We start from the raw sequence: 139,993 nt of genomic DNA on the forward strand, positions 1-139,993 counted from the left end.
TTAGGATAGGAGCTGGGATTAAATCAACGACTTTAGTATCAATGATGGTTCCAGCTTGCCCTTTACCTGTATATTCTCACGCTCACCCCTAATCCTTTATGTGGTATTTCCCCTCCCTGAGGACTCCTTCTTCCACTTGGTCTTTGTCATCAATCTTTTGGATTCATTTGTACATATATACTTTATGTAGCTTTGACTGTTTTGAGTTTTCTATCATCATTTGCAGAAAAGCTTTACCTTAGCAGAAAGCTTACCTTGAGGGCCTTCAGTTCTGTCATAGATGCTATACAAAGAAAAGTACAGAGAACTTCTTTCCAGAAACTCCTGATTCAAGATCATGATGATGTGAGCAAGTAACTCTTGTGTCAGGCTATGTACAGTTTGGTGGAAAAGCAGGAATAATCCATAGTGGGATGGTATAGCCCTATTCAGACAATATGGATAGGGAAACCTCTGGATCTTCTCTTATTATCCAGGGTAGTTTCCAGGGAGGAGGGTTTCCCAAACAATATGACCAGAGACAGATAGGAAGATACCTCCATGTGTTCTAAAAACCTGTGAAACCAGGACTGTTCTTACCCAGCGAGCAGGATGAAGCTGGCATCTCAGTTAACAAATAACCTGTGCCTTCAGGTCAGAGCCCCTCTCTGGCTCTCTGCCTGATGATTAACAAACAGGGAAGCATAACTTAGGGTTAAGATCCGGGGCAGGGCTCTAGAATGCAACACACCACTTACTATGAAGACCTCGGGTAAGGAACTTGACTGAGCCTTTATTTCTCCATCTGTCATTTAGTCAGCAAATACTGTGCCCACACGCTGTACCAAGCTCTGCTCCAGGTGCTGGGGAACACGTTAGTAAGTAAACGATAGAAAATCCCCACCTCGTGGAGTTTACATTCTAGTGTGGGAAATAGACGGTCAGAATACACAAAACAGATATCAAATGGTGATACATGTCTTAGAGAAAAAGGAGGGCCTGAGGTGTTTGTGGGGTTGGGGGAGGAGGGGAGTTGATAAAAGGTGTTACTGAAGGTAATGTTTGAACAAAGACCTGGAGAAAGTGAGTGGGTGATCTCTGCAGGTGTTTGGGGAAAGAGCATTCCAGGAAGAGCGAACAGCAAGTGTAAAGGTCTTGATGTGGGAGCAGGCCTGCTGTTTGAGAAACACCAGAAGGCCAGAGAGGCTGGGGTGGGGTGTTCTAGGAAGAAATGGTGGGAGATAAAGTCTGAGGGGTAGGGATGCAGCAGATTTACAGGGTCTTGTAGGCCATTGGAGGGACTCAGGCTTTTATTAGACTACAGTGGAAGTCATTGGAGGGTTTTGGGCCAGGGAGTGACATGGTCTAAGTTTTAACAGGATCACTGGCTGCTATGTTGAGGAGCAAGGGTACAAGCAGGGGACTAGTTGGGAGGCTCTTGCAATACTTCCACAAGGGACTTCCCTGGTGGCACACTGGATAAGACTCTGCGCTCCCAAGGGCAGGAGGCCCAAGTTCGATCCCTGGTCAGGGAACTAGATCCCACGTGCATCCCACAACTAAGAGTTCACATGCCACAACTAAGGAGCCCACGTGCTGCAACTAAGGAGCCCGTCTGCTGCAACTAAGACCCCATGCAACCAAATAAATAAATAAATAAATATTTAAAAAAAAATACTTCCAGCAAGAAGTAAAAATGGAACCTGGGGTGGTAGTCAGGGAAGTGATGGGAAGTGGTTGGATTCTGGAAATATTTTGAAGGCTGAGCCAACAGGATTTGCTGATGGATCAGAGGTGAGGTGCAAGAAAGAAAGTGGAGTAGAGAATGCCTCCAGCATATTTAGCTTAAGTAACAGAAGGGATGGTGTTGCCAGTAACTGAGATGGGGAAAGGGGGACAAGGGAGGAATTTTGGAGGGGCAGAGCATTTTAACATTTCCCTCATGTTAAAATTGAGATGTCTACTAGATATCTAGCTAGAAGCCAGATTATACAACCTTTTATTCCCATAAAAGGGAGCAAAAAGTATGGGATGGTAGCCATAGGGAGAAGTGGGGTTGAGAGAGATTTCATTTTTTAACATGACAAATGGGGATAATACCTGCTTTGCAGGGCTGTCTAAAGGGTAGAATGAGATCATGTTTGCAGGGTGTTTAGCACAATAGCTGATAATAATAAGATCTCAGTAACTGGTTAATAATGATAATTGTTAATAATGATATGAATAATTCACCATAATTGCTATGATGTAAATAAGCACAAAACCAGAAATGCCTAATCCAGCTGGCAGTTGGGGTGAGGAGAGGATTACTGGAAGACATGATCAAGTTTTGAAAGAGGAGTAGGAATCGGCTAGACAAGGAAGGGCAGGGGGGTGGTATTCCAGGGACAGAGGTACAAAACCATGAGAACATGGGGCATTTGGGGGATTATGAGAAGTCAGAGGGAGAAATGTGGCTAGAGAGGAAGACGGGCCAGGTGTAAAGGCCTGTGTGCCATAATAAAGCAAATGGATATTATCCTGAATAATCATGCATTTAGCTAATATGTATTAAGTCCCTGCTAAATACCATACATTGTTGTAGGCTCTGAGGGTACAGCAGGGAACAGGACAAAATCCCCTGCTTCACAGAGCTTACATTCTACTTGAGACAACAACGCTCACAGAATGAATGAATACTTGCTAAACAAATGAGGGAAAAGGTGGTTGACAGGGTTGGAGATGAATTAGCAAGAAGGGGTGAAGGCAGAAGGAGTTAAAGATGATGCAGGTTTCAGGCCTGGGTACCGGCTAGATGGTAGAACTAGTTACTGAGATAGGGGACCCTGAAGGAACAGGTTAGGGGCAGGGAGTGACCAGTTTGGGATGAGCTGAGTTTGAGGTGCTTATCAGAGAGGGTGTGCAAAGGGGCAAAGGACACATTTCTTCTCATCCACTTGACTTCAGTTGGTTGTAACCTCATGAACAGCATGACAGAGGTCTGTTAACCAGGACAACTGGCTATGGGTCCTGTCACCAATGGAAGCCTTCCTTTACAGGTAAGATACAAGCCCACCATTTATCCTGGGGAAATGTCTGCCCCCACCAGGATCTTTTGGATTAGCCTGTCTGCTGCTGCTTCACTGCTCTTGCCAGTGCTTACCTGGCAGAGGGTTTGTCAGCTTCTAAGCCCACCTGGTGCTATCATATGATACCCATTCCTGGCGGTGGAGGGAATAACCTGGATGCTCTGGGTCATCTTGGAAAATGCCTCAGCCACACACAAGCTGAGACCAAATCCCTTCCTTCCTGGTTTGACGATTGGTGGGGTCTTCTTTGAGCACCCTGAACATATTATTCATTCACTTAACAACTATTTTATTGAGCACCTGCTATGTGCCAGGCACCGTTTTGAGGTTTTGTTTTTGAAACTTTCTTTTGTTTACTTTTCTCTTTTCAAATGATTTTTTTCATATGTACAGAGGTATGTATGTGTATATCTCTGGTGAAACATTTAAGTTCTACCCTCTTAGCAAATTTCAGTTATATAGTCTTATCAACCAGAGTCACTTATGTTTTACCAGGCACTGTTTTACGTGCTGGGGAACGGAGTGGCAAACAAGACCAAAGTTTCTGCCGTTATGGAGCTTATATGTTGTATGTTATATGTTGTATGTTGAATAGTGATAAGTGCTAAGGAGAAATAGTAAAACCCAAGGTGGATATCAATATTGGGGTAGGGATGAGAAGGTCACTTTTGAGTAAAGACCTGATGTGAGGTTGCTGACCGTGACACTTTGAAAAAGAACATTCCAGGTAGAGAGAGAGCATAAATAGCATGTGTGTTGGCACAGCATGTTTGAGGAGCAGCACAGGGGCTGGAGTGGCTGGAATGAAATGTACCAGGGTCCAAGCATGGACATGAGGTCAGAGAGGCTTCTGGGAGAATTGTAAGATCAAAGTAAGGACGTGTGTTTTTCCTGACTGAATCAACCTCCAGGAAGTATCAGAAAGGCTACCAGCCACTAGTTCCTAGGAATCAGCCCCCTTTTGGCTCCTTCAAATGCCTGAGTCGTAAGGAATGAGGTGTAACTCTGCATAAGATCTGTGAATCGTGTAATTCAAATCCTCCAGTGGAACTACTCTCAGGGAAAGTCACAGAGAGGGAGAAGGAAAGAGGCCAGGGCCAGCGCATGAGGAAACCTCAAGGAATAGACTGGCTCTCTAAGCCCAAAGTTTCAGGCACCGGGACAAGTAAAGTGACATGGCCTTGGGAAGGAGAACCCTTCCCCAGCAGGTATGAAATGCCTGAGCGCCTGCTGCTCAGGGCCGGGATGCAGCTGCCTCCTGCAGCCCTCATCCTCTAGCCCTCCACTGAGCTCTAGATTCTGCATTCCAGCGGCTCCCCTGGCAGCCACAGCAGCAGCGGGGCCTTCTGGCCCCGTTGGGGCCTGGGATGCTGTGATTCCGGATTTGCCAAAGCTCTGAGAGTGAAGCCACCTCTGTGGCCCTTAGGGCTACCCTACCCTCTCCTTCCTGTCTGTCCCTGGATTGAGGTAAGGGGGCTGAGAGGTCACCCATGGGTGGGTGGGTGGGTGTGTGTGTGTGTGTGTGTGTGTGTGTGTGTGTGTGTGTGTGTGTGTGTGTGTGTGTGTGTGTTGGGGCAGGGGAGGCTACTGAGGGGAGTTCTCGGCATCTGCTGGCCAGAGGAAGAGGAGGCTGCTCCAGTATAAGTGGAGACTTACAGCCAGGTTTAGGGTGAGGTGTAAGAGAGCCCAAGCTTCACAAATGCTGGGACCTCAGGCCGGAGTCCTGTGTCTCCAGGAGGAAGATTGGCAGAATGCTTCATTTGGGGGAATAAATGCCCAAATCAATAATGGCGCAAAGGGATGGGTCACTCCCTGAATTCCCAAAGCTCCCATCATTGCATGGGTCAGAGGTACCTGCCACGCCCTTTCCTGCTCCTGCTGCTTGCAGTGGCCTTGCTGGCCTACACAGCTATGAGGCTGGGAGCCCCCAGACCCACACATCAGATCTGAGTCAGTCTCCCCTAGACGTTCCCTCAGTGAAAGTGGCATGAGTGAATGTCACTTCTGCCCTCATCATCCAGGTCCAGGTCTGTTTTTCTCACGGGCCTAGAAGCCCCTGGAAGGTAAGAGCCAGGACTTCCAGTCTTGGCTGCCAGCTCCTGCCCCAGGGCCAGCACACGGTGGGTGCCAAAACTCACAGAGGACCTCCTGTGTGTCAGGCCCTGGCAAGACACTGGGTGCACTCTACCGAATAGAGGCAAGGCCAGGTCCTTGCCCAGCTGTACAAAGGCTGGGAAGGATCTACCCAAAGTTAGACAGAGGGTCACCATCCTAACTCTACCTGCAGGTTCATCCCACAGGTGTTCCTCAAATATGCTGTGCCCTCCTCATAATTCAGGATGTACCCAGAGGAAGGTACCCCGCCCTCCACCCTCCCCTTCTGGAGCCCTTGACCATCCTGCTCAGGTCGTGGAGGCCCACCCCTAATCCACAAGAAATTAAGCCCAACACTCACGTCCTGGTTTGTACCCAAGTCAGGGGCTTTTATTTACAGAAAGGCCTGGGTGGATCTAGCGGTTTGGTGGGAGAGGGTGATGCCAGAAAGGGAAGAGAGATGGGTGTTTAAATACTCAGATGGGAGGAAGGCAGGGAGGAAGTAGTGGACTGGCTTAAGGATGGCCACCTCCAGGCAGTCAGCCAGTAAGCCCAGGGGGTGAAAATGGAATCAGGAACCAGCAAAGGCATCAGTCCACTTGCCCCAAGGACAAGATGGCCAGTGGAGGATGGTGCAAATTAAGGAGACATTTGTTTTGGTGACATTTGAGCGGTGCTCCGGGAAGGAAAGTCACCCCATCCTCTGGACCTTGCACTCTCCAGTGCCACTTGCCCTGTCTGTTAGCCTCACCTTTTCACTCCGATGTCCTCCCTTCCCTTCCCCCATGTTTTAGAATTTCCTTTTCCTCAGGACTCCTGGGTCCCAGACAAAGGTCCTGGGAAAGCTAGTTTCCTGGGCAGAGGAATGGGATGCATGTCCACCCAGAGGGCACTTAGTCCTTTCCCCCTAGGATGCCCACTGGGCTCCGTCTTGGCCTGATGCTCATGGCCCCTTGATGGATCCAGGCTCTGTGAGGCGTGCAGACGTGTAGGCTGAGGCGCCAAGGCAGGCCGCAGGCTCACAGAAGCCTGGCAGCCCCATGGGGCCTGGCAGGCCAGGTCGGCCTGCCTCTCCTGGGGCCCCTGGGACCCCTCGATCTCCATCTTTGCCGTTGATTGCCTGGCCAGGCCGGCCAGGCAGTCCTATGAGAGGGAGAAGGTCAAGACATCAAGGTGGGGAAAATGAAGCCAAGGACACACAGAAAGGAGGGACTCTGCCCCAGACACACAGGTTCTGAGAGAGTCGTGTCTGATTGTCCTTTCCTCCCAACTCCCAATCAGTGACTCTGGGGAGCACATGCCCCTTCCTTTCCCTCCATGAAGCAGATTTTTGTGCAACCCAGGAAGTCCTCAGAATCCCAGCTGTCCAGTTCTCAGCCAGACCGCACCCAGAGGCTCCTGGGTGCTCCGAAAGTATCAAAAATCGGATGTGTGGGACTGAGTTGGCTGAGCATAAGGCTTCCATGGAAGAGACCCAGTTGTCTTTGGGTCATTAATCCCAGAGCTGAGGGACACAACTGCCACTGGGCAGCGCCAAGATCTTACCTGGGATCCCTGGGGGCCCAGGCATCCCGGGATGCCCTCGTCCAACTTCTCCCCTATCACCCTTCTCTCCACATTTTCCTGCAGAGAAAGAATCAAGCCTTAGTTTTTCAGAATAGGAAAATGCTTTTTTTCTACTCGGCTTGCTACTTAATTTCTATTTCACACACAATTATTTGTTTTGTGCTAGTTTATAATAGGGGAAAGTTGGAAATGACTGCAGAACTGATTAAATAAAGGCAAGTCCAAAGGATGGAAGACTATACAGCTGATAAAGTTCTTTACAGGAAAGTGTCTAAGAATAACAATAGTTGGCATTTGCTATGTGCCAACTCTATGTAAGTTACCTATAAATGTAATCTTCATGACAACTATGAGGTTGTTGCTATTAATATCCCCATTTTACAGATGATAAGTCTAAGGCCCAGGAAGATAAACAGGTAAATTGTTCAGGAGCCACAATGAGAAAGTGGCAGAGTCTGGACTCACACCTGTCTTGTGACTCGAGCTTGCCTTCATTAGTATTTTCTTAATCTGCCTCCCCACTTTTAGAGACTTGGAAGGAGGTTTATGGAGTACCACTAAGTAAATTTAAAACAAACAAAACCCCCCAAAAAGCCCAATCTGTAAAACAGTACATTCATTTCTATCAATTAGCTACTGAAAAAGCAAGCCCAGGAGTCACATGTGGGAGAAATGGGTGAAAGTGTCTATACCTCATCCTGGGAAGGAGAATGATGAAAGATAAAACAGGAGGCGGAGCAATCAACTCAGTAACTGAGACCCCCCAGGGGCTGGTCTTGGCCAAACCCCCATCCCCTGGCCACCACAGAATAGCACTCACCCTTGGGCCCGGTGTTGCCAATCTGACCCACGGCTCCCACGATGCCAGGAATGCCCCGAGGGCCAGGGTGCCCAATGGGTCCCTGTTTGCCTGGGTACCCAGGAGGCCCAGGGGGTCCTGGGAGACCCATCATCCCGGTCGCACCCAGAGCCTCCCGCTTGGCACTCACAGCCATCTCTGCCAGTTGCTCTGGAGGGAGGGAGGGAGACAGGGAAGTCTGTAAGATGGGTGTCAGCTCAGTAAAACTGGGGAAGGCAGAGCATCCCGGCCCCTGGCCCCTGGCCCCTGGCCCCTACGTGTGAACACAGAACAGCCTGGGGGTTAACCTCTACCTTCCTCAGGCTGTTTTATGGAGGTCAAAGGTCCTGAGAGGGCAGGGATGTAGGTAAGGTCCCCAGACCCTTGGAGGCAGAGCTGGAAGGGCCGCCCCTGACTGCAGACTCTCCAGCAAGGCCACTTGAAGAGGCTCCTGACTGTGGGGAGGAGTTGTTGCCCCCCCACCCCTCACCTTGCAGCATCTTCAGCACCACATCCTCGATGTGCTGGTCACTAGCATCTCGGCCCTGAAAGCAGAGGAGGTCTTTCAGGAAGAAGCCCCTGGCTGCCAGGGCTGACTGCTCCAGCGCTATGACCCCCTCCTGTTCCCATTTTCTCACCAGAAGTATTTTCAGCATCTGACTGAAATCCCTCCTGCACCCACACCCATCCTCTCTGACCCTGAGGTTTGGAATCAGCCTCAGGGAAGCCAGCTTCCTCTGGGAATTCCCGGCCTTTGGGGCGATAAGCAGCAACCCAAAGAGATGTCCTCGCAAAGAGACTCCTCCACCCCTGGAGGCCAACTTACCGCCACGCCCTGCCTCCCGGGCTGTCCGGGCAAGCCTCGGTTTCCAGCCAGTCCTCGAGGGCCCGGGGGCCCGGGGTAGCCCTGCACCCCCGGGGCGCCTGCATCCCCGCTGGGGCCCGGATAGCCGGCTTCTCCGCGGACTCCTTGCTGCCGAGCGGGGTGGGTGCAGAGCCGGGGTCAGAGGACGCACGCGCTGGGGGCAGCGGGGGGCGGGGGCGGGGAAGGATGGGATGGGGGGAGGGAAGCCTGGGGAGCCGCGGTCCTGGTCCCCAGCGGCGCCGAGGGAAGGGGGATGGCGGGAGAGGGGGAAGGTGATGTCGCGGCTGCAGGACTCACCTGTCCCTTGGGCCCCGGCTCGCCGGACTCGCCCTGCAGGCACAAGGAAGCACGGTCACGAGGGGTCCCAAGGGCCCGCCCGCCGCTCCCCCAACCCCGCCGCCCCCCGCAGCTGGCTCACCTTCTCGCCTTTCTCTCCTGGGAGGCCAGCCACCCCCGGGTCGCCCTGCAGATTGAGACCGAGTCAGACCGCGGTGGCCCCGCGTGGCGTGGGAGCAGGGGTGGGGCGGCTGTGCTGGCCTGTGACACCCGCGTCCCCCGCCCCGACGCGGGATGCCCAGACGGCAGGGGAAAGGGACATGCTGGCACTCACCACTCCGCCGCGGGGCCCGGTCTTCCCTGGGGAGCCCTGGAGAAAACGGGGCGGGGGGGGGGTCCGGGGCTTGGTGAGCTCGGGTCCAGGGGAGGCTAGGTCCACAGGGTCCCCCCAACCCCGGCTCCTGGCCACACGCCCCTCTGCAGCTCCGCCGCGCCCCCGCCCCCACCCCCACCCCGGGGTCCCTTGGGACCCGCAGGGAGTACTTTTTCCACGAAGATTTGCGGTGCTCAAGGATCTCACTGCCCTCCACCAACTCCTCCCCCAGAGTCTTAAGGCTTCTTTCCCTGGTATTTTCCAGCCCCATTTGGTACCTTGTCTCCCTTGATTCCTGGCAAGCCTTGGGGCCCTGGAATTCCGGGGGGACCCTGTTCCCCCTTGGGGCCCTGAGGAGAAAAGAAACCAGAGGAGTAAGTCAGATGAGGTGCCCAGACATGCTCCCCATGCCCATCTCAGCCGCCTTGCACTTACCTGTAGGCCCTGAGGGCCTGGCTGCCCCACTGGCCCCCTCTCACCGTGGTCACCCTGAAATGGAAAGTGAAGGTCACATCCGGCTATCAGCGGGGGCAGCCTCTCCCTGCCAGATCCCAGACCCTGTGTGGTCAGGGTGCCCTCCATTCCTGCTGTCACCACCGTGGAGGTCCTTGGCTCCACTTCAGACCAGCAAACTGAGGCCCTGACTGGGAGGCCTCATGCAGGCTGGGCAGGACTGGGCAGGTACTGGAGCCTTGAGAGGACCCAGATCCTGGGTCCAGCAGTGCCAGCTGCTGCAGAGGCCCCCAGGGAGGGGCCACTGTGCCAGGCACTTACCTTCTGCCCCATGATGCCCTGGGGACCGATTTCTCCTCGAGGCCCTGGCTCTCCCTGGGGGACAGAGAAATCAGAGGTGAGCAATAGCCTGGAGGATCCCTCCCTTCCACACCTGGCCAGCCCCTACCCACCCTTGGGGCTCAGCTAATTTGCTTCATCAGGAAGACTTCCTTCACCTCCTCTTCTTCCAGTCCCTGTACTTTTCCTTCATAGGACCCAATTCAGTTGTAGTCATCATGCGATCATTTATTTAATTTAATGTCTGTCTCTCCCACGAAACTGTAAGCTCCATGTGAGTAGGAGACTGTCTATCTCAGCGTCTAGCGGGTTGCAGATATTTGGTGAATGTTTGTGGAATGAGTGAATGAATGACTTCCTGCTGGATTCTCAGCCCCAGTCAGTTAGGCCACCTGGAGAGGTCCTACCCCAGGACAGAAGCAGCTCCCACCCTCTCTGCATTGTACACAGGGAAACCGGGGCCCAGAGAGAGAAGAGAGCTTCCCTGGGTCAGTGGCAGAACCTTGACTGGCACCGAGGGCACCCCTAGGCTAGGGGTCCACCTCACAGTCTCACTCAGGCCCCATACAATGAGTGCAGGGTCCTCAGGCCTGGGGGAGCGGGGGAAGGGAGCAAAGCAAGAGCCCTTGTGTCAGAAGAGGGGACACTCACCTCCTTCCCAGGGGAACCAGAGACTCCTGGGAAGCCTTGCCGGCCTGGCTCACCCTGCAGGAAAACAGAGTTCTGAGGTCAGTCTGTGTAGCCAGTCAGGCCCTTGGCCTTGGAGAAGCCCAGGGAACCTTAAAAAGACTCTGGAACCAAATGAGTTGGGGAGAGGAGAGGGTTATTGGTGAGGTCCTCTGGACTTCATTGATTTTCCTGTTTCTCCTCTAGGTAGGCAGCCATGCCATCCTGTCTCCTCTAGCCAGGATGAGGGTGGGAGGGAGGTGACAGGAGGGAGGTGGTTAGGCCCAAGGGACTTGTGTCCAGGCCAAGTCTCTGAGCTTGGACTGAGGACTGGGCCTTGCAGTCTTTAAGCCGTGTCCCTGGTCCCTGCCCCCAGGCTCCCTTGCTCAGATGAAGCCAACTCTGCCCTCTCACCTTGTCTCCAGGGCCTCCTTTTGTCCCAGGCTGGCCGGGCACACCCTGTAGAAGGAAGCTGATGTCAGTTTCTCCCCTGGCAGGGGGAGCCCTGTGCACCTATTGCTTTACCTCCCGGATTCCTCCCCTGCCTTATGGGAGCTGAACAGCAGAAGGCCCAGCCATGAACTTGACTGTGCCTAGCCGCGAATCCCTGGTGAGAGAGTAGGTGGGTACAGAAGGACCTGCCTACAAGTGCCTGTGGTCCATGGGGAGAAGGGGACCACATGTGAGTGCACACAGGAACACAGTCTGCATGTGTTAGCGGACCTCGGCCTCAGTACCCCTGGCAGGGAGGGATGGGGGTTCCCAGAAAGTGTGGGATGGAGGTGGGCCTGACGGTGAGAAGGCACAGAGAGATGGGAAGGGCATTCCAAGCAGAGGGACCAGTAAAGGCTTGAATGTGTGGAGGCAGAAAAGCCAAGGCCATGTTGAGAAGGGAGAAGATGAAGAGAGGCAGTGGCTGATGAGGCGGAGGGATAGGCTGGGGTCCAATTATGGTGGTCCTTAGATGCTAAGGTGAGCTGCGAGGACGAGGGGTGTAGCTGTCCTGTTCACAACTTTCCCTGCCACTTACTGGACCTCAGTAACTCTACTGAATGACTGGACAGAACGACTTTTTCCTGGAGGCAGCAGGGGAGGGGGAGCACGGAAGGTGTTTAGCAGGGAAATGGTCAGACTCCACTTAGCCAACATGGATGGTTGGAATGGTCAAAGAGAAGGCCGGAGCAACTGTCCAAATGACGAAGCCCAAGCCAGGCCAGACTTGGTGAGGAGGCCTGAGCTGGGTGGGGACAGGGACTAGAGCACGAGCCCTGGGTGTGTGACTTCCATCTCATCAGCCACTCACGCCACCGTGGGGAGGTGGGCCACAGGGTGCCTGGCCTCCTGGAGGAGGATAAGCAACTTGCTGTGTGGAAGCCCCCACGGCTCCGCCCCATACTCACCACTAGGCCCTGGTGGCCCGGGTTTCCTGGCCGCCCCACCTGTCCTGCGCTGCCCTGCGAGAGACAGAGCCAGAGACACAGATGAGTCTCCCACCCGAGTGGAGGCAGGGAAACTGAGGCCCCGAGGCAACCAGGAATGTGTCCGTGACACACGTGAGGATCCCAGGCTCCTGGGCCTCCAGGCTCAGTGTGATGGGACTCAGAGCCTCAGCTGGAAAGGGCCCTGACCCTTGCCCCAATCCCACCAGCCGTCCCCACTCCTACCTTCATGCCAGGTGTGCCTGGGGTCCCGTCCTTGCCGTCAATGCCTGGTGGGCCCTGCTCAGGAGGAAAGTCGAAGGGACACTCACAATGGGGAGATGCCTAGGGTCAGGCCACCCACCCATGTCCCTGTGCGTAGGAAGTGAGTCAGGTCATCTTGGGAAGCCCCACCAGCCAACTGGGGGTGGGAGAGTGGAAGTGGGAAGGGATTTCGTGGGATGGACCACAGTCCTTCCCTTGAGTGGGTGATGAGTGTCCCAGGACCTCTCCTACATCACCACCCTATTTACAGGTGAAAAAACTAAGGTGCAGAAAGAGGGCATTTCCCGAGGTGACAGCCCACTGGCAACAGAGTTCAGTCTAGAATCCCAGGCTCCTCCTCCTCTGGAGGCTTGGAGAGCTGCCTGGACCCCGCCCTCTGTCCACTTACGGTTGCTCCCTTCGGGCCTGTTATTCCCTGGGGTCCTCGGATACCTTGGCTGCCCTGCAAAGTAGACAGAGATCAGATCACCTTCAGGAGGCTGAACTCCTGTCTGGCTGTTCAGAGAAGGGAACAGCTGAGAACAGTGACCTCCGGGTCCCAGGGTCCCTGTGGCACAGGCCATGCTGTGCAGGGGCTGGAGGAGAGGGGCCTAGTTGTGTGAGTTTGCCCTGGACCCAGCGGGAGGGAGCAGAGGTCAGCACCAAGCAGGCTGGGCTGGAGCAAGACAGGGGAGGAGCCAGCGCTCCTGAGACCCACCAAGGCCCCGAGTGACACTGATGTGAAGAAATACAACCACTAAAGACAATGTGTGCACTTGGTTTGGGTCTTGATTTGAACAAGAACCCTGAAAAGACATTTTTGAGATCACTGTGAAAAACTGACTACAAGCTGATGATTAGATGATGTTCAGGAATAATTGATAATTTTGTTGGTGTGATAATGATATCGTGGTTATGTGAGGAAAGAGCCTTATTTGTAAGAGATACATTCAGAAGTGGGTAACATGACGTAATGTTAAGAATTTGCTTGAAAATATCAGAGCAAAGCAATGAAGTGAAGGAAAGAAAGGGAGAAGAGGATGGATGAAGTGAGAGCGGTAAAAGGTTAATTTGGGGAGGTAGGTACATAAGAGATCACTATATTATTCTCCCTACTTTTGTGTTTGTTTAAAAACTTGCACAATAAAAAAACTAACAAAAAGAAAAACAACCCTTACTTTACTTTCTGCTCAATTTTTCTGTAAACTCAGAACTGCTCAAAAGAGATAGTCTTTTACTTTAAAAAAAAGAGAGAGTTAAGAGAACTGGGATCTGGACCAAATCCCATTAACCCCATGACTGATTCCCTGGAATTTCATTGTCTGGCCCCAGTGACCGTGGGACTGCATTACACGGTTCTCCCAAAGTCTGAATTTGATCAGCAACAGGCTGGGCTTGGAGCAGGGGGCTGCTGGGGCTGGCTGGGCTCTGGGCACAGACGTTCCTCCCTCACATCAGTCACCCACACGCACAGACACGCAGAATAACATATGCACACACACATACGTTTGTGCACGCACGTGAGCCTTGGGTGGAGCTGAGTTCACCCAGTTCTCCCCAGGGGCCGTGACTGGACAGGGGTGCCTGAGGACTCACCACGTCACCCTTCTCCCCAGCTCGGCCTGGTGGCCCCGGAGGACCTTCCTCACCCTGGCAAGAAGGACAAACAGAAATGCAAGTTATGTGGGCTCAGGCGGAGCCGCACCCCTCTGCAGCCCTAGGAGCTGTGTCTGGAGGAGGTGAGTGTGGGCAGAAGCAGGAGTGGACTCACTGGTGACCCGGCGGCGCCGATGGAGCCCACCATGCCTTTGTACCCGTGAGGACCCTGGGGAGAGGAGAGGTCGTGGGTCAGTGCTGGCTGGACCCCAGAGGCCAGAGGGCTGGTTCCAGCAGCTCTTGCAGGACACCCCAGACCCACTCACCGTCTCTCCTTTGGGTCCCGCCATGCCCGGGTAGCCCCTGACGCCCTGGGGACCCTGTCAAGACAGAAGAATGACAGCGATGGCAACTAGAAAGCCCACTTCGTGACACCTTCCCTGACCCCCACCCAATTTTCTCAGTGCCTCCCTGAGGCAGGCACGGAGTCCCTATCACAGACGGTCACTGATGCTCGGAGATGGGAGAGACTCGCCAGGGTCACTCAGAAGGGACAGTGGCAGAACCTGGGCCTCAGGTGAGTCTTCTGGCTGACAGCCTTGGTTCCTGTCCCCCAGTCTCTCACAGTCAGCCTCAGCCTCCCTCCCCGCCCCCACCCAGAGACACACCAGCTGGACACAGGTGTCTCTTTCACAAGTTAGAGCCCAGAGCAGGAGAATGACTCCACTAAGGTCTCCCAGGAGAGGTGAGGAGGGCCCTTGGAAAGTGTTCCTTACCGGCGGTCCAGGGATGCCTTGCTCTCCAGAGGCACCCACATCTCCCTTGGGACCCTATGGGGCAGGAAAGAGCAGTCAGATAGGCAGGCAGATCGAGAGACAAACATACAGACAACCAAAGATACCATCCTCTTCCCAGCAAAAGCAGACAGGAAGGCCTCCTAGAAACTATACGGTCCCATGTGATGGACGGATGGGGAAATGGAAGCACAGCAAGGAGAACGGACTTGCCCAGGGACACATTGACCTAGAATCTAGGCCTCTTGCCTCCCAGCTCAAGGCTTTATCCCCAGAGCCCCACAGGGGAAGGGGAAGGGAGAAGGATGGGGGGGAGGCTCCTGTAGGGCCCTCTCCACGCACACCCTCCCAGGGCCCTCAGCCCTCACACTCACCGGCTTCCCCTGGCGGCCGGAATCTCCCAGAAGCCCGCGCTTGCCAGGATGCCCCTGCAGGGAAGGAGAGAGCTCAGAGTAGGTCCCCTCCCCACCCCCCATCCCCCAAGACTTGGGCCAGGAGCTCACCTTCACTCCCTGCAGCCCCGGGGGCCCTTTCACGCCCGCTGGACAGTCGGTTGGACACTGGAAAGGAAATCCCGCAGGGCTCTGAGGTCACTGGCCTGCCCCAGGCCAACTGGGCAGTGCTTCCCCATCTTGCCAGCTCCGAGCCCTCCTCCCACCGCACCTGGCTGCACCTCTCAGCTGCAGCCCCTCCCCTCTCCCTCTGACCCTACCTCCTGAAGGAACCTATCTCCTTGCCCGCCCCTCTCAACATGACCCGCCCCTTCCCCGGATTAGCCCCGCCCACCCTCACCCCCGCACCGCCTCTCACCAGGAAGTCCGCGCTGCCTTCCAGACCCTGAATGGTTCCTGGGCGGCCCTGAGAAAAGATGTATGGAGACGAAGCCTGAAGCAAACTGTCCCCACCCCGGGCTTGCGCCAAGGACTCTTGTCCTTCCCCAGCCACACACTGCCGTGTGGGAGGTCTGAGGACACTTACCGGTTTCCCAGGGGGCCCCGGGGGCCCTGCTGGTCCCTCTGGTCCAGGATCCCCCTGGAAGCAAGAAGGGCCCAAATCATACCCTTGTCCAGTCCTGCCTAGGTCACCCCTGCCCCCTCCTCCAGTTCCTGCTACTGCCCTGTCTACCCTGCCCTCCAGGTCACCTGCTGAGATCTGGGCTCTTGGGGAGATCAAGGCCTGATCTTCGGGGGGATGGCCCCAGCCCTTGGCCTCCATGGAAGACCTACCACAGGGTGGGCTCAGCAGGAAGGGTTTCTGCCCCAGACCTGCAGGAGCTCCCTGGTGGCCAGAGGCAGACTCAGGAAATCCTGGAGAGATACTCAGCTTGCCAGCTTGAAGGCAGAGGGCAGGAGGCAGAGTGAGCAGAGGGGTAGCTGGGGCTCACCTTGGGGCCCGTGATTCCCATCTCACCAGGGAGGCCAACAGGTCCAGGTGGTCCCTAGGGACAGAGACATCAGTGGCTGGGATGCCTCAGAGGGTCAGCCCAGCCCTGGCACAGAGGGACCCAGAGCCCTCTTCCCCACTTTCACTTTGCAACCAACACCAGAGAAGCTGACAGATTAGGGCTTTAAGGGCCAGAGAATCTCAGAGCCAGTGGATACGCCCAGAGTTCTCTGACAAGTCTGCCCACTTCCAACACCATCACAGCATGCTGGCCCCTCCCCATGCTGGTCAGTCCCCTGGAAGCCCTTTGTACCCTCCTTCCCGGAGAGTCCCAGGGACTCTGCCCCATCCCTGAAGACTTACAGGAGGTCCGGCGAAGCCAGGGCCCTGGAACAGAAGAAAAGATTAGGTTCATGGCTCCTTTTACAAGTCCCCCTACCCACAAAGGGTCCTTTAAAGCCCTTGCCAGTTATACTCACCGGCAGGCCGGGGGGACCTGGGAGCCCAGGCTGGCCCTGCAAGAGCAATGGAGAGGCTCAGAGGCTGGGGTCTCCTGGGTCCCTGATCCTGTCTGCAGAAGCCCCTCCCAAACTCTGGCGCTAGATTGCCCATGCTGAGGCCCCCAGCAGGCTACTTACCTTGACTCCAGGGATCCCCATAGAACCAGGCTCCCCCTTGGCTCCAGTTAGACCCTGGCGAAGAAAGAGAAGGTATATCCGTGAGAGACGAACCTGCTCCCTGACCCACGGGGCAGGGCGGGTCCAGAGGTCTCTCCTGGGTGGGCCCAGGCTGCCTTTCACCACACTCCATGAAGGCCTAAGGGTGTCAACACCTCACTTTCCCTTCCGCCGGTTCCCACCATAGCCGTTGACAATTATTGTCTTTTGAAAGATGTGAAACCAAGGCCCAAAGATTTGTCAGCCCAAACCTCATGCCTCAAGTCTAGGAGTCTAGAAAACCTAGATAGACATAGGTCTGGATTAGCCATTTTCTTGATGTCTGCCCTTGGCAACTTTTTCTGAGCCTTAGTTTTCTCATCTGCAAAATGGATTAATAATTATGCTTGCTTCTCTGGGTGGCTGTGAAAACCGATGTGGAAGGCAATATGCTTTGTAATCTTTGCAGGGTGTGGACGAGTTGGAACGGCCCTGGTGGCTGGTCACAGCCCTAATGGGCATCTCTTGCACCAGCAGGGCAAAGGCAACTCATGGGGTCCTCTTCTTCCTCCCATCTTTCAGTGACTGACTCAAATGTATGCCCCAAGAAGAAGACTTCCCAATGCCCATGGCTGTGTCCAGGAGCCTGTGACCCTGGGGTCCCCGGGAACTCTGTGGTATCAGCCAAATAATGTTCCTCTCCTGAGTGGTGCCTGGGGCTGTGATGGGTGGAGTGGGGAAGGAAAAAGGAGAGGAAGGGAGAGGGAGCATAAGGGCAGCTCTGCCCAGAGTATTCAGTTTGATACTTGGGGGCCAGAAATGTGAGACTAAATTCTGGCTGCTGCTGATGAGCAGAACCCGTCTCTGGACCCCCATTTGCTTGTGATTCAATGCTCCTGGGGTGGGTGTGAGGTCACAATCTCATATGAAGGTGAGCGGGGCTCACAGCTGTAGAGTCTCCATCCTGCTCTGAATAGCAGATCAGGGAAGATGCCAGAATTGGGTTCTGGAAGTCAGTGGGTGGAGCCCTAACCTGCTCTACCTGACGCTCAGGTAGGTACTCACGTCAATCCCGGGCTTGCCGTCTGGCCCATCTGGCCCCGCTTTGCCAGGCTCTCCCTTAGGTCCCTTGAAAACAGAGGTGGAGCAAACATTAGACACAGGAGGGCAAGACCTGGAAGGGTCAGAGGTCAAGGAGGAAAAAGCACTCACCGGAGGGCCAGCTTTCCCAGGGGGCCCCTTGTCACCCTGCAAGATACAAGTTGTTGAGACAGCACACTATGGCTCGTGCTCCCCCAGATGGGCACACACAAGCCCTGGCTGGCCCGGCCCACACGCTCCTCTCCTCACTCTCCTCTCTTCTGTCCTGGGCCCTCTCAAGCCTTGTGCTTTTTAGGAAAATAGCTCCCTTTCCCGCAAGAAAACCATAGGTGGATTGAGACCAATCCCAGGCAGGCTGCAGAGGGTGATAACAGCATGCGAGTGGGTTCTCGTCATGCCAGTGTTGGTAAGGGGCCAGTTAGGAGACCTGTGAACAGGGTTGTTGGCTCCAAGTTACCTCGGAGAGCAGGTGCCTCTTGGATTTGAGCAAGTGTGGGGAGAAACATGGGGTTTTTAGGAAAACATGAAGGGGAGGTAAGCGAAGGGGGCAGTGGCAGCCTTCTGGGTTGGGGTCAGGAAAACGAGATGGGGCAGGGGCAAGGACCAAGGGGACAGATTCAATCTGTCATCAAGGCAAGAAGGACCTCCTTCCCCTGTGACAAAGGACCCTTGATGGAGGACAGACATGGGCTGTGGAATCACATTCAGCCCCAGAGAGACTTCCAGGCATTTCAGAGCCTGTGGCGGCCAGAGAGCCTGGCAGGTTCCCTGTGCCCTGTGTTTGGAGGGTGGGGCACCAGGTTGAATAGAAGGCTGTCGAGATAAGTAAACATGGGGTTGACCTCCTGGGGGAGCATCCAGAATGAGGTATTTAACCCTCACTGTGGTAGGGAGAGCAGGGAACGAGACCAGCTGGTTCTAAATCGGGGAGAAAAATGCAAAGGGAAGAGACGGGAGTCTGGCCCTAGCTGGTCAGCGGTCTGGCCAAGGCTCCCAAGCTACCCTGAAGAAGCATCCAGACGTGCCAGAGGGCAGGGCGAGGAGGCAGGGCGCCTCCCACCCCAAAAAGAAGGGAGGAGGGGGCGAGGGATAAGGAATCGCTGTGAGCTGTGGCGGGCAGACCGAACAGCAGCTCCTTGTCCGCCGGCAGCTATAACGGGCTCTGCATCTCGGGGCTGGTTTGAGGTTTTTGTAGAACAAACGGTCTCCTTGTGGTGCAGGCCGGCGTCGCCTACTGGCAACAGGGGGCACTGCATCTCCAGGCGTCAACCTCACCGCCCCGCCCCCCGCCCCCTACTCCCAGGGCTCACAAAGTTCCCCTTTGTCCGCCGCCTCTCTCCCCCTCCCGTCCCAGGTTAGAGACTCACGTCGATTCCGTCGGATCCAGGCACTCCCGGTGGCCCTGGGGGGCCCGGGGGGCCCCGCTCTCCTGGTGGACCTCTCTGAAAACACATACAGGGGTGCAGCCCTCAGATAGTGCAGGGAACTGGGCATCCAGGAGTGCACGTCTCCCTGAGGAAATGGAGCTCCTCAGGGAGCAGCGAACTCCCCGTTTATTGAGAACCCACTGTGTACCAGATATTGTGTACCATTACATATATTATCTTCTTGAATGCTTAGAACTGTGAGGCCGAAACTAAAAACCCCGTTTGCAGTTGAGGAAACAGGCTCTGAAAGATGAAGGGGTCCGTGATCACCGGAAGTAAGCGGTGGAGCCAGAATTCCGTCCTAGGTCTGCCCAACTCCTTCCACTGTACCATGTTGCCCTTGCGCTGTCGTGGGTGGGAACAGATGGAGATGCTGATGGTTCAAATAAATAACCGATGGTAAGGAAGATGGTGCCTAGAGACGCTTGGTCCTCAATGGACGGTTGCTCGGATTATTTTTAGGTGAACAACAGATACTGAAGGTGAGTAAGTACCCCTTCCTCTCCCCCCGGTGCGGATAAAGTCCGACGGGACAGCTGGGGAGGCGCAGAGAGACGGGGCGTGGGGGGACCCAGGGAAGGGAAGCCTGTTCTCTCCTCCGGTTCAGAGCACCCCTCTCGCAGCACCGCTCCTCCGTCCTCCCTTAGGTGGCTCTCTTACGGGGCCACCCCCGCCTCGGGTGGCGGTCCCCCGCCTGCCAGGTGCCCGCGCCCTCCCCAGGCCGAGAAGTGCCAGGCTGGCGCCCGGCAGGCGAGCTGCGAACCGCACCAGGCCCCAGATGGCGCCCGGGCCCTGCCCCTCCGCGCCCGCGTCCCGTTAGGCCCCCTCCCCCAAGCCGGCCCTCGAAAGTGAGACGCGAGCGCGCGAGCCGGGCAGAGGCAGCAGCCAGCGAGAGCGGCGTCTGGCTGGAGCCGGCGGCCCCTGGGAGGCGGCGGGGGCGGAGAATCCGGAGCCCCGTGAATGGGCACCATTGTGTCCCCCGCCACCTGGGCTCTCCGGGCTGCCAGGACCCGGCGCCAGCTCTCGCCGCACGCTGCCCGTCCCAGGCAGGGCCGAGCATCTCGGGACAGGGTCCCTCTGGCTCCCCGGCTCATCCACCCCCTTTCACTGTGCCGAGACGCTCCCCGTTTGTGCCCCTCCTAAGGGGACGTGCGCCGCGGGACTGTCCGAAGCTGCCCCTCGCGCTAGGGAGTGTCAACAGAGGGTGGGGGTCAGGCAGAGAGAGCACTTGGCTAGACCGCGGGATGCTGAACCCCGGACCCAGAACCCGCAGTCCGGACCCCGGCGCGGGACTTACGATCTGTGCCAGGGCGAGCCCGAGCACCTGCAGGAGAACCAGGAGGCTGCGGCGGGCGGCCGCAGGGGCCATGGCGGGCGGCGGACTCGAGGAGGATGGGTGCCGGCTCCGCGCACGCACCGACCGCTGAGGCTCCCGGCGCGGCCGCGCTAGCTGCTCTCGGACGGGGCGGGTCCGGCCTCCTGAATATGCGGCGGGGCGGGGCGGGGGGCCCGCGGGGGTCTGTCACCTGAGAGGACCCGGGGAGGGAGGCCGGCGCCCTCGGCCCAGCTCCGCCCCGCTCCGTCCAGCCGCCAGCGCCCACCCTCCATCCTCGCCTCGGGCTTCCCCGAGGCATCGGCCGGGTAATCCGAAGAGCCGCCAGGGTGCGGGACGGGGACCACGCCTCCGTTTCTCTCTGAGGAGGCAGAGGGCCTTCCCAGGTCCCTGTCCAGCCTGATCTCCAGGACCCAGCCCCTTCCCCCGACCCACAGTCCGCGTCCCATCCCCTGAGCCACGTCTTCGGCCACTTCTGCCTGCGAGCCCCGGCCTGGGTGCTCTACGCCAGGGCCCAGGCCCAGGGCGCCTCAGGTTCTGCAGACCTTGGAGCAGGCTCTGCCCCTCCCCACCCACCTCGTTCCTCTCCACATACAGTCAATCAGGCCTCTTCCATATTAAAACATACCAAGACCCTTCCTGCATCAGCCATCCTGTGAATACCCACTCCGCCTCCTCCCTCTGGCTTCACTGCTAACACTAGCACTTCTAAACTTCCTCATCTTCCTCTCATCTCCCTGCTTCTGCCGCTGCTGGAGGTCACCACTGAGGCTTAACCCCTCTTCAGTCCTCCAGTCGTGAAGCTGTTGGCACCTGGGTCTGCCTTGGCCGTTCCATCCTTGAAGTCTTCCCTGTCCAGGTGTCCACCATCCAGCCCTTCTTCTATTGCTTTTTCTTCTCTGCAGCTCCCTTAAGCACCAGAGTCTGTGGGATTGGCCAGCTCTCTCCCTCCAAGTGATCTCCTCCATGATCATGGAAACAACCATCACCTTATTTACCAGTTTCCAAAATAGCCTCTCTCCAGAGTTTCTTACCTTCCCTTTCATTCACTTAAGCAATATTGGTAGAGTGCTTTGGAATCTGACTCTGTCACTGAGCATGACCACAGGACCTAAAACCATATGAAGTCTCAGTTTGCTCATCTGTAAAAAGGAATAATAATAGTCCCTATCTTACAGGGTTTTGTGAAGACTGAACGGGATGATGCATATGATGTCCTTAATCTAGCAAGCAGCACATAGTAGGTGCTTGATACATTTCTGCTTTCATTATGATTTATTGAGGACTTTCTGTGTACCAGTCCTGCACCCAATGTGGGGAAGACAACCGCAAGCAGGTCAGCTAAAATAGTGAAGGAGAATACTCTCTGGAACCTGGGAAATTTCAACGCCATTGGGCATGTTGGCAAAAGGCCTTGGGCTTTGAAAGGGGTTCCTGGAGCTGAGTTTGGGAGAAAGGGCTTGAGAGAACTTAATTGCACTGCCTAACAGAGTGAAGAAGAATTTGAAGTTTGTAGGAAGTAAGATGAGAGGAGGAGGACGCGACAGAGGGCTGATGGGTACTGCCTGGGTGCGGCGAATGATTTGTAAAGGACGTCTAAGAAATGGGATGTACAAAGTAGTTGGTTTTATGTTGTTTATTTCTTCCTCTCTTTGTAGACTAAAGCACACAAAAGCCTCTGAGGAGTAAGTGTTGTTTGTGTGTGTGTGTGTGGAAACTGTGGAAAGGGGATGAGCTTCACATTTGGACAGCACACGAGTGTATTCATTGTTTATCACAGCGTAACAAACCATCTAAAAACTGAGTGGCTTAAAACAACCATTTCTTGGATTGGGAATTCAAGAATGGCTCTGCTGATTGGTTCTGACTTGAGGTCTATTATAAGGTTGCAGTTAGATGGTGACTGGAGTTGGAGTCAGCAGGAGCCTTCTTCACTCATGTGTCTGGTGTCTGTACTGGGAAGCCTCCAATAGGCTGGAACAAATGGAATTTCTTGGGCAGCTCTCTCCTTGATCCTTTTGTGAGCTTGCCACAAGTATCTCCCACATGGCAGCTTCAAGGTAGCTGAACTTCTTACACAGCAGTTCAGTGAGAGCAAGACAATACCAGACTAAAGTAGAATTGCCTCCCAGGACCCAGGCTCGGAAGTCACACAGTGTCAATTTCAGCACATTCTTTTGGTGCAGGCAATTACAAAGGTTTGCCCAGTTTCAAGGAGAAGGAACAGAGACCCCAACTCTTGATGGATGAGTGTCAATGTCACAATTCAAGAAGAGCATGGGGGCCCAGACAAGATGTCAGCCTTCGAGTGAGTACTCCCAGGTATGTTCACCACCAGCTTTTATGTCCCAAGAGAGGGCCCCCCACCTCCCCAGGAGACCCTCCAAGACCAGTAGGAAGAAGCAGAGACATGAGGAATGCACATGCATAAAAGAAAGACCGTGTGAAATCACAGCAACAAGGCAGCCACTTGTAAGACAAGGAGACAGGTCTCAGGAGAAACCAACCCTGCCAGCACCTTGATCTTGAACTACCAGCCTCCAGAATTGTGAGAAAATAAACTTCTGTTGTTTAAGCCAACAACAACAAACAACAACCAAAAAAACAAAACAACCCCCCCCCCCCAAAAAAGAAGAAGAGCATGGAGGGCGGGACATATATTGGTGCAGCCATCTTTGGAAAGTACAACCTAGCACACTCGGGCTTATAAACTGAACCAATTCAGTGGAAGCTTAAGCTCAAAGCAGGAGCTGATCAAGAGAAATCTTAGACACAAGACATGGATCAGAGGTTCCAGCCAATCTCATATAGCTGTTAAGGAACAGGGAATAAATGGAGAGTCATATATCCACATTCCTGGATAGGAAGTCTCAATGTTGCAAAGATGTCAACTTAGTCTATAAATTCCACGCAATCCCAATCAAAATCGGAGTGCAGTTTTTATGAAATTTGACAAATTGATTCTAAAGAGAGATTCTAGGAGAGAAATGGCACGAAAATAGCCAATAAAAATTTTAAAAGCAAATGAGAAACATCTTTCCCCACCAGAGATCAAAACATACTATATAGCAAGTATTGTTTTATCAACCCAAGGATAGAAGAGAGAAAGACAGAAGACACATACACACACTTATCACATATATTTAATCTATGATAAAGGTCTATATATTTAGTTTATGATAATGGTTAACTTTAAGATCATTGAGGAAAATGTAGATCAGTCAATAAATTTTGAAGCAATTGGATATATATTCAATTGAAAAATGAATTGAAAAAAATGTCAATTTTGTAGTAAGGAAAACTTTCCTGAGCAATAGACAAAACCATGAAAAGATGTTTAAATGTGACTTCACAACACTTTTAAAATGTCTTTTATTTTATTTTATTTAAAAAAATTTTTGGCCGCATTGGGTCTTCGTTGCTGCACTTGGGCTTTCTCTAGTTGCGGTGAGTGGGGGCTACTCTTTGTTGCGGTGCAGACTTCTCATTGCAGTGGCTTCTCTTGTTGTGGAGCATGGGCTCTAGGCGCGTGGGCTTCAGTAGTTATGGCACACGGGCTCATTAGTTATGACTCATGGGCTCTAGAGCACAGGCTCAGTAATTGTGGCGCACGGGCTTAGTTGCTCCACAGCATGTGGGATCTTCCTGGACCAGGGCTCGAACCATGTCCCCTGCATTGGCAGGCAGATTCTTAACCACTGCGCCACCAGGGAACCCCCTAAAATGTCTTTATAATAAAAATGTTTAGATAAAATTAAAAGATGGAGAGAAAATATTCACCATCTACATTAGCAGACAAAGAATTAATATGGATAACATACAAAGAACTCTTACAAATCAATAAAGCAAGCTCTATCAAACACTTCAAAGGAATATCTAATTTGAATCTTCTACAAGCTTTTTAGAGAATGGAAAAATAAATAACACTCTCAAACTCATTTTATGGGGCTGATATAACCTTGATATCCAAACCAGTGATGGGCTGTAAGAGAAAGGAATATGGGAGACCAATCTGTCTTATGAACACAGATGGAAAAATCCTATTTAAAATATTAGCAGAGTGAATGTAGCAATCTATTAAAAGATACATCATGACCAAGTTAGTTTTATACCGAGTTTAAAATTAGAAAATCTATTAAGGTAATTCACCACATTATTAAAGAAGAAAGGTTTAAGATCACTTCAAAATGACAAAAAAAGAAACTCAAATGTCTGCTCTTGTCTTTCCACCTACCATAGTAATTACCTCTGCAAGAATAAACCTGAAAATGGTGGCCCAAGAAGCCAGGTACTAGACCAGAAGGAAACATTGACATCACACCCTACCAGCCTCATCTCTCCCAAAGGATGCACAGAGCCTGGATGCAGCATCATTAGTCGTTAGGGAAACGCAAATCAAAACCACAGTGAGGTAGTACTTCACACCCACTGGGGCGGCTATAATAAAAAATCAGGTAATGAAAATATTAGCAAGGATGAGGAGAAATTGGAACCCTCATACACTGCTAATAGGAATGTAAAATGGTACTGTTGATTTGGAAACAGCCTGGCAGTTCCTTGTACACAAATGTCCATTGTAGCATTATTCACAATAGCCAAAAAGTGGAAACAACCCCAATGTCCATCAACTGATGAATGGATAAATAAAATGTGGTATATACATACAATGTAATACTATTTGGCAATAAAAAGAAATACATGTAGCATTGTACATGCTACAACATGAATGAACCCTAAAAACATCCTAAGTAAAGGAAGCCAATCACAAAGGACCACATATTCTATTATTTTATTTATACAAAACGTTCCTAATAGGTAAATCTATAAAGGTGGAAAGTGGATCGATGATTGCCTAGAGCTGAGGGAAGGAAGTAGTTGAGGAGAAATGGGGAGTGACTGTTAATAGTTACAGAGTTTCTTTTTTTTGAAATGATGAAAATGTTCTAAAATTAACCGTGGTGGTGATTGTACGTACAACTTTGAGAAAATACTAGATATCATTAAATTATATGCTTTAAGTAGATGAATTGTATGATATGTGAATTATATGTCAATAAAGCTGTTATTTAAAAAACTGATAGAACTGAAAAATAGAAATAGACAAATGCACAGTTTAAGTTGGAGACTTCAACATCCCTCTCTCAACAACTGATAGAACAACTCGACAGAAAATTAGCAAGAATATAGAACTCAGTCTGTTCCAGAAAATAGGAGAGAACACTTTTCAATTCACTTTATGAAGCTAGAATTACTCTGATAGCAAAACTATATAGATATTATGTTACAGATACATAACATCCCATTTTATCAGTTTGAGGGAAGTGTATAAAACTTATCTCCCTTCATGTCCTTTTACTCTTCCACATTTATAATATAATTATCTTAAACATTTATTTTATGTACACTTAGAACCACATCAAAAAGTGTTATAATTTTTGCTTCAACCTCCAAACACAACTTAGAAAGCTCAAAGAAGTATTTGCCCATATTTTTGCTTACCATGTTTTTCTTTCCTTCCTGATGTTCCTAGATTCATTTTTAAAAATTCTTTCTTCTTTGTTTAGACAACTTTCTTTAGCTATTATTTTACAGTAAGTCTGCTGGCAACAAATCCTTTTAGTTTTCCTTTACCTGACAATGTCCAGATTTATCCTTCATTATTGAAGTTTATTTTCACTGATTTTGGGTTGATAGTCTTTTCTTTCAGCACTTGAAAAGTGTGCCACTTCCTTCTGGACTTCAGGGTTTCTGGTGAGAAATCAGCATTCACATTGTTTTTTCCTCCCTTGAGGTAATGTAGTGTTTTTTCAACCGCTGCTTTCAAGATTTTATAAATGTCAGTTAGGCGAAGTTGACCGGTAGTGTTGTTCAAATTTTCTATATCCTTACTGATTTTTGTTGGTCTATAAATTCTATCAATTATTTTAAAAGGGGTGTTAAAATCTCCTGCTACAATTGCAGATTTGTCTAATTTTCAATTTCATTTTGTCAATTTTTGTTTTGTGTATTTTGTAGTTCTGCTATTAAGTGTGTTGATATTTAGGATTGTTATGTATTCTTGATTAATTAATCTGTTTATCATAAAATTACCCACTTTATCTTTGGTAATACTCCTCATCTTGAAGGCTATTTTGTGTGATATTAATATACTCACTCCAGCTTTCATGTGTTTAGAGTTTGCATGACATCTTTTTTTTTTTTTTTGGCTGTGTTGGGTCTTCGTTGCTGCGCGTGGGCTTTCTCTAGTTGCAGCAAGTGGGAGCTACTCTACATTGTGGTGCACCGGCTTCTCACTGCGGTGGCTTCTCTTGTTGTGGAGCACAGGCTGTATGCAGGCGGGCTTCAGTAGTTGTGGCACGTGGGCTCAGTAGTTGTGGCTCGCGGGCTCTAGAGCACAGGCTCAGTAGTTGTGGCATGTGGGCTTAGTTGCCCCGCGGTATGTGGGATCTTCCCGGACCAGGGATCGAACCCATGTCCCCTGCATCGGCAGGCAGATTCTTAACCACTGCACCACCAGGGAAGCCCCTGCATGACATCTTACTTCATCATTTTACTTTAAACCTTTTGTGTCTTTATATTTAAATTTCATCTTTTGTAAACAGTATATAGTTGGGTCTTGATTTGTTTTCCAGCCTGATAATCTTTGCCTTTTAATTAGAGGGGCCCACCTACATTTAAAGTAATTATAGACTTGGGTTTAATTTTATCAACTTGTTATTTTAATTTTATTTTTTTAATTAATTTATTTATTTTTGGCTGTGTTGGGTCTTCGTTTCTGTGCAAGGGCTTTCTCTAGTTGCGGCAAGCGGGGGCCACTCTTCATCAAGGTGCGCGGGCCTCTCACTATCGCGGCCTCTCTTGTTGCAGAGCACAGGCTCCAGACGCGCAGGCTCAGTAGTTGTGGCTCACGGGGCTAGTTGCTCTGCGGCATGTGGGAATCTTCCCAGACCAGGGCTCGAACCCGTGTCCCCTGCATTGGCAGGCAGATTCCCAACCACTGCGCCACCAGGGAAGCTCTCAACTTGTTATTTTCTTTTATCTTCTCTCTTGTTTCTTGGTCCCTTCTTTCATGTCTTCTTTTGGTATAATTGAGTATATTTTAGCATTTTATTTTATCTCCTCTACTGGCATTTTATTTATTTTTAAAATTTTATTTATTTATTTTTTTATTTTTGGTTGTGTTGGGTCTTTGTTGCTGCCCGCGGGCTTGCCGCGAGCGGCGGCTACTCTTCGTTGCAGTGTGCGGGCTTCTCATTGAGGTGGCTTCTCGTTGTGGAGCACGGGCTCTAGGCGCACCGGCTCAGTAGCTGTGGCTCGCAGGCTCTAGAGCGCAGGCTCAGTAGTTGTGGTGCACAGGCTTAGTTGCTCCGCGGCATGTGGGATCTTCTCAGACCAGGGCTCGAACCCATGTCCCCTGCATTGGCAGGCAGATTCTCAACCACTGCGCCACCAGGGAAGCCCCTTGTCTTCATTTTTGAAATATATTTTCATTGGACCTTGAATTCTAGATTTGCAGGGGGTTTTTTTGTTTGTTTTGCTTTAGCACTTTAAAGATATTGTTCCAGTGTCATCTGGGCTCCACTGTGTCATCTGGGCTCCACTGTTTCTAGTGACTACTCAGTTGTCATTTTTATAGGTGTTTCCCTGTATGTAATATGTTTTTTGAAAATCTCTGGCCACTTTTATTTCTTTATTTTTAAGTTTTCAATAGTTTGACTATTATGTATTCTGATGTAGTTTGATTTGTACTTATCATACTTTGTGTTTCTGAGCTTCCTGGATATATAGATTGCTGTGTTTTGTTTTATTTTTAATTAAATTTAGAAATTTGTTAGCAATAGTTCCTGAAAAATTTGTTATTCCTCATAATCTCTCTCTTATCTTTCTGGAACTCTAATTATACATATATTGGACCCTTCAATAGTGTCCCATAGGTCATGAAGTTTGTGATTATTTTTTCCCAATCTTTTATTTTTCTCTATGATTCAGGCTGCTTGATTCCTATTATCTTGTCTTACATGTATGGATTATTTCTTTAGTTGTGTCAAATCTATTAATACATCCAATACATTTTAAAATTTCAGATATTGTATTTTTCATTTCTAGGCTTTCCATTTGGTTCTTTTCTACTGTTTCCAAGCCTCTCCTGAACGTCCTCATTTTTTTACCTAATATAAAATCCATCTTTTCTTGTGGACTATTAAACATATATTTTCATGGTTATTATAAAGTCCTTGGGTCCTAATTCCAATATCTGGATTGTCTATAGCTCTGTTTCTTTTTTTTTTTTAATTTTTAAATTTTATTTATTTTTTATAGAGCAGGTTCTTCTTAGTTATCTATTTTATACATATTAGTGTATATATGTCAATCCCAATCTCCCAGCTCATCCCACCACCCACCCCCACCACTTTCCGCCCTTGGTGTCCGTATGTTTGTTCTATACATCTTTGTCTCTATTTCTGTATGGCTCTGTTTCTGTTGACTTATTTTTCTACTTGACTATGAATCACATTTTCTTGGTTTCATCATATATATATATATATATATATATATATATATATATATATACTGGACATGAATGATGTGCTATAGAGACTCTGAATTTTGTAATATTCCTCTGAAGAGTGTCAAAATATTTTTCAGCCAACAGTTAACTTACTGGTGGATCATCCTGAACTTACGGATGTTCGCTTTTACTCTTTGTTGGGGTAAGTCTACTTTTGGTTTTGCTCCTAGATCTAGGATATATCTCTTAGTTATAGGATATAGAGTTTTTTCCTAAGCTGTGGTCTTTCTGGGATTTTAATAGAATGTCCTGGGTATTTACCAAGCATTTCTAACCTGGCATAATTTAAACTCCAAGCTGTCTTTCTTGCAGTGGACAGCAGCTACAATCTTTGCTCAGTTCTCTCATCCTTCATTATGGATTTCTCCGTGGGGTACTTGGAGTCTTGTTTGTGCATGTGCAATTCAGAAGTTAGCCAAGGATTAGAAGGCAGTTTATGTACAAATTTTTGGCCATCCCTCCTTTTGGCTTTTTTGTTTCTGGTGTTTTCCCCTAAATTTTTAGGCACTGTGGCAACTCTGAACTCTGTCCTCTGATTCATCAAACCAATAGGATTCTGGATTTCTGTTTGAATTTTAGTTTCCCTGTGCTGTGAAGATTGAGAAATACCTTTGGCAGAAAATCCACATCTAGTGTGGCTCACTTATTTTAAATGCTGAATCCTCCTTCAGTTTATGCCGGCTTTTGGTCACTTTCCTGTTCCATAATTCAGTTTTTTTGTTGAATATTTTGGCAACTTCCTCCATTGTTACCAGAGCTGGAACTCAGCCCAGTTTAGGAATTTAACAACTATTTAGTGAACACCTGCTTTATACTGGATAGGTATAACTTTGAACAAGGTAGACGCTTCACAGAGCTCACACTTGGGGGTGGGGGGCTCAGATAAAAAAGAACCGTGCTGTAGGCTGTGTTATGGGAACTTTGGAGGACTATGGGGGCCAAAGGTATATTGATGTCAATGCTCTAATAAGGATTTTGCTAGGGATCCTATTTGTAGTTCCTTCTCAGATATGCTTAGCTCAGCCAAAAGATTTCCTTGAGCTTTTCTTTCTTTTTGCTCTTCCTCCCTCATTTCCTTCCTTCCATTCATCCTCTTTCCCTTCCTTCTTTCTAAAATATTCACTGCACCTTTTTTCTATACCCAGGCACTGTTCTGTATACTGCAGAGGGTGTGGTTATCCTTAGCTGGTCCTTAAAGACTCCACCTCCAGAAAGTCTTCCCAGCCTCTACAACCTAGATTAGCCCAGAGCACATGACTGAAATTCATTAAAAAAATTTTTTTTCCACTATTATTTCCCATGGACCTACTTACTATGTGTCAGGCCTATAGCGTGAGGAATTAATTAAGTGACAAAATCATAAAAAGGATAGCTAAAACACATATATACGGAATCTAAGGGAAAAAAAAAAAAAAAAAGGCCATGAAGAACCTAGTGGCAAGACGGGAATAAAGACACAGACCTACTAGAGAATGGACTTGAGGATATGGGGAGGGGGTGGGGTGAGATGTGACAGGGTAAGAGAGTGTCATGGACATATATACACTACCAAATGTAAAATAGATAACTAGTGGGAAGCAGCCGCACAGCACAGGGAGATCAGCTCGGTGCTTTGTGACCACCTAGAGGGGTGGGATGGGGAGGGTGGGAGGGAGGGAGATGCAAGAGGGGAGAGAAATGGGAACATATTGTATATGTATAACTGATTCACTTTGTTATAAAGCAGAAGCTAACACACTATTGTAAGGCAATTAAACTTCAATAAAGATGTTTAAAAAAAAAAAAGGATAGCTAAAAACTACTATTTATTAGGAACATTTATCATTTATATATTTGTATTATTATAATATAATTATATATTTATAACAGTACATATTGAGCACTTGCTATATGACAAATATTGTACTAGTGTGTTATGTGCATTTTGTTGTTAAGTCCTCAGAACCCCTCGATGAGGTGGGTCCCTTGATTATTCCCATTTTATGAAAAGAAGACTGAGGCTTAGAGGAATGAAGTGATTTCCCCAAGGATGCTCAGCTGGGTTTCCCCTGTTTCTGGTTATGGTAGGTACCAGTAATATGCATTTCCTCCCTTTTCCACTAAGATCACCGTTTACGGCTGTGCAATTTGAGCTCTGCACAAAAGTGTATGACAGAGCAGGGAGTGGAATGAAATCCAGCCCCACCGCAAGCCTGCCATCACTTTTATTTTGCTGCTCCTAGCCCTTCTTTTTTTTTTTAAATAAATTTATTTATTTATTTATTTGTGTATTTATTTTTGGCTGCGTTGGGTCTTCGTTGCTGCGCAAGGGCTTTCCCTAGTTGCAGAGAGCGGGGGCTACTCTTCCGTTGCGGTGCACGGGCTTCTCATTGCGGTGGCTTCTCTCTTTGGGAGCACCGGCTCTAGGCGCGCGGGCTCCAGTATTTGTGGCACTCGGGCTTCAGTAGTTGTGGCTCACGGGCTCTAGAGAGCAGGCTCAGCTGCTGTGGCGCGCGGGCTTAGTTTCTCCGCGGCATGTAGGATCTTCCTGGACCAGGCCTCGAACCCGTGTCCCCTGCATCGGCAAGCAGATTCTTAACCACTGAGCCACCAGGGAAATTCCTCTTAGTGAATTCTTAGACTTGAGGCCTGTGCCACTCCAGTTTACAATACTCGGACCTCTAATCTCTAATCTTCCAATCCCTGATCCTTTCTCTGCAATTCTGATGGGAAGGAGACGTGGACTTGGATCAAGAAGAAAAGGTCACACCCCCTTCCCCACCCATTCCTCCCTCTCTGGGAGAGTCCAACTCCTGGCCTGGAGAAAATCAGGCTTCTGGTCCTCTGGTGCCACCTAGTGGTTCTCTTCCGCATAACACCATGCTGAAAACTTCACAAGGTGAATAAAAGCCTTTTTCTCAGGTAGAAAAATTCCTAGGGAGATGAAATGCAGAGAGAAGATAAAACACGGTGGGAAGTCAGTGAGGGAGAGATCACAGCTTCTGGGGAATTACAGCTTAGAAATTGTATTCAGCTAAACTTGGGTCCTGATTCTACCACAAACTAATTGTGTGACCTTGAGCAAGTCACTTCACCTCTTTGAACCTCAGTTTCCTCGTTTGTAAAACAGAGGCAACACTAATGCCTCTTGATGTCCATGAAGTGCTTAGCACAGTGCCCTGCAAGCTTTGGATATTTATTTTAGGTAGAAGGAACTTTGTAAGCAAAGACAGGGAATAGGACGAATGTTCAGAACACAGGGTAGATAACATGATCCCTCCTCCCTGCTGGAATGGGGTGGGGGTAGCGGAGCACGGGTCTCTTAGCCACAGCACAGTGAGAGGAGCTAGAAGCCCTTCTTGGAACCAGCTGCCCATTCTAAGTGGAGCCCCAGCCGTAAGTAGGTTTGCTCTCCTGGACTCTGGCTGCTGTCATATGCCTAGCAGAAAATGCCAACCACCATACTTCCTTCTCAAGCTGGAGCAGAGCTCCTCCAGACTCCTGTGAACTGCCCAATCCTGGTCTTGGTTCCATATTCCCCCCTATTTCTTGCATCTGATTCTTTCCCAGTTCTGGTACAACATTGGTAAACCCCAGTGCTGGCTTCCATGAGCTATATTCTCCTTGTTTTCCTCCTGCTTTTCTATAGGTGTCCCTTCTCAAGCTCCTTTGTGGGTTTCTTTTCTCTGCACACCCTTATTTACCACTCCAAAGGGTCCTGTCTTGTCCTTTTCTTCTTAATGCGTATGTTCTTCTTGGGCCACCTAACCCACTCCACTGACTTTAGCTATCACTTATGTTTTCCCCAGAGCCTCAGAGCACTTATCCAACTGCTTCTTGGATGTTCCCCAGGTACCACCAACTTGATATGTCCAAAATGAAATGATCTGCTTGCCCCCAAGCTTGCTCTTCTTCCTGTGTGGCCCACACAACCAGTGGTTCCTTTGCCCTGTTGCTTAAGCTAAAAATCTGGGTGTCAGCCTGGACTCTTCCCTCTCTTCTCCCCCAGAAGTATTATCACCATGTTCCAGTCACAATACCTCATATATGTTTATCAATCCATCCCCACTGCAACTCTGGACCCCAGCCTCTTTTGCTTGGATTACAACCACCTCTGAATTTGACTCTTTGCCTCAGTTTTGCCCCTTGTTTGTTTGTTGTGTTCCCTTCTGGAGACTCTAGGGGAGAGTCCATCTCCTAGCCTTTTCCACATTCTAGAGGCTTCCCACATTCCTTGGTTCATGATCCCCATCCTTCATCTTCAAAGCCAGAAAAATTACACCTCTCTGACCATTCGTTCATAGTCAAATTTCTCTACGCTTCTCTCTTCTGTTTTCCTCTACTTAAAAAAAAGAAAATCACATTTCCTTGTGATTGCATTTGGACCCACGTATAATCTAGGGTAATCTCTCCATCTCAAGATCCTTAACTTCATTATATCTACAAAGATCCTCCTGCCATGTAGTGTAACAAATTCACAGATTCTGAGCATTAGGATGTGGACATGAGAGCTCTTATTTTACCTACCATAGTCGTCTCTCTGTCCTCTAAATATGTCTGTCTTACATGAAAAATACATTCACTTCATTCCAAAAAGTTCCCCCAAAGTCTCAGCCCATTAAAGTATCAACTCAAAGTCCAAAATCTCATCAGCTCAAAAGTCCCAAGTCTCGCCACTGAAATTGTCTGTGTTTGTTAGGTATTGGATGACACTCAGTATAATCTAGTGAAGTTTCTCTCCATCTGTGGACCTGTGAAACTAGAAAACAAGTTCTCTGCTCCCCAAATAGAATGGTGCTACTGGCATAAGGTAACAGTTACAGACATTCGTGTGCAAAAAAAAAAAGAAAAAGAAGAGATAAAGGAATCACCAGTCCCAAGTAATTTCAAAATTAAGTTGGACAAACTCCAGTAAGTTTCAAGGCCTAGGAATAATACTCTGTAGCTCAAGGCTCAGCTCTCCGGGCCCACAGATCTGCCTCCTGAGTCATTTTTCTTTTTTCTTGAAAGATAGCAGCTGTTTCAAGGCTAGTTTTATCAGTCTGTTTCTTGCCTGTAGAATTTTGGGAGTCATGTAGTCTTGTTTCATTTCATCCTCTCTGTCCCTTTCAGTCCAAGTTCCACTGTTTCTCCTGGTATAAAATTCTCAAGAACCTTGTAGGTCTCTCATGTAAGCCCACGAATTCACTCCATTAGACAAGAGGGTCCTCCACAGATCTTCCCTAGATCATTTCATTTCTATTTTTGGCTTCTGATGAGATAGCTGAGGGGAATCTGTGGGTCACATACTTAATCTCTCCAAAAAGCCTTTATGTGGCTGAATACACAAATCTTTGGATCTTTCAGAGAAATTAACAAAAGATTGTCCAGCACATCCTCAGCTTTTCCCCTCAAGCAGCTTTCCTGGCAGTGAATCTCTTCATTTTAATATCATGTGCAATTTAGATAGGCTGAGAATTCCCCAAATCATCAAGTCCTGGCTCTTTTTTGTTGGTCAGTTCTTCTTTGAATTTATCTGTTTCCCCTCTCATTTTACCATAAGTGGCAAGAAACCAGGCCATACCCTTCAACTCTTTGCTTGGAAATCTCCTCAGCTAAATATTCAAGTTCATTGTTGATAAGTTCTGCTTCCCACAGAACTGCAGGGCACACAATCCTAAGGTTTTGGGGGTTTTTTGGGGGTTTTTTTTTTTGCCACTGGGTATCACCCTTTCCTCCGGTTTCCAACGACATGTTCCTCATCTCCTTCTGAGCCTGAGGCCTCACAGGCAGCACTCCAGCATTCATATTGCTACCAAGTTTGTTCATGCTGATTTAGGTATCCTCCAAGTCGATTTATGTTTTCTCTGCCATGCTTCTTTCTGAGTCCTCACTGGCAGAGTCATTAGTCTCCATATTTGTACTAAGGTCTGTCCAAGGTGATCTCGGTTTTTTTCTTTCATACCCCTCAGAGTTTTTCCCGCCTCTTCCCACAGTCCAATTCCAAAGTCACTTCCACTTGTTCAGGTATCTGTTACAGCGGCACCAAATCTGTATCATTAGTTCTTACTGCTGTTGTAAAAAATTACCTCAAACGTAGTGGCTTAAAACCACACAAGTCTGTGATCTCAAAGTTCTGTGGGTCAGAAGTCCAACAGTGGGCTAAAATCAAGATGTGAGCATGGCCATCTTCCTTTCCAGAGACTCTAGAGGAGAGTCTATTTCCTTTACTTTTCTACATTCTAAAGGCTTCCTAGGACTTCCCTGGTGGCGCAGTGGTTAAGAATCCACCTGCCAATGGATGGGACACGGGTTCGATCCCTGGTACGGGAATATCCCACGTGCTGCGGAGCAACTAAGCCCGTGCGCCACAACTACTGAGCCTGCACTCTAGAGCCCGTGAGCCACAACTACTGAGCCTGCGTGCCACAACTACTGAAGCCCGCGTGCCTATAGCCTGTGCTCCGCAGCAAGAGAAGCCACCACAATAAGTCAGCCGCACCCCACTAAAGAGTAGCTAAATAAATAAATAAATAAATAGGACCCAGTTCATTATTTTAAAAATAAATAAATAAATAAATAAAGGCTTCCTCCATTCCTTGGCTCATGGCCCTCCTTTTCCATTTTTCACGGCCAGCCATGATACATTTTTCTTATCATTCTTCCATAGCAAATCTCCTCTGCCTCTCCCTCCTGCCCTCCCTGCCTTCCACTTTTAAGAATGCTTGTGATTACATAGAGCCCATCGGCTAGTCTAGGCTAATCTCCTCATCTCAAGAGCATTAATTTAATCATGCCTGCAAAATCCCTTTGGCCACATAATGTAACATATTCACAGGTTCCAGAGGTTAGGATGTGGAAATCTTTGGGAAGCCATTATTCTGCCTACCACGCCCCTGCAAATTTTAGCCAGTGTGGTCTCTCCAAACAAATTCAGTCATGTTAGTTCCCTGCTTAAAATTCTTTTTTTTAATTAAAAAAAATTTTTTTTTAATTTTTAAAAAAATTTAATTTATTTTTTGGCTGCATTGGGTCTTCGTTGTGGTGTGCGGGCTTCTCATTGCAGTGGCTTCTCCTGTTGCGGAGCACGGGCTCTAGGCACACAGGCTTCAGTAGTTGCAGCATGCAGGCTCAGTAGTGGTGGCGCACGGGCTTAGTTGCTCCGCGGCATGTGGGATTTTCCCGGACCAGGGATCGAACCCGTGTCCCCTCCATTGGCAGGTGGATTCTTAACCACTGCGCCACCTGGGAAGTCCGTTGCTTAAAATTCTTAAATGAGTTTTGTCTTGGGGGCAAACATATCATGTTGTACACCTGAAATTAATATAATGTTATATGTCAATTATACCTCAATTAAAAAACTGAAAAAACAAACCAAAAATGAATCTTGAAAGTCTCCCCATGGACTTCAGGATACAGACCAAATTCCTACTGTAGCTGTTATAAAGCAACTTTTGTGATCTGGCCGTCCTTACCCACTGGACACTCTCTCACCTTCCCCTGCAGTCCTGCCTCAAGCACCCTGCAATACAGCCACATGCAGCCGCTTAGTTCCCATGCTGCCACCAAGGTCATTGTTCATTGAGTTCAGCATCGAGTCTAGTTGAGCATCATCTTCTTCTGGAAGCCTTCCCTGTGTTAGGTGTCCCCCTCCAACACCTTCCAGCACGTTTCCCAAGGCAGGTTGTGTCCTATGGCATTGGAATGACCCGTGGACTTTTCAGTCTCCCCCACTAGATTGTAAACTCCATGAGGGCAGGGACTGTGTCTGCCCCGTTGCTGTGTCCTCTATGTGTGCCCCGCAAGGGTCCACTATGAGATAGGCTCTTCATGAGTTTGCTTTGAGAAGTAATGGACACGATTCCTTCCAGCTCACACATTCTGTTCTGTGAACTCTCACTGCAGGATGCGCTGGAGGATTTTGGCAGAGGTGTCCAAGGCAATCATCATGCTCGTGGGAGTGATGCTGAGCTGTGAATGACAGAGGCAGAAGTGAGAGCCTTGAGCGGCCAGACCGTTGCCTCGCTAATGGTTTCCACTGATTCCCAGCTCAGAAGGCAACACTTCTAGCCCCAACTGTCACACCCCAGGGTAGTCAAGGAGTTTCCCTTCTGTTGATGGAAAGGAGACTCCTCAGCTCTAAAGGTTGACGTTTGCTTTTATTTTTTATTGTTTTTTTGTGAAAAACAAAACAGTAAGTAGCATCCAGACTCCCACCTCTTAAAAATGCTTTCTCTCTCAAGCTCTCTCTCTCCCCGCCACCATACAACCAATCTGCTTTTCTTCAACATATCAACATATCATGGATTTCTTTGATTAGTACATAAAGACTCCTCTTTTTTAAAATAAGTTTATTTATTTATTTATTCATTCATTCATTCATTTATTTTGGCTGCGTTGGGTCTTTGCTGCTGCGCGTGGGCTTTCTCTAGTTGCAGTGAACGGGGGCTACTCTTGGTTGTGGTGTGCGGGCTTCTCATTACAGTGGCTTCTCTTGTTGCAGAGCACAGGCTCTAGGCGTGCGGGCTTCACTAGTTGTGGCTCGCGGGCTCTAGAGCGCAGGCTCAGTAGTTGTGGCGCACTGGCTTAGTTGCTCCGTGGCATGTGGGATCTTGCCAGACCAGGGCTCGAACCCGTGTCCCCTGAGTTGGCAGGCGGATTCTTAACCACTGCGCCACCAGGGAAGCCCTTTTACATTATAGTTTATTACAAGATACTGGATATAGTTCCTTGTGCTATGCAGTAAATCCTTGTTGTTATCTGTTTTATATACAGTAGCGTGCATCTGTTAATCTCATACTCCTAATTTATCCCTCCCACTCCCCTTCCCCTTTGGTAACCATATGTTTGTTTTCTATGTCTGTGAGTTTGTTTCTGTTTTGTGTATAGATTCATTTGTATCATTTTTTAGATTCCACATATAAGTGATATCATATGATATTTATCTTCTTTGTCTGGCTTACTTCACTTAGTATGATGATCTCTAGGTCCATCCATGATTGCTGAACATCTTTTAATGTGACTCCATGTAAAGACTGGACTGCTTGGATGTGTTAGGATTACATAAACAGTGGATGCCACTGAATACGCATCTTAAGGTGCTTTTGCTATTATTTCTGCAGGATCCATCCCCAGAAGAGGAGTCTTTTGTTCAGTAGTATGTGCATTTAAATACCACTCCAAAAATGTATCAAACCACTTTCTGAGAAGTTTGTAACCTCTTTTATGCTCCCACCATGATTTGTGAGCCTGCCATTTTTCTACACCCTCACTAATACCAGACCTTATCTATCTTTCATGTGTTTGCTATCGTGATAGGAAAAACATGCACTAGCCAAGTAATTCCTTTTCTTTTTATTAGTAGGGAGGTTGTGCCAGACATTTTGATGACACCATTTTGATCTGGTTGATATTTTCACTCTATGTTTATGAATATAAATGTTTTAATCAGAATTGTACCCGGTGTTTTACAGACCTAATACTTTCAACACCTCTACTGTTCCAATGAGTTACCCAAAGGTATACCACAAGTGGCAGAACTAGGTTTAGAAATCAGCTCTCTTAAACTCTAATTCGAAAAGATACATGCACCCCAATGTTCATAGCAGCACTATTTACAACAGCCAAGACATGGAAGCAACCTAAATGTCCACGACAGATGAATGGATAAAGAAGATGTGGTACATATATACAATGGAATACTACTCAGCCATAAAAAAGAATGAAATAATGCCATTTTCAGCAACATGGATGGACCTAGAGATTATTGTACTAAGTGAAGTAAGTTAGACAGAGAAAGACAAATACCATATGATATTGCTTATATGTGAAATCTAAAATATGATACAAATGAACTTATTTACAAAACAGAAAAAGACTCACAGGCATAGAAAACAAACTTGTGGTTACCAAAGGGGAAAGGGGGTGGGGGAGGGATAAATTAGGACTATGGGATTAACAGATATACTGTTTATACTATATATAAAACAGATAAACAACAAGGTCCTACTGTATAGCACAGGGAACTATATTCAATTTCCTTTAATAAGCCATAATGGAAAAGAATATGAAAAATAATATATATATGTATGTATAACTGAATCACTTTGCTGTACACCAGAAACTAACACAACATTGTAAATCAACTATACTTCAACTTAAAAAAAAGAAAGAAAATCAGGTCTCTTGAATCCCAGTTCCACGCTATTTCCTCTAGCTCATGCCCACTCACCATGGCAGGAAGCAGCTGCGTGAAAACAGAAAACCCCAGGTTACAAACATGGGCTTATTTCACAGTCTTCTTTCTCTGGTTCCGAGTTTAAGCTTCTCTGAAAGAACCAGTCATGTCACTATTCTACTCCATCACATAATTTATGCATTCTATAATTTTTTTTGAGTGCTCAGAACTGAGACTACAACAGTGAAAGTGATGTTTAGGCAACAACCTGCAGATGGGCAGAAACACGCTAGATGATCCCTTGAGTGTTTTGGGCAGAACACTAATTTGTCACCCACTTAAGCCAATAGTCTTTAACTATTCATTCAAAATGTATTCAACAGAGAGCAGAATACTATATAAGGGAAGGTTGGAGAGGGAGACCTATTGAGGGAAGTATTCTTTTACTCCTCCATTATCCTAAGCAATTCAACTCTAGCCCAAACTTGCAAAACAAAAGCCCTACTTTTAACCAAATCCACCCATCCTCTCTAAAGGCAGTTGCTGGAACACACGCTTGTAGGTTTCAAACCCTCCATCCCACCCAACAGTAGTACACATTATTCTTGAAAGGAGTTTGTTTTGTTTTGTTTTTTAATATAACCAGTCTTTATGTTTCCAGGGTTTCCTCTTATGATTTGGGGTCTGGATCTGTGTGGGAGCTAGCCAAGTGAAGAGGAGGGATGGAGTGGGGATGAAGGGTGTGGAGTAAGGCATGGTCTTCCGGGCAGCGGGACCAGCCAATGGAGGTCCAGAGGGGAAAAGAATCCTGACCTAGAAGGACCAAAATTATGTCAGGCTGGAAAGGAAAGGAGGTGGGGAAAGTCTGACATCAGAGTTTTTTCCTTCTCTTCTACCTATTATATTAGAAAAATATCTTCAATTCTGTTATTTCTATCACAGGTCATACTTTTCAACTCATTTTTATATCTCTTAGTATATTTTTGTATTTGTTATATCATTTTTATATCAAATCATGTATACCTGTTATATTTGTGGTGTCTTCTAGAATATGCATCAAGGAGATAGATGATGAGATCAATGCCAATGGTCCCCTTACCCTCACCCTCCGCCCCTACAGAAATATGTTACTTAACCAGTCTCTATGTTTGCAAAAATAGTAATGCTGGGAAGAAAGTTACAATACATATTTAATTGTGGATTTACTGGATTGTCTCCTTTGTACAGTGCTAGAATGGGAGCTCAAGGTCTGATTTTTTTGGGAATTCCCTGGTGGTCTAGTGATTAGGACTCCGAGCTTTCAGTCTCTGGTCAGGGAAGTAAGATCACACAAGCTGCACGGTGACTAAGATCCCGCAAGCAGCGCAGCTCGGCCAAAAAAAAAGCCTTGTTTTTTAAGGTATTTAATATACTGCTGGTGGTTTTCCAGAAAAAAAAAAATTAAACCAATTTAAATTTCTAACAATAGTAAACGAAAATGCACAGTTCCCTATATCTTTAACAATGCTGGGTATTATAATTAAACTTCTTTTGCTAACCTGGTAAGTTTTTAAAAACCTCGTTTACATATGCATTTCTTTCATTACTAATAAGGCTAAATATTTTTCTTATGTCTATTAACCATTTGTACTTTTTCTGTGAATTGTCTTTGAATGATTCTTTGTCCATTTTTCTATTGGAGGGCATTTTATTGATTTATAGTGTAGTATTAGGATATTATCATTTTGTCAATTTTGTAATACATATTTTTCCAGCTTGTTGCTTGCTTTTATATATAATTTATGATTTTTCTAGCATATAGATTTACATTTTTTGTACACGTGAATTCTTCTATGGTTTTCATACTTAGATAATTCCATGGAAACCGCCTCTAAATAGTCACCTTTACAAAACTGATTTTGAGGGCTTCCTTGGTGGTGCAGTGGTTGAGAATCCTCCTGTCAATGGAGGGGACATGGGTTCGAGCCCTGGTCCGGGAAGATCCCACATGCCGCGGAGTAACTATGCCCGTGTGCCACAACTGCTGAGCCTGTGCTCTAGAGCCCTCGAGCCACAACTACTGAGCCCGCGTGCCTAGAGCCTGTGCTCCACAACGAGAGAAGCCACTGCAATGAGAAACCCACGCACCGCAACGAAGACCCAACACAGCCAAAAGTAAATAAATTAAATAAATAAATAAAACTGATTTTAATGTGTTATAAATTGTGCTTAAAGATATCCTTGCATTCAACTATAATTATTACTTTTGAATAAATTCATTGAAGTGGAATTATCATGACTGAATATGCAATATTCTAAGACATTTAATATATATTTCTGAATTGTTCCCCAGAATTGTGTTAACAAATCTGTACCCCTCCCCACAGCAGTATACAAGATTACTGGTTTTCTACCTCCTAGACCAAATGAGGGTATCATAATTTTAAAAATCTTTGCCAATATAACAGGTGAAACCAATTTTATTATTCTATTAATTTGTATTTATTTCTAGTGAGAGCAAATTTTTTTTTTTTTATAAATTTATTTATTTATTTATTTTTGGCTGTGTTGGGTCTTCGTTTCTGTGCGAGGGCTTTCTCCAGCTGTGGCGAGCGGGGGCCACTCTTCATCGCGGTGCGCGGGCCTCTCACTATCGCGGCCTCTCCCGTTGCGGAGCACAGGCTCCAGTCGCGCAGGCTCAGTAGTTGTGGCTCACGGGCTTAGTTGCTCGGCGGCATGTGGGATCTTCCCGGACCAGGGCTCGAACCCGTGTCCCCTGCATTGGCAGGCAGATTCTTAACCACTGCGCCACCAGGGAAGCCCCCAAATTTTTTTTCATATGTTTATTGATCATTTTGTTTTTTAGTGAAAGTGCCGGTACATATCACCTACCATATTTTTCTATTGGGACATTTAATGTATTAAATGCTCCCACAACTGCATTTCTCTGAACTTTTCTTAGACTACTGTTTCTGCCTCTTGTTGGTGCTATGTTATTTAATGCATGAAGTTTTGTGACTTCAGTTATAAAGTGGGGTCAAAAATAGGCCTGCTGCTCATAGTTAATAATAAGGATAGGCCCCCTTTGTTGGGACTTCCCTGGCGGTGCAGTGGTTAAGAATCCGCCTGCCAATGCAGGGGACACAGGTTCAAGCCTTGATCCAGGAAGGTCCCACATGCCGCGGAGCAACTAAGCCCCTGCACCACAACTACTGAGCCTGCGCTCTAGAGCCCGTGAGCCACAACTACTGAGCCTGTGCACCACAACTACTGAAGCCCATGTGCCTAGAGCCCGTGCTATACAACAGAGAAGCCACCGCAATGAGAAGCCTGCACACCGCAACCAAAAGTAGCCCCCGCCCCCGCTCGCCGCAACTAGAGAAAAGTCTGCGTGCAGCAACGAAGACCCAACACAGCCAAAAATAAGTAAATAAAATAAATAAATTTATTTTAAAAAAAAGGATAGGCCCCCCTTTTGTTAAATACCTACAATATCCCAGATACTTCTCAGGTACTTCTCATATATTATTTCAAATGTTCATAACCACCATTTTAATCCCATGTTAGAGACAAGAACACCGAGGCACATAAAGATTAAGTAGGTTGAGGTCATGTAGAGAGCAAGTGGAGAGATCTTTATTATTTCTAATCCTCATGACAACTTGTGTGGTGTTATTTTCTCTGCAATCCAAGCACCCGTTTTCCATTCTTTCTAAGGTCACTCACAGGAGCCCCTTGTCCAATATGGTATCTTGTAGGCGGTTTTTGGAAACAGCAGAGGGCTGGTGAGTCAGATAAACAGGAAGAACTGTCTCCAGCCTTTTCAGAGAGCAAAGGTTGGTGGAATGGACAGTACCCTCCAGCCCTCTCAGAGGCTGTGGAGGTAAATCCTCCACCAGTAATGAGGAGCAGGTGTGTGGCCATGGGATCTCTGTCTCAAGAAGCCATGGAGTGTCTGCCCAGCTGGGTTCAGTACCAGAGACCAGGCCAGAGGAGCCAGGGGAGAAGTCACGAGCTTCCCCAGCCATGACCTTCAGCAGGGTACCCAAACAGAACCAGCTGTACCTCAGGGTACATCAGCACCAGATATGTAGGAATCAGATCAGACCCATCACACCGTTTTGGAGATTAGCAAAAGGCACAAAAGGCAATGTACAAACCTGAGGTCCTTACTCCATGACACCATAAGAGCATGACCAGAAGAGGTCCAGGAATCAATGAGGACTTCAAGAACAGAGGAAAGTGGGCTTCAAGAATGGGTGATACATCTGTTTCCTGGTAAGAGACAAAACCAAGAGAAAGACTGTATTATTGGGGCAAAACTGAATTTGTGTGGCAATTTGCAAATCTGGGCTACTTCCTGTTCAGGCACTAGTTGTGTAATATATTTGGGTAATAGACCCCCACCTTGCTGGATCAAGGGAAATTCCCACCTTACTCGAGGGTACTGACAAGTTATTTGGAGGTCTGTTGAGTCTACCTGGATGAATATTTCAAGTATATGGTACTTAAAGGGCTGAGAACCTAAAAGCCTTCTTAAACTCAGGAACTGATTGGAAAGAACCAAAAGAACACCATTGTCGAACAGGTTTAGTCATGTGAAGAACATTTCTGTATCATCTTCTAAAACAGTTTTTAATAAAGTAATTTCTCTTTAAGAAAAATAAGCAATTATATTCTGTCCTGCTATGATTGTTCATTCATTACAAATAATGGTTGCAAGCCTCCAGAGTTGAGAGACTTCTGAAGACACAAAGTAGGGAACAGATCCAACTGATCCTACTCTACCAGGAATCACAGGGACAAGTCGTAGATGAGAAGTTCCTCTGCACTTATCCCACTCTCCTTGGAAACATCCACTCCTGTTGCATTTTTCTGGTGACTTCTTGGTGCAGGGAGTGCCATTCTGGATTGTCCCCGCTTTGACGGAGAGCAGTGGTTCTTGCATCATAGATGTCCCATCTCCCCCTTTCCCATCATTTGGAAGAGGTGATAGAGGGCAGGACTGAGAGGTTTATGGAGAGAGGAGGAACTCTGTGACCTCGCAAGTGTTTCTCATACACTGGAGGAGTACCCGTCTCTCTCTTGGCATTTGTTGGAGATTGTCCATTTCAGAGATTTCACAGGAAAGGGCTCTGGACAGGAAAACAGAACACTGGTTCTAGTCTGAGCCCTGTCCTTCTCTAGTTAACCTGGAGCTAGAATCTGGTTGGAGTCTGAATTTATTCTGGTGATACATACAAAATTTAATGACTAATTCTTTGATTCCTCAAAGAAGTGATTCTTAACCTTGTTTGGGTTATGCATATTTTTCAAATCTAGGACTCACTCCTCAGAAAAGTGAGCACACCCACACACCCATGAAATTTGTCTTATAATTTCAAAGGGTTGACAAGGCACTAAAGTCCATCTGTGGACTCAGGTTAAGATACCCTCCAAGATTTAATGATATTAGGAACAGTGTGAAGTTCAACCTCCTCAGCACAGCAGACAAGGTCCTTTATAATATGGCCCTTTGCTCCTTCTCCAGCTTTTCCTAACACTCATCACATGTACCCTTTCTAACAATTCACAGTTCTCCTTTTCCACTTCTGCCTTTTCATGAATACTTATATCTCTGCCTGGAGTGTCCTCCTGCTTGATTGCCTGGAAACTAACTCTATTAAGACAGAGCTAAGCACTTCTTTTTCTGTGTTATGGGTACCAAAACAGGGCATTTTGATGGGCTGTTTGATCAATGGTATCAAACAGTCACTATGTCAAATCTCCATGTTAACATGTAAAAACAGTGTTTCTTTCAGCCAGTGGACTGGAGAGGATTTTCTGTCCCCTCTTTCCTCTATTCCTTCCCCTGCTTATTTCTAATGGAAAGGGATTCTTTCAGCATAATGAATTATGATCAGAACCACCATTCCATGACAGGCAGATAATATTAATAAGAATTCGATTTCTATGTCTTGTAGATTCTCCCATCTGAAGAATTTGCAAGTTCTAAGGCTACTTTTGCAGAAGAGTGACAAAATCTTCTGCTGCTTTTCCAGGATGGGGTCAGGAATGATGTTATCTATGACTCTGACCATCAAAAACCCTGTGGCAGATGCTGTCTGCTGGCTGTCCACAGCCATTCCCAGCCCCCTTCTCTACTGTTGCCTTCCGGTATAGGGCCTGGAAAACCAGACACACACTTTCCTCACCACCTTTGTAGTTAGGGGTTGAGTCATGCAGCCTGGTTCTGGCTAAGGAGCCTTAAAGGAAAGTCTGCTGGGAGGTTCTCGGGAAAACTTTGCTTTCCTGATAAAAGAGATTGAAGGCATTCTTTCTTCCTCTTTCTGTCTTCAAAGATGATGTGATGTTTGGAGCTGTGGCAACTATTTTGTGACCATGAGGTTATTAGCATGAGCAGTGGTTCTCAAACTTGAGTGTGCAGCAGAATCATGCAGAGGGCTTCTTAAAACACGGATTGCTGGGACCTATTCCAGAGTTTCTGATTCCTAGGTCTGAAGTGGGCCTGGGAATTTGCATTGCTAACAAATTTTCATGTGATGCTGATGTTGCTGGGCTGGGGACCACTCTTTGAGACCCACTGAATGTGAGAGTGGGAATTCAATAGCCTAATGAGGGCAAAGCAGAATGATAGAGTCTGGATGCTGATGGCCTTGTCAGGTAGCTTAATCAATGTAAATAACTGCCCCGCCTGTGGATTTCTTGTTCTGTGAGAAAATAAACCACTGTTTGTTTAAGCCATGGTTATTTGGCTTTCTTATGACTCACATTCAAAAGCATTCTGAACTTACAGAGAGCTGGACTCTGTGGGGAGGGCAGATGGAGAGAAAAATCCAGAAGGATGCTTATTTGAGGCTAACTTAGCATGGAGTAAAAACCGCCTCAACAGGAAATACTTTGAAACATTTCTCAGAGTCCATGGGTATGATTATAGTAAAATTGTGGTTTTTTTAAAATATTAGGTTAACTAAAAATTTTTTTTTATCAAACTAAAACGTTACAATATATTAAAAATCTAATTATGCAAGGCTTATAATGACAAATGATAATGATCTGCCCTACCCCTACCCCTACCCACCCTGCTCCTACTCCTCTGAGGCAACTGTTTTCAGGGGTTTTTTTTGTTTTTGTTTTTCGTTTTTGTCTCTTTTTTTTGGCAATCGTTTTCTTTTTTTTTTTTATAAATTTATTTATTTTATTTGTTTATTTTTGGCTGCGTTGGGTCTTCGTTGCTGCGCAAGAGCTTTCTCTAGTTGCCGCGAGTGGAGGCTACTCTTCATTGCGGTGCGTGGGCTTCTCATTGCGGTGGCTTCTCTTGTTGCGGAGCACGGGCTCTAGGCGTGCACAGGCTTCAGTAGTTGTGGCACGTGGGCTTCAGTAGTTGTGGCTCACGGGCTCTAGAGCACAGGCTCAGTAGTCGTGGCACACGGGCTTAGCTGCTCCGTGGCATGTGGGATCTTCCCAGATGAGGGCTCAAACCCGTGTCCCCTGCATTGGCAGGCGGATTCTTAACCACTGTGCCACCAGGGAAGTCCCTGGCAATCGTTTTCAACGCTTCTTGTTTCTTCTGGAATTTACAAATTTACCTAAATGACATGCTTATACTACCATTATATACCTTTTTGGCTTTGTTTATTCATGTCCTGCTATGGAAGATGAGCATTTAGATTTCTTTTTCTGTATCCTTCCCCCACCACACACCACCTACTTCCTGTCCCACATCTTCCCAATATAGTTAAATAACAATATTTTGTTCAATTAATACTCAATGTCTCTCATATTATGACTAAATATTATTGACTGCTGAGCCTTGTATTCACTGATTACATTTTTTCTGGCTAAACTTTTTTTTCTTCTGGAGTCAATAATTGCTCCATTTTTTATTTGCTTAATTCTCTATGAATCTATGATTAATTCATACCCCTTATCCTCTGACAGAAGAGAATTTCCTCTTGGTTCCAACACATCACCTAATCTAGAAATTTCATTTTTCTTGGCACTGGCCATTCTACTGCTCCAATCTGGGGTAGCTACTCTGCTGTATAACTGTCACCCTGGAATTTCCCTTCTCCATCACACTGGGAATAACCTCTATCTTTTTCCTGTTGAATCCTCTCTTTTTTGGATTTGGTGTTTCCCTTTTCCTTGATTTACTCTGTCATTTTGGACAAAGTATGCATGGGAGGTGAATCAGGTTCCAACAGGAAGCATATGGCCAACACAAAGAGGACAACTGAAAAGAGTTTAAAGAAGGGACCATTTTACAAAATGTGGGCAGGGTTAAAAAAAATTCAAGGGGCATGATGTACCTCGGGGCTAGCAACAGCCGGAAGCTGCTACCCTCAAAGCTGAAAGGGGCAAAAGGAGCTGGTGTTCCCAGAACGCGGTGAGAGCCACAGCCACAGGAGAGGGCTACCTCATAGGCACTCTGGCTGTCACTTAGGAATGTGGTGGTTCTGCCAGCAGGGAGAAAGCAGGGAAAATAAATAATTCAACTTCTATTCACTCCTGCCCTCTGATATCCCACTCATGCCTCCAACTGGCTGAATTCAACCAGAAGCCAGTGTGCAGGGGAGCTGAGCTGATACCCTACACAGAGGTTGCCTCTTGGGGCACAGAGCAGGGTGAAGGGTGGAGAGTGGGTATGGGGGGTGGGTACAGTGGAGCACAGCCAGCATAGGAGGTAAAATTTTGAAATCTAGTGTATCTGAAAGTGTCTTTACTCAATGCTGCCTCTAGAGCAATAGTTCTGCTGGTATAGAATTCTGGGCTGGCAACTCTTTTTTTTTTTTGCTTTTTGAAAACATTTTTATTGGAGTATAGTTGATTTACAATGTTGTGTTAGTTTCTGCTATACAGCAAAGTGAATGAGTTATACATATATATCCACTCTTTTTTAGATTCTTTCCCCATATAGGCCATTACAGAGTACTGAGTAGAGTTCCCTGTGTTATACAGTAGGTCCGTAATAGTTATCCATTTTATATATAGTAGTGTGTATATGTCATTCCCAATCTCCCAATTTATCCCTCCCCCACCTTTCCCCCTTGGTAACCATAAGTTTGTTTTTTACATCTGTGACTCTATTTCTGTTTTGTAAATAAGTTCTCTTGTACCATTGTTTTAGATTCCACATATAAGCAATACCATGTTTGTCTGTGTCTGACTTACTTCACTCAGTATGACAATCTCTAGGTCCATACATGTTGCTGCATATAGCATTATTTCATCCTTTTTTATGGCTGAGTAAAATTGCATTGTATATATGTACCACATCTTCTTTTTTTCTTTTTGAATTTTACCTATTTTTTACACAGCAGGTTCTTATTAGTTATCTATTTTATATATATTAGTGTATATATGTCAATCCCAATCTCCCAATTCATCCCACCACCACCACCCCCGCCACTTTCCCCCCTTGGTGTCCATACGTTTGTTCTCTACATCTGTGTCTCTATTTCTGCCCTGCAAACTGGTTCATCTGTATCATTTTTCTAGGTTCCACATATATGCATTAATATACGATATTTGTTTTTCTCTTTCTGACTTACTTCACTCTGTATGACAGTCTCTAGATCCAACCACGTCTCTACAAATGACCCAATTTCATTCCTTTCTATGGCTGAGTAATATTCCATTGTATATATGTACCACATCTTCTTTATCCATTTGTCTGTCGATGGGCATTTAGGTTGCTTCCATGACCAGGCTATTGTAAATAGAGTTGCAATGAATATTGGGGTACATGTGTCTTTTTGAATTATGGTTTTCTCTGGGTATATGCCCAGTGGTGGGATTGCTGAATCATATGGTAATTCTATTTTTAGTTGTTTTTTTTTTTTAAGTATTTATTTATTTATTTATGGCTGTGTTGGGTGGGTCTTCATTTCTGTGCGAGGGCTTTCTCCAGTTGCGGCAAGTGGGGGCCACTCTTCATCACGGTGCGCGGGCCTCTCACTATCATGGCCTCTCGTTGTGGAGCACAGGCTCCAGATGCGCAGGCGCAGGCTCAGTAATTGTGGCTCACGGGCCTAGTTGCTCCGCGGCATGTGGGATCTTCCCAGACCAGGGCTCGAACCCGTGTCCCCTGCATTGGCAGGCAGATTCTCAACCACTGCGCCACCAGGGAAGCCCTATTTTTAGTTTTTTAAGGAACCTCCATACTGTTCTCCATAGTGACTGTATCAATTTACATTTCCACCAACAGTGCAAGAGGGTTCCCTTTTCTCCACACCCTCTCCAGCATTTGTTGTTTGTAGATTTTCTGATGATCCCCATTCTAACTGGTGTGAGGTGATACCTCATTGTAGTTTTGATTTGCATTTCTCTAACAATTAGTAACGTTGAGCAGCTTTTCATGTGCTTCTTGGCCATCTGTGTGTCTTCTTTGGAGAAATGTCTATTTAGGTCTTCTGCCCATTTTTTGATTGGGTTGTTTGTTTTTTTAATATTGAGCTGCATGAGCTGTTTATATACTTTGGAGATTAATCCTTTGTCCATTGATTCATTTGCAAATATTTTCTCCCATTCTGAGGGTTGTCTTTTCGTCTTGTTTGTAGTTTCCTTTGCTTTGCAAAAGCTTTTAAGTTTCATTAGGTCCCATTTGTTTATTTTTGTTTTTATTTCCATTACTCTAGGAGGTGGATCAAAAAAAATCTTGCTGTGATTTATGTCAAAGAGTGTTCTTCCTATGTTTTCCTATAAGAGTTTTATAGTGTCCGGTCTTACATTTAGGTCTCTAATCCATTTTTTTTTAAATTTATTTATTTTTTATTTTTATTTTTGGCTGCATTGGGTCTTTGTTGCTGGATGCGGGCTTTCTCTGGTTGTGGCGAGCGGGGGCTACTCTTCGTTGTGGTGTGTGGGCTTCTCATTGCAGTGGCTTCTCTTTTTGTGGAGCACGGGCTCTAGGCGTGCAGGCTCAGTAGCGTGGCACATGAGCTCTAGAACACAGGCTCAGTAGTTGTGGCACACGGGATTAGTTGCTCTGCAGCATGTGGGATCTTCCCAGGCCAGGGCTCGAACCCATGTCCCCTGCATTGGCAGGCGGATTCTTAACCACTGTGCCACCAGAGAAGCCCCTCTAATCCATTTTGAGTTTATTTTTGTATATGGTGTTAGGGGGTGTTCTAATTTCATTCTTTTATATGTAGCTGTCCAGTTTTCCCAGCACCACTTATTGAAGAGACTGTCTTTTCTCCATTGTATATCCTTGCCTCCTTTGTCATAGATTTTCACAATACTGATTCTTCCAATCCAAGAACATGGTATATCTCTCCATTTGTTTGTTTCATCTTTGATTTCTTTCATCAGTGTCTTATAGTTTTCTGAGTACAGGTCTTTTACCTCCTTAGGTAGGTTTATTCCTAGGTATTTTATTCTTTTTGTTGCAATGGTGAATGGGATTGTTTCCTTAATTTCTCTTTCTGATCTTTTGTTGTTAGTGTATAGGAATGCAAGAGATTTCTGTGCATTAATTTTGTATCCTGCAACTTTACCAAAGTCATTGATTATCTCTAGTAGTTTTCTGGTGGCATCTTTAGGATTCTCTATATATAGTATCACGTCATCTGCAAACAGTGACAGTTTTACTCCTTCTTTTCCAATTTGTATTCCTTTTATTTCTTTTTCTTCTCTGATTGCCATGGTTAGGACTTCCAAAGCTATGTTGACTAATAGTGGTGAGAGTGGACATCCTTGTCTCGTTCCTGATCTTAGAGGAAATGCTTTCAGTTTTTCACCATTGAGAATGATGTTTGCTGTGGGTTTGTTGTATATGGCCTTTATTATATTGATGTAAGTTCCCTTTATGCCCACTTTCTGGAGAGTTTTTATCATAAATGGGTGTTGAATTTTGTCAAAAGCTTTTTTTGCATCTATTGAGATGACCATATGGTTTTTGTTCTTCAATTTGTTAATATGGTGTATCACAGTGATTGATTTGCATATATTGAAGAATCCTTGCATCTCTGGGATAAATCCCACTTGATCATGGTGTATGATCCTTTTAATGTGTTGTTGGATTCTGTTTGCTTGCATTTTGTTGAGGATTTTTGCATCTATATTCATCAGTGATATTGCTCTATAATTTTCTTTTTTTGTAGTATCTTTGTTTGGTTTTGGTATCAGGGTGATGGTGGCCTCATAGAATGAGTTTGGGAGTGTTCCTTCCTCTGCTATTTTTTGGAAGAGTTGAGAAGAATGGGTGTTAGCTCTTCTCTAATTGTTTGATAGAATTCACCTGTGAAGCCATCTGGTCCTGGACTTTTGTTTGTTGGAAGATTTTTAATCACAGTTTCAATTTCTGTGCTTGTGATTGGTCTGTTCATATTTTCTATCTCTTCCTGGTTCAGTCTTGGAAGGTTATACCTTTCTAAGAATTTGTCCATTTCTTCCAGGTTGTCCATTTTATTGGCATAGAGTTGCTTACAGTAGTCTCTTAGGATGCTTTGTATTTCTTTTTTCTTTTTTCTTTTTTTTTTTTTATCTAGTCAGTGTTTAAATTTCCCCAATTGTCTCACAACTTTTCATTCTTTCTTTCTTTTATTTATTTATTTATTTATTTATTTATTTATGGCTGTGTTGGGTCTTTGGTTCGTGCGAGGGCTTTCTCCAGTTGCGGCAAGCGGGGGCCACTCTTCATCGCGGTGCGCGGGCCTTTCTCTATCGCGGCCCCTCCCGTTGCGGGGCACAGGCTCCAGACGTGCAGGCTCAGCAATTGTGGCTCACGGGCCCAGCTGCTCCGTGGCATGTGGGATCTTCCCAGACCAGGGCTCGAACCCGTGTCCCCTGCATTAGCAGGCAGATTCTCAACCACTGCGCCACCAGGGAAGCCCGCTTTGTATTTCTGTGGTGTCCGTTGTAACTTCTCCTTTTTCATTTCTAATTTTATTGATTTGAGTCCTCTCCCTCTTTTTCTTGATGAGTCTGTCTAAAGGTTTATCAATTTTGTTTACTTTCTCAAAGAACCAGCTTTTAGGTCTATTGATCTTTGCTATTGTTTGTTTTGTTTCTATTTAATTTATTTCTGCTCTGATCTTTATGATTTCTTTCCTTCTACTAACTTTGGGTTTTGTTTATTCTTCTTTCTCTAGTTCCTTTCGGTGTAAGGCTAGGTTGTTTATTTGATATTTTTCTTGTTTCTTGAGGTAGGCTTGTATTGCCAAAAACTTCCCTCTCAGAACTGCTTTTGCTGCATCCCATAGGTTTTGGATCGTCGTGTTTTCGTTGTAATTTGTCTCTAGGTATTTTTTGATTTCCTCTTTGATTTCTTCAGTGATCTCGTGGTTATTCAGTAACGTATTGTTTAGCGTCCATGTGTTTGTGTTTTTTGCGGGGTTTTTTTTCCCTGTAATTGATTTCTAATCTCATAGCATTGTGGTTGGAAAAGATGCTTGATATGATTTCAATTTTCTTAAATTTACCAAGGCTTGATTTGTGACCCAAGATGTGATCTATCCTGGAGAATGTTCTGTGTGCACTTGAGAAGAAAGTGTAATCTGCTGTTTTTGGATGGAATGTCTTATAAATATCAATTAAATCTATCTGGTCTATTGTGTCATTTAAAGCTTCTGTTTCCTTATTAATTTTCTGTCTGGATGATCTGTCCATCGGTGTAAGTGAGGTGTTGAAGTCCCCCATTATTATTGTGTTACTGTCAATTTCCTCTTTTATAGCTGTTAGCAGCTGCCTTATGTATCGAGGTGCTCCTATGCTGGGTGCATATATATTTATAATTGTTATATCTTCTTCTTGGATTGATCCCTTGATCATTATGTAGTGTCCTTCCTTGTCTCTTGTAACATTCTTTATTTTAAAGTCTAATTTTATCTGATATGAGTATTGCTACTCCAGCTTTCTTTTGATTTCCATTTGCGTGGAGTATCTTTTTCCATCCCCTCACTTTCAGTCTGTATGTGTCCCTAGGTCTGAAGTGGGTCTCTTGTAGACAGCATATATATGGGTCTTGTTTTTGTATCCATTCAGCGAGCCTGTGTCTTTTGATTGGAGCATTTAATCCATTCATGTTTAAGGTAATTATCGATATGTATGTTCCTATTATCATTTTCTTAATTGTTATGGGTTTGTTTTTGTAGGTCTTTTTCTTCTCTTGTGTTTCCCACTTAGAGAAGTTCCTTTAGCATTTGTTGTAGAGCTGGTTTGGTGGTGCTGAATTCTCTTAGCTTTTGCTTGTCTGTAAAGCTTTTGATTTCTCCATCGAATCTAAATGAGAGCCTTCCTGGGTAGAGTAATCTTGGTTGTAGGTTCTTCCTTTTCATCACTTTAGGTATATCATGCCACTCCCTTCTGGCTTGTAGAATTTCTGCTGAGAAATCAGCTGTTACCCTTATGGGAATTCCCTTGTATGTTATTTGTCGTTTTTCCCTTGCTGCTTTCAATAATTTTTCTTTGTCTTTAATTTTTGCCACTTTGATTACTATGTGTCTCTGCGTGTTTCTCCTTGGGTTTATCCTGCCTGAGAGTCTCTGAACTTCCTGGACTTGGGTGGCTATTTCCTTTCCCTTGTTAGGGAAGTTTTCGACTATAATCCCTTCAAATATTTTCTCAGGTCTTTTCTCTCTCTCTTCTCCTTCTGGGACCCCTATAATGCGAATGTTGTTGCATTTAGTTGTCCCAGAGGTCTCTTAGGCTGTCTTCATTTCTTTTCATTCGTTTTTCTTTATTCTGTTCCACAGCAGTGAATTCCACCCTTCTGTCTTCCAGGTCACTTATCCGTTCTTCTGCCTCAGTTATTCTGCTATTGATTCCTTCTAGTGTATTTTTCATGTCAGTTATTGTATTGTTCACCTCTGTTTGTTTGTTCTTTAATTCTTCTAGGTGTTTGTTCTTTAATTCTTCTAGGTCTTTGTTAAATATTTCTAGCATCTTTTTGATCTTTGCCTCCATTCTTTTTCTGAGGTCCTGTATCATCTTTAGTTGTTTTTCTGGGGTTTTTTTTTTATTTTTTATTTTATTTTTTTTAAGTATTTGTTTTGTTTTGTTTTTTTAATTTATGGCTGTTTTGGGTCTTCTTTCCTGTGCGAGGGCTTTCTCCAGTTGTGGCAAGTGGGGGCCACTCTTCATCGCGGTGCGCGGGCCTCTCACTATCACAGCCTCTCTTGTTGCGGAGCACAGGCTCCAGACGCGCAGGCTCAGTAATTGTGGCTCACAGGCCCAGCCGCTCCGTGGCATGTGGGATCTTCCCAGACTAGGGCTCGAACCCGTGTCCCCTGCATTAGCAGGCAGATTCTCAACCACTGCACCACCAGGGAAGCCCTTTTTCTGGGGTTTTATCCTGTTCCTTCATCTGGTACAAAGTCCTCTCCTTTTCATTTTGTCCATCTCTCTGTGAATGTGGTTTTCCTTCCACAGGCTGCAGAACTGTAGTTCTTCTTGCTTCTGCTGTCTGCCCTCTGGTGGATCTGGGCTGGCAACTCCTTTTCCTCGGGATTTTGGAGGCAATTTCCATTGTTCCCTGGCTTCCAGAGTTGCTGTTGAGAACTCTGTGCCATCCTGATTCTTGATCCTTTTTATGTGACTTGTTTTTCCTTTCTGGAAACTTAAGATCTTGTCTTTGCCCCAGTGTTCTGCTATTTGGTGAGGGGTAAGTTTCTGTTTTTATACAACAGGGTCTGCAGAGTAGGCCAGGCCAGGTATACTTGCTCAATCCCTCCTAGGCCCTGAAAATGCAAGAAATATGAATATCTGTGCCCACTCTCCTGCATCATTACATAGTTGCAATGCAACTGCTCACATGTGATGTCTGGTCACTATTATGCACCTGCAGGCAACATAGCATGATTGCAGTGATGGTGAGTTAGGCTGGGATTCAGACATTGCTAGTACAGACGACTCTGCCTCCTCTCCCAGATTCGTACTGGTTGATAGTCATGGGAGGTTTTATTGTGAAACTAAGTGAGAGAAGGGAGGACAGAGATGTTTAGTAGAGGTAGGGAGCTCAAGTTGTCTTGAGGAAAATGGTGAGTTTATATGGCATTGAAGTCTGTTCCCCTCAGACTCTTCAGGTCCCTGGGCAATGGGCCTGAGCCCTTAGGTTAGAAGGAGAGGTTCAAACCCAGCTAAGCTGCCTTTAAGAAAGACTTTGTGAGGACTTCTCTGGTGCTGCAGTGGTTAAGAATCCGCCTGCCAATGCAGGAGACACGGGTTCGAGCCCTGGTCCAGGAAGATCCCACATGCCGCGGAGCAACTAAGCCCGTGCACCACAACTACTGAGCCCACACTCTAGAGCCCACAAGCCACAACTACTGAACCTGCATGTTGCAACTACTGAAGCCCGTGAGCCTAGAGCCCGTGCTCTGCAACAAGAGAAGCCACCGCAGTGAGAAGCCCGTGCACCGCAATGAAGAGTAGCCCCAGCTCGCCCCAACCAGAGAAAGCCCGCATGCAGCAACGAAGACCCAATGCAGCCAAAAATAAATAAATAAATATATTTTTAAAAAAGGAAAGAAAGACTTTGTGAGACTGCACACCAGTCATATGGGGCCCAGATGACAATGTGTGATGGAGCTGGGGAGAGGCCATCCTCTCTGTCCTTGCAAGGAACCACCACTGATCACCTGGAGTCCTGAGAAATGCTATGAACAGCAAGAAATAGTGCTGTTGACAGAGACACGGCTTTCTCACAGTGCACTCCATCAGCAATGGAAAATCGAGGCTCTTCCTAGAGTCTCAGGCTGTGGAAATAGACAAATGTGAAGTGGAGCAGGAGAGGAGGGGCATGTAGCTCAGCCTCAGAGCTCAAAGAGTTGGCTTATGGATCAGATATACGTTTGCAAGGCAGGGGAAGCTTTTAAATAATCACAAGTGCTCTACACTGAGAAAAAAATTGAGAGTTGGCTGAAGAGAGTTATTGAATAGATTATGAGTTCACTTGAGACTCTTAGTTCATTTACATGTGACAAATAGTACAGAGCTAGCAATAAAATGGAGAACCTAATTATCCAGCTTTTTTTTTTCAATTTTTATTTTACATTGGAGTATAGTTGATTGACAATGTTGTGTTAGTTTCAGGTGTACAGAAAAGTGATTTCATTTTACATATACATATATCTATTTTTTTTCAGATTCTTTTCCCATATAGGTTATTATAAAGTACTGAGTAGAGTTCCCTGTGCTGTACCGTAGGTCCTTTTGGTTATCTCAGCTTTCTTGATGAAAGTCATTTTATTGAGTATTACCCTGAATAGGTAAAGTGTCTGAGCAGTGGATTAGAACTGCTTTATTTCAATATGTGACTCAGAAGATTTGATCTCTTAGCAAGAAGATATACTAATGATATTCTCCAATAGCAACAGTCCCAAAATATTCACCATACCATTTTTTTGGTAGTATTCTGGGCATTTTACCACAGTGACTATTCTAATATAACAGTTTAAAAACAAGTTTCTATTTTGTACTTTTATTTATGTGAGTTGGGGTTTCAAAATATTCTGATATAAAGACCAAGAAGAGAAATCATCTGGCAGTTGAGTATATGTGGTGTCAAGTCTCTTCAATTCATCCCAATTTTCTGAAATCCATAGGTATAATGCAACCAAACTGTATCCAGTAGCCACTGAGACAGATAGGGAACTCTTATCTCTGGCGGTAGCTAATGTGAAATAGTTTTATGACAAGATAACACAGTCACATTATGGAATAGAGGGAACATTTTTGCAAGAATTGTCAAGGAAAAATTCAAGACTTCAAAAACAAATATATGTACTTGGGGAGAGGAGAAGTTTGCTTTGGCCATATTCTCAGACCCTGGGATATGCATTCACTTTCCTCTGCTTTTTTTTTTTTTTTTGGCCATGCCACCTAGGATCTTAGTTCCCCGATCAGGGATCGAACCCATGCACCCTGCAGTGGAAGCATGGAGTCCTAACCACTGGACCGCCAGGGAATTCTCTCCTATGTTATTAATAATAATAATAATAATAACAATAATAATAATAGCAGCTAATACTTGATGTATCAGTTGGGATAGGCTCCGTTATGCCTGGGGGTAAACAAAATTCAGTGGCTTAACACAAAGAAAGCTAATTTCTTGTTCATGCTACATATCCTTTATGGGTTGGCAGCGGGCTCTCACTTATTAGCTACTCAGGAATTTAGGATAATAGAGCAACCACTGTTATGGACTGAATGTTTAAGTCCATAATTCCCCAAATTCATATGTTGAGATCCTGCCCCCTAACGTGATTGTATTAGGAAGTTCAGCCTTTGGAAAGTGATTAGGTCATGAGGGTGAGGGTGGAGTCCTCATTAATGGGATTAATGCCCTTATAAAGGGACCCCAGAGAGCTCTATTGCCCCTTCCACCATGTGAAGACACAGTGCTAAGTCCCCTGCTGTGAACCAGGAAGCGGGCTCTCACAGAATCTTTTGGTGCCTTGATCTTGTACTTCCCAGTCTCCAGAACTGTGAGAAATAAATTTCTGTTTATAAGCCACCCAGTCTATGGTATTCTGTTATGGTACTAAGACAACCACCATCTTGAACGTTGATGGTTTCCATGCCAGAGGGAAAGAGAATCCGAGGAGTCTCAAAGCAGTAAATAAATGCTTCAGGCATGAAGTGACACATATCCTTTCTGCTCAAACTCATTGGCCACACCCAACCATAAGAGGGCCATGAAATAAAACCCTACCATGCACCCAGAAGGCAGAAAGCCAGAGATATTTAGTGAAGAGCATTAATTGTCTATCGCTCACTGAGTGCCAAGAGCTATTCTAAATATATTACAGGCATTATCTCAGTTAAGCTTCACAAAAATCCTATGAAATAGGTGGGTTTAAAATCATTATCATACACATTTTACACAGAGAGGTTAAGTTACATGATAAAAGTCATACAGATAGTAAGTGGTAAAGCTCTTTTAAAGCTTTAAAAGATTTAAATCCAGTCATTCTGGTCCCATAGTCTGTGTGCTTAACCACCAGACTAGGCAATCTCTCTCTAGATGGGGAATTTTGAGAAGCACTGTCATAGATCATGGAGAGCCACTAAAGGGTTTTTAATCAGGAGTGTTAGTCAACCAGATTTGCCATTTAGAAAGCTCTCTCCAAAGAGTGGGGTGAAGGATCAAATTAACTAAGGTTAGACTAAGGCAGGAAGGCTATTTGCATAGTGCAGAGATGAAGATGAGGAGAATTTGAACTAAGGCACAATGATCACAATTAACTGGGTAATCTTGAGCCTTTCTTTCATCAACTTGAGACTCTGTTTCATCATTTTTTGAAAAATGATTATGTTAATACCTATCCTGATGCGGTTTTCTGAGGATTATAATATATAACATAAGCAAAAACTCTGATAGTACTAAGGCTCTGGAATCATAGAGATCTAGGTTAAAAATCCCAGCTCTACTACTCCCTAGATGAAGGAGTTTATTATTCTAACTCTCAGTTTGCTCATTTGTAAAATAGGTGTTAAAATAAGGAAATTTAAGTAAGTTAAAGTAAGAAAAATGATTACAAATGGGATATAGGTTGAGAAAATTAGCTTAGGAGGAAGGCAGAATTCCTTCTAGAGAAAGAACTGAGAGTTTGTTTAGGAAAAATACCTTAATGAACTTTTGTGTTTATGAAAGTCAAATCTCCTTAGGCATGGCTTAGAAGGAAAGAGCTTTAGACAGAGAATCAAATTGTTTTGATTGATAAAGTAATAGAAAATTTTAGTTTTCCTCTGATGAAAGTTTTGAGGGCATCCTGATGTTTGGGGGAAAGTAAAGAGATGGAGGAGAGTTTGCCTAGAGATAAGATAACTCTGAGCATCTGGTCTTACCAGCTTCCCTGATCCATTCTTCCCATAGCAGCAGTGACCTTTTAAAACCACTAATTGAATCATGTTGTTCCCCCTCCCCCCAGGACAGTGCCTGATACTTAAAAGTTTCTCAGCAACAAACTGCTAAGCCAATGAATGAACGGAATGAGTGAACAAAAACATTTGCCAGATGGCAGGTGGGTCCCTAAAGAAAAGGACAGCCATTGAGAAATTCTGTACTTACTACACTCTGTAGTGAGGGTGGCTTTGGACAGTGGTGTTTAATAATCATTTTAAAGTAGTTACCTATTCTTTTACTGTAATTACCCCTCCTCTCCATTCCACCTCTCCAAATAACCTTCAGTAAAGGTCTGCTGCACAAAACTGCACTATTTTGGGAGGATTGAGGAATGAAACAAGAAAGTGTCTAGGCACCAGGCAAAACAATGCCCAAAGATGTCATTAATCACAAGAGGAGACCTAATGAACAGGGGGACCAGGAATTCAGCAGGAGCATGCATTCCAAGTGAGAGGTAACCAGAATCCTCTGAAAAGTTGGGGAGGTTGTGATGTCCTCTTATCCTGGGTTAGGAGGTTGGGCCCTTCTATTTGGCTGTTGAAGGAAAGAATAAGCTGGAGGACTTTGGAGTATTCACAACCACCACGTTACATAAGGATGGTAAATATTTAACTCGTAGAGAGGTTTTGGGATTATATTGGGATAATGCATATAAAGCGCTTAGCACAGCGCCTGGCACATAGTAAGAGCTCAGCTAATGTTAATTGTTTCCCTTCGCTTGCCTCTACTCTCTCCACTCGCTTTCCGCCGGCTCCATTCATTCTTTTCCAAGGACATGCAGGGGGCGGGCCCACTTCCCCCTCCGCCCCACCCAAGCTCCGCCCCTCACTTCTGCCCCGATTGGTTCCTGAGAGGCGGAGCGGAGGGAAGAGCCCAGTCCGAAGCGGTGGGGGCGGGGCGCATGCGCGGGCTGGGAGGGGTGGAGGAGGAGAGGAAGAGCTGCCGGAAGTAGGCGGCAGAGGTGGTGGCAGGGCTGGCAGCAGCTGCCAGGGAAACCGAGGCGCGGGACGCACGGCTCGCAGACAGGCAGGCCTGGGGGTCGTCTCTGCGCCCGGCACGCAGGAGGCCTGAGCGTCCCCCTTGCCTGGGCTGAGGGTCCCTGCCTGGTCCGGCAGCCTCGTCGGGACCTGGGTCTTTCCCTAAGCCCGCCAGGGGGCGCCGCGCTGAGGGGCTGCAGAGTGGGGGGCGGGCGCGGCTGACCCGAGAAGGGGTGCCGGGCCGGGCGGTGGGAGAGGGCTCTCCCCCGCTCAGGAGGTGCCCCTGGGCGGGGGACCAGGAGTCCTCACCTCCGAACTGAGGCAGGGGTTTCTGGGGGCGAGGAGGGCGCGTCGCCCTCTGCCCCCGCCGGCACCCTGGCCATGACGGGCAAATCGGTGAAGGACGTGGATCGGTACCAGGCGGTCCTAGCCAACCTGCTGCTGGAGGAGGATAACAAGTTTTGTGCGGACTGCCAGTCTAAAGGTAGCACATCCCACCTGGCGGGCGAGGGGTCCAGCCTCCGGGCGGCGCGGGGGAGGCGGCCTGTGTGGGGAGGGGGCGGTCTCTGGAGCTTAGGTGGCCCGGATCATCTAAATGGTAACGCGTGCTACCGTTGCTGATGAGGCTGCTAGGTGTTCTGCGGCGCCGGGATTGGTGTGGGGAGAGGTTGCGAGGGCGAGTGTGTGTGGTTGGGGGGTGGGGCGGTGGTGGTGTGGGTGGAAGTGGCGTGGTGTGTGCAGGTGAGAATGTCTGTATTTCAGGGCTCTGAATGAGTTCTGGGCCGACTGTCAGTCCAGAGGCGGCCCAGAGCTCGCAGCCTTCCGCTTGCAAAGCTGGGGGCGAACTGCGGTGGTGCGCGCGGGGGCGGGGGGGGGGGGGCGGGGAGAAGCGAGATGACGGGGAGGAAAACTGCTTAAATGATTTTTAAAGGTGGTGAGCGTCGCTGCCTGCTATTTGGTTAGCAGTTCCATCTGTCATTTTACAGCCTTGCTGAGATCTGACAGAGCGCTTAGGTGGCTTTCCTCTTTTTGGATGTGTGGAGGGGGGAACTGCCTTATGCAGTGACACAGTGCGGACTTCTAGACAGCCTAGCCCTGGCTTGTGGAGTGTGTTGGAGGCCTGATGTGTGTGTGGTGGCAGAAACTAGCAGACTGTGTCTGTAGTGCAGGATTGGTTTAATCAGTGCGGAGGAGGAAGCAAGGGATACATCGAATTTGTTGCTTTCATGGCCGTCATCCTTCTAAAGGTGAAATATGACCGTTGTAGACTGGCAGAGCCATTTAGTCTTTGTTTTCTGTGCCCTCAAAGATTCATGATTTGATACAATTACAAATCAGTATGCTACGAAAGCTTGGTTATTAGTGAAATATTTGCACTCGAAATTGATAGATTATAAATATTTTGTTTCCTTATTTTCTTTCTGAATTCTTTGGAATATAAATTGGAGAAGTTGGGAAAATTCTTTTCCTTTTTGGTTTGGGTAGAAAGGGATATATTTTGGGAGCTATTGTTAATTTACTTTTGTTCATAATGCAGTGAATTTACCTGGATTGTTTGCCATATAGCATGTTGGGCGTATAGTACACAACAAACGTTCAAATGTATTTGTATTTATCAATATTGAGAAAGGAAGTACATGCTTAATTGATGCTTTCACTTAATTACGTTTTATTTTAGAGAAGTAAGGTTTTTGTTTTGTTTTTGTGTTTTTATTTTTGGCTGCGTTGGGTCTTCGTTGCTGCACGCGGGCTTTTCTCCGGTTGCGGCAAGCGGGGGCTACTCTTCGTTGAGGTGCACGGGCTTCTCATTGTGGTGGCTTCTCTTGCTGGGAGCGCGGACTCTCTAGGCACGTGAGCTTCAGTAGTTGTGGCACACGGGCTCAGCAGTTGTGGCTCGCGGGCTCTAGAGCGCAGCCTCAGTAGTTGTGGTGCACAGACTTAGTTGCTCTATGGCATGTGGGATCTTCCCGGGCCAGGGCTCGAACCCCTGTCCCCTGCCAACAGGCGGATTCTTAACCACTGTGCCACCAGGGAAGTCCGAGAAGTAAGGTTATTTAAGGAGAACAGGAGACAGATACTTTGATTTGGACACCTTGTAGTATATTTTAGTAGCCTTTACCAATGGATAAATGGCATGTGCCATTAGGAAAGCAGGTTCCCAGGCTTCTCTCCTGAATTTTTGCATTGGCAATAATTCATTTTAAAAAGTACTTTAGAATCAATTTACGTTGAGTAAGTTAATTTCTTATAGTTGACTCTTGTGAGATCCTGTGCTAGATCTATTGGAAGATTCGGTTTAAAATTTAAGAGTATATCTCTTGGTTTTACTCAAATTCCCTTGTGTCCTCAGTTGACAGATCTTGAGTCACAGTGAAGCAACCCACTGGAGTGAGCATTGCTACATTTGGGGAGTCAGATGCCATTTTGATGATTAGTACCACCCCCATCCCCTATTTTGCATACCACTCTTATACTTACTCATATTCCTATAAAATATAGCACATGGAGGTTGATTCATCACGTCTTCCTCCAAATTTTCCGTTGCTCTTTATCAACAGAATTACTGGGGATCAGGTAATAAAACATTAGTCAATTCATTCTTAATGAGAGCTAGTAACTGCTGGCCTGTAAACTTTATTAACTGCTCTTGATAATAGAATCCTGGTTTCTGAAACAATTTCTTTTCACAAATTAGCTTTACATATTGGCTTGGTGGCTTCAGTGACTCGGCCATTGTATTAAAAAGGAGATAATGTGTCAGTCAGTCATCTTTCAGTTAAGACATTTGTTGTGGCCTCAGTTTATCCAGTTTGTGAATTAGCTAGCCCCTTCCACTCTTTCAACTCCTTTTACTCATTTTCCCTCTCCTTTTTCCTGATTTTAGTTGTTGTAATCATCATGTGGACAAATGTCAGACCATGGAAGGAAGAAACACTTGCATCTGTAGATTAAGTTAGCTGTTCAGCTCTGGTAAAAATAAATAATAATAATACATTTAGTGGGAGGAGGAATTTTAAAGCTGTAGGCTAAAATGAGGTTTGTACTTGAGTATTTATCTGTAGGTCTCATGTCCTTTCTTCCTTAGAAAACTGAGAGCTTAATTGTATAGGACCTGGTGAGTGACTGCTTGCTAATCCATTAATATGAAATCAGATGATGTAGCCCTGAACTGCAGACCTTTGAGCAGGTATTTTTATAATGTTCCAAAATAACTCTGACAATAAATCTTTTTTAAAAAAATCTTAAACTGATTTAAGAATGATATTATCTTTAGATATGTAATTTGAACATCAGAATAGAGAATAATCATGTGTTCTCTTTGTATAGTACAAGTTTTGTTGGTCCTGGGGTTTTTTAACTCTCTTGAGCATGAGACTCACCAGTTTCCGGTACCTCTAAGGCATTGAAATAATTTCTGTGTGGGAACGGAGGCTGCTTTGGTATTGCCTTTAAAAAAATGCTGTGACTTGCTTTAGGCTGAAAGATGTGGTTTCATCACCCAAAGCCCTTAAGTTATTGTGACCTTTAGGGTAAAATTTTGGACTGACTTAAGTTGTGGAAGAACAGAGGACAAACATACTGGAAATTTCAGATATGTTAATGGTTAATTCCATCTAGTTGAGGCCAGGTCCCGTTTTTGGATAGACCCTTGGTGGGGTTATACTGGTCTAAGGTTTAGTCTTTAGCTCTGCAGTTGCATATTTTATCAGTGTGGCTAGAATAACCCCTAATCAACCTCGTCAAAGACTGGTTTAGATCTTCCCTGGTGGCGCAGTGGTTAAGAATCCGCCTGCCAATGCAGGGGACACGAGTTTGAGCCCTGGTCCAGGAAGATCCCACATGCCGTGGAACAACAAAAGACTTGTTTAAACTGGACACTATCTTATTTACCATGAAAGGATCTACCTTTCTGATGACCTGAATACTTATATCCACTGTTGGGACACTCCTTTCTCAGTATCAAGGTTAGTGAAAACTTGAGAGCTGTTTAATGAGCAAAGAATTAGAATGGAAGAAATTTGATGGTCTTGAGGAATATTTACTTCCAACTGTGAAATACCACATGGAATTCTGGAGTCTGACAAAAACTTTGTAATACCTTTTTACTTCTCTGTTCTTCTGCTACATCCCATTTCTGAAATGTTTCACTTTGAATCACCTAACCATTGCCTTTGTTCCAACTCCCATTATGTATTCTTAAATTTCAATTCACTTTTTGCAAAACCACTTTCATGCGGTTCAGAATTCAAAAAGTTCAAAAGGGAATATGTACAGTGAAAAGTGGTGTTCCTGTCCCTGATCCCTTAGCCACCATTTTCCAGTGCTTCTGGAAGTAACCACTGTTAGTAATTTCTTATGTGAATTTTTTTTTAAATTTATTTATTTATTTATTTTGGGCTGTGTTGGGTCTTCGTTTCTGTGCGAGGGCTTTCTCCAGTTGCGGCGAGCGGGGGCCACTCTTCATCGCGGTGCGCAGGCCTCTCACTGTCATGGACTCTCCCGCTGTGGAGCACAGGCTCCAGACGCGCAGGCTTAGTAGTTGTGGCTCACGGGCCTAGTCGCTCCGCGGCATGTGGGATCTTCCCGGACCGGGGCACGAACCCGTGTTCCCTGCATTGGCAGGCGGATTCCTAACCCCTGCGCCACCAGGGAAGCCCTCTTATGTGAATTTTAAGAGATAGTATATGCATGGACAAAAAAACTACATTTAAATATATTTCTTTTCAGTGCTTTTATGCAAATAGTAGCATGTTACCCACAGTTCATGGCACCTGGCATTTTTCAGTCCACAGTATAACGTGGAGGGCATGGAGAGTCCCTCTCCATGCACGTTAAAGAGCGTCCCCATTCTGTCAGGGTATTAAGTTGAAAGACATGCGTAAGTGATTTGGAAACATCTACTCTCGTTGAAGTCATCTTAGAAAGTGTCCTAGGCCCATCCATAGCACAGGTAGGCTCACCTTTCAGGTGGCAAAGAATCAGAGCTGTAGACTTTTGATGTTGGAACATATGGTTAAGCTCCATTACTCTGCTTATTTTAGCTTTGTGACCTTCAGCACACTACCTTTCTCCGTTTAATTTTCCTCATTTGAAAAATAAAAATGCCTCGTAAACTAAAGTGTTACACAAATGTAAGCATTATTTATTATTACCATTGCTGAACTTGTTTATTTTATCTTGAGTTTATTCATTTCACTTTCAGACTTTATTCCCTTAAATACTCTAGTTACTGGAAGCCACAGTTAGAATGACTCACTGAATAACTCACCGAATAAAAAACCACCTAGTTTTTAAGCCAAAACCATTTCCTATAGGACTTTATGGTACCCTTGAGGATGGTCTCTGGATGTTTCCTGACTCTTCAAAGTTGTATGAAAGGTTAGACCAGGGAATCTTTCTGTAGACATTTTTTCTTTTAATATTAGTCTTTTAATATTATTTTTTTTAATATTAAATTTTAACTCTGGTAAATTAATCTCTAGCTTTGCTTTACTTTTGTTTTCTGTCAATAGCTAAATCATTGCCTGTTAAATATCATTCCTTAGAAATGAACATTCCTATCAATTTTAAATTATTTTAGCTGTATCTGTGGCACCTCTTAAGAGATTTTAAAAATTGCATCAGATCTGGACAACAGAAGGAATTTTCCTTCCATCTCTAGTTGTTAAACACCCTTCTCCAGCCAAGATCAAATAACCTTCTGGCTTTTTACAGCTAATGCACCTTAACTCTGACAGTTGTAGTTAGGTTGACACAGTTTTACTGAAAGTAATTTATAAAAGTCCCCATTAGGTTGTCTTTTAATATCAACTTGTTAAACCTGTTCCCTGGGAGATACTTTCCTATTTGTTCTCCTTGCCATTATCCAGTGGCAGTGGGATAGAGAGTACAAAATGCCTTATCTTTTAAGAACTCTTTGCAAGCCTGAGAGTACAATCCCACACTACATATATTCATTCAGAAAATAGTTCTTAAGCACCTGCTTTGTGTCAGACACTGTACCAAGACATGTAGATTAAAAGATAGGGCCTTTGGTTTCAAGGATTTTATAGTCTAATGGGCAAGCAGATGTGTAAGCAGATAAATGATGCAATGTAGTAATTATCATTGTAGGATTGTGTACAGGGAGAAATGAAAGCATTGAAGAAAGCAAGAAAGTCTGCCTAGGAAGTCATGGCTCAGAGAGACAAGTAGGCTATGTCTTGAATGATAAACATGACTTTGTCAGGTGAATTTAGGGCATTCCAGGCAGAGGAAGCAGAATGTGCAGTAGCCAAGATGTGCTGTACCGTGTGTATAGTCTCCAAGATGTGATGTACCGTGTGTGTGTGTGTATGTGTATGTGTGTGTGTGAGATTCTTTAGTATATTCTCACTACATGTTGGGGATTGGCAAGGGATAAGGTAGGCAGAGACCCATAAGGTTAAAATCCTAGCTCTGTTGTTGACTTGCCGTATGGCATTGAGATTATGAATATGCTTTAGACTCCCTGTTGTGTAAGAAGCCCCTAGTATTGGAAGTCCACCTGCTACTCAAATGGAATTATAAATATTGCAAACATGAAATGTTCTCTAACTGCTGAGTAGTAAGGAAGGTCTGAGGATTGTGCCCACTAGATCTCCATGGAAGTGTACCCTCATGAGTACATTAAACTATCTTAGAGAAGTCTAGTGAAATGTCAGCAGTAGATGTCATGCCATTTCTGGAGTTGGTGACGTTGAATTTTGAGGCTGAGCGTGCTCTCATACTCAAGCAGTCTAAGGGTGTTGACTATTTGAGTGTGCCCTTGGTTGTTCAGTGCTCAGGATGTGTACACAGGCAGTTGCAGCCACATCTCTCAGTATACCTTTCAACAAATCTATTGCTTTTAAATAAATCAGAAAATTTCCTTCTTTCTGCATTTTTCATCTGATGTCATTATGGTATGTAGGTGGCAGCTTTCTTGGGCACAGTTGTCTATATTACTGTTCACCACATGAGTCATTGTTGGTTTCTGTTCTGCCTGAAAATTCCATCTTGGAAATAATGTCATGCAGCTGGAGACCACAACACGTTACTCGTTATGAACATTGCAGCTGGCTTTGTATGTTATGTTGGAAGCTACCTGTGCTATAAGGAAGAGATAAAGTGACTTATTAAATGGACTCAGACTCAATTCCTCCAAATGATATTCCCTGTGAAAAAGATGCCCAGCAAGAATCTGCATAAAACACACATGTGTTTTACATTCTAAGCATACAGTGCCTAACTTTTGTCATTGTGTCTGCTTAAATCCTTATCACAGTTATACTTCTGTTTGAGCAAGTGGCCAGTTTAAGTAGATACTAACTTTGAAAAGTTCTGTGTTGGCCCCTGGAGTGTGACAGTTCAGCATACCACATTGAAAATGTAGGAACCAAGTCTATGTAGAGTAGAACCCCTTAAAGTTAATTCACTTTTACCAAAGTGAATTATTTTTAAAGAAATATTCTCTATTTTTAAATATATCTAAAAAAATCTTAAAAAATCTAAAAATATTTTAAAATATATCTAAAAAATATCTAAAAAAATATTCTCTATTTTTAAAGAAATATTCCTCTGCTAGTTAACTTCTTAAAATTGTAACTTGCTACAGTTAACACATCCACTGGAATGTAAGCTCCATGAGGGCAGGGGTTTTGTGCCTGTTTTGTTCACTATAGTATTCCTGGCACCTAGAACAATGGTTGGCACAGGTCAGGCTCTCAGTAAATATTTGTTTGAACAATATAAATCCTTTGTTTCTTATTAGAAGAAATCCTTTATAAGTTAGCTGAATATTTGTGTAATTCTTAGGAAAGCTAAGTTTTAAAATATATTTTAAAGTCAGGGACCCTCCAGAGAAACAGAAAGCACTGTAGGTGGTACAAGCAGAGGGAATTTAATATGGAATAGTTTCCATAGGTGATACAAGAGCCAATAAGGTCAATGGGGTGGGGAGACAACCCAGAGATTGGCAACACCTGGGAGCTCCTAGGCCCCTAAGGAAATTAGAAGGTGCTGGTGTCACCAAAGGCCAGAAGCCTGAGCCATCCGCTGTGAGCTAGAAGCCTGGAAAGAAGAGCTGTCTGGTGGCAGCTGGAACTCGGACCAAGTAAGATAGAGAGCATTACCCTGGCTTCCCTCCTTCTCCTGCCTTTCCTCATCAGTGCCTCCCATTGGTGGAACTTACTCAGAAATCAGTTGGCAAGGGAGCCTGGGAGATGTAGTTCCCTGTGATAGTGTAGAGCAAGGGGAGGATCCAAGCTGAGACAGGCAAAGGCACAAAGGCACTTAAATCTCCAAGATGCAATTCTTTCTCCTTGTAAGTAAACAGTTATTTTGGACAAGCAATAAGAAGGATTTTCAGGCAGATAACCTCTTGTGCTTCAAAAGGATCTTAACTGTTGCCGAAACAGTAATTAGTCCTGGGAAGTAATGTAACTTTGTATAGTCAAGTAACAAGTAGTGTAACTTTTATATAGCCATTGCCTATATAATTAGGATGTGCGGCTTCTGTGGAATCTGTATTTGACTTTTGGTCTCCACCAGGACAATTTACCCTTTGGTTACTCAGAAAATAAGTTCCCACCCTGTTAATTCTGGGAAGCCTTAAGCATGATGTGTATGCACTGAGCTTGTCCCATCTACAACTAAAAACTTTGAATCTGTAACACTTAAGACGTACAAAGAGAGTTTTGAGGATTGCAGCCTTAAAACGTGGTACAGACTAGACTTTCCTTGATCGTTAAGGAAGTTTTCCTTGTGCCATGTATCTTTTTAAATAGTTTGATCGGTTTGCCTGTGCCGCCCGCCCCGCGATTCAGTCCGCTTACCACTGGGTGAGAGAGGTAAGATCACTGGACATACTATCTTCTATACTGAACCTGAAAAATAAAAAATATTTTGTCTTATTTGGCAGGTTGCTGCCGCTCCATTTAAAGACAAAGCTTCTCAAGTTATGGCTACTAGTTTTCTCCTTGATTATAAAGTGTTTAATGAGTTACGTGATACAAGTTTAGCACTTTCTAGAAGTGCTTTTTTTGTCAATCAGGTCACCTGCCTTTGGGCGCCTGCCACGTTAATGGAATTGGTGGAACTAGGCCAACAAGGGTTTTCAGTGGAGTGTATGTTTGCTTTTAGGCTGTTATTTTCCACAGAAGCGATGGATAAGGAACCCTCATCGAGTAAAGTTACCAATGGTAAAAAAAAATTGCATAGGTTTCATGGTTTTTCTCTTTTCTCCAAAAATTAATTTCCTCTTCTCAGGTACTACTGTAATTCACAGATGTGATTGAAATGTAATTTGGTATTGTAAAAAGCGTATCAGCCTGCTTCCCAGAGTACCAGTTGTTCCCATCCACTCCATTTTACCTTAAGAGGTACATCTATGCGTTTTTGAAGCCTCGTGTTTAATAATTACAATATTTCACTACTGTATTTGACTCTTCCATTTTCCAAACTTTCTCCTTCCCTACCCCACTCTTCTGGATCCTATATTTCCCCACAGGCTTTGTGGATGCTGGTCCATTGATGGCTGAACTGCAGGTCCCTTCCCAGTGGAAAACCCCAGAGATGAGCCAAATCTGCCTTCATCTGTGGCCATCCATCAGTGTAAGGTTGCCCTGGTGGTTGTCTTCAGTTTGTCCACCACTCCCCTTGACCCCCATGCTCCCTCCTGGGTGGCTGAAACGCCCTGGAATCCCACCTTTGTAACATATTGCTGGGATTTTATTATTGCTGCTCGTTTTCGTTTTCAAGTAATGTTAAGTAGTTTTCTGACCATTTTTGTTGACCATAGCCCTCTTTTCCCCATTTGTATATTTCCTATGGGTATTCTGGTTTGATTTTTACATACCTGTAGGATATGGTTTATTTAGAAAGTACTGGACTTCATAAGCCCACTTGGAAAATGCTCTGTTGATCCTTATTTAATTTCAAGTCAAAACTTTCAAAAAGAAATGTCTTAATCGGAAACAATGAGACCTGGATCCCTCAGGCTTCGCGTCATTTCTCCTCACCCAAAAAACAAATGTGTAAATTTCTCATTTTATCATGTGTTGAAAATAGTAGAGCAAATACAGGAGGAAGAGAGAGCTACTCTCAGCTGTAGCTGTTAAGCCTGTCCCAGCATAGAGATGTGAGAAAATACAGCACCTTTTCTTTTCCTCTATTGAAAATAGCCATACTGTCTTTCACAGCAGTTGCTAGTGATGGGAAGACCATAAATCCTCATGCCTCTATCTCAGAGCTTACATCTTTAGATGTGAGTTTACATGTTAATCCTACAATGTTACTTCCTGAAGTGCACAAAGAGTAAATTTTAACTTCTTCCTCTTTTCTTATCTTAGTGGAAGTCCCCTCTGTGTGTGTGTGTATTTAGAAGTGAGATCTCTAGTGTTTCAAGCCTTGAGTTAAAAACTTTGTCTTAATATTGTTTAGATGGTTTTTGTTCTATCTAATGCCTTCGAAAAATAATTTCTTACAGAATTTTCTATGTGAACTGGCAATATCATATGCTGGTGAGGGAAGGGGCATTGGTGTCTTTTCTTGTTGATACTTTACCACTTGGGTTATAACTGACCCAAGCCCTCTGATGAGAAATAGAAAGGAAACTCCCTGTTCTTATCATGATGCTTGTGTTCAAAATAGCTGGCAACAACGGACCTAATGGAAACCGATTTGTGCGACAGCTGATTTGAAAAAGAAAGAAAGAAAAGATTCAGGCTCTTCTGCTGTGTTGAAAGCATTTTTATTGAAATAATAGCTGTAAGGACTGGGGACTTTGTCTCTCTGAAGGTAGATGTGAGGGGTTGGGTTGGAGGAACTGTTTCAGACCGAGGAGAATTTTGAGCAAAGGTCTTTCGTAGAGTGTGAGTGCTATTATTAACGTTACTAGCTTTTATGTGAGAGAAAGGAAGCATCATTAAATACAACATTGGAATCAGGAAGATTCCAAATCACCTCCTCTGAACGTTCTGACTTGGTTTTGAGCCTAGTCTGTGAATAGGCACCAGGCACAAGTGACTCAAATCAAGGGCAGAGTAAAAATAAGGCTCAGTTTCATTAGATTTCTTATGCATATAAGGGGAAAAAAGGGACTTCCTTGGCGGTCCAGTGGTTAAGACTCCTCGCTTCCACTGCAGGGGATGGGGGTTTGATCCCCAGTCGTGGAACTAAGATCCCACATGCTGGATGACCAAAAAGAAAAAAGAAAAACAAAAAAAAATTTGTTACCATAGGAACAGACTCCCAGACCAGTTGTGCTTATTAGCTAAACATTAAATGCTTTTCTTTAAAAAACAAAAACTTTATTTTTTCTCATTATGAAAGTTATTCATATTTGTGATGAAAATCATTGGAAAGTATGAAAAAGTATGATGCAGAAGATATTGCATATAATCCTTATCACCCATTTTTTATTTCTGCTTATACTATAATAATTTTATATCATTGTTTTGCTTAATATTTATCATAAGCATTTTTCATGACATTAAAAACATTTAAATGCCTTTATTGTATTCCATTGTTTGAATATATCATTACTTAACTCTTGCCCAATTGTTGGACCCTTGGGTCTTAATTTTTCAGTGTTATAAGATAATGAGACATTGTGAATTTTTGTGTTGCTGTGAGACTAATGGGTTATTTATGTGTTCAGAGTTGAGTAGTTATGTGGGCCCTCTAATTTTAAGGAGTTGTCAGGGAGTCCTCTGGGTGGAGCCCATGTAGGGATGGCCTTGCCGTGGGGGCAGTTCATTTTGAACTGCCTCATGGCAGTGGACATTTGAGACAAGGAGCACAGAGAGCTGGGGAGAATCCCGGCTTGACTGTAAGGAACAGATTTATGGGACATGATCACAGCAAGATGGGCCAAGATATATTCTTATATCTCACGTGCAATTTCCACATTATATACTTGGTATGTGGAAATACTGTTGGGCCGTTGATCAGCATCTTATGTTGTTCATACAGGCCTCCTTCACTTAAACTCAGTCCACTGGGAAGGAGGATTAGAAGTCCTACATTGGTGGAAAGGGGATAACAGCTACTGTTTTTTGTTTTTGTTTTACAAAGCTTTCCTTAGACTGTGAATTCCGTGAGGTCAGGGACTGAGTCCTGTGCTTTCCTGTTAGCTAAAGCACAGCATCGGGTACGTAGTGTCTGTGTCTTCGTCGTGAACACTATTCTAGTTATGCGTGTTCAGATCATAATCTTGTTAGTTTTCTGAAAGTCACCCTCATACTCTTAACTCAGATATTTGAAGCTCTGTGACATTGCAGGAAGCCAAGCAGGTGAATCTCAAGGTTGCTCTGTGGCAGTTGCTTCTGTGCACCATCTCTTTTGTGTGCTCTGGCATCTGTACCGCCTTGAAAGCTGGAGCCAGTCACAGAGCTGGTATTCTGCCCTTTCCGTAGGAGGTCTCAGTGAGACACACCATTTTAGGGGAAATGGAGCAGGGAGTGTAAAACGGGTGGCTGAAATAGCAGTCCTTTAGCCTTTTTTGTGGACTGGGAGTAAATATTTAGACACTGTCCTCAGGTGCTATAGAGATTAATCATAACCTTGCAACACTTTTAGAAGCTCCCCTTGTTCCTGCTGGAACAGGTTTGTCTAATCTGAAGAACCTTGCTTTGGCTCTTTCGAAGCCACGATTTTTTTCCCCAAGAGACCTGCCCTGAGTTCCTCTGCGTAATGTCCCCTTTGCAGGAACTTTCTATCCACACGGCTGGCATCTTTGCGCCACCCACTTGCACCATACCTTCCGACCCATACCTCATTATACCCAATTCTGAAACACCTGGCTTTTGAAACATAGTGAATATCTTCTTTTGAAAGGGCAAATCTCCACTTTTTGCTCTGCTCCCTTAAGCCAGGACTGTTTCGATGACTAACATTCTGCGTGTCCCTGGACTAACCATCTGTACTTTGGTCCCAGAATTCATTTCTATTCTGCTGTTTCTGTAGAGATGAAAGTTCTCTAGCTTTTGGATACGGTTGTGATTCAGTTAAACTCGTACTGGTTTTCCATCTGTTTGCCATTGGTTGGGGCTCCTCTGATGTGTTGGGAAAGCTGCACACTGTCGTGGAAGGGAGAAGTTCACATGTCTGTGGTCTTGTACAAGAGTTCATTTGCTGACTCGGAAGGTTTTGTGTAAAGCCTCTCTCTGCCTGTGTGAAAAGCACGAGCTTCCCTTCAAACAAGTGAAAAACGAGTTCTGCCTGGCTGCTTGTTCTTCGCTCTCCTCCACTTCTGGGCTTCCTCTGAGGAAGAGGAACGTGGCTGGGAAGGGGTGTGGATGAGCCTTCACACACAAGCTCAGGCCTTGGGCTTTCCAGCAGCAGAGAGTGTGTATGTGAGAAGAGAAAAGAACACCTGAAGAATAGGATATCAATTTAGGGACTATTATTGAGCATCTACTATGTATAACACACATTTGGGGTGTAGAAAGATGTTTCTCATTCCAGTCCAGCTGGTGATTTCGTCTATGAACTTGGGTAAATGACTTGACCTCCCCGGGCCTTAGATTCTCCGGCTGTGCTTGGACTAGATAATCCTTAAGGTTCTTTCCAGTTTTGGAATTCTGTATCTAAATGTTTATCTGTTTGTTACAGAACAAGAGAAACGGCTTTTCCACAGGATTGGCATATTCTTTTTTTTTTTTTTTTTTTTTTAAAGTTTGGGGAACTTGGTGCAGGCCCAGTAGCTGGCAAGTGGTAGAACTCCTATTTGAAATTGGAGTTGTGTGAATCCAAAGACTGTTTTCTTTTTCTTTTTTTTTTTTTTAATTAATTAATTAATTTATTTATTTTTGGCTGTGTTGGGTCTTCATTTCTGTGCACGGGCTTTCTCTAGTTGTGGCAAGCGGGGGCCACTCTTCATCGCGGTGCGCGGGCCTCTCACTGTCGCGGCCTCTCCCGTTGCGGAGCACAGGCTCCAGACGCGCAGGCTCAGTAGTTGTGGGTTACGGGCCTAGTTGCTCCGCGGCATGTGGGATCTTCCCAGACCAGGGCTCGAACCCGTGTCCCCTGCATTAGCAGGCAGATTCTCAACCACTGCGCCACCAGGGAAGCCCAGGATTGGCCTATTCTTATATCTCACATGCTTCAAACTAAGTGGCTTCAAGATGGTTTCTCAGCACTATTGATGTTTCGGATACTTCTTTGTTGAGAGGTTGTCCTGTATAGGAGGTAAAGCAGCATCCTTGGCGTCACCTACTAGATGCCAGTAGCACCCCAACTTTCTGCCAGTTGTGACAACTAAAAATGTCTCCAGACATTGACATTGCCACTTGGGGGGAAAATTGCTTCAGTTGAGAAGCACTGCTCTAAAGAAAGAAGAGTGGTACTGTTTGAATGTGGCTATTTTTAATATCTATTTTCATATTGGTCCTCTGCTGCTTATTACCTGTCCTGGGGATGGAGGATGAAGAGCAATCTCATTGGTCAAGAGCTCTGTCACCTTTCTTTGGTAGCTTCTTCTAAAGATATGCCTCCCCTCAGTGGGCAGGCTTCCTTTGCATCTTCAGTATTTTTTTCAGAATATGAGAAGCTATTGGTTGTTGCAAAGAGGAAGCTAAGGCTTTAACGGGAAGTAACGGGAAGTAACATAAAGAACTAAATGTCCCCAGGGGGTGAAGACAATAACTTCTAGAGAATCGAGTTAAACATCTGTTTCCTGAAGTGAGGTCATGAGTGATAGGAAATTAGTTTAATTATAATGTCAAGTTTTGAAATATCAGGTCCACCTGGCCGACTTTGAAATGATTGCCCAGCTGTTAGCTCAGCGATCCATCTCTACACACATCCAACCCCCAGCCTGATGAAAGCCATTGAGGTAGTGATTGAAATGTTCTAGCTCTCTTATAAGATCTGGGTTTTATCCTTATTGGTTTTGCTACAAAATGTTGGTTTTATTTTATTTAAAAAAATTTTTAACCATTTTTTTGAAGTGTAGTTAGTTTACAACATTGTGTTAGTTTCAGGTGTACAGCAAACTGATTCAGTTATATATATATATATATATATATATATATTCTTTTTCAGATTCTTTTCCATTATAGGTTGTTAAAAGATATTGAATATAGTTCCCTGTGCTATACAGTAGGTCCTTGTTGTTTATCTATCTTATATATAGTAGTGTGTATATGTTAATCCCAGAGTCCTAATTTATCTCTCCCCCACCCCCAAATGTTCTTTTTAGGTTGAATTACTTTACATTTGTCCCCAGTGTCATCTTTTTCTCATCTCTTTTCAATCCACATTCTTCACTGGGTTGGGTGCAGAATGATGCTCTTTGCTGATTGGGGTAGAGTGTGTTCTATGAGCATCCTTGCTGGGATGCTCTGCGATCCCAGAGCCGTGACTGAGACACTTGAGCCTGTGTCAGTCTCTATCCCTCAGTCCTGGCAGGCTCCGTGTTCCATTCCAGCTGAGCCTTCGCCGGAGTAATTGGCCGCATGGAGCCTTCAAGCCAAACAATTGTTTGTACTGAGATAGTCTCACTGTTTGGCTCCTAATCAAATAATCTCCTTCCTGCCCCCAATGAAAGCAGCTATTTTTTATTTCCTCCCTCCCCTTTTCAGAGAAGCCATGCCTCAGCTACCACTCTTCTTGCTTATTCATGAATGCTTTAAGCAGGGTCTTTGTGTAGAGGAAATTAGCTAGAGCCAAAATATCCCAGCTAACCAGGCTACAAGGAACATTAAGGACACCCTTCCTCCTAATTTTCTATGTAGGATATTTAAATCACCTTTGTGTGGTTTTCTGAGTAATAAGGGATTCAAACCTCAAGTCCACATAAGAAAAATACTCATTCTAGGTTTTTAAAAAGTATGCTAACTTAGGTAGTTGTTACCTAAAGGAGCTCACAAAATAAAAACAAATATAAAACCCAGCAACAGAACAAGCATAGATGAGTGCCACAGGAGAATGACCACTGTGAGAGTCAGAAGAGGAAGGAAAAAAGGCTTGATGGAGACAGTGGATGGAGCAAGATTTTCACAAAATGAGGTTTTGCAAATGGAAGTAATAGCCCACGTAGAGCTATTTGTGAGCAATATTAAGTTGATCCAGAAAGTATAAGTAGTCCAGTTTTCCTTATTTGTCAAACCTGTGAACCTCCAAAACACGAATTCAGGAAAGAGAATCCACAGGTAGAGATGGAAAGTTGCCCAGGTGGCCCCAGCGTGTCCTGCTTCTCTTTCCCTCTTTGGGTGCTTCTTCTGGATTATCGATGCTTTCATCGCATTGCTGCCTCTGCTCTAAAGCTCTGGCTCATATATAGACACAAATCACTTCCTTTGATTCTTTTCCCTTAGCCCTGTTAACACCATTCAGAACTTTGAGTACAGAGAGGGAACAAAAAAGGGAACTTATCACAAAATATATGAAACTAAAAAACAGTCACCCTTGTCTTGGAAGGCTTAACTTCTGATCCTACCTCGCTCGGCTTGTTCCCAGTCCCTGTTCTGTTTCAGAATCCTGAGGTCACTTGCCTTAGCTTCATAGGACCAGTGTAGATTTTTAGTTACCTTGCTTGATTTTTTTTTTTTTTTCAGCACCAGGTCCTCCTCCATGTGAAAGGTACTGTCTAAGGACCCAGCACCAGCAATGTTCTCTCTAGAGAACTTGACCCAGAGGATAAAGCCCAACTAGCCTTCCTGTGCAGCTGCTCACTTAGGGCTCTTTTACTCATTTCTCAGTGGATAGGCATCCAGGCCTCTTCCTAAGGTTACTGGCATAACCAGAGACCTCACCCTCCAGGCCGAACTCAAGATTCTCCAGAAAGAGAGGGGCTTCCCACTTGGAGGCCCAGCACTGTGTACCACAACTTTCATACTGGTCTCTCATGGGAGCATTTGTTTAACAAGAGCTATGAACATACTGGTTTTTTTTAGAAGGGAAAACTTTTATTTTGACTTCATAGAAATTTAAAACATTTCAACAGCAAAGCATTTGCTAAACAAAATAACAGAGGTTAAAGAGAAATTTAAAAACAAGAAACAAAAAATTGGAAAATGTCAATTCCCCTAATCTATGCATTTAGGGCTAAACCAATAAAAATAGTACTGAGATTAGCTGGGGATGTTGTTATTTAGTTTTTGTTTATTTTTACATTGTTTTAAAAACCAATCAAAATTTATAAGGATAAATATTGTTACTTTTATAGATTTTTAATGACAGCTTGTTGCATTTCCTGTATTGTTTCAAATGCCTCCACCTGGTCGCACCAAACTTCAATTGATGCTTTAAGTAATAGAGGATCTTTTATTGCAGCCAAAGTATAGCAGGTATGCTGTCCAATTCTAGAGAGTCCAATGAAGTGGAAATAATATATTCTTTTTTTTTTTAAACATCTTTATTGAAGTATAATTGCCTTACAATGGTGTGTTAGCTTCTGCTTGAAATAATATATTCTTAAGCATTATATTAAACCCTATCTTAGGAATTATAGTGAAAGCAAATGTAGCATCAATTGAATAACAGCCATTAACTAAAGAGAGAAATCAAGAGGACTTTTAAAGACGGAAAACATTAGGCAGATGTCCTACTATGGTTGTGGATATTTAGGAGGTGGCTGCTCTGGAATTAAACCTGGACATGACCCTGGGTCCCTCAGCCCTCACGGTTTGACCTCCTCCTTCCCTGGGAACCTGATGAAGGAGAGGGATTCCTTGACCCTCTCGGGCCTCTGCTTGCTGAATAGCGGGGCAGAGGAGCCCCTGGGGGAAAGCTGGAATTTAAACCCTGCTTTGGCCAATTTTGTCTCCTGTGACCGTTTCTTTTCTTAGCTTGTTGAGCTTTCTCTCAGTCAACAGAGATGCCAAGCAACTTTGTTGAGGGTTTTTTCTCATGGGACATGATCCATCTTTGATAGAAGGAAATGTTTCTTTCCAATTCTCTCTCTAGGTCTTTGGCCAGCTTTCTGTAGGAGTTGCACTTGGGGCGTACACTGCTGATATTTTGGTACACTTTGGGAAGTTTCTTCTTTACTTCTAAGCAGTAAATTCCCTCCTTGATTAACTTTGTGCAAAGTTTCATTATATGTTCTTGATGTAGTTCAGTCACTATTTGAAGTTTCAGCTGAAGCTTTTGAATTTCACTTTCAAGCTGTGAATATTCAAATTGCAAAGAGGGTTGCTCAGTTTGGAAATTTCTCATTTGACTTGTAAGCTCCTTTTCATTTGATTGTCTTCACATAATTTTTTTTTAAATTAATTTATTTATTTTTGGCTGCTTTGGGTCTTTGTTGCTGTGCCTGGGCTTTCTATAGTTTCAGTGAGCGGGGGCTACTCTTCGTTGCAGTGCGCGGGCTTCTTATTGCGGTGGCTTCTCTTGTTGTGGAGCACGGGCTCTAGGTGCGGGCTGCAGTAGTTGTGGCATGCAGGCTTCAGTAGTTGTGGCTCACAGGCTCTAGAGCGCAGGCTCAGTAGTTGTGGCGCACAGGCTTAGTTGCTCCGCGGCATGTGGGATCTTCCTGGACCAGGGCTCGAACCCGTGTACCCTGCATTGGCAGGCGGATTTTTAACCACTGTGCCACCAGGGAAGCCCATCTTCACATAATTTTTAAAATGTTCCTTGCTTTTCTCCTTCGAGCCTTTTTAAGGAAACATTTAAGTAACAGCATGGATGAGTTTCTTTGAATCGACTTCTGACTCATAGTCTAGGTGGTCTCCATTTTCTGATCCATTCTTTTTGTCTAATCCCAAATTGCCATCATCCACATAATCTCTAAAGAGAGCAGGTAAATTTGTCCTCTCCAGCACAGTTTTTGTTATAGATCTTTTTAGCTGGCTGTTTTTATGATTTACAACCTATTTCACCCGTGTAGTTGAGTTTTCAAACATTTTTTTTCTTCATTTCCCACACTCTATGCCCCCATCCTGCAGCTTCTCGGGAAAGCAATCCTAGGCTTTCCTGAAAATGAGTGTTTTCAACCATACCATCCATTCTTTCCCTCTGAAGTTGTTCTGCATTCTTCTGAGACGCTTTTAGGGTGTTTTGGCACCAGTCACTAAGGGTTGGAGAGAGTTTGACGTATCTTTGAGTAACCGTGTATGTCCTTGAAGGCAAGCCACCATCCCTTCATGAAGTGAAAGTTTAAGGGCTCACTTCTAGTTCTTTTTCGAGAAAATCTACTGTGTTCTCAAGTAAAGAGGTGGACATGTTTAGATTATTACGTTTTGCCATACTCAAGGTTTGTAACGTCAGAGGACTGGCCTCTGCTGCAGGCATCAGCTTGTGTAATCAGTCTAATCTTCTCACTGACTTTATGAGATTCTTCAACCCGGGCAGAAGATGTTTTGGCTAGCTCTTTTCCCCTCTTTAAAATTTATCAGCTCTCTACTATGAAAACAATCATAGCATCACATACCAGAACCTCCCAGGGAAACCCCAAGAGACTTGGGCCTTGTTTCAGGCTTTTAGAGAGCACCACCAGCAGTACTGCACAGCTGCCTGCTCCAGGACTGGCTGGAAAGACACCCTTGTGGCAGTCGGAGGCCCTCTGGGTAGAATCAGGGACTCACCTTGTCCGGGAGTCCCTCAGTCTGCCTCTTGTCCCCAAATCAGAGAAAGGCCTCTGGGTGTCTGTGGGTGAGAGTCACCCTCTCAGATTTCTCTGTGTGGCTGGAACCTGGCAGCTGGCAGCTACACACACCATTTTAGAGGAAGTGATGTCTTTGTTGGTGTATAGAAGTAAGAAGAGGAATAACAAGAATTGATTCTAGAAAGGCCCAGATCATGGAAGAATTTAAGCCACACTTAGTTTGGAGTTCAGTTGACAGTGGGGGTCTAAGTTACATGTCTTTGAATGGGGCAGTGACATCATCAGCACATACCTTGGCAGAATGTCCTTTTCAGAGCCAAAAAAAAAAAAAAAGTTCAAGCTAGGACCTGGTCCTTTTCCTTCTGAAGTATTCTGGGAAATAGAGTTGAGTAATAAAGGTACAGGTTGTTTGATTTCATAGTCTTTATTACCAGAAACATCACCTAAGTATACATTAGTTACCGTCAACTGCTGGGATAGCCAGAAAGAAAGAGTTAGAGCCTAACCTGCAATAAATCTCTACCTTCCAATAATAAATAAGGCAGATAAGATTGATGTGGAGCTAAATTTACTAAAAGTTAATTGCCCTTCCTTCAGTCTTTTCAGAGTAGTTTAATTAATTTTAGAGATACAGTTATTATCTTTTAGCCCATAGCTTTGTGGCTAGCAGGGGTCAGGTAAATACCATGAGATACGTACAAGCATGTTACTGGACTAATCCAGAGCAAGTACTGGTTTTCCTAGGATTTAAAGGAAATGAATAGCCAGTGTATAGAGAAGCTGAGAAAGCTGCTGCACCCAGCAGTAGACATGTGCCTTGTTCTAGCGCTGGCCCTTTGGCTGTTTTATTGTTTTAGGCTCATTACTTTCTGTAGGCTTTTTATCAATTGTATTTAATTTTCTCCACCACCACCCCCGCTCCAAAGCAGAGCAAAGTCAAGGCCAATCCATTGTCTGTAAGCACTGCTAACAGCAAGAGAAAGATTAACAATGTCTCCTCCTTTTTTCCCACTAGTCCCCATTCCACTTCCCTGTTGATTTCCTAGTGTTACAAGCTTTAATGTCTTTAGAGAAAGACCATTTTATTTTATTTTAAAAAGAATTTATTTATTGGCTGCGTTGGGTCTTCGTTGCTGTGTGCGGGCTTTCTCTAGTTGCGGCGAGCGGGGGCTACTCTTCATTGCGGTGTGCTGGCTTCTCCTTGCGGTGGCTTCTCTTGTTGTGGAGCACACGCTCTAGGCACGCGGGAGCTTCAGTAGTTGTGGCACTCGGGCTCAGTAGTTGTGGCTCACGGACTTTAGAGCGCAGGCTCAGTAGTTGTGGCTCACGGGCTTAGTTGCTCTGCGGCATGTGGGATCTTCCCAGACCAGGGCTCGAACCCCTGTCCCCTGCACTGGCAGGCAGATTCTTAACCACTGCACCACCAGGGAAGCCCCAAAGACCATTTTAAGTTATCTGCTGAAATGGGTTTAGATGTAGACTAACTAATTATTTCATCAATGAGTGCTCAGCAGTGTTCTACTTCACTAACCACCTTTTTCTGGTTACCTGATAGGAGGATAATGTTGCTTTGCTTTGTCTCCATGGATATCATAGCAGTTTGTTCGCTACATCTGTTCTGTCATTGACCTCCTGGATTAAGTTGGCTCAACTGGCTTGTATTTTAGTTGAGTGTAGAATAGCTGCTCTCTTCTTCTAGAATCTCCAAACCTCTATCTGTATCTTGCATTTTTTGTTATTTTATATAAATATGGGAGTAGTATAGAAGCAGCAACAGGAGGTAAAAATGGTAAGAAGGCAGATTAATGGGACTCAGTGTAAAGAAGTCATCTCTAGTATTCAATGCCATCCAACAGTAGAATGGCCTTCCTTTTGAAATGGTACATAACTGACTTAGTACCAGAGCTGTTTAGGGAGGAACCAGATAAAAGGATCTCAGTGACTAATGAGAAGGTTAGACTCACCGACTTCTAATGTTCTTTCCACCTCTGATTTTCCAATTTTAAATTCCTTGGTGTAGTATTTACCTTTATTCTCTAATCAATCTCAGAAATCTTTCAATTTGTTTTGTCTCAAACATTTAAGAAGATTAACTTCTGCTTTTTCAAATATATGAACGTGGACAGTGTCTCTTTTTGACAAAAGGAAACAACATTCTTACAAGATGTACCGGATGGAAAGGGACTTACTTCTCTTGCAGAGCGTACTGAGAGCAGAGGTTGATTGAGTAAGCTTTTATTTTGGCCTCATGGTTCCTTAAAATGTTTGTACTTACAGAGGTTCAAAGTTACTGTTTATTGTTATTTTGGAATAGGGAACTAGGTGAATTCTCTTTTGTGTAGATGGAAATAGGCTGATAAACATACCTCTTAATAGCCCTACTTAATTTCTCCAAGATGCCACTGGTGTTTATGTGTATTCTTCTTTGTAGTGAATCAAGGGTTGAAGGGATATAATGAGTGGAACTGAGGTACCTAGCGTTAGAATTGTTCTTAAAACAAATACTGCTGCTGCTTCGCTTTGATTCTCGAATTTCATGCTGGAGTTAATGACAGGCCAAGTTCAGGAGAAATTTGCCTCTATTTTCAAATCAAAATGTGTTGATGGAGGTTCTTCCTTATGTGTCTGTCACGTTTAAACCAGCTTTCAGTGCCAATCATAGGCTCCATGAACTGAATTTGATTTCATATTTTTAGATTCATCAAAATCTAACATCTTCAGGGAATTCCCTGGAGGTCCAATGGTTAGGGCTCCGTGCTTCCCCTGCAGGGGGCACAGGTTTGATCCCTGGTCGGGGAACTAAGGTCCTTTAGGCCTCATGATGCGGCCAAAAAAAAAAAAAAAAAAAGACCTAACATCTTCATAGATTATCTCACGTTGTACCTTCAGAACCACTGAATTTCAAGCAGGAAGGGACATGAAAATTTCCTACAAATCAGCCAGTAGAACAATGATACTAGAAGGGACTTTACAGCTCATGGTTTACCCCACCCACTGTGCAGGGATCATTTCTCCACCACCCCTGAGAGTTGATCATCCGGCCTCTTCTTGAACACTTGCGCTTACTAGGATTCCACTGTTTCTGGATATGCTGCATTTGTTTTCACACAACCTTAATTATTAGTTAGGAAATTCTTCCCCAGAGTGTGCCCAAATCAACTTCTACTCACTGGTGCTACCTCTGCCTTTGGAGCCTCACCAAAGTAACCTAATCCCTTTTCTGTGTAATATCTTTGCCTTGAAAGTGTTTGAAAAGTTCTTCTCCCTTCATTTTGCAAAACAGAAAAAAATTGTATGCCTTTTATCTTGTTAATTGACGACTTCATTTAACAAATACTTATTTTGTATGTACTACTTGCAAGTATGGTGTTAAATGTTTGGGATTAATGATGAAGGGACAAGGTCCTTGCCTTCCAGAGCTGATAGTCTATTTAAGGCAAGAGAGTCTCATAAACAGCTAACTGTAATAAGATATTAAGTATTGGAAGAGCAAAGCATGCAATGGACTCTTAGCCATAGCAAAGGTCAAGATTTATTCCCTTGACGGCCTCACAGAAAGAGGTGACATTAGACTAGATTTTGAAGTTTTTGAGCAGGGATTGGAGGAGAAAGCCATTTCAGGTAGGAAGAAGGTGTAGGCAAAGAGGCGTGAGTCATGACATTTTTCAGAATGATGACTTGCTCATCCTGTGTAAAGCACGGGCTCTTAAAGGGCTTTATTATCATGCTAAGGAGTTTCAACTTATCTTGCAGCCAGTAAGGAGCCATGGATGGCTCTGTTGTTTTGTTTTTAAAATACCTGTACTGTTTTTTCTCATTACAAAAGTAATACAAGTTCATTGCAAACAATTCAGAGAGTATATAAAAAAATAGGAAAATAAATATTTCACAATCCCACTACCCAGAAATAATAGCTTTTAATATTTTACATATATCCTTCTAGACATTTTTTTCTGTGCATACATATACATTTATTCACATTCTTAAACAAAAATGGTTTGATTTGTTCTGTTTATACTGTTTAAAATTGTATTTTATAATTAATATAACATGGACATGTTTCTATATTAAATAAAGAGCTACAATTTTCTTTTCCCTAACTGAGTAGTGATCTCATAGTTCTTTTATGGAATCTGTTGATGTTTTTTGTTGGAACATTAATATATTAATGAACATTCTTAATATATTTCTTTGTGTACTTGACCTGTTGTTTCCCTGATGAATTCTTACAGCGGGGGTGGGTGGTGTTCAAAGGATTTACTTACTTTTAATTAATTTTTAAACAAATTTTGCCTCCCTGCTGTGTGCGAGGAACTGTGCTGTGTCCTGGGAATGTAACAGTGAACATCACAGATCTGCCTGCTCTTGTGGCACTTATAGTTTAGTGGAAAAGACATGTTCAGCAATCACACAAATAAATATATGATAGAATATGGTACAACTTAGAAAGAAAAAGTAAAGGGTAAAATAAATGAAAGTTTATAACCTTTGAAAAGTCCTTATTTTTAGAGGTATATACCAAAATATATACAGATTGAATGGTATGATATTTGGGATTTGCTTCAAAATATTCCAAGGTTGGGAGTTGAGTGTGTGGGAGTATAGCTAAAATAAGATTGGCCAGAGGTTGATAATTGCTGAAGCTGCTGGTTAATTATGCTCGGCTTTTGTGCGTTTGAAATTTTCCATAACGAAGTGTAAAAACCAGAAGAAAAGATGGAAGAGAGAATATAATCTGGTTTAGGTTGGGGGACCAAGGAAAGGCTCCTTTGAGGAAGAAGCTTTTCAGCTGAGACCTTCATGATATATAGGAGTTGACCAGGCTACAAGGGGTGGATAGTGGTTGGGGAAGGAGCTCTTTAGGCAGTGAGAGCAGCGTGTACAAAGGCCAGAAGCCCTAAGTAAAGAACATGTTGGTGTTTTGAGGAAATGAAAGAAGGCTGGCGTGATTGGAGTTGAGAAGCTGGGGAAGTAGCCATGGGCCAGATCATGTAAGACCTTGGAGACCACGTTAAGGATTTTGTTCTTTAATCCAACAGTGACAGAAGGCAGGCTTCCCTAGAAAGGTTTTAAGCAGCTGAGTGACAAGGTCACTTTTGCTTCTTTAAGAGCTCAAGCTGACTGTTTTGCAGAGAATGGTTTTGGTTTGGTGTTGGAGGAGAAGGGAATGTAAAAGCGGAGAGAGACATTAATTAGGAGGTTATTGCACTAGTCCAAGAGATCTGGTGAGTTTGGATTAGAGAAATAGTGTTGCAGATGGAGAGAGGAGATACTGATTTGAGAGATATTTGGTCTTGGTGATGGTGTAGATATGGCGGTTGAAGAAGACAGGTATAAAAAATGATGTATAAATTTCTGACTGCTGCGTTTGAACGGATGGAGGTGTAATTGATTAAGATGGAGAAGAATGGAGGAAGAACAGGTTTTGTGGCAAGAGATTGAGAGTTCAGTTTGGAATATGCCATTCAGAAAATTAGCACCAATTTACATTTTCACCTCTATATTTGAGACTACATGAAAAGTTTACATTTGAGGGCCTGATCTGTACAGATTTGTGTTTTGGAGAGATTATTCTGGTGGGAGTCTGTTTAGTTGTTAGTCTGTGAGCTCTTTGAAATAGGGAATTTCATCTTCATTGTCTCTGCTTTTGTATTCCTGGTACCTAGCAGGCAGAGTGCTTGGCACATAGTAGGTACTCAACAAATAATAGTAAAAGAATGAATGCTTAATACAACATTGTAAATTAACTATATTTCAATAAAAATTTTTAAAGAAGAGCTAACAAAAACTCTTATGCCCATTTAAAAAAAAATGAATGCTTATAGGTGAGATATGAGAAGGTCTAGGTAGAAATGGATAGATCCTGGGCAAGTTTCCAAGGTAGATTCAACAGGGCTTGGATGGAAGATGGAAGAGAATTTCTCTCCCTTCCTTGACCCTTCTTGCTGCTGAAGAGCTTTTCAACAGCTCCACGATGCTGGCAGGTCTAATTTATGGGTATCCATTGATTTAGCAATGTTTTTTTTTCCCCCTTAACATTTATGTTTTGGAACTCTGTAGGTTAGAGATCAACAAGTTGTAATTATTATAATAGTAGCTTCAAGCTATCTGTAACTCTAGTTCTCTTCTCTCTGCTGATTTCTCAAGCCCAGAACCCTCCTAGGCCTAGTAGCTCTGGTGATGGGGGAAGTTCCAGCAGCAAAAAAAATTTGCAGCTGGGCATCAGTAGTTAACTCGGTTATGTAGAAGCCATCCAGTAGTTGAATGTAAATGGGATTTATTTATATGCTTTCCATTTTACAAATGGAGAAATAAGCCCTGGAGAATCTTGTCAAAAGGCATGTAACTAGTCAGTGTAAGCCCAGATTTCCCTGATACTGGGCTGGTACTTACTAGAGCTGATTTCTTGACAGATTAGCCAAATCCATATACTTTCTTCATTTTTACTGATCCCTCATTGCAGAGTGAGTATTTGTTAATTTTAATATTGCTTAATGCTTCCTGAGCCTGCTTGTAGGCCCCTGATGAATATGTTCACTTAGCCATGACCTTGCTCTTATGTTGTGCTAATCACTACCAGTTTATATTGCTGTCTATCGTCTTTGCTTTCAAAATGGTTTGAAATATTGCCTCTCAGAGTCTCTTTCCATTTTCAACTTCAAAATGGTATCTTTTATATTTTCTCCCTGGTTGCCATGGCCAGTGTGTATGGAACAATTGGATTATCTTTGCATGTATCCTAGGCTGGCCTTGTAGCAACAGTACCAGGTACTGTGGAATCCAGGCACATCAGATGGCTGTCAGCTTCCCACCTTCCTCTGTGTGTGCAGTGGAGGCGTGTATGGACACCAGGGCAGGGCGGGGGCGTATAACAGAAAAGGGGAACAGCTGGGGGTTTAAGTAGTATATTCTCAGGGAATATTTTGAGGGAGATAAAAGAAGCTGCTTAAAATTTCATGTTTTCTAGAAGACTTTGAAATTGTATCGAGGGTAAGTTTCTTTCTGCTCTTCAGTCCGTTGATTTTGATTCTGACGTTTTAGGACTAGAACTCACATTCCTGTCTAACAAGCAGCATTCTGTGGTGTTGCATAGTGTTGGTTTATACATATGAATTCGTTAACATGCTCTTATCGGACTTCCCTGGTGGCACAGTGGTTAAGAATCCACCTGCCAATGCAGGGGACACGGGTTCGAGACCTGGTCAGGGAAGATCCCACAACCGCGGAGCAACTAATCCCGTGCACCACAACTACTGAGCCTGCGCTCTAGAGCCCGCGAGCCACAACTACTGAGCCCACGTGCCACAACTACTGAGCCCACGTGCCACAACTACTGAAGCCCGCATGCTTAGAGCCTGTGCTCTGCAACAAAGAGAAGCTACCGCAATGAGAAGCCCGCGCACCACAACGAAAAGTAGCCCCCGCTCGCCGCAACTAGAGGAAGCCCAGGCGCAGCAACAAAGACCCAACGCAGCCAAAAATAATTAATTAAAAAAAAAACAAAACATGCTCTTATCATGAAGGAGATGAATGGGAAATGGGTTCCAGAAATCTCATGTTCTTATATGTAGCTCTCTTTTATTATTACCCCTCCACATTCTCAGCACTGTGAGGTGAATATTATTGTACACATTTTGTAGATGAGGAAACTGGGGTTTAGGAAGCTTAAGTATCTCTCTGAAGGTCACACAGCTAATCATTGATAAAGCTGACCTTCGAAATGTAAGTTTTTTTCTGGCTGCAAAGATTATGCTTTTAATAACAACACCATTTTCCCATATTTTCAGCCATATAAGTATCTCTCCTGTGTTTTCCTTTTCTCCAATTTCAGAATCCTTTATGGAGCATGCAGTTATTGATTAATAAATCTAGTGGCTTAAAACTAAAGGAGGCTGAGTGTCTGAGATAGAACTGTCTGTATTTCACAGGGAAAAGGTTGTAGGAGGGATGTGGGAGGGGGAGCAGAGAAGGCTTCCTCTGACCTTTCATGAAAATTTTTTTGCCTGTGTTTCTATACTGAGGCCTTGTTAGTGGCTCCAGAATATCAGGATTTAGTCTTGTATTCCTCCGAGGCAAAGAGACGTTAAATACTCTGGAACGGGATCTGGAGAAATTCCGCGGTTGTGACAGTAGCTTAGATGTTTGGGAATCACCTTCTCCAGACTTAGGGTCAGGAAGCAAATAGCATAACATTACACAGGTAACTTTTTACTTTTTTACTTTTTTAATTTTTGGCTGCGTTGGGTCTTTGTTGCTGAGCACGGGCTTTCTGTAGTTGCAGTGAACGGGGGGCTACTCTTCATTGCGGTGCACGGGCTTCTCATTGTGGTGGCTTCTCTTATTGCGAAGCACGGGCTCTAGGCGTGTGGCCTTCAGTAGTTGTGGCTCGCGGGCTCTAGAGCGCAGGCTCAGTAGTTGTGGCGCATGGGCTTAGTTGCTTCCTGGACCAGGGATCGAACCCGTGTCACCTGCATTGGCAGGCAGATTCTTAACCACTGCACCACAGCTACCTTTTAATTAGTGTAGCTTCTACACTAATTTTGGCTAGAATTTTGGCTTCTAATTTTGTTAGCAAACAAATATAATGTAACTATCTTATGAGTTCTAGAATCTAGAGCAAAGGGAAAATGGTAAAGAAACATGAAATATTAACTTTTGGTCCTATTTAAACTCCTGTATAATTTAGATTTTATCTGAGTTCCTTTATGAAAACTGTAACCCAAAATAGACATACAGCACGCTAAGGAACCTCATTCACATCTATTTAGGTTTTCTGTTTTGTGTTTATGTTAATTCCCACTGAAAGAAGTGTGTGGATCATTTGTGTGTTTATTGGCTACATAGCAGATCTACTGTGCAAATCTGTCTGGGGATTTGAAGGGACTGAAGGTCTTTTTAGAAGATAAATCTATCTGAGCCTAGCAAGATTAGAGCAGTAAGAGGGTATTGGGATAAAATTTCAGGCCGAGAACACCACCTGGTGGTTATAAGGAGGACTTGAGCCTTCTGTATTTGTAGTTTTTGCCATAGTATCAGTAATATCTTTGTCCAAAAATTACATTCTTACTTATAATAATTGTGGATTCAAATTTCTAAGAATAATTTTCTGCCATATGATTCTAGCATTCCCTTATTAAAACTGCTGCCAAAACCCTTAGACCAACCAAACTATTATCTGTGTCCAGCAGAATTGAAACCTCATGTCCTTTGTTGCTCCAAATGCAGGTCCTGTTTATCTCTGTAGAAAATCAATTAGTGTCTTTTCACCTCTTTATCAAAACCTCTAACTTTGACATCATGCTTCTTTTATGTGGTAAATTTCTGCTTAGTGGAATGATGGCAGAGGAAATATTAGTGATTTTTCAGCAAGTGTTTGGCAGGTGTCATATAAAAGTAAGTCAGTTTTATCCTGTATAAAAATTATGAAGAAGAGTTTGAAAATTTCCCAGAGTGATTATTAGGGTGAGCAAAGTTGGCAGGAGATTATGTAACAGAATTTTACTGAAATACATATCTGAGATTTCTTTTTTATTGCTATAAGTATCTTTATTATTTGACAATTGTGAATCTAAATAATTCTGTAGTTGGGTAAAGTAGGGACATCAGCCCGAGGGGAAAGGATCCTATTAAGTGAATCTGGATGCATATTTTATAGGCCTGGTTGGGAGGGGAAGATAAACAAAGTTTTAAATTTCAGGCTGAGCCTTGAGCTGGCATGGCATGTCTGTATCTTTTTTCCTAGTAGGAAAACTGAATCCAGGTCTCACTACCATTGAAATGTTTCTTGAGGGAGGGCTGTTCGTGTAAGATACTAAATAGAATGTGACATGACTTCCCATTGTTCTCCTGGGATTTTTAAAAACCATGAGTAACAGTATTATAATATTTGCATTTCAACACTCATATTATCAGACACTGTAAAAAGCTGCTCCATACTCAAATGCCCACACATTATATAATCCCATTTATATGAAATGTCCAGAATTGGCAAATCTACAGAGACAGAAAGTAGATTTGTGGTTGCCTGGGGCTGGGGTGGGGGGAAGTTGGGAGGAAATGGGGAGTGCTTGCTAATGGGCTTGAGATTTCTTTTTGGGGTGTACACCATCACCAGAATTAGATGGTGGTGATGGTGTACAACTGTCTGAGAATACTAAAAACCACTGTATTGTACACTTAAAAAATTTAAACTTAAAGAAAGCTGATTCTTGGAGGAATGAACAAAACCAATTTTTTAGAGAAAGATGATTATGGGAATTCCCTGGCGGTCCAGTGGTTAGGACTCAGCACTTTCACTGCCAGGGCCTAGGTTCAATCCCTGGTTGGGGAACTAAGATCCTGCAAGCTGCACAGCACAGCCAAAAAAATAAAAATAAAATCTAAAAAAAAGTTTTCTAAAGATGATTGTGGTAACAATTCTCTTACTTATGTTCTAGCAGAAATGTTGTCTGATAATCTAAATATTCCACTTTGGGTCTTGAATGTTGTTTTAATTTGTACTTTATTGCCCTGTTCCTGACCTCCACAGGACCACGATGGGCCTCCTGGAACATTGGTGTGTTCATCTGCATTCGATGTGCTGGAATCCACAGGAATCTCGGGGTGCACATATCCAGGGTAAAGTCAGTTAACCTCGACCAGTGGACTCAGGAACAGATCCAGGTATTTACACAGCCCAAGAGTGAGTCAACTGCTCCCATACTTCCATGTAAAAATAGTCCCGGATGCATTTCAGTCAAACTGGGCATAAAGGCGAAGGTAAAGGAAAGTTTAGTTGTTAAACACTTATGTCACATTTAACATTTTTAATCTTTATATTTAAGACACAAGTTATTCTACTTATATTTTGCTTCCTTCAAAGCACAAAGAGTCTATGGACTAGGACCCCATGGATCCATGAAGGTATAAAGGGGGAATCCTTGGATGATTTTCTAAGGGCCTTGGCATTTGCAGATCTAACGTTTATAGTTTTAGATACTCACTTAAGAAAAGAAAACCTTCCAACACATAGACTTATAATAATGTTTTATTGCAGAAATGCATATATGAATCTTGCTTGCTGTTAGGTTGGCGGGCTGGGCATGAGACACTTAAGTTAGTGAGTCCAGCCTGGCCCAAGTGCTGCACCTCGATGTGGCTTCATTGTTCTATATTCTCTTCCTGCATTGAAACTTGTTAAAGTAATTAAAAAATTTTTTTTTTCCTTTTTTTGGGGGGAAAGAGGCTCCAAAGAAAACCAGCTGCTAATGTTGGTGTTAGAAATAAGAGGTTATTCTTAACAGAAAATGGCTTTAGAAGTTACTTTAGATTATTTTTATGGATTCACTAAAGGACTAAAAGGTTAGTTATATTTTCCAGTTACACTTTACTGCATCTTATGAAGGAAATTACATGCCATGGAGGTATTTGGGAATTTGAAGATTTTTGAAAATCTTGGAATTTCTCTCTCAGAAGTGTTAAGGAGTCTTTCAAAAGCCTAATGAGAAACACATTTATTGGTAATACAGCGGAATAGGTTAATTACTGCTATAAACTCAGAATTGTAGTTGTTCCTGATTATTGCCTGCCTGATTAGGCACTGATTATTGCCTGCCAAGTAGACATTTTGATTGGCAGCTATGTCTTGGACTTTGAAATGGGATCTTGAATTATTATTGAATTAAGTGTATCCTGTCAGACAAATCTTTCAATAAAAGGAGGAGGGGTGGCAGGAAAGACAGCTGTGAAAGTAAATGGTTGGGAGTAGAGCAGAGAGAATCATGGATTGGAAATCAGAATACAGGTTTAAATCTCGGTGCTGCCACTCCCTAGCTTGGTTCTTCAATTGTAAAATGGTACAATTGGGTGAGAAGTTTTTCAGTTCTTTCCTGATGTGACATTCCTTGTTTCCACATCTTTTTTATTGCAGTGCATGCAAGAGATGGGGAATGGAAAGGCAAACCGACTTTATGAAGCCTACCTGCCTGAGACCTTTCGGCGACCTCAAATAGACCCGTATCTTTTCTGGAGCAACTCAGAAGGCTGAGTGGTTTTTTTGGTGTTTTGGGAGAGTCACACAAGACTCAGAACCCATGATCTGACTGGGCCATATTTATATATGGATTAGTCGAAGTCTGGCTTTTCCTCTCTCCTGCAACCAAGACACATAGGAAGTCCACGTATACTTTCTAATGTCAGAATGGTGGTGTCACATGGGGAAGACTTGTTCAGGAATTAAGACTGCAGTGGTTCACTGTGAATTCTTCCATAAAGTGACATCTCCAATAATTTTTGGATCTCTGAAACCATTGTTTGATAAAAAGAATAGTTTATTGTGCTATGTTGAGTTAGCAAAACTGCCATTCATTTTTAACACCTTTTTATATCCTAGCTCAAAGAATTAATTGTTGTTGACCAGTGAATCCATAACTTTCTTCCCCCATCCCCTCCAAAGGAGATAGCACCCAGCTCACAAAACCAAACCCCCTGAACGCAGTGCTTCTCAAAATGTGGTTTGTAGACCATCTTATTAGAGTTTGCTTTTGGTGGGTGCAGGTGGAACCTGTTAAATGCAGATTTGGGGCCCTGCAGAGGATCCACTGATCAGAATCTGGCAGTGGGGCACAAGAGGTTATAAGGGGCACTTGGGTGCCTTTGTTTAAGACTTGTTGACTTAAGGGCTTTAAAATAGATAATTGACTGCTTTACCTGTATTCTAGAATAGCCACAGGCTCCACTGATGTCAAAATGAAGATTGATCCCATTTTCTACTATCATTACTCTGAAGGAAAATCCTAGGAAATGGTGATTCCCTGCAGTAACCACGAAGGAGGCATTTAAAGGTTTTGGTCAGGGAAACCCCACGTGAAGAGACAGGAGCCATGTGGGGAAACCAGGCAGGAGGGAGAGAGGAGAACGATGTTCCATGGGATACCAATTGACCTTTTATAGTCATTCCATGAAAAAGATTTGTTTGATTTATCCTTAATAAGCTTTCTGCAGAGCTGTCGAGGGATTTATTCGAGATAAATATGAGAAGAAGAAATACATGGACCGAAGTCTGGACATCAATGCCTTTAGGGTTGGTTGTAAATCTTTCAAGTTTTGTTCATAATAAATAATTTGCTTATTAATCAGCCCAGGTGGGAATCTGAAGAACAGCTACCAGAATACTCTAAGACCATAAAGAAAAAAAAAAAGTAGAAAAAAGCCAGCTATAGAATCAAGACCATGAGGTATCATGGAGCAAACTTTTGCCACAGGGATGGACCAACCATCAGTGAATTCTTTACCTTGATTTGGATTTAGATGTTAGTGATTCCCAGCTCCAAATTCTTCAGATGGACATGTTGGGCATACTAGATCAAACAGAATAATATGTGTGTGTATGTATATACATGTGTGTGTGTGTGTGTGTGTGTGTGCATTTTTTTGCTGTAAATGCAGTCAACAAAATTAGGTGTAATTAAAGCACCAGAGTTTCCTTCAGTTTGACCAGCATATTATTTCCAGTGTGTCAACAGACTGCCAATGGGACCCTTGTTCTTGAGAGGGGGTTTTAGGAGACTCCCAGTTGCCAAATACACTTTTCATCCTAGGCGTGTAGTTAGAATCTGAAATACAGTGTATGATAACTGGACAAGTATAACATACAGGAGGAAATACAACACGGTTTCTGGAAGAAGAAAACATGCCTGACTAATGACAACTAGAGAGGAACCAATAAATATGACTATTTAGACCTTCAAAAAGCCTTTGACAAGACTCTATAGTAAATCTGCTTTGGAATAATTGACTGTTTCTCTAACCAAGGAAGTATGGAGAATATGGGATTCTCCAGTTCTAGCCAAGGACCTATCTAGCTATCCTCTATCTTCTATCTGTTGTTTATGTTAATAGAAGATGTACTAGCCAGTGAAATCATTAAGTTTACACAGGGCTCTAAGCCCTTCCAGGTAATTTAAAGTCAAGCTAATTGGAATCAGCTCCAGACTGATCTTTTGAGCTTGTGTGAAAAGGAACACTAACTGGGAGGTGAATTTCAGTGTAGGCAAGTGCAGGGTAATACGCGTAGTTAGGTAAAGATAATTCCTTCTCAACTTAGTATGAAGGACTCTTACCTCACAGTCATCCAGAAAAGGGACCTGGAAGTTATTCTAACTGTCCCAAGAAAGAATTAACCCAGTGTACAGCTACGGCTTGGATGGCATCATCAAAAAGGGTTTGAAACCAAAGCACAAACGTTTCCTTTCATTTGTAGAAAACTATGGTCTGTCTGCATAGCTCTACTCATTGTACCAGAACATATGAAATCAGACGAGGTCAGAAAAAGGTATCTGAGGTAATTCAGAAGGTGGGAGAAAAGGAAAGAGTAGCTATATGGAGATAGTGTTCATTCGTAATTAGGTTGCTGGTGTACCGTACCCCATGAAAGCAGCCTGTTTTACTCACTGAATGTTTTCATTTAGGAAGGAAATATCTCCTATGTGCCAAAGAGCTATTTCAAACTTTTTTATTTGATGTACTTAGATTTTTTTTTTTTTTTTTTGGCTGTGTTGGGTCCTCGTTTCTGTGCGAGGGCTTTCTCTAGTGGCGGCAAGCGGGGGCCGCTCTTCATGGCGGTGCGCGGGCCTCTCACCATCGCGGCCTCTCCTGCTGCGGAGCACAGGCTCCAGGCGCGCAGGCTCAGTAGTTGTGGCTCATGGGCCCAGTTGCTCCGCGGCATGTGGGATCTTCCCAGACCAGGGCTCGAACCCGTGTCCCCTGCATTAGCAGGCAGATTCTCAACCACTGCACCACCAGGGAAGCCCCTGTACTTAGATTTTTTAAAAATATTCTTGCAAAGATTTATATGCCAAGAATTAATATTTGCTAAGTGAAGGCATTTATTATCAAATCTAAAAGAAACTGCCTTTGTTAATTAAAGAGTATTCTTTTTAAATGGACAGGTAAGACATTTTTAACTTCAAGAAATAAAGTGTTCTGTATTAAAGCATTACACTATGCATGAAACAGACATAGCTGCATGTGTTCTTCATGATTATAATACCACTTTATAGATAATATGAAAGTTAAAGTGGAAAATCCATGCCTACTCTTATCTTTACTAATGATTATCATTTTGGTGTGTTCTCCCATTTTTTTCCTACTTTTTGGAGGTGTAATTATAATACAGTTATATAGAATGTCTCCTGCTTTCACTCGACTTAACACATCATTTTTTTTTTTGGTAACATTACTTGTTAGTTTTCACAACTTGTAATTGTTGAATCTTATTCAGTGAGTAACTAGATCACAGTTTATTTTACTATTCTCCTCTGTGGCATAAAGGTTAAGTTTTTCTTCAGCATATAAAATTCTGGGATGAAGTTCTTGGTGTATATAACCTTTTCCATGTTTTGGATTATTTTCTTAAGATACATTACAAAATATTGTATTATCTAGGGCAAAGGGTTTCAGTATTTGTCTCTTCGTACTTTTGCCAATATACTTTCTAGAAGTTGTGCTATTTTATACTGTCTTCTTAGCATTGGGTAAGAGTGGTAGTTTTACTCAATCCCTACCAATATTAGATATTATTATTAAGATTTTTCTCCCTCAAAAAGTGCTTTTTTTTTTTTTTTGGCTATGCCTTGCAGCTTGAGGGATCTTAGCTCCCCAGCCGGGGATCGAACCTGGGCCCTCAGCAATGTAAGCGCAGAGTTCTAACCACTGGACCTCCAGTGAATTCCCCCCAAAATGAATTTTAAATTTCACTTTTTGATGATTAGCAGGGCTGACCATTTTTCATGTGTATGCTATACTTCCTTTTTTTTTTAGTCAAATTTTATTTTTAAAAAAAGCAGCAGATCGACATTACAATTCAAGAACCTAATGTAAATATGCACTTGACAATGAAGCACATCTGAGTATGGAGTGAAAAAAGTTTTCGAAAAATCCATCAAACGTATCATCTCCAAATACCCAAATAATAAATCACTTCTACAGGCCTTTTGTTGAGTGGAATCATAAACAAAGAACAGAAGATTTATTGCTGTGAAAACGAATCTGTAGTACAGTAGTATGAATCTTGGGTATTAAGCATAATCAGTTGAATCAAGTTAGGAAGTTGAAGATCTAATAAGAAATTTGTGTGTGTGAGAGAAAGTCTATAAGCCAGTTGACCCAAGAGCAACTGAGATATCAAACTTGTTCAGTGAGACCAGACATTATTTTAAATCTCCATATTTTGAAGGAAATTAAAAATTACAATTCCAACAGCCCACAAACTAAATAAAAACTGTAGAAAGCAATTAAAACTATGTTCAAAGAGCCACTTTTTCAGCTCAATTTCAGCACCCCAAGGGAAAAGAAAAGCATCCATGACTACCACAGATGAAAACAGAATGAATGTCATCGGAATCAGTTATTTTTCCCCACTGAGGTGTAAAATCTATATAGAAATTTGATACTATACTATAACAAATGGTACTTCTCATAGTTCTGTTTTAATTTCCTTTAAACCCTGTTTAATATAGTTTTTTTAAATTGTTGTAAAAATGTTTTCATGATTCTGAATCTGGTTCCAGTTCTTTTTCATTTATTTTTATATCAATATTTAATACACTGGCTACCAGTTCTAATCAGAAAAAAAATCTTGGACGTCTCTTCATTATAAAAGCATATTCAGCAGAAATTACTGATATGCAAGCAAACCATAAAAGGTTCAGCTCTCTGGAAATCACATTTTCGTAGATTGTTTCAGTCTGAATATTCTTTACAATGATTCTTGATGGAAGACTCTTCCAATCTTGTAAACATCAGTGTGCACAGTCTCGCTACTACGTAGTTTCATATCCTTGGACAGGAGGGCCGGTTCACAGCTAGTGAAAGCGAGAGCAGTCTAAGTTTTAATGGCTGATAAACCCTACATCCTACAGGAGGAAAGCACTTTTCCTTTTTTGCTACTTAAGAATGTGGCAGAAATGGATGCTGAGGTAGCCCAGTCAATCCTTATTTTTTTCTTTTTTTGTAAATTTGGTCTCAGAATATTTCTGGAAGGGTGACATTTCGAAGAAGCCACTGCTGGGACTGGCTTCCATTGCAGTCTCTAATGCTGGGCACCTGGCTGTCCTCTTCCGTGGCTTTATCTAGGCACTGATTACTGTTCACATGCTGCAGGGTTAATTTCACCGGGTCATACTCCTAAAGTTGGTTGCCTTTTAGGTGGTGGCATTTGAGCATTGTGACTGGGCCATTAAGTTTGGAGACACCCAAGCAAAGGTCATCTGTTCTAATTTCTTTGTTGGCAGTGTAAGAGAAAACCTGATTACCTCCCATACTGTGACAGTTAAAAATTCCAACTTTTTCATTCTCTTTTCTAGCCATGTTATCCAGACACTGATTTGTTGCCACATTTCATATCTCTCCCAAAGAGAAATAGTGATGTGGAATCTGAGAATTGGCATAAATATTCTCTAGGTACCAAGAGAAAGGTCTGCATTGGAGTTTGCGTCTTAGACCAAGTCTTGGTGATATATCTCCATAATCTACCTTTGTAACACCTGGAGAAATTATATAGAAGAAATGCTTGAATTCATCCATCCACACTTCTGCAAGTCATCTGTTATTTTTATGGATAATCTGCCCTGTGCCTCCTGGAAACATGTAGGGTATAGCTTTCCGAAACACATGTCCAACATGTGAGCAAGTAACAATCTCCAAAGTTCCTCCACACTGCCAAATCCTAAAGGAAATTTCTAGGTTTTCTCCTCCCCAAATATCCATTCCAGCATCATATGTTCCAATTTCCTGAAAGTAATCTCTGTCTGTTGAAAAAAGGCCTCCTGCCATTGTAGGTGTTCTCACAGGAAGAGTTCAATCACCTTTCCTTCTGTCCATTTCTCTTTGGGGAACAGGATACCAGTGAAAATTGAGCTTCCAGTTGAATCCACCATAGGTCATGTCAGAACCTGCCATGTACTCAAAAGTATCATCACTGATCACATCAGTGATAGGATAGTCCACTGTCTTCCTGTCATGTTTGATCCTGGCTAAGAGAGGCTCCAGCCACCCCACTGTACACTCACAGTGAGCATCTAAAAAGGTGATCATTTGGCCTTTAGACACTGCAGCTCCTTTTAACCTAGCTCTGATCAATCCAGAGCATGGCTTCATTCGAATTACATGAACTGGTAATTTAATTTTTTCACATAACTCTCTAGAGGTCTTTTCAAAAAGTCTCTTTCACTGGCATCATCTACTAGAACAATTTCTTCTAGCATGTGTCTTGGTGAGCAATTAATGACACTATGGACAGTTCGCAGAAGTGTGCTCCAAGCCTCATTGTGGGAAACAATCACCACACTTGTTGTGATAATATTCCTTGTATCCAGGAACATTATCTAGATACACCTTTGTTTTACACCCTTCTAACCTAACATCTGGTGAAGATCTGTTGAGTGCAATCATCTCACTTGCCGTTAAATTGAACTGATTGATTTTATCCTTTTTTTTTTAAAATAAATTTATTTATTTTTGGCTGTGTTGGGTCTTTGTTTCTGTGCGAGGGCTTTCTCCAGTTGCAGCGAGCGGGGGCCACTCTTCATCGCAGTGCGCGGGCCTCTCACTGTCGCGGCCTTTCTTGTTGCAGAGCACAGGCTCCAGACGCACAGGCTCAGTAGTTGTGGCCCATGGGCCCAGTTGCTCCGCGGCATGTGGGATCGTCCCAGACCAGGGCTCGAACCCGTGTCCCCTGCATTAGCAAGCAGATTCTCAACCACTGCGCCAACGGGGAAGCCTGAACTGATTGATTTTAAACATCTCTTTCATCTTTTCTTGATCCTCTTTGGGAATGACGACTGGTTTCCCCATTTCTCCAGGACCTTCATGAGGCTTTTGTACTGGCTCTAGAACATCCCCAGCAGGAAGTCCTCTCTCTTTTTTTTCATCACATTTGTTGCATTCACTGAAGTAAAACAGCAGGAACATATCCAAGAGTACCCAAATCAAGGAGGTGGCTAGGACCACCTTGCAATACGCAAATTTTCTCATGGCACTTTAAGTCAAATGCAAAATTTTAAAATATATATAAATATACAAAGATCATGAAAATTATTCCAATCCAGTTTCATCAGAAATCACGTTCATAACCTTGGTCCGCGCGGCGGCGGCGGCGGCGGCGGCGGCGGCGGCGGGCGCTCCTCGGGGCCGGCCCGGACGGTCGCGGCGCGATCCCGTGGGCCGCAGCGCGGGCGCTACTGTCGGTCCGCGCCGCCTCCTCGACCACTGCCTGCGGCTCCCCGGGCGGGCCCGACGCGAGCCCCACCTCCGCCGCCTATACTTCCTATTATATGCCTGTGTTCTTGTTTACTTTGTGGCTCTGTTATGCATTTAGATTTCTTTTAATGATAAAAATGTGACCAGTAACAGTATAATCTGTGCAAGTATTATGAAACTGCCTCTGAAAGTAACAAAAACTGAGAAAGACTTTCTAATATTCTGGTTTTGATGTGCTTTTTGGTTTTATACAGGTGATGCATTCAGGACACCCTAAAAGGGATACTTGAATCCTTTTACTCATTTTTGCCTTATTTTCTTGGGTTTTGTTTTTCTAACCTTTAAGCTTGATTTATTTTCTTATTTTTAAAAAAGGAGATGAAGAGGGAGAGAACTTTTGATGGAAGTTAGAAAATCACAAAGGCTGTATGCCGAGTAAGATGAACAGTTTTCACCCCTGTGCCAAGATGAGCAAGTTAAACTAGGGTCAAAAAGGGGCAGCAAACCGGTGAAATGGTTTAACCCCTGTAGATAACCCAGTCCACACTAGCGGTCATAAGTGTGTTAGGCAGAACAAGGAGGGAGGTGCTTAAGAAATTTGAAAGATGCCTGTTGCAGCCTTGAGGCCAGGGTGGAAGAAGCCAACGCTCATGCCCCACACCAAGAAACCCCGAGTCTGTCAGACTCCTACATCAGATTCAGTAGGGATATTTGTGTCCTTTTGGGCCATTTGAGGTTATAATTTGTTGAACTGTTAGTCACCATGGGGCCTGTTCTTTGTCTTGTTTTGTTAAATCATCATAGAAAGAAAAAGATGACAAGTGGAAAAGAGGGAGCGAACCAGCTCCGGAGAAAAAAATGGAACCTGTTGTTTTTGAGAAAGTTAAAATGGTAAGTGGGGAAGTATGTGTACTGTGTGGATGGCCTTGTTCACGTGGCGTGTTCACATGTGGAGGGGACGGGTGGGGTGGTGTTGATAGCGTATCTCACCATTGCACCTGGGACTAAAGGGGGGCCACGTTTAGGTTAGATCACCCGCTGACATTTCTGCTGCTTTCTCATTGCCTTGTTGCTGCCTGATCTGCTCTGTAACACTTCTTTTGGGGTCCAGATGGGAGCTTAGGAACTGCATCTGTCCCATCTGAGCAAGAGGCACGTTTCAGGGCAGAATGCCAAGGCTCTGTGACACCTTCTGAGCAGATGCTACATTAGTCCTTCTCTCCTTAGACCTTCTTTACCTCGTTCTCCTGTTGTGGTTAAGAACAGTCCAGAAGCCAGGCTATCCTCATCCATTTTAAACCATCCCTTCTTGTATTCTTGCTCTGTCATATGGAAGTAGACACCTTTCTTTTCCCATAGGACATATTGTGGCAGTGGTAGTAGATGCTCCACTATAGGAGTTTAGATTCTCGGGAAAGAGGACTTTTTACTATTTGCTTAAGGAAGAGTCTTCTATCATCATTCTGAATTGCACTGTCTGCAGAACACATTCCTTAGTGATACTGGCAGAGTGAATTAGGTAACCTTTAACTGAGCTCCTTTTCGGTATTAAAGGTTTTCTAATCACTGGGAAATGTGTTGGCTCTTGTACCATAGGACACCTGCCTTTATTCTTGGCTTTTCCTGGGACCAGAAACTGCTGCTCCTGTTGGATACCCTGATCTGTGGTTGTCTTGGTTTCAGAAAGATCTGTCTCTTCAGAAAGCCAAATAAGCACAGATGACAGCTTTGTTTTTCACTTTAGGTTTGATTTCTGCACTGTGCCTCCTGACTTGATTTTTTCACACGACGCTTCCTGAGTTGTGTTTCTTTGGTAACTCTCTGAATAACAGCAGCCAAGCCACAAGAACCCCTGTGGCTTTACAGCAGAGAGGAGAATAGAAGGTTCAAAAACACCTGCTTATTTCTTTCTATAACGTATTTTCACCTTAGCCACAGAAAAAAGAAGATCTACAGCTACCTCGGAAAAGTTCCCCGAAATCCACAGCACCTGTCATGGATTTGTTGGGCCTTGGTAAGAGTTAGACTTTTCCACTCCCATAATCATACAAATTTTGATGAATTCTCTGTGATCCTGGGAAGATAGGTAGAGATGGGACTCTTCAGTTGGTGGCTTCATCACTAAGATTGTTCCCTCGTGTTCTTCCTGTTGTTTTACATCTGAGCAGTTGTTCTAAGAGGTGTTTCATTTTTCACTGTACTGTGAAAAATGTACAGTGATAGAGTAGTGGTTAAGTACAGTAGTGGTGGAGCATAGCCATTGAAGCCAAAGTCCCAACTCTGCCACCTACTATCTATGTGACCTTGGGTAGCTTACTTAACCTCTAAACATTACTTTCCTAACCTATGTAGTGAGGATGATATGAGTTTACTTCAAAGATGATGTTGGAAGGATTAAATGAGGTAATGCCTCTAAAACTCTTAACTCCTTGCCCAGCACAAACTAAGCATTCATTAAACGTTAGCAAGTTTCACTAAACCAGCACCTGTGAGCCCTGCCCCCATCCCTCTCATTTTCCAGGTGCATCCTGTTTCTGAGACGGCCCATTACCTTGTGATCATGATTTTCCTCCAAACTTTTGAAACCCTGAACTAGTGATTCTACCCCTTTCAGAAATAGAGCCTATTCTTACCTTTCACAGTACTGATGGCTATACTTTGTTTCAGTCCATTCCTGCTGATTTAGGTTATTGGCTACTTCGGCTTCTAATGTCTATACTTTCCATTTCCCTCTGAAAATGAATCCTACACAGCTTTGCCCCTCAAATAGCCCAAAAGGAGCCAGCCAGCCCCCTTGTGGTGGTGCTAACGTAGCCTTCAAGCCTGGGTTTCTGCTGTCCTTTGCCTGAAAGCTGGGCTACAGGCTTCTCCAGACTGTTCTGGGGAATGTGGGGCGAGGCCTCTTATGAGATGCCCCATCCAAGCTGGGTGGTTCCAGAACATAGATTTCTGGGTTCTTGATGGAGCATGTGGGCCTTCGCTGCTTTGTGTCTAGAATAGAAGGAAGGAATGGGCTTAATGAGCAGTGCTACGTTTTAACTTTGATCTCTCTTTCCAGATGCTCCTGTGTCCTGCTCCATTGCAAATAGTAAGACCAGTAATACCCTAGAGAAGGATTTAGATCTTTTGGCCTCTGTTCCATCTCCCTCTTCTTCAGTTTCCAGGAAGGTGAGTCTTGTGGGTGCCTCAGGATTAAAGAGCATTCTGGAAAGGGTGATTTTGATAATGTAATCATGGAACCAAGTCATGCTTCCTTGGTGGAACTGGACTTTGGTTTTCTTGATTCTTCCCTTAACGCTATCATCTGTGTTACAGCCTAAGGTTACTATTCATTCCATGTTGTCTCCTGCCCAAAAAGAGTGGGCCCTTTGAGTGGACTTCTGTTGAAGGTGTGTCAGGTTGTAAAGGCTGATCCTGTAGGTCAGCTCCTCAGCCTGAGTTATTGCCAGAGAGTTTGTAAGTAGGAAAGACTTGAAACCTTTAATGGCTACCATTTGTGGAATACCTGCTGTGTACAACAGGCACAGTGCTAGGTGATTTTGTATCTCATTTTGCATATTTCATTTATGATTTAAAATACTCACCACAACCCTGCAAAATGGATCTTTTATAGATGAGGAAATGTTAGTTCAGAAAAGTTAATGTGACTAGCTTCTCGTTGCACAACTAGTAAGTGGTGGCACTGGGATCTTAATTCACTTCTCTCTGGATGCATCAGTTGTAGGTCATTTTTATTTGTTTATGTGTTAGTTTTCCACCAAATCACATTGTTTTGCTAAAGAACAAAGAATTGTACCAGAGCTTAACTATCAGGTGTTTCCAGATATTTGTATGGTAAAAGTGTCAGGAAGCTATTAACTTGAGCCACGAACTCTTATTGCAAATGTTAGAAGCAGCAGAGAGATGCAGGAGGTCCTTACAGAGACCCCCATGAGGACCATTCCAATCCCCACCCCCCGCCCTCTTTGCCCTAAGGTTGTAGGTTCCATGCCAACCGCGGGGAGTGCCGGCTCTGTTCCCGAAAACCTAAACCTGTTTCCAGAGCCAGGGAGCAAATCAGAAGAAACAGGCAAGAAGCAGCTCTCTAAAGACTCCATCCTTTCACTCTATGGATCCCAGACGCCTCAGATGCCTGCCCAAGGTAGAGTTCATGGGGGTCATGGCAATGTGCCAGACAGAGACGTGAGGCCTTACATGCAGGAATCATTTGTTGTGACAGGGGCAGTTGCTCTGGGGGCCAGGACATCATACTCCAAACAAACCTGAACATGACATTCCTTGTGAAGCTACCAAGTATCAGGAGATAGAGATTAATGTAACTCAGAGCCATACTTCTGTGGGGTCTGGCATCACAGCTCTGTGAAGTCTGACTCAGGGTCCGGATCTGGACCCTAAAGGGGAAGTGGCTGGGTCAGCAGCCCGCTGGAAGCCATAGCAAGTCTTCTAGGGGCTCTGTCTAACCGTTTTGCTGTGTAAAAGAGCATTCTGAGTTGAGTAATCCTGAGGAATTCTAGCTGGAAAGGAGCAGCCAGTGAGAGTTCGGACTCACCTCGTACGCATTCCTCTTTAACAGATCTGTGTGTATGTTTTCTTGGCAGCAATGTTCATGGCTCCTGCTCAGATGGCATATCCCACAGCCTACCCCAGCTTCCCTGGGGTTACACCTCCTAACAGCCTAATGGGGAGCATGATGCCCCCACCAGTAGGCATGGTCGCTCAGCCAGGAGCTTCTGGTATGGTTGCCCCCATGGCCATGCCTGCAGGCTATATGGGTGGCATGCAGGCATCCATGATGGGTGTGCCAAACGGAATGATGACCACCCAGCAGGCCGGCTACATGGCAGGCCTGGCAGCTATGCCCCAGACTGTGTACGGGGTTCAGCCAGCTCAGCAGCTGCAGTGGAACCTTACTCAGGTAAGCTGCTCCATTTCACTCAGGACAAGAGTTTTGAGCCTCCCTCAAGTCCGTCTCACTTAGTGTCTCTCCCTTACCCTTTGAATCCTTGCAGCGTAAATGAGATATTGCCAAGAGATATTCTCGGGTTTGCTTCATTTATTTATTTTTTTAACAGAAGATCTGTCTAACCTCAGACTTTCTAAGGCATTTTGGGTTCCTGTAGAATAAGGGGAACTGCCTAATTCTAAAACTCTCCACACATTCACCAAGACGACCTATACAGAGAAACGATGAGTGCAAATAAAAGCACCCATAACTCACGACTACCGCATCTAATAGAATACTACAAACCTCAAATTACATGACAGTAGGCGCATAAACACCGAAATCCACCAGAGCCAGCATCACAGAGAGACCATGTGAAAAGAGGAGAGGGAGCAGGGGGCTAGAGGTGACAGAGCATAGATAAAATCACCCCTTAGAAAGAGAAAGCCCTGTCCTGATTAGAGGCATGCGGAGAAGAGGTCTGAGACGTGGTGGAGTAGAACTCTGGTTACTTGGAGAATCAAAAACAAGGGACTTGAAATATATAGGTTTATGAGTGGTAGCTTTGGAAAAGCATTGTGTCTAGGAGAGATGGGGATGACCTAGAAGGGGGGGGTGCTGTTTGGAGACCTGGTGGTGAAGGGGAAGTAAGAAATGAGAAGTGGAAAAGAGAATCACAAAATCAGAAGATCCACCATTCTCCTTCCCACCAAATAATCATTTCACTATACTAACAGAAGAGGGCGCTCTTGTACTAACAAATCTAGTAGTCTCCCCAGACCCTCTCACCTGTCTGTATTATTGCTGATTCGGAAAAATAGAGCACTACAAACTAAACAGAAAGTGGCAGATGACATTCATACAAAACTACTATGAGAAGAAAATAGAAAATGAAAATCAAAACATTTCAGGAAGTGGAAGTTCTCCCCCAAAAGCAGTCACGAAGTAGAAGAAAACTGTTACACAGTCCACCAATCTGAATTAAATGTCCTTTAACAAACACTTGCAGATAAGACAAAACAGCTTGAATCAGAAATTTTAAAACTTAGAACCAAAATGGACAAAAAACTGGAAGTTGTGAAGTGAAAGTTTACTGAACTCAGGAAACAAATTGAAAAATGACACAATTATCTTAGAAATAGACTGAATTACAAGTTAGTCAAAGGAGAATAGATTCAACTGAAAATATATTTGGCATTGAGGAAAGGCATGAAACAGCTCAGAGAAGAGAACTAAATATAGAGAGCCGTAATAAGAATCAGAGAGAAAGTAATGCAGAAGTCAGGCAAAGAAGACCTAACATAAATACATTTGGAGACTCCCAAAGAAAAAGACAAAATAGTGGAACAGAATTAATATATTTAAAACTATAATACAAGACCATTTCTTAGAAATAAAAGACTTGAATATAATATTGAAAGAACCCACTGTGTATCTGGAAAAATTGACTCAGAATGGTCAACTCTAACGTATCCCAGTAAACTTTTAGACTCTGTAGACAAGAAAAAAAATCCATGAGTCCATAGTGATATTTTTAAAAAGTAGGTGTGGGATAGAAGGAGGGAAAGCCTTCTTTGCTGAAGAATGACAACTAATAATTGTAGAACGAACAGGGTATTCACACATTCTCAAAGAAATACCCTTCAGATTACTTATTAAGTACAGTGAAAGAACATATGATGGATACAACCTAAGATAAGTGATCAAACATAGAATTATCAACAGTGGGGCACATTAATTTCATGTGCTTTCTGGTATCTTATACTAAGAAGGACACATTATCACTTACATAGAATTTTTACCCAAAATATTTAACTTGGATCCAATCATAAGAAAACATGAGATAAATCTAAATTGAAGGATTTTCTGCAAAATAACCAACCTGGACTCTTAAAACAGTGTCAGGAAAAAATGGCGGGGGGACTCTTCTAGATTAAAGGAGACTAAAGAGATGTAAAATTGAAATGTAATGTATATTAGAATATAGTGTTAATATTAAACATCTTGGACATATTAGTTGTAATGTGGTTCTAGGAAAATCTTCTTTCTTATGAGATGATTCCTGACTTATTTAAGGGGTGAAATGTCACGATATGTGCAATTTTCAGTGCCCATCAAAATGTTTAAAAGGTGACATATATGTATATATCAGAGAGAGAATAAGGCAAAAATGTTAACAACTGGTGAATTTAAGGAGCGATATATGGATTTCATTGTACTATTCTTTCAACCTTTCTGTAAATTTGAAATTTTCTTTAAAAGCTGGCGGAAGAAAAATAGTTATACCTTCTCCTAAAGGAAAAGAACTTAAACAGAAAATGTACCAGGCTTGGGAAATTTAAGGCATTTTTCTTTGAGAAATAGTTTCTTCTGTTCACTGCCAGAGGCCAGGCTTTCAATTGAATTCATAAAGAGACCCCAACCCCACCCAGGCCTGATGCCACCGACTCTTTTCTCCCAGCAATTTCCCTTCTCATACACTGAAGACCTGAAGACATGTTCGTCTTTTTTTTTTTTTTTTTTTTGCCTTCCTTTGTTCATTCTGAATGGTCCAGTTTCCTTTTCTTCTTCTTCTTCTCTCTGCTCGAGAACTTTCCCTGACACTGTCGGTAATGACTCTGCGGGAGATAAGACAGGAGCGCCAGCGTGGGGGCTTCTCTTTCTACTCTCAGGGTTGGCCACGGCCAGTTCACAACAGGCCCCTTCTTTTCAGTATGAGAGATTGGAAAAGAAACAGAGACTAACCTCCCATGCTGCTTTTATGTTGACTCGCTCCAGGATTCCCCCTTCCCCTTCCTGAGCAGTAGTCTCAGACAACATCTCCCTTCTGGAAAGTCCTTCATCTTCGTGGTCTGGTATCCTCGGAATGATCCGAGGGGGTTGAGGGCAGTTATGTACCCCGACAGAGCTCCCCTTTGTTTCACTCTCCCCTCCCCGCAGGCGGAAGGACTCCTTCCCTGCCTGTTGCTCTAATTGGCTGCAGGCCCACAGCCCGGTCTGAGAGTCTCCCCTCTCCCTTTCAGATGACCCAGCATATGGCTGGGATGAACTTCTGTGGCGCCAACGGCATGCTGAGCTACGGACAGTCCATGAACGGCGGGAACGGACAGGCAGCAAATCAGACTCTCAGCCCTCAGATGTGGAAATAAAAACAACGCACCTGGATGGCGACCACCATCCTCAGCGCCTCTCTCCCCGTGTTTCCTCTTTCCCCAACTGCTCCCCCACCCCCATCCCCTTTCCTACCTCTCTCTGTTTGGTTTAGAAACTGCTCAATCCGTCACTTGGGACTTGGCATTCTGCCCAGCCCAGCCCCATCCCAAACACACGGACCTCTCTGTTGTTTTCTGTCGTGCCTGTCCCCCAGCTCTCCTGACTCCCTCCCCAGCCTCAGCCCTGGTCCTCTCCTGGCACCAGCACCCTAGTAACTGTTGGCAGAAGGCACTTAGACTGCAGGATCAATGTGCACACCTTTGAGCACCTTTCCCACCAGGTGAAACCTCCTATCAGACTCAGAAAGGTCTGATAAGCTATAAACAGAGGCATGATGCTCCCCTGATTTATGGGAATGAAGAAAGTAATGAAATCAAATTAAATAGTCCTTGGGTCTTAGAGCAGTTTGGCCCTAGCCCTGGCGTGAGGCAAACGCCCTCCTACGAGGACGAGCGAAAATATGACTCTACTTTGCCCTGAATTGCTTTCTGGATCTGAGGCTTCAGGACTTGCTGCTTCGGCCAGCCTTTATTAGTACCAAAGACTCTATGAAGGTTCCCCACAAAAACACACACCCGTTTCCCTGCCTCCATCCTGCCTTCAGTAGGATCTGACTTTGTGGCTGGAGGACCAGCCCCTCCCGTGGGAATGCAGAGCTTAACATGTGTACTGCTTGTGTGTGTGTGTGTGTGTATTCCGCCTCCCACTCCCTCCCCATCTGCTCTCGGTATTTTTGTTTTTGTTTTTTTAGTTTTAGGTTTGCAACAGAGAGGAGTTAATTTATCAACAGCCTAAAACTGTTGCCAGTTTTTCTTTAGTTAAAAAAAGGTACAATCTCATTGGTAGCTCCCTTCCTCCTTTCCCCTCTCCGCCCTGCCAGTCGCTCTCTCCTGCCGGTGTGTCCAGGCTGCTCTGTCTCCCCACCTGTCCAGGTGTATGAGGCAGAGTGCCTGGGCAGCTTTCCTCTCAGTCATCGTTCACCCCACTTGAAAATTAAAACAAGGAAACTTTGCTTAAAAGATTTCATCTTTGGGAACCACAACTCCTGGTTGCCTTTCTCCTGTGTATGTGTAAATTCCTTAATAAATATTGCAGGGAAGGACCGCTCGCTTGCTCTCACTGTGTCACTCCTGGAGGAGGGTGAGTTCCACGCAGGTTTTCTGCTTTCCAGGGGCAGTTCCCTCACTTTCCGTATTTTTAAAAACTATTACATTTAGGATGGATAAACAACAAGGTCCTACTGCACAGGGAACTATATCCAATCTCCTGGGATAAACCATAATGGAAAAGAATATAAAAAAAGAATGTATATATGTATATAACTGAGTCACTTTGCTATACAGCAGAGATTAGCACAACATTGTAAATCAACTGTGTTTCCATTAAAAAACAAAAAACTTTGTACAGAACATACGCAGGGGCCAGGCCCAGGCCCAGGCAGTCAGAAAGGGGGCCTTTCTCCAGAGGTGTCTAGAGTTGTGAGGGAGGGAACTCTGGATTTCTGTACCTGCTGGAGTCCCAGAACATCAGAACTAGAAGCACTCCCCCCCACAACCCCACACCAATAAAAAGCTGAGCCCACACCCGCCCTTCCTTTGAGTACACCTTTTGAATACTTCCAGGTGTAAGTGAGAGGATAGCACAGTGGCTAAGAAAGTCAGCTCTGGATCAGGCTGCCAGTATTCATATCGCTTCTTACTCTGTGACCTGGGCAAGCTACTCAGCCCCTGGGTCTTAGTGTAAAATGGGACTCATGGTAATACTTAAAGTAAAATGAAGCAATTCCTGTGGTGCATTTAGCACACAGGGCACTTTGCACTCAAATGTTAGCAAATATTATGTGCCAGGCCTATGTTAGGTATTAATTCATTCAACAAATATTCAATAAGTGCTTACAATGTGCCAGGCACTGTCTTAGGCTCTGGAATGAAGCAATGAATCAAAACTCCCTGATCTCATGGGGTATTGTGGTAGGAGAGATGGACAATAAACAAGTAAATAGATTATTTAATTTCAGGTAGTAATAATACAAGGTAAGACAAGTTTAGAGGAGAGAGTGGGTATGGGACCGTTTGGATGGGACAGTCAGAAGGAGGTTACATTGGAACTGAGACCTGAATTAGGAGCCAGTCGTGTGGAGATCTGGAAAAAAATGACAGCAAAGGTAGGCGTCTGTGTTGGAGATCGTTCGGTGGAGGTATTGGTTTGGGAGTCATCAGGGTGTGGATGGTATGTAAAGCCATGAGACCAGATGAAGTCACCTAAGGAGAGAGCATAAGGAGAAGAGGACTGAGCCTTGGGGCCCATCAGCTTTTAGAATTTGGGAAGAAGAGATAAGAAAAAAATGAATCTGGCGTAGTCCCTGCTCTCAAGAAACTTACAGAATCATGGGGCAACAGACTTAGAATCTCTTTTACATGTTTTATGGGAGCTAGGAAGGTCAGGGAAGCCTTCCTAAGGTCAGAGGTGTTTGAGCTGAGTCCTGGGGGCCAGGGAGGAGTTAACCAGTGGGTGAGGTGGGGGTGAGGAGCAGAGTCGTCCAGACAGTACCATGTGAAGGAAGAGACAGAAACCTGCAAGAGCACAGAACATTCCAGGAAGCACAAGCAGTTCTGTTTCTAAGGTCTGATGTGAGTCAAGGTGTGGTGAGAGGTGAGACTCAAGTGGGTTTGGGTCAGATCACGGGGGGCTTCCTTCACCCTAGGAAGGAGTTTAGCCTGAAGCGTTGTAAGCAGTGGAGTGACATGGTCAGATCTGAGTTTCAGGCGGCTCACTCTTGCATTGCCGACAACAGTGTGTTTGAGAGAACAAGACCAGGGGACCAGAGAAGGGCAAGAGCTGAATGAGGGCCATGGTAGTGGAGGTGGGGAGACTGGAGCCGCTCGGAGGAGCATTTCATGAACAGCTTATGAGGCGCATGGGGTGCTAACAGGTGTAGCACAAAAACGCTAAAATAAGTTTGGGAAAGACTGCATGTTGTATCACTTCTTGTACCAATACATCTAGAATATAATATCCAAAAAAAAAAAAGGGAATTCCCTGATAGCCCAGTGGTTAGGACTCGGTGCTGTCACTGCACCTGGTTGTCCTGGTTCTATCCGTGGTCGGGGAACTAAGATCCTGCAAGCTGTGCAGCGTGGCAAAAACAAAAACAAAAACAAAAAAAACCCCACCAAAACAAAACAAAACGAAAACAAATAGTAATGGCTCCGAAAAGTCCTGTGGTAGAACTATTTAAAACAATTAATAGACTATATTTTTTAGAGCAGTTTTAGGTTCACAACGAAATTGAGCAGAAAGTACAGAGAGTTTCCATATACCCCTGTCCCCCACCTAGCCTCCTCCACTTTTGACATCCTGCACCAGAGCTGTGCATTTGTTACAAACAATGAACCTACACCAACAGATCATTATCATAATCTACATTATGGTGCATTTTGGTGTTGTATATTCTTTGGGTTTTGACAAAAGTACAATGACATGTATTCACCATTATATTATAATACAGAATAGTTTCACTGTCTTGAAAACCCTCTGTGCTCTGCGTATCCATCCCTTGCTCCCACATAACTCCTGGAAACTAATGATTTTTTTTTTTAATGTCTCCATAGTTTTGCCTTTTCCAGAATGTCATAGAGCTGGAATCATACAGTTTGTAGCCTTTTCAGATTGACTTCTTTTACTTAGTAATATGCATTTTTGTCTTTTCATGGCTTGTTAGCTCATTTCTTTTTAGTGCTGAATAGTATTTCAGAGCCTGAATGTGCCGCAGTTTATTTTATCTATTCACTTACTGAAGGACATCTTGGTTGCTTCCAAGTTTTGGCAATTATAAATAAAGTTGCTATAAACATCTGTGTGCAGGTTTTTGTGTAGACATAAATTTCCAATCCATTTGAGTTATTACCAAGGAGCATGATCATATGATAAGAGTATATTTAGTTTTGTAAGAAATTGCCAAGTGTCTTCCAAAGTGGCTGAACCATTTTGCATTCCTACCAGTGATGCATGAGAGTTCCTATTGCTCCACATCCTTACTAGCATTTGGTGTTGTCAGTGTTTTTGGATCTAGGCCATTCTAATAGGTGTGTAGTGGTACCCCACTGCTGTTTTAATTTGCAATCACCTAATACGTAGTGTTGAATATCTTTCCAAATGTTTGTTTGCCATCTGTATACTTTGATTAGATTAAATTTAAGAACTGTTTATCAAAAGATTCCATTAACAGAGTAGAAAGGCTTACCACAGAGTAAGCAAAAATATTTGAAACACATGATAAAGGACTTGTATTCAGAATATATGAAGAAATGCAAAACGAGAAAAAGACAGGCAAGCTAATGGAAAAACAGACAATGTAGACCTAACTAGGCACTTCAAGAGGCTACCAAAATGGCTAACAAACATATGAAGAGATGCCCAATCTCATTAGTAATTGGGGAAATACAAATAAAAACCACAATGAGACATCACTAAACACCTACCAGAATGGCTAAAATGAAAAAAGATAATCCAAGTGTTGGCAAATATGTGGAGCAATGGGAACACACAACTGGTAGGAGTGTAAATTGATACAACTACTTTGGAAAATGGTTTAGTATTATCTACTAATGTTGCTACCTAGATATACCTATAATTCAGTAATTCTACTCCTAGGTATACACCAAATAGAAATGCATGTACATGAGCATTAAAGACAAGCGTAAGAATGTTCATCATTATGCATGATATTGCCAAACCAGAGACAATCCAGATGTCCATCAGCAGAAAAATGGGTAAAGAAATTGTAGTATATTTATGTAATAGAATACTAAACAGCAATGGAAATTGCCAAACCAGAGTTATATACAACCACGTAGAGAAATCTCACAAACTTAATGTTGAAAACATTTTTCACTGTGTCATTTGAAAGTATGTTGCAGACATAGTGATACTTCACCATTAAATATTTGAGCATGCACCTTCTAAGAGTGATATATTCTTCTATATAACCACCATAACATTTTCATGCCATATTTGAGCATGCATTTTCTGAGTGATATATTCTTCTGTATAACCACAATACCATTTTCATACCAATGAAGATTAACAATAATTCAATACCACCTAAAATTCTGTCCATTTTTAATTTTTGCCAGTTATCCCAAGAATGTCTTCCGTTCCTTTTTTTTTTTTTAACCAAGATCCAATTTAGGTTTATGCATTGCATTTGGTTATTATGTCTATTCAATTTCTTTTCATTTGGAACAATGCCTCTACCTTTTTTCCCCATGACATTGACTTTTTGAAGCCAATTCATAGAAAGTTCTACATTTTTCATCTACCTGGAAACTAGAAAGTAGGTCTAGATTCACATTAAATATTTTGGCAAGAATATCTCATAGTTTATCTGGAGTACATCATATCACATCAAGGAGCAAATAATACCTGGAGGAAGGGACTTATACAGTCATTGGCAAAAATATGAGGGATCCATATGAAAATATTGAGTGTTCGATCAAGAAGAACAAGATGTAATTTAGGGGCAGGTGGTATGTATTGGCATGCATGCACCTACCGCAGATCTTAGATTTAATGTCCTGGATGCAGCATCTGGGCATATTTAAAATAGATAAAGCTAAACATTATATTGGCCAATCCTAAAAGCTGGGAAGACAGAAATTCCTTTGTATAATGTAGAGAAAAGTTTCCAAAACTCAAGGAATTCTGGAATGAATTACTAAATATGTCATCCCTTTTCCCAGCCTGTCCCTGGCAGAACCCTGAAGGCATTCCCTTTACCCAATGGCTTGAGACATACTTTCTTATAGAAGTACTAGACTCCTTAAAACATGAGTTAGCAGGTGTTCTCTAGAGGCCAAGAATGCTAAAGTGTGCTCCCTATCTTCAGTGGAGTTGGGACGTTTCCAATAGTAGCCTTTAACAGTGGCCCACCTGCAATTTATGGTAATCAGAATGGATACCAAGATCTCTGGAGGTGATTAATTGAGGATAGGGACCCAGACAAGTAGCAGCTCACTAAAGCCCTGCTTGATCTGTATAGCCAAAATTTCTCCAGGTTTGGAGACAGATGTCATCAAGATAAAAATGTAGCCCTGTATTTTATTGCTAGACCTGAGCTAGTTCAAAGACCTAGAGCCTATGGAAAAATGGAGAGGCCAGGTATCCTTGAGGAGGGAGCTTATAAATGCCCCGTAAGTGTATAATGTGTATCTTACTTCCGGCTTTCCCCAAAGGGACCCATTACCATTTTACCTGGGTCAATACACTAGGGAAACTACACAAACACTTTGGCAACAGTTGGACACTAGCTGTTAGCTATCACTATGTCCTGAGCACCCATAATGTTGGCCACTTTTCAGAGTGGAAGCATATAGAGATCAGGTAATGATGGAGTTTTGACCTAAGTCAGTCTCACCATAGGCCCAATGGAACCTTAAACCCCTCCTGTAGTAGTTTCCCCATTTCTGAGTGTCTAGTTGGAAAAGATGCCCTTAGCAACTGAAAGAATTCTCACATTGGCTTGCTGACCAGTGAAGTAAGGACTGTTGAGAAAAGAGTGGAGAAGAGGAAGCTCCTGGAGCTCTTCCCTATCAAAATAATAAATCAGTAGAAGTATTACATCTCTGGGAGAATTTAAGAGACCACATGTCCATTTAACTTCAGTCTAGCTGGTGCAAAAGATGGATGGGTTTGGGAGAATGACAGTAAATTACCATTAACTTCTTCAGGTTAATACCTCCAAACTGGGTGATACTCATTACAGGTGCTTTTCCGAAGTTATTTCCTTACTGAATCTAATCAGGATAGTGTTTGACACATGATATATGTCTATTAACATTATAATTTTGGAGAGGGAATTTATCCTGATAAAAATATCAGAAGGAATTTTTTGCTTTCGCTTGGTAGAACAGCAGTATGAGTTTACCACCCCATCTGAGGAATATGCCACCTCTTAGATCTATGCAATAGTTCAATCTGTAGAGGCTTTGGCTCTCTCACCACAGTAGATTGTATTTTCCAAGATGGCTCCCACCAACATATTCCCCATCCCACACTGGCATTCTTCCACTGAAAGGTGGTGTCTATTTTCTCTCCCTTTGAACACGAATAGTCCTTTATAACTGCCTCAACCAATAGAATGCAGCAGATATGACACTGTGTGACTTCTCAGGCTAGGTTATAAAAGGGCAATACATATGGCTTCTTCCTGGCTCTCTCTCTCTGTCTCGGGACTCTTGCCCTTCATACCAAGGCAACAGATTTTGAGAAAGCCCAGGCCACATAGAGAAGTCATATGTGGGTTTCTGGCCAACAGCCCTGGCCAGGCCTACGTGGCAGTAAATAACCTTCAGATGATTCCAGCTCGTTGCCTTTGAGTCTTTCAGCTAGGCTTCCAACATAATGGCACAAAGACAAGCTGTCTGCACTGTGCCCTGTCTGTATTTCTGACTTATGGGAACTGTGAGAGATAATAAATGATTATTATTGTTTTAAGCAGGAAGTAATAGGCAATCTATCATGTAATCTAATCTACAGGGAGTCCTGCCACATCAATGAATTATTTGAGGCATGTTGGGCTGATTCTTTTATTCTTTTATTTTTTTTATTTTTTGGCCACACCATGACCAGTGATCAAACTCGTGGCCCCTGCATTGGGAGCATGGAGCCTTAACCACTGGACCACCAGGGAAGTGCCCGGGCTGACCCTTTTAAAGGAAAGAACAAGCTGTTGAACTTGCTACTCTCTGTATTAAAAAAGAAGTACTGCACTTGATGAGTCCCTTTGGATTTGTAAAGCAAATATACCATAGTTGGGTGTGTTGACACAGCGGATTTTGGAGGTGACCTGAAAAACTGCCTACTTCAAGTGGAGTCCAGAGTGACAAATGTTTCTTTTGTTCAGGCTACAGGCATTTCTTCCCTCAGCCCGCATGATTCAGTAGATCAGTAGCAGATCAGGATACTGTTTGGACACTCTTATAAGCCCCAATTACAGAACCACCAAGAAGGCAATTATGGTTTTCGAAGCTATGCCCTCTTTGGCAAGTAACTATTTCCCCACCTGGCCTTGGTGTGGATTGAATCCCAGATCATGAGACCCTCGGTGCCGTGGGACCAGAGCTGCCCATAATGAACTGGGTAGTGCTCTGCCTGGGCCATATCTTTGGAGAACCTTCCATGTCAGTATCTTTAGATCTTTTTCTCTTCGGCTGATTGGAGTCACTGGAGAAGTGTTTTCAGATTTGCTACCCAGGGAGTATAGACCTGTGTGGAAGCATTCTGGGAAGAAGATTGGGAGTCTCAAGTTCAGTGTGCAAATTTTCATGTATCCTTGCCCCATTCCCTCCTCCATTTCCAGCATAGTACCCTGCCCTCAACTGTGGCTGGTGTTCTTCAGTTCAGAGACCCCTCTGTTTTATCTTCTCCTTAAACTACCCTCCAGTCTCCCACAGAGAGATAAAGGACAGTCACCTGACTGTGGAGTACTGTAGAGATGCTGGAAATCTAACTGCTTCTAACAGATTTGCAACCAATATTCTATGTTTAACATTGCTTTCACTCCCCATTTCCAGAAGTACCCCAGGGAACCAATTTGTTTGCTTTTGGGGATTCTGTAATGTAAATCAGGTTGCTTCTTGGCTTTCCCCACTGCTCACTTAGGATTCAGCCTTTTAAGAACTCATAAAGCTATCATCACTCATCCATTTCTTGTCTTCTTGATTTATGCTTTTGGTTTTAAATCCTTTTTTTCTGCAGTTATGATGGGATTTTGTGAGGGAGTGGAGCTAAATACATGTGTTCCATCTGCTCCCTTTAACTAGCACTTAAGACCACAAGACAAGGGCTAAGAAGGCAGAAAGGCCAGAGGATGGGACCCTTCCTTTGGAAAGGGGTGCAGTTTTCCCAGGGAAGAGAGTTATGGACTGAGAGCCTCAAGGAAAAGAGCACCTGTGGGACGAGGGTTGTGACTACAGTCCTTGTGAAGTCTAAAGTGTCAAGTACTTTCTTTCTAAGAGAATTCAAGTTCATTACGATTGTAATTCTGAATTTCCCTGACTCTGCCATAAAAGTTTTCATAAGACTTCAGTCTGGTTTATGAATATTGCAGGGGTTTAAGGAAAGCAAGAAGAAGATGGCTTTAATCTCTCCCATTGTCTCCCAGGATGGAGAAGGGGCATTAGCTTTGAGTGCCCACCCCCTAGTGAAACCAATGAACCCCGGAGGATTGTTTCAGAGAGGACAAGAGAAGAAAGAATAGCCATTTATTGACTCTCATGTGTTAGTGAAGGTTGTTCCTTTGAGGAGAAAGGACTCCAGCAAAATTCTGGATTTTTTAAGTGGAGTGGCAAGGTGATTTATAAACTGAATAAATTCACTGGAAGCAGAAGCTCAGAACCAGGGGTGACTGTGACTCTGAAAGACAATTTTATTTTTAATTTTTATTTTTTTATTGAAGTATAGTTGATTTAAACTGTTGTGTTCATTTCTGCTGCACAGAAAAGTGACCCAGTTATACAAATATATATATTCCTTTTTATATTCTTTTCCATTATGGTTTATCTCAGGACATTGAATATAGTTCCCTGTGCTATACAGTAAGACCTTGTTGTTCCTCCATTCTATATGTTATAGTTTGCATCTACTAATCCCAAACTCCCAGTCCATCCCTCCCCCACCGCCCTCCCCCTTGGCAACCACAAGTCTGTTCTCTATGTGAAAGACAATTTTAATTGTTACATATTTATCTTTTTAACTGTTTAATTGAAGTATATCCTACATATAGGAAAGTATACAAATTATACATGTATAGCTTGATGAATTTTCTATGTATTTATTTTTAATGTGTATTAGAAGAAATATAATTGGTACATTAAATATGGAATTTCAAGAATATTATTGCTTGGGATTAAGGTAGTGTAGGCTGGTAAGGCACTCACCTTACAAGGACTGCATGACTTGTAGGATCATTGTTCACACATTCAGTGACTGATTTGGGTTCTCTCAGAAACACATCCTGACAAAGGGTTGGGCGCAAGTAGTTTATTTGGGAAATACCAATAGGGGGTGGGGGAAATGAGACAGGGAAAGGAAGATAGCCAGTAAAGGATACACTATTAAGCTAGTTATCTCTGTAAGAGACTGGAGCTTAATCACACTGAAACTCTGGGAAAGTGCATAATACAAATCTCAGAATCATGCCACCTAGTGGTGAACCGACTGGGCATTGTCAAACCAACTGGCAAGAGTCACTGGTTGAGCCCCGGTGGTGGGTGTAGTGGGAGGGTTATCAATGTTAATTCCTTGCCCAGCTGCAGAGATGCAGATGCTGGCAGCTGGCATCGCTGAAGCACACTGGGAAGTCTGAAGGGTATGCACAGGACACAAACAGCGTCGGCTACTGTAACTAAACTTACCATCATAAGTGCTTGGAAGCATGGATAGTATAGATGATTCTGAGTGCTAGCACAGATTCCTCCTGCTGGAAGTTGACAATCATTTGTGATGGAAAATATGTAGAAGATTATATAATTGTAAATTGAAATTGGGCCTCACTCTGTCACTAATCATAATGTTAATTTCCTTTTGACCCTATCATGAATCAGTGGTGAAAATGGTATTTCTAAAGGATAAGGCTGAAAACTGTAATGGAAATGTGAACAGTAGTGGTGATCTGAATAAAATTTACCGATTATGCACAGGGAGAACCTGGGCGTGAAGGTTTAAGATAAATACCTAACAAAGCTGTTAAGATTATCAGTCCTATAAGAGAGGGTCAGTGAATTCTCCCGTTTTCTCAGATACATGAAGAGATGGGCAATGATTTCAAACACGTTCTGTTTCATTCAGAAGCTCATTGGTTCTGAATGAAACCACTGAAGAGCAACATCTCTTCAAGATGCTAAAATGACTTCATCTTTCTGGATCACATTTGTAAGAACATGTTCCTAACTGGCAATGGCTCCAGATAGATTTACCCTTTGAACAATCTAAATGCAGTCCTGCAAGGCAAGGTTTAAACCAGTTTTCCACTTGAAAGATCAAATGCACTGAATAACAATGTTGTGTAACTGGAGCCGTGGGGTGGACCTCTTCAAAATGGTGAGTTGGGGGACTTCCCTGGTGGTCCAGTGGTTGGGACTCAGCACTTTCACTGCCATGGACCCGGGCTCAATCCCTGGTGGGGGAATTAAGATCCCACAAGCCGTGCAGCGTGGCCAAAAGTAAATAAATAATTTTTTTAAATTAAAAAAAGTTCTTTTATCTATAAAAATAAAATAAAACGGTGAGTTGGGTTCCTTTTGTTTGGATGATATGCTGATTAACTCATCTGAACTACTCTCTGAGACTATATTTTGAAGATTATGAAGAGACACTTGAAACACTTGCTAAAATGCCTTCGTAGGGATTTTCTGAATCTGGTGGCAGAGATGAATAGATAAGGAGCCCTCTCTCCAGTATCTCTGATCTTTAATCAAACAACTTGACACATTTTGAAGATCAAATTCTAGATATTTTATTAGATGTCCTATTGAAATAATTATTAAACAAAAATTTCTCATAATTTTGGTTAGTTTCTAACTCCATCAGAAATGCAGTTATCTTGTCCTTGTATACCACGCATGCAAGTGAATTAGGATTTCCAGTGCTGGCTCATATCAAACCTGAAAAATGGAAACATTAATGTAGAAGCCCATCTTTTTTTTTTTTTTTCGGTAAGTGACATCAATCCAAACATCTCTCCCTACTTTTAAATTGATAAACAATTCCATTCTTTGCATTGAGAAACTTATTTTCAGATATGTACTTTTGTAAATTGACTGAGTTATTATTTCTTCTTTTCATTGTTTTATTTAAAATTTTAACTTCTTGGATTCAGTATTTTTATTTATTTTGTGGCATGTAATGCTTTCCTATTTACAGTAGAAAAATTTGTTCTCTTTTTCAATACATTTATTGAAATAAAGGGAGTTGAGAGCTTCAATATAATGCAGCCAGCATCATTTGGCATAAATCCCCAGTTCAAGCACAGCGTTACAATGATCTGCTTTAGGATCATGTTATATTCCTTTTGTTTAATTTGTGCATGTTAACAGTGTAGCATGTATTTTTCCCTACATTCAGATACTCTGCACAAACGTAAGTATGTATATAATAATTAGTATATTTACATACACACATATACCTGTATATATACACACAAATATACATATTTTGAGGATAGTTATTAGTCTGAATCATATATTGCTTTTTTGTATGTCAAAACTGATCAAATATCAAGAAATTCACATGATTTAATTTAATACTTTCTCACTTAAAAATATCTCATGGAAATCCCAACAAGTGATGGTATAGCTCCAATTGATTCGTTTATAAGGCCTTTTTAAAGTTCTTGGTGTGGGCCAATCATCATTTATTCAGCAGTTTCCATAGTGGTGGGCATTTACTTTCCTATTTCCTGCCAGTAAAACCAGTTCTGCAATAACCATTCTTGTACAGTTGTCCTTTGTAACAACGCTATTTTTTCCAAGGGATAGATTCTCAAAGTAGGAATGATTTGTAAAAAGAGTATGTATTTTTTATTTTAAGAGATGTTTCCAGATTACTTTCCAGAAAGGCAGGTGTCCACTTCTATAATCAATGTATGGGAGTATCCTCTCCCTGCATTCCCACTTGCAATAGCTGTTATAGTTCTTATTTTTGCCCAGTTTGGGTGTAAAGTGATGTATCATTATTACTTTTCATTTGCATGTTTGGCTATCTTTTCATATGCTTGTTGACTATTTGGATTTCTCTTCTGTGAATTGTCTAATCATCATGTTCTTTGCCCATTTTCTCACTGGGTTAATTTTTTCTCCCCCCCCCCCCCACCTCCACTTTTTTTACAAGGATGAAGTTGACTTGAAATCAGTAGTTGAGGTATTGTTGTTATTGACTGTCAGTGCCCAAGCACTGGTTAAGTTATGTGCATTGTTGGTACTGGAACTGTTGAGTTTAATTACTATGTTAAATGTCATAAAAGTTACAGAGTGGTTTGGCATTACAATGAAAAAATTATGAGGTACATAAAAAGGCACAGAAACAGAGTAGCATGAGATATAATAAAAATCCATGCCTAGAAATAGTCTGGCTGAAAGAGCTCCTTCATTAACTTTACAATAAAATTCTACACTATAAAAAACTGTGTATTAATTTAATTGCAACATTTTTCTTTATTAGTAGTACATAAATAATGGTGTATTTAAAATAAATGATATTTTAGAGTCAAATACATATTTTTGTCTATCTGCATTACAAATATTTTTTTCAGATGTGTCATCTGTATATTGACTTTGTTTAAGTGATCTTTTGCCTACAAAAGTTTTAAATTTTCATCTAGTCAAGTATGTTGATCAAGTTTTCAGACTTTTTGTTAAAAGCGTTTCTCCCACTAATAGATTGTATACGTACTTTTTCAACATTTTTATTGGGGTATAATTGATATACAATAAAACTGCAAGTATTTAATGTCTACATTTGATGAGTTTGGACATGTGCATGGATCCATGAAACCATCACCACAATTAAGAAAGCAGAATCTATATAGAATCTATTTTCACCTCCAAAAGTTTCCTTGAGTCCTTTTTATTTTTGTGTGTGTGATGAGAACACATAACATGAGATCTACTCTCAACAAATTTCTAAGTGTGCAATACAGTATCGTTAACTATAGGCACAATGTTGTACAGTGGATCTCTAGAACTTAATCATCTTGCAGAACTGAAACCTTATAGCAATTGAACAACTCCCATTTTCTTCTCTCCCCAGCCCCTGGTAACTACTGTTCTATTTGTATATGTACTCTTTTGGATTTTCTTGCAAGATTTTTGTTCTGTTATTACATGTAAGAGTTTAATACAACTGGAATATTTCTGAATATGGTTTAAGATAGGGATCCATTTTTATTTTCTTCCAGATTGATAAGTACTAAAATTCCATAGGCTTCACTTATTAAACAATTCACCCATTTCCTTCTGAATTGAGCTACCACCTTTGTCATTTAATAAATTCTCACATATACTAGAATCTATTTTTTGATTCCCTAGTCTGTTCCATTGGTTTATTTGTCATTTCTCACACCAGTATCATAATTATATGGCTATGATGACCCAAAGACACTCCAGAATCCTTTCAATAATCATCACCATCATCATCATCATCACCATCATCATCATCCTTTTAACTTAGAAAGCAATTCTGGTGAACTTGTTCCTTGCAAATATAAGAGACTTAATCACAAAACTATGCATAGAATCACCTTTGTTTGAACATTTTAGTAGTTTACTTTAAAACAAAACTTAACTTTCCAGAAAGTATATGATGTGTAACATGTACAGTAGAAACCCAACTTGATTTGTTCCTGTTGTGGACTGAATGTTTGTGTCCCTGCCCAATTCAAATTCAGTTTGAAGCCCCAATATGACTGTACTTGGAGATAAGATCTTAGGTTAAATGAGGTCTTAAGTAAAAGATTTGTGTCTTTATAAGAAAAAACACCAAAGAGCTCACTCTCTCTTCCTATATGCATACAAGAAGAGGTCATGTGAGACCTCACATGAGGTCTCACACACAGCAAGATGGCAACTACCTACAAGTCAAGAGAAGAGTCCTCAGAATGTAATCTACCTTGCCAGCACTTTGATCTTGGACTCCCCAGCCTCCAGAACTGTAAAAAGAAAAAATTCTGCTGTTTAAGCTATCCATTCTATGGTATTTAGTTGTAGCAGCTCAAGCAGACTAATACAGTTCCCTAAATGGCTAACTAGTTGTCCTAATGACACTTACTGAATAATTCATCATCACTCCACTAATTTGTAATGCCACTTTTATAATATTTTAAATTTAAATGAATTACCGAGTCTGTTTTGGGGGTCCCAATTTCATTTCATTAATTTATGAGTATATTTTGGCACTAGTTTTATCTTACTTTGATTATTGTGCCTTATATTATATTGATAAAACAATTTATACCAATTATATTGGTAGGTCAATTCTGACATCTTTATTGTTGGAAAATTTTACTGGCCATTCTGGAATACTTAGCATTCCAGGTAAACTTTAGAATCATTTAATTTAATAAAAGGAAAAGTTGAGATTTTGATTGTGGAGCATTAAAGGAGGAAAAGTGACATATTTAGAATGTTCTATTCCAATCCATGAACATGGTGTACATCATTATTCTCTCCATTTAAATCAGTAACTTCTGTGGTTTTATTTATAATGTTCTGCATAACTCTTGTTGTTCGTTCTTAGCAATATTTTTCCAATATTTTATTATGAAAATATTCAAACATACAGGAAAGTTGAAAGAGTTTTACAGTGAGCATCCATGTACCACTACCTAGACTCTACCATTAACTTTGTACTATATTTTATGCTGTTTTTTTGTTGAGTAGTAGACAGAAGTGCAGACTGCCTGGATTCACCACTTGCAAGCTGTATGATGCAGGGCAAGTTACTTAACTTCTCCAAACCTCAGTTTTCTTATCTGCAAAGTGGGAATAATAATAACATTTACCTCAAGGGGTTGTTATTAGGACTACATTGGTTAAAATATGTAATACGGGACTTCCCTGGTGGCGCAGTGGTTAAGAATCCGCCTGCCAACACAGGGGACACGGGTTCAAGCCCTGGTCTGGGAAGATCCCACATACCACAGAGCAACTAAGCCCGTGCATCACAACTACTGAGCCTGTGCTCTAGAGCCTGTGAGCCACAACTACTGAGCCCATGTGCCTACAGCCTGTGCTCCGCAACAGAGAAGTCACTGCAGTGAGAAGCCCAGGCACCACAACAAAGAGTAGGCCCCACTTGCTGCAACTAGAGAAAGCCCGCATGCAGCAACTTAGACCCAACACAGCCAAAATAATTAATTAATTAATTAATTAAAAAAATATGTAATGCACTTAGAACAAAGCTTCATACTCTGTAAATACTATATGCTGGTGTGTTAGTCTGCTTGGGCTGCTATAACAAAATATCATAGACTGGGTGGCTTAAACAATGGAAATTTATTTTTTCACAGTTCTGAAAGCTAGAAGTCCCAGATCAAGATTTGGCAGGATCAGTTTCTGATGCGGGCTCTCTTCCTGTCTGTATATGGTGACTTCTTGCTAAATCCTCATATTACCTTTCCTCAGTGTCTGCCTTCAGAGAGAGATTAAGCCTTCTGGTGTCTCTTCTTAAAAAGACACTAATCCTATAGGATCAGGGCCCCACCCTTATGACCTCATTTAATCTTAATTACAGACAGTCCCCAACTTATAATCTTTCAACTTTACGGTTGTGTGAAAGTGATATGTATTCAGTAGAAACCATAATTTGAATTTTAATCTTTTCCTGGGCTAGCAATATTTGGTATAATACCCTCTCATGATACTGGGCAGTGGCAGTGAGCCTCAGCTCCCAGTCAGTCACAGTCATAAGGATAAACAATCAATGTACTTATAACCATTCTGCACCCACACAGCCATTCTGTTTTTCACTTTCAGTACAGCATTCAGTAAATTACATGAGATATTCAATACTTTATTATAAAATAGGTTTTACGTTAGATGATATTGCCCAACTGTAGGGTAATGTAAGGGTTCTGAGCACGTTTAAGGTAGGCTAGGCTAAGCTATGATGTTTGGTAGGTTAGGTGTATTAAATGCATTTCTGACTTACTGTATTTTCAATTTATCATGGGCTTATCTGGATGTAACCCCATCATAAGCCCAGAGAGGTCTATACTTTTTTTTTTTAATTTATTTTATTAATTAATTTAATTTTGGCTGCGTTGGGTCTTCGTTGCTGCTCAGGGGCTTTCTCTAGTTGCAAAGAGCGGGGGCTACTCTTTGTTGCGGTGCAGGCTTCTCATTGCGGTGGCTTCTCTTGTTGCAGAGCAGGGACTCTAGGCACGTGGGCTTCAGTAGTTGTGGCTCCTGGCCGCACGGGCTTTGTTGCTCCGCGGCATGTGGGATACTCCCGGACCAGGGCTCCAACCCGTGTGCCCTGCATTGGCAGGCGGATTCTTAACAACTGCGACACCAGGGAAGTCCAAGATCTGTACTTCCTTACTCCAAATATAGCTACACTGGGGGTTAGAGCTTCAATGTATGAATTTGGAGGGCTGGGTGGGGAGACACAGACATTCAGTTCATAATAGCTAGCGTTTTTTTGTTTTGTTGTGGTTTTTTGTCTTTGGCCGCACCGCGCGGCATGCGGGAACTTCCCTGACCAGAGACGGAACTCGCGCCCTCTGCAGTCCAAGCGCAGAGTCTTAACCACTAGACCATCAGGGAAGTTCAGCAATCACATAGTTTTATTCTATTTTCTGAATTGTTATTTTTGTAGGCTATTGATGTAGAAAATAAAACAGCATTACAGTATAATCATTTTTGCAGAAAATACATAAAAATGCATTTTAAAAATTGTGTGTGTGTAGGTGTCTGTGCACCAAATATTAGCAATGGTTACTCTGCTTGGTGAGATTACAGGTAACAGTTATTTCGTATTTTGTGGCATTTTAGAAATATAAGGAAAGCAATTAACGTAAGAACTTATTGAATATTAGGACAAACAACTACCTGACCGTGGTATTCTTCTAATGAAACACTGGATTCCATTCCACTTTCAGTCTTTTCTACGTACATATTAAGTGAAAGTGGTATGGATTCTTTTACACCAACGTTGTTTAGACAAAAAAGAGATACAGATGTTTCCCTTTGTCAAGGGTTTCAAATCTCCCGGCGGAAACATTCACACGTCTATGCCTGGCAGAGGGGAGCCGGTTCTATTCAGTAGTCTCGGCGGGGACGGGAACACAGGCTTTGTTTCCTTCCGCAGTAGCAGGCCGCTTCACCCTGGTTTCGGGTCCCGAGCTGCGTGCAAACGGAGAGTGATGGGACCGTATCCCGGGGCGCATCCCGGGAGGCGCCGGCGAGCTGGCAGGCTGCCCCGCAGGACGCCGGGAACCGCGCGCTGAGGCTGCTGCCGCGCAGGCGCACCAGCCGGGCTGCGCTACGTGGGGCATCTTGGCACTGCGCGGAGACCGGTCCGTCGCGGCAGGAGGACTAGGGCGTGCGGCCCGAGCTGGTGAGAGGGGTGAGCCAGGGCTCCCCTGGGTCTGGGGAGGGGACAAGCCGGGTAGCGCCGCCTCGGCCCCGCCCGCCGTCACCCGTGGCGCGCAGTGTGCCCCGCGCCCCAGAGTCGGGCTCAGACAAAGGCTGCGAGGGCAGGGCCGGGCGGTTCAGCCCTGGAGAAAAGGTTTATCCTCTCCATTTCGGGAGGAGGAAACTGGATTAGCAGGGTTACGTGATTTGCCGCAGCCGGCAAGGGAAGGAGCTGGGATTCAAAGCCAGATCCTTTTTGATTCCAAATCTCAGACTACTTTAAACCTAGTGCTGCCTAAAACAAAGAATTGGGTTTTATTTATCCCTTTATGCTTCATGACCCCAGCGCAGTGTTTTGGACCATATGGACTGTGTATATCCACGGTCTCCATGTATCTTTTGTAAAAAATGTTCAGTGATTAGTGCAAGTTCTAGAATTCTGACCATGTGATTGAACTTTACGGATCCTTTTGCTGACTCTGATGTTTTCTAACCAGCATGGCTAGGGGCCTGTAGACTTGGCGATTTAGAATAAACACCTGGAGCCTCCCGCTGCCTGCTGAGGAGACAGATGGAGCGCAAGGATGGGACGTGTTCCTTGAGAGCCTAGGGAGTAAAAAGGTCCGGACTCCGGATTTTGGTGCTGTATGTTCGCCGGGTTCCTGAGAGTGGAGGACACCTGTGCCACTGTGAAGCCTCCCGTCAGTTTCCGGCAGTTTCCTCATCAAATGTGGACAAGCCCAGTCAGGACTCTCTGCCCTGTGAGCTGAGCTACAGTTCGCCAGAAAGGAGCGCTGAAGTCATCATGCTTCAGAGACTCCTATTCACCCTGCCCGTCGAGGCCAGCACCTGGGTGAAGTTGCACCACCCAAAGAAGGCCACGGAGGGGGCGCCCCTGTGGGAGGACGTGACTAAGATGTTTGAAGGAGAAGGTGAGAATAGACTGCTGGGTGGGAGGGAGGCAGAGCAGCATCGGCTAGGGTGGGAAGGAAAGTGGGCACCTGAGCAGAAGCATCTGCTTAGGTAAAAGGTCTCTGGAGTTCTCCATTATTGCTCCTGGCTTGGGGTTTTCCCAAGTAGTAGTGGTTAGTTCAGCCTAAAACTAATATTTCAGTGTCACGGTTGTGTATGTTATTTCTTTTTATCTTCCCCATGGGTGCGTGGGGCTGGGAGGACTTGCCTGATTTTCCTTATTTTACAGTGAGGAAATGTGAATCAAATGAATGACCTGTCCAGGTATTGGGTGGGTAGGTCAGAAGTAGAAGGCAGCAGGGAGAGTACCAGGTGAGACTAGACGGGCTCTAGGCATGCGGGCTTCAGTAGTTGTGGCACACGGACTCAGTAGTTGTGGCTTGTGGGCTCTATAGCACAGGCTCAGTAGTTGTGGCGCACGGGCTTAGTTGCTCTGCAGCATGTGGGATATTTCCGGACCAGGGCTCGAACCCGTGTCCCCTGCATTGGCAGATGGATTCTTAACCACTGCGCCACCAGGGAAGTCCTAGTGATCACTATCTTAACCAAGTGTCCCAATGATGGGATAACCTGACATTTTGTGCCTTCTGGGTGATGTAATATAAAGCACACGGTATCACCCATGAAGAATCCCTGCCTAAAATGTTTAACCTGATCCAAATTAATCTTAAAGGCTGAACTTCTGGTTTAAAGAAAATACAGGGGATGGAGAAATAAGAGAAACCCCACCATGAGGATACAGTAAGTCGATGCCAGTGTCATGAAAGAAAGGCAAGTACTGTCTAAAGTAAGAGAGACTTTGAATAATAACCACTTAAAATGTGTGAGCCTGGCTTCCCTGGTGGCGCAGTGGTTGAGAATCTGCCTGCCAATGCAGGGGACACGGGTTCGAGCCCTGGTCTGGGAAGATCCCACATGCCGCGGGGCAACTAAGCCCGTGAGCCACAACTACTGAGCCCGCGCGTCTGGAGCCTGTGCTCCACAACAGGAGAGGCCGCGATAGTGAGAGGCCCGCGCACCGCGATGAAGAGTGGCCCCCGCTTGCCACAACTAGAGAAAGCCCTCACACAGACACGAAGACCTAACACAGCCAAAAATAAATAATTAAAAAAAAAAAAAGTTTAAAAAAAAATGTGTGAGCCTTAACTGGAAAAAATCTAGGATAAAAGACAGTTTGGGAACAGTTGAGGAAATCTGAATATGGACTGAATATTTAGATGATCCTATGGAATTATTGTTAACTCTCTGAAGTGTGATAATTGGTATCATGGTTATGCAGGAGAAGATTCTTTGAAGTATTTAGGGAGGAAGTATCATGATGTCTGCAACTTTGAAATGGTTCAGAAAAAAATATAGATAGATGAAACAAATATGGCAAATGTTAACGATCATTTAGTGTGTTAGATATATGGGTGTTCAATATTCATGATAAAAAGTTAAGGGAAAAATACAAGGATAATAATTCATGTGCCTTAATTGCTAGTTCATATTTTTAATACGTCAAATTTCAGCCAGTATTTCTTGAATTCTAGCAGCCTGGCATAATTTAGTTGTGCTTAAGTAGCAGATGGGAAAAAATGAACCAGATACAGTTTCTATGCATATACTCATACTAATACTCAATTGACAGTGATAAGTATAAAAATAAATATAATAGGAGGCAGCCTGAGATAGATACCAGTGTAGAGATAAAAACCAAGCGTTGGAGGAATACAGGGGAGAGGAAGCTTTCCTCTCATTAAGGGTCTCTGAGAAAACTTCACTCGAACTGGTCTAGAAGGATACCTCAGTTTTTCACTGAGTAGGACTTGGGGGAAAGTACTGAGGTGGGTGCTATCCAGGTATGTTCAAAGAATGGTGAATAGGATTATGTGGTGGGTGTGTCCAGAGGATGAAGGATGGTGTTTAGAGGCAGGTAATACTTGAAGAAGCAGCTTTGGACTGGTTGTGGAGGATCTTGAAGTCTATGGTAAAGTGTTTGGATTTTTCTTTCTTGACAGTGAGGAACCTTTGAGGATTTTTGTACAAAGGAATGGCCTGGTAGGTCTGTGCTTTTGGACCAGCGTTGTCCATTGGGAAACATTAATCCCCCAGTCAATGCACTGCAGATCCTCCTCCTTAAGGAGGCTCCAGCCTGCTCTTGAGTTGCTCTGAATGTCCCTCATTGTATTGAATGTATTGAGAGAGGGGCCATATTTAGCAGGTCTGCAGGCAGTTTTTCTATTTGGGGGATCTGGGAAGATGCAAACCTCATAGCTCTTTTCCTTTCCCAGTTCTGCTATCTCAGGATGCTGATGAGACCCGGGGAGAAAGTTTTAAGGATGAAGTGACATCTGGGTCCCTGACTGCAGAATCCCAGGTAGGTTGGAGTTTCCTGTCACTTTCTTGAAATTGTTTCTCAGATTTTAAGAGCCCTGGCTTCGATTTTCTTTGACTCGACTTCCTGGATTGGATTTTCTTAGCCTGTTAGAAACCAGGCTGCATGGATTGGTTTCACAGGCATTTTCCCCACCTGTAGTAACCTTCCTCAGAAACCCTCTTGTTTCTAGCAAACCTCTAGCCATTTATACAACAAATTTAAAAATCATGTGTGTGAGTGTGTGTGTGTGTAAGAGAGAGAAAAAGTATATAATATAATTCTTGCACTTAAGCATCTCAAGATGTCATCCAGGGGAAAGATAAACATTGTAAAATATTTAAAGCAACACTTTAAAATGAACAGAGAGGTTCTGATATTCTTGGAGATGTACACACTTCATTAATGACCTTTGAGAAAGGATTTTGGTCATGTTCTGGAGCAGAATTATAGATGATAGAGAAATGAGTAGAGAAGCTACTGACAGGTCCTAAAGGACACAAACTAAACAGGCTAAGAAGAAAAGGAAGGAGAACTTCCAAGAGCAGTTTAATAGTTTCTGCGTATCATACATGAGCTCATCAGAAAACCAGTGACACCGGCAGGCAAAGCTCTGCACAGCCAAACCCCAGAAGCATAGGGAAACTCAAGAGAATTAGAGAGTAGAGAAAACCAATATAGAAGGAGATATTATTAGAGAACAGAAGAATTTTAAAGTGGAGTGATCATAACTTCCAAAATCACATGGTACAGGGTTTAGTCCCATGTCTTTAACCTTCCTCAAATTCATCACTTAAATATAGAGGCTAGTGTCTAGTAGGCCTGAAATGCATTCCAGAATTATTTACAATACATAAAAAGCATTAAAATAGTCTTAATTCCATACTTAAGGAATTTCTTATTATCTCAGCCTTCTGGCTTCTGGATTCTCTTTGCATTTGGTAATATTTTTAAAAAATAACCCAAATGGTTATTTAATTTGTGTAGATCATCCATAACAGGCTCTTGTACCTCACAATGCAGTGTCTGCTTTGGTCAAGGAATCTTCCTTACTAGGCAGAATTTGTGCTCCCTCTAAAAATGTGCTGTTCTCACATACTTTTTTTACTAACACAAATACCCAGCTAAGGGTCTTATCCATGCTGAAATGTTCTCATTTTTAAAAAACTATTTATTTGGCTGCGTCAGGTCTTAGTTGTGGCACGCGGGGTCGTTCCTTGCAGCAAGCGGGCTCTTCGTTGTGGCACGCGGGCTGTAGAGCGCGCAGGCTTAGTTGCCCTGTGGCACGTGGGATCATAGTTCCCTGACCAGGGATCGAGCCTGCGTCCCCTGCATTGGAAGGCAGGTTCTTAACCACTGGACCATAGGGGAAGTCCCGAAATGTTCTCATTTTAACCAATTCTTTCAGCCCAACCAGGGTCCCTGTTTTCTCTTGTGACCTTAGCCCCTTTTGAACGCTTTCCTTTCTCAAATAGTCCTGATTTTTATTGTCCTTAACCTAAATTACTATATACTGTTCTGTGACCTTCTTTAATATAGTTCATGAGTATTTTGCCTTCAACCAAATTGTGAGTTGGAAAAGACAGCTTACACACTCCCTGCATTGTTTTGTAACCTCCAGCAGAGAATCAGCCAGTTTTCAAGAGGGTGTCCATAGGAACTGGCAGAGGCTTGATGACAAAGAGATCTCTTTCTAGCCTTTCCTGCATCAGAGATGGGCTCCCGCATGTGACAGGCTACCTCATAAATTTAAGTCCTTACATACAGACTGACATAGACTAGACCTGTCTAGCCTGAGGAGAATCTCTGCTGAGTGGTGTTTCTCCACCCCTGTGATGGATTTGCTTTAAAAAAAAAAAAAAGAGGGTGTCCAGGAAAACTTGGCTAAAATCTGTTAGCATCTAGACAAGGTTAGAAGAACTTCCTAACGCTGGCTAAAAAGGAACATATTTGATGTTCTAGGAACTGTTAACCTTCAAAGACATATCTGTGGACTTCACCCAGGAGGAGTGGGGGCAGCTGGCCCCTGCTCACCGGAATCTGTACCGGGAGGTGATGCTGGAGAACTATGGGAACCTGGTCTCAGTGGGTAAGGATGGGTTCCCCTTGTAACTAGAACCTGCCTATTGGAATAAAAATCTTTATTTCTAAGTTAAGTGGTATGCTTGGTCTTTGGGTTCTGTGTGAGAGATTTCTAGTTCCTTCTGAACATCAAGTCAGGATTGCTGTGGTCTTTTCTGCCCTGGTCTTTCTACTCTACCCTTCAGAAGGCCTTAACTATCATTAAATTCTTGGGATGCCTCTTTGACCTCAGCACATGTAGTTTTCTTCTTCTTCATGAGCAGGATATCAGCTTTCCAAACCTGGTGTGATTTCCCAGTTGGAGAAGGGAGAAGAACCATGGCTGATGGAGAGAGAGATTTCAGGAGGTCCAAGTCCAGGTAAGAGCAAGGCAGATGGAGCCTTTGTCACGTTTGCCAGAGAGTTCGGCTTAAAGGCTTCTTCAGGCCATGGGGGAGGCTGCAGCCACCCGGGTGAGACCCACAAGAAACCTGATTACCACTCTGTCCCCCTTTCCTGCACTTGCCTCTTCTCATTAGTTTCTTTGGAGTCAGAGGAAAAGAGATGCCTTTCTCATCAGGGTTAGCTGCCTTCACCATTTCTCCTGACCTGACATTTGTGGTTTTCTTGCTTTCTCCAGCATTCTAAACCTTACCCTGATCATAGTTTCTTTCTCCTATACATTCAGTTATCCATGGATCTCTCCTCATAAAGACAGTACCCTTCACCAGATCCTTATGTTATTTTATCATGACTTTCACTTTCTCTGATGATTCCATTTAAAATTTTTTCCTAAATCTTATTCTATGACCATATCTTCAATTCTGATTCTCCTTTTAACTTGTGTAATTTAACTTTTATTTCAGATAATTTACGACTCTTTGAGAAGTCACCACAGAATTCCTTCTTACCAAATCCAATGGCTTTTAATAGTCTTCTTCAACTTCTAAGAACAGTAATAATGACACTGTTTTCCAAGCTGGCTTCTGCGAGTCCTGTGCCTACTTTAACCCCATCTTACAAATGAGGAAAAGAAGGCTCTTAGGTTAAGAAACCTGTACATGATCGTTTAGCTACTACTTGGTGGAATCAGTATTTGTCTAATCATTCTGACTCCACAGTTTGTGTTCTTTTTTTTTTTTAATTACAACCCATTTTTATTTTTTAAATTTAAAAAAGTTTTTATTTATTTATTTTATTTTTGGCTGCATTGGGTCTTCGTTGCTGCGCACGAGCTTTCTTTAGTTGCAGCGAGCGGGGGCTACTCTTCATGTGGTGCACGGGCTTCTCATTGTGGTGGCTTCTCTTGTGGAGCACGGGCTCTAGGCACGTGGGCTTTAGTAGTTGTGACATGGGGGCTTCAGTTGTTGTGGCTCGTGGGCTCTAGAGCTCAGGCTCAGTAGTTGTGGCGCACGGGCTTAGTTGCTTCATGGCATGTGGGATCTTCCTGGACCAGGGCTCGAACCCATGTCCCCCGCATTGGCAGGCGGATTCTTAACCACTGCGCCACCAGGGAAGCTGCCACAGTTTGTGTTCTTATGGTGCTGTCCTGCAGGGCAGCATTAGGTTATATAGACCACACCACCTTCTTGGTATCTTTTTTTTTTTTTAAAGATATTCGCCATGTATTTCTTCTTTAGGTCTTTTTTTTTTTTTTTTTTGTATTTATTTTTGGCTGTGTTGGGTCTTCGTTTCTGTGCAAGGGCTTTCTCTAGTTGTGGCAAGCGGGGGCCACTCTTCATCGCGGTGCACAGGCCTCTCACTGTCGCGGCCTCTCTTGTTGCGGAGCACAGGCTCCAGACGGGCAGGCTCAGTAGTTGTGGCTCACGGGCCTAGTTGCTCCGCGGCATGTGGGATCTTCCCAGACCAGGACTTGAACCCGTGTCCCCTGCATTGGCAGGCAGATTCTCAACCACTGCGCCACCAGGGAAGCCCACCTTCTTGGTATCTTTTCTTCCACCAGCTAATTTAATAATTTTTGTCTCCTCTATCTCTCTTATTGCTTCTTCAATGCTTCTCATAAGTCTCCTTTTTTAATGCAGATATATAATTGACGCCTTTGTTAGGCTAAGCTAAACTACTATAGTATATAGACTCTAAAGTTTGGCTCACACAGAATAGGACTTTCTTGCTCATGTATTGATCTGTTTAGTTCAGTGGACAGTTCTTTTCCCCCTGACAATTCAGGGACAGAGATTCCTTCCACATGGTGGTTCCATCATCCTCGAGGGCCTCCTCATCATCTAAGTTTGTCCAGAAGTAGAAGAAGAGCACAGAGGGGTTCATTTGGGTGGTTTTTACAGGCCAGACTAGAATGGCTAACATCACTTTTCACTCTCATTCACTTAATGGGGGAGACCTTTGTCACTTCACTCAATCAAATTCAAGGAAGGTTGAGAAATATAGTATAGTTGTGTGTCCAGAAGTAGGGAGAAGAGATTTCAGAATGGCCAACAGTCTCTGCCACAATCCCTGAGGAGCCTCTGTCTTTTACACTGCTGTTCTGTTTCTGCACAAGCTCCCACAAATGCATTATGATGGTCTCAACTATCCCTTTGACATCTATATTCCCCATATTTTCATCTTTGTCATATATGTTCATATGAAGTCTATTCTCACATATCCCTGGTGTTTGGGACATCTCTATATAGACATGCTGTTGTTACTTCAAGCCCAGCACATCCAAAAACAGAAGCTATCTTCTCTCCCAAACAAAGTTCTCATCCTGACTCCTGCTGTTCTTTTAGCCTCTGAGACTAGAAGTCATGGTATCAGCAAGAATGTATCATGCTTTCTACTGTTTTTCCCTCATTCTCCGTGGTTTCTTCTTTGATATTATCTGGTAGGTCCACTTCTACTCTTCATCTCTGTTGATACCTTGCTAAGCCAGGTTCCCATCATCCCATGCCAATTACTATAATTTCTAGTTGTATTTGTTGATGTCTTCCTTTTTTTTCTGAATCATTTTGAATGTTACTGCCAGATTTGACCACTTGAAATATCACATTTATCTTTTTTTTACCCTAAAAAGAAAAGTTAAATGCCTCCTTGTTCCCTGTAGTAAGTAATCCAAACATCTCTACTTGCTTTTTTTTTTTTAATTTATTTATTTATGGCTGTGTTGGGTCTTCGCTTCTGTGCAAGGGCTTTCTCTAGTTGCGGCAAGCGGGGGCCACTCTTCATCGCGGTGCACGGGCCTCTCACCATCGCGGCCTCTTGCTGCGGAGCACAGGCTCCAGACGCGCAGGCTCAGCAACCGTGGCTCACGGGCCCAGCCGCTCCGCGGCATGCGGGATCTTCCCAGACCAGGGCTCGAACCCATGTCCCCTGCATTGGCAGGCAGACTCTCAACCACTGTGCCACCAGGGAAGCCCTCTACTTGCTTTTTGAGTCCACTCCAAAATTTATTCAGCTATTACCAAGTACTTTGTATGCGCTATTACTAAAATGAGGTTAGACATTCTGGGGACTAAGATTTTGCCGTGAACAGGAAATATTGGTGCTTTAGGATGACAGGGTCCAGAATGGTTGGATAGGAATAGAGAGTAAAAATCCAGGAAACTCCCTCATCCAAAAATGCTGCATCATGTATACTATGGATAAAATACATATTCTCTATCTTTTAAGATTTTACAGTGTAATTAATGTTTGGTCACAAATTAAGAAATCATTTTTCACCTCTTATATAGGCAGAAATTATGAAGATTGATAAAAATCCAGTGAGTTTGCAGGGAAGGGCACCCATATTCACTGATAGCCCACATACCCATAACCCAATACTTTCTTTTTAGTAAATCCTATGAAACATTGACAGGAGTGTACACAAACTTATATATAATGACAAAGTGAAAAATCAGAGACAACCTGAATATTTTTTAGTAAAGTCAAACAAATATGTCTGTAAGTAGAATGTAATACAATTGTTAAAAAGAATGAGATAAATCTAAATGTACAGACATATAATTGAGTTTAAAAAAAAACAAAACAGATGCAGAACTATATGTATTCCATGATCCCCTTTTTTGGGTAGAAATGTATATTTATGACCATATATACACAAATGCACACATTCACATGTCTATATTATTGAGAAATGTCTGAACAGATGCATTCCAAAATCCTAAGAGATTAAAGGAAATGGGGATGAGATTGAGAGAGGCTATCCTTTTTCAGTGAATGCATTTCTATATTATTTGATGTTTTATTTTAACATGCACGGAGTATGAGATACTTAAATTTTTTTAAGTAAATAAAATTTTGTCATAGAAATATGAGCTCGAGATGATATCGTGTTAGAATTCTTATCTCCTTTTCTTATCTCTTGATATTTGCCCTTCCAGTGATGCTTTCTTCTTAGTCCATTTCCTCTTGCAATTCTCATGGATGAACTCCTCCCAATTTTTAAAGGCACCTTACATACTTTTTTTTTTTTTTAATTTTATTTATTTAGTTAGTTAGTTAGTTATGGCTGTGTTGAATCTTCGTTTCTGTGCGAGGGCTTTCTCTAGTTGTGGCAAGCGGGGGCCACTCTTCATCGCGGTGCGCGGGCCTCTCACCATCGTGGCCTCTCTTGTTGCGGAGCACAGGCTCCAGATGCGCAGGCTCAGTAATTGTGGCTCATGGGCCCATTTGCTCTGCGGCATGTGGGATCCTCCCAGACCAGGGCTTGAACCCGTGTCCCCTGCATTGGCAGGCAGATTCTCAACCACTGCGCCACCAGGGAAGCCCCACCTTACATACTTTTAACAGCTTCTTTGTGTTGACCACTTTGTTACTTTCATATCAGCTCTCTAGGTGGCAGGATCCTATTTGAAGACAGTCCAACCCTCCTGTACCTAGTATATATTATTTTTTTTCCCTCCTGTTCTCACTGTGGCCTTTTATTTTTTTAAATTCAGTGAATATGAGTTATTTATATTTTTGGATTTCTTTCAGACTTGGAAGATGAAACAGAAACCAAAGAGTCAGTCTTAAAGAATGACATCTCATGGGAAGAATTACACCATGACCTGATGATGGAAAGGTCCACAAGAGGAAGCACCTTGGTTTCCACATTGGGAAGGGTCTCCAAATGTCATAAGTTAGAAAACCACCAGGAGAACCAAGGGATGGGTGCAGGGCAAATCCCCTTGATCCACAAGAAAACACTCACGCAGGAGAGCGGCCAAGAATCTAACAGATGTGTGAAAAGTATTAATGTGTGCTCAAAAGTTATTCCAGGACCAATAGATCCTCCAAGAAAAAGACACCATAAATATGACATATCTAGAAAGAAAAGTAGATGCAATTTAGGTTTGATTAATCATTCAAGGAATTATACAAGAATGAAAACCTTTGAATGTAATATTTGTGAGAAAATCTTCAAACAGCTCATTCATCTTACAGAACACATGAGAATTCATACTGGAGAGAAACCTTTCAGATGTAAAGAATGTGGAAAAGCCTTTAGCCAAAGTTCATCCCTTATTCCACATCAGAGAATCCATACTGGCGAGAAACCCTATGAGTGTAAAGAATGCGGGAAAACCTTCAGACATCCATCATCTCTTACTCAACATGTTAGAATTCATACTGGGGAGAAACCCTATGAATGTGGTGTATGTGAGAAAGCATTCAGCCAGAGCATTGGGCTGATCCAGCATCTGAGAACTCATGTCAGAGAGAAACCTTTTACATGCAAAGACTGTGGAAAAGCATTTTTCCAGATTAGACACCTCAGGCAACATGAGATTATTCATACTGGTGTGAAACCCTATATTTGTAATGTATGCAGTAAAACCTTCAGCCACAGCACATACCTAACTCAACACCAGAGAACTCATACTGGGGAAAGACCATATAAATGTAAGGAATGTGGGAAAGCCTTTAGCCAGAGAATACATCTTTCTATCCATCAAAGAGTCCATACTGGAGTGAAACCGTATGAATGCAGTCATTGTGGGAAAGCCTTCAGGCATGATTCGTCCTTTGCTAAACATCAGAGAATTCATACTGGAGAAAAACCATATGATTGTAATGAATGTGGAAAAGCCTTCAGCTGTAGTTCATCACTTATTCGACATTGCAAAACACATTTAAGAAATTCCTTCAGCAATGATATGTGAAATATGTTCAACATCAAAGAATCCCCAAATTGGAGCAAAAGCCTCTAAATCTGTGGTTTTCTGAGTTTTGGATTCCAAGAACCAATAATTTTTTTTAATGGTTTGACCCAATGTTACAACTATTAATTTTGCCGTATTAAAAAAAAACTACCTATTATACGCATTGTTTCAGAAAAGAAAGGGCATTTTAATATTTAAAAGTACAGGAAGGATATATTCATAGAGAACAGCCCTTTACATTGAATTAAATTGGCTTTATGAAAATCTCCCAAATTTGTCTTTATTTTTCTCATTTCACTGTGGGCCAGTGAAACCATCACAACAGGCCAGTGATCTGTGATTGGCTTTGAGAGTCACTGTTTTAAATATCCCTTTAATGAATCAGAATAAAATATAATATTTACTATAGCCCTTTATATGGCTAGAAGAGGTATAAATAGAAATGTCAGTTGTCTCATTTCTAGAAGAAATAATGTTAAAGGGAGTTTTCTAGACTTGATAGATAATCTGCTATACATGAGATACTTATATTTTATGGTTTTCTATAGAGAGGAATTGGCAAACTTTTTCTATAAAGGGCCAGATAGTAAATATGTTAGGTGTTGTAGGCCATATGGCCTCTGTCAGAACTACTCAACTCTACCATTTTAGTGCAAAAGCATCCAGAGACAATATATAAATCAGGGTATCTCAATCTTGGCACTGCTGATATTTTGGAGCCAGATACTTTGTTATGGGCAGCCATCCTGTGCATTGTAGGGTGTTTAGCAGCATCCCTGGCCACTGGATGCCAGTAGTCCCCTCATCCATTGTGACGACCAAAACTTTCCCCACATTGCTAGATGTCCCCTGGAGGGCAAGGTAGTTGCTAGTTGAGAACCACTGACAAATGAATGGGTGTAGCTGTGTTCCAATAAGCTTTATTTAAAAGACAAGTTTGAGTTGCATTTAGCCCGAGGGTTGTAGTTTGCCACTCCTGCTACAGAGTATGTAAAATGATTAATACTGACAATGGACTGTCATTTAATTTCCAATTTGTATGTTTGTTTATATCATCTATGCCAAAAATCTTATTTCCTTACCAATTCCTTTGGTATTTTGTTGCAAAAAGTTTTTTTTTTTTATCACAATTGTAATGCTGTTGTGGAAGCCTAGGAATTATTTATGGAGATATTTATGCAGACTTTATTTCATAATGATACTTTTTTTGTTCATCCACAAGTGCTTTGCGATGTATCTCTAAAAGATAACCACCACTCTTTTAAGACTTAACTGCAATTCCATTATTACACGTAAGAAGATTAGACCATAATTCCTTAATACATGTTGATGTTTTTTTGAAGATAGATATATTAAGATTGGTGGCTGCCATTTTAATTGTTTTTGACTTTCCATTTGCCAAATGTACAGTATTAGATTCAAAAATGTGCTTTCTGCTGAGTGGGAGGGTCTTTGAGATAGCCCCAGAAAAACACATCTAGAGGCCCACCGAAGAGGACCAGGGAGAAAGTGACCACGGGCCAAACTGAGGCAGGGAAGTTTGAGAGAAGAAGTGGAGGAGTTGATTCATAGTACTTCACTGTATTTATAAATACTGCATCCTTCCAAACATAATTGAAGATTGGTCAAGTTCAACTTCTTACTCTTAAATGTAAGAACAAACAATTCAACTGCCTGAGCATTGTGTGAACTATCAAAAGTAAAGCTGTTAATCCAGAATATATACCATTTTCTCTAGATATTTTCTATTAGTATATTTACTTTAAAAAAAAAAACTGGCTTCTAACTCTTAAGTCCTGTATGACTTTGATGGGCAGAGGACAGAGTGAGGATGCTCACTGTTCCTTATATATGTTTGTCCATGTTTCTGTGGTCTTAGATTTCCCGAGAATTTGGGTTTCTCTGATTGCTTCTTTTAGTGAAAGGCATGACCATCACTTTTCTCTGCCTCAGTGAGTCCCTGCCTCAGTGATCTCATATAATGTCTTATAGCTTAAAATACTATCTCTGTTTAATTGCCAAATTCACGTCCCCAGCCCAGACCCTTCTTCTGAACTCCAACCTCTTCCTGCCATTGAGCCTTTACACTAGTTGTTTCTTCAGACATCCTACCCTTCCCTTCTCATCTTTGCTCAATGTTGCCTTTTCACTGAAGCCTGTTCTGACCATGCTACTTAATACTGCAACCTGTCCCTTACCCCCTAACTTCAATATTCCCAACCCCCCCTTAATTTGTTCTATTCTTTCTTTGTCCATATCACATATCACCTAACATACTAATTAATTTACATATTTACTATGCTTATTATTTACTATTGTCTCCCCTTACTAGTATGTAAGCTCCATGAGAGCAGGGATCTGTTTTGTTTGCCGGTGTATCATAAGTGCCTAGAATAGTGCCTGGCACACAGTAGGGACTCAAGAAATATTTGTTGAATTGCTTTGATTTGAACTGAATTGAATTCCGTATCTATGATGACAGTAGAGAAAGGCAGTTCCTATACTGTCTCATCTAGATTTTATAGGTGAGGAAAACTTTTCGTTTCCTTTTTTAATTTTTATTTATTTATTTTATTTTTGGCCGTGTTGGGTCTTCGTTTCTGTGCAAGGACTTTCTCTAGTTGCGGCAAGCAGGGGCCACTCTTCATCACGGTGCGTGGGCCTTTCACTATTGCGGCCCCTCTTGTTGCGGAGCACAGGCTCCAGATGCGCAGGCTCAGTAGTTGTGGCTCACAGGCCCAGTTGCTCCGAGGCATGTGGGATCCTCCCACACCAGGGCTCGAACCCTTGTCCCCTGCACTGGCAGGCAGATTCTCAACCACTGCGCCACCAGGGAAGCCCCGTTTCCTTTTCTTTTTCTTTGCAAATGGATCAGAATTTATAAGCCTCTAAGAATGGTGAATCATAACTGACATACTTTTAAGATAGAAGAGTATTTTTAAGTTAATTTGTTTAAAATGCAGTTAAGTAGGGCTGATTAACTACATGACTTTATCTTTGTTTTGTAAAAGAGTTTACATTACCACCTTCCTTCATCCCAAAGGAGACTAGAGTTTATTCTCTGTGGAGAAGGACAAGTTGCTCTGGAATCAGAGACACCAGACACAGAAGAGACAGGGGTAAGAAACAGGGCTGAAATGGAGACTGAATGGTGGCATGCGCAGCCCCTCTCCCCGGGGAAGCCAGGCTCCACCCCTTCAACAGCCCCCCACCCCAGTTTAACTCATCCCTTCATATATAATTTATTTGTATGACTATTGTTAGTCTTGGTATCACTGAAAAGGTTATTTCCTATATTTTGAGTTTGTGTTTTTACATCTGATGCAATTGAGGATCTAAACGTTTCTGCTTTCCAAATTTCTAGTCAATTATCCAAATACCCCTCATTGTTTGTCATCCCCTTTCAACTGATTGTTTGTGCCAAGTACACT

The 139,993-nt window shown here is 43.4% G+C and overlaps 3 protein-coding genes, 1 non-coding gene and 1 pseudogene across 6 annotated transcripts; 3 read left to right on the top strand and 2 right to left on the bottom strand.

Moving 5' to 3' along the window:
* Positions 1–5,505: 5,505 nt before the first annotated feature.
* On the bottom strand, positions 5,506–20,629 carry COL9A2 (collagen type IX alpha 2 chain). The gene is made up of 32 exons (XM_057534826.1): positions 20,454–20,629; positions 19,097–19,171; positions 17,841–17,876; positions 17,694–17,756; positions 16,611–16,664; positions 16,452–16,487; positions 16,336–16,359; positions 15,974–16,027; positions 15,568–15,621; positions 15,400–15,447; positions 15,093–15,149; positions 14,964–15,017; positions 14,572–14,625; positions 14,122–14,175; positions 13,971–14,024; positions 13,796–13,849; positions 12,609–12,662; positions 12,182–12,235; positions 11,918–11,971; positions 10,932–10,976; positions 10,503–10,556; positions 9,834–9,887; positions 9,495–9,548; positions 9,338–9,409; positions 9,021–9,056; positions 8,829–8,873; positions 8,708–8,740; positions 8,372–8,518; positions 8,036–8,090; positions 7,528–7,716; positions 6,687–6,764; positions 5,506–6,284 (listed from the first exon to the last, which is right to left on the bottom strand). Exons 1-32 carry the CDS (start codon positions 20,523–20,525, stop codon positions 6,085–6,087), a joined length of 2,067 nt encoding a protein of 688 aa, XP_057390809.1. The 5' UTR covers positions 20,526–20,629; the 3' UTR covers positions 5,506–6,084.
* Positions 20,630–59,953: 39,324 nt separating this feature from the next.
* SMAP2 (small ArfGAP2) lies at positions 59,954–107,625 on the top strand. The gene is made up of 10 exons (XM_007164698.2): positions 59,954–60,482; positions 90,076–90,209; positions 91,456–91,541; positions 92,529–92,607; positions 99,588–99,674; positions 100,716–100,797; positions 101,842–101,951; positions 102,759–102,924; positions 103,382–103,698; positions 106,749–107,625. The coding sequence occupies exons 1-10, from the start codon at positions 60,380–60,382 to the stop codon at positions 106,872–106,874; spliced, it is 1,290 nt and encodes a 429-aa protein (XP_007164760.1). The 5' UTR covers positions 59,954–60,379; the 3' UTR covers positions 106,875–107,625.
* Positions 96,383–98,576, bottom strand: LOC114236408 (polypeptide N-acetylgalactosaminyltransferase 1-like; annotated as a pseudogene).
* A 17,340-nt stretch (positions 107,626–124,965) lies between the features above and the next one.
* On the top strand, positions 124,966–137,728 carry ZFP69B (ZFP69 zinc finger protein B). 3 transcript variants are annotated; one of them, XM_057541706.1, is made up of 6 exons: positions 124,966–125,052; positions 125,567–126,001; positions 128,315–128,400; positions 130,360–130,486; positions 130,743–130,838; positions 135,394–137,728. In XM_057541706.1, exons 2-6 carry the CDS (start codon positions 125,875–125,877, stop codon positions 136,560–136,562), a joined length of 1,605 nt encoding a protein of 534 aa, XP_057397689.1. In that variant the 5' UTR covers positions 124,966–125,052; positions 125,567–125,874; the 3' UTR covers positions 136,563–137,728. The 3 variants fall into 3 exon arrangements, with proteins under 3 accessions (XP_057397689.1, XP_007164763.2, XP_057397724.1); XM_007164701.2 differs by having other exon boundaries at positions 124,973–125,061; XM_057541741.1 differs by lacking the exons at positions 124,966–125,052; positions 125,567–126,001 and adding an exon at positions 127,228–128,081.
* LOC114236590 (small nucleolar RNA SNORA12) lies at positions 130,032–130,127 on the top strand. The gene has a single exon (XR_003622507.1). It is a non-coding gene; the product is annotated as a small nucleolar RNA SNORA12 (small nucleolar RNA).
* Positions 137,729–139,993: the final 2,265 nt, after the last annotated feature.

The sequence above is a fragment of the Balaenoptera acutorostrata genome, chromosome 1, assembly GCF_949987535.1.
Source record: "Balaenoptera acutorostrata chromosome 1, mBalAcu1.1, whole genome shotgun sequence".
NCBI classification, from domain to species: domain Eukaryota; kingdom Metazoa; phylum Chordata; class Mammalia; order Artiodactyla; family Balaenopteridae; genus Balaenoptera; species Balaenoptera acutorostrata.

What these genes read in the sequence shown, in the direction of transcription:
- COL9A2 (XM_057534826.1), bottom strand. Translation starts at nt 20,525, where the DNA reads ATGGCCCCTGCGGCCGCCCGCCGCAGCCTCCTGGTTCTCCTGCAGGTG. An exon ending in TCGGCGCCGCCGGGTCACCA is followed by an intron (nt 13,850 to 13,970) that starts GTGAGTCCACTC and finishes CCTTCTTGCCAG; the next exon opens with GGTGAGGAAGGTCCTCCGGG. An exon ending in CAGGAGAGAAAGGCGAGAAG is followed by an intron (nt 8,741 to 8,828) that starts GTGAGCCAGCTG and finishes TTGTGCCTGCAG; the next exon opens with GGCGAGTCCGGCGAGCCGGG.
- ZFP69B (XM_057541706.1), top strand. Translation starts at nt 125,875, where the DNA reads ATGCTTCAGAGACTCCTATTCACCCTGCCCGTCGAGGCCAGCACCTGG. An exon ending in CCCTGACTGCAGAATCCCAG is followed by an intron (nt 128,401 to 130,359) that starts GTAGGTTGGAGT and finishes TTGATGTTCTAG; the next exon opens with GAACTGTTAACCTTCAAAGA. An exon ending in TGGGAACCTGGTCTCAGTGG is followed by an intron (nt 130,487 to 130,742) that starts GTAAGGATGGGT and finishes CTTCATGAGCAG; the next exon opens with GATATCAGCTTTCCAAACCT.
- SMAP2 (XM_007164698.2), top strand. Translation starts at nt 60,380, where the DNA reads ATGACGGGCAAATCGGTGAAGGACGTGGATCGGTACCAGGCGGTCCTA. An exon ending in TTTTTGAGAAAGTTAAAATG is followed by an intron (nt 99,675 to 100,715) that starts GTAAGTGGGGAA and finishes TTTTCACCTTAG; the next exon opens with CCACAGAAAAAAGAAGATCT. An exon ending in CATGGATTTGTTGGGCCTTG is followed by an intron (nt 100,798 to 101,841) that starts GTAAGAGTTAGA and finishes CTCTCTTTCCAG; the next exon opens with ATGCTCCTGTGTCCTGCTCC.